Raw genomic sequence first — 144,179 nt, 5'->3', positions numbered from 1 at the left:
ATTAAACACGGCGCGAGAATTAAAAAAGAACGAGACCGGGTGTTGCTCGAGCTTCTACATAAGATACAGGCAGCAGAGGCAAAACATAAACGTACGCCGGATGCCGCACAGGAAGTAGAACTGATGACTCTCAGGAAACAGGTGATAGACCTGTTGCAATACAGAGCTAAAGCAGCATTGCAGGCCTGTAGGAAGCTATCGTATGAATCAGGCGACAAATGCGGGAAATTGCTGGCTAGATCGGTCAGGAAACAGCGCCTCAATGCATACATTCCCCAGATCATTACCTCCGCGGGGCAGCGGAAATCCACACCATCTCAAATTGTGTCAGAATTTCGAGACTTCTATTCTTCTCTTTATAACCTCACGGTGACCGCCCCAGCCGAATCCGAAATACGGGATTATATATCGGCGTCACGGATTCCCCAGCTGTCGGCTGAGGAGAGAACGGGGCTGGAAGACCCCATTACGGTGGAGGAATTGCAGCAAGCGTTAGGTGGGATGAAACCGGGCAAGGCGCCGGGCCCGGACGGGTTCACGCTTCAGTATTACCGAACACTCTTCCCACTATTGGGCCCTTACATGGTGAGGTTGTTCAACGGTCTGGGAAACGGCGGGCGGTTCCCCAGGGATACTCTCAGAGCGCACATTTCCCTTATACCAAAGGAGGGTAAGGATCCAGCGGCATGTGGCAGCTATAGGCCCATTTCCCTCCTTAATATAGATCTGAAGCTATTTACGAAGATCTTGGCCAATAGACTGTCTCGGTTCATCCCTAGCTTGATTCACTTGGATCAGGTGGGGTTTGTCCCAGGCCGTGAGGCGAGGGACAACACCACTAAAGTGCTCGACCTCATTCATGTGGTTAATACAAGGAAGACCCCCTGTGTGGTTCTTAGCACGGATGCAGAGAAGGCGTTTGACAGGGTGAACTGGTCATTCCTGTCCGCCGTTCTCGAGAGGATCGGCTTGGGACGCAAGATGCTACAGTGGATCCTTAGCATCTACTCTATTCCTTCAGCTCAGGTTAAAGCAAATGGTATCCTCTCAGACTCGTTCCAGATAGCAAACGGAACGAGGCAGGGCTGTCCCCTCTCGCCCCTTCTTTTCGCATTGGCCTTGGAACCCTTTTTGGGTACTGTGAGGTCCAGTCCGGATATAGCGGGGGTGTCTGTGGGAAACGCCCAATACAAAATCTCGGCCTACGCGGATGACCTTCTGTTCACACTAACTAGCCCTACAGTGTCTCTCCCGAACCTACTCAAGGAATTTGACAGGTATGGGAAACTCCAACCTGAAAATCAATTTTGATAAATCCGCAGCGATGGGGTTCAATATGCCCATAAGTAGGCTGGGCGCATTGCAATCACTCTTTAGATTCAAGTGGTCCGACACCTCCCTTTTGTACCTGGGAACCTTGATCCCGAAAGACTTAAAACGCACGTTTGAGCTTAATTTTCCGCCCCTACTGACCAGAACCAGATTGCTCTTGGAGGATTGGGCCGGAGGCCTTCACTCCTGGTTTGGCAAGTGTAATCTGTTGAAAATGTCCATACTCCCGAAGTTTCTGTATCTGTTTCAGGCTCTGCCGATTCGGATTCCGCCCCAGTACTTTAAACAGGTGAACTCTCTCTTCACCAAATTTATTTGGGCAAAATCTAGACCTAGGTTGAAGAGGCGTTATCTTACTCTGCCCAAACGTTACGGAGGATTAGCCTTTCCTGATGTGCGGCACTACTACTCGGCAGTCCATTTGGGACGCATAATAGACTGGAACCGCCATGGCAAAAACAAACAGTGGACACAACTTGAGCAAGCGCAGTCTGAGGCCACATTGGGAAAGGCAATCTGGTGTTGTGACAGGCTGCCCCCAGAACTGAAGTCACATCCGGTGATAGGCACTACTATCCAGATAGGCTTCTCGATGGTTTTTAAAAACGCTCTCTCTACCGGGGAATCCCCGTTGTACCCGATTTTAGGGAACCCTGCTTTCCCCCCAGGCCTAGGTGAGACGGCTTTTGAGACACTTCGGACGTCAGGAGGTGACCAAGCTCGGCACTTCCTGACAGACAATCAATGGCCCACAGTAGCTGCGCTGACCAACGATAGTGGCCGGTTTCGACTTCCCTTCTGGAACGCAATGAGACTACATCATTTCCTCCACTCGATACCCAACCCGGCGCTCCACAACCGGGACCTGACAATATTTGAGGAGTACTGTAGTGGAGAAGGGGTGATACCTAACGTTTTATCTAAAACCTATGATATACTAAACTCCCCGGCGGAACAACCCGTGTTGCATTTTCTGCTTCAATGGGAAGCGGACATGCAGTGCTCGTTTCCGAAATCCAGAAACAAGCAATTATTGGATTCTCTTTGAAATCCTCTATCTGTACAAGGATTCAGGAACTAAATTATAAAATCTTGACCAGGTGGTACTACACTCCCAGTCGTCTTCATAAGATTTTCCGGCTACCTCAGACAGATGCTGGCGATGCCTGACGGGAGAAGGGACACTCCTTCACCTCTTCTGGTCCTGCCCCCTACTGCAGCACTACTGGACGACAGTTCGCACGGTCATTCAAAAGGTCACTGACCGTCAAATTACAGATGACCCGGCTGTCGTCCTGCTCCATGCCACTAACTTCGGCTCGCAAGTACAAAAAATCGATAGTGAGACATCTTTTGAATGCAGCCAAGGCGTGCATCCCGCTTCTGTGGAAGAGCACTAGCCCTCCGTCTGTGGCGATGTGGCTGCGTAGGGTGGAGGAGATCAGAAGACTGGAGGACTTGGTCCAGGCGGCTCAAGATAAACAGGAACAACACACACGAACATGGCGACCTTGGTCCATGTTTATATATTCCGATGAAGGGGTTGCTATGCTGGCCAATTGAGGGATAAAGAGTAACTATTGGAGTAAGCGGCATACCGTCTGTGTGGTCCGACCCCCTCGGGCCTCCCCCCCCCCCCCAATCCCTTTCTCTCTTTTCCCGTTCTTTCTATACTCTTCTATCTTGTTCTGAAACGTGCACAAATGACAGGTGTAGGGCATTAAGGGATGTTAAGTGCTAGATTAATGGTGTGGGCCTGGATCCGGGTACAGGATGTGTCAGTGTGCGGCAGGACTTAGGCCCACCTGGTGGTACTTCTGGGCTCAGGGTTGAGTCATGTTTGGCGCTCACATCAGGCCTAGTGGTCTCTTACTGCAATATAGTGGGGATTGGAGCTATGCCACCCATATGCCTATATATGTCAATTTTCAAATTTTGTACTGTGCTGTACTTTCACTGTTTTTCTCTGTTTCTTCTTGATTGAAAAAAAATAAAAACTTATATTTGAAAAAAAAAAAAAAGAATTACGAATGCAATAAAATCTACAAAAGTAAGTTTTTACCACCAAAGGAAATTAGACACGAAAATACGAATGATCATAAAGCAACGAAGATATATTTCTTACGAAAATACGAACGCGGCATGATGGAAAATATAATGTAAATACAAATAGCAAAACAAAGAAAATTAAACCAACGTAAAAACGAAGGAACAAATAAAATCATTTTAAAAATTCGAACGCGGCAGAATACAAAATATAACGAAAATACTAATCTCGATTCAACGAAAAATAAACTAACAGAAAAAAACGGAAACGGAAAAAAAAGTGTTACGAAAATACTAAAGAGTACTACAAAGAGTCCAGATTTCTGGAAAGTCTTTGATTTTGTTTATGCCTTTTCTGTTTGCACTGTTTTATATATGCACATAATTTGATTTGCAATCACTGTATTATTGAGAGTACATTTCTGAGGTGATTTAGCACTTGGTGGACAGCAGCTGCAGGATGTTTGAATTTTATACAAATTGATATATAGCGTGAGTATTTATATGTTCTTTATTGCACTTTTCCCTGTCCGATAGTGACAGTTATCAGTGTTAACAATTAAAGCCTGGTTTACGTGCGTTGCAAATATTGCTAGCAGCTTATCTAAAAGTTCTATTTGACAGTCTGTACCTGGAATTGTCCACGAGCCTAATGTGTTCTTGGGCTAAGTAAGGTCAGGATTTTACCTTTGTACACAATGCCAGCTGAACCTATCTAAAATCATGTTACTTCACAGACATCAGTGAGATGTACCTGTTTTCAGGCGGGGTTGATAAATGTTCTAGTACTTGCCTTATAAGCTTATTTCACCACAAATGTATTGCCAACAACTCTGTTGACCTTAGTTTCTGATTGCTTACTTAAATGATTCACTGTTCTCATTCTCTGAGCCAGGAAACTCGGATAGCCTTAACTATTAAACTGCAATGCTAATGCTAGAAAACCTAGCCAAAATAGTTTGTCTTCTAATAATGATACGCACATTCTCTTTATTCTCTATATTAAATGGCTTACAGTAAGGCCTCGTACACACGATAGGATAGCCAGAGGACAACGGTCTGAAGGACCATTTTCATCAGTCCAAACCGATCGTGTGTGGGCCCCATAGGTTATTTAACCTTAGGTTAAAAAAATCAGAACTTGCTTTCAAATCTATCCTATGGCTATGGACTGTAACCGATAGGTCAAAATCGATCGTTAGTATGCAAAAGCATCGGTTAATAACCTGCGCATGCTCAGAATCAAGTCGACGCATGCTTGGAAGCATTGAACTTTTTTCAGCACGTCGTTGTGTTTTACGTCACCGCGTTCTGACACGATCGCTTTTTTAACTGATGGTATGTACGCACGACGGACCATCAGTCAGCTTCATAGGTTAACCTAAGACAACGGTCCTTCAGACCGTTGTCCTCTGGCTATCCTATCGTGTGTACACGGCCTAAAGCTATTTTAGATTTTTTATTCATTTGATTGGATGCAGTCGCTGTTTGGCTGACAATTTTCAACCAGGCAAAAGTTAATTGAAAGAGAGACCATTATCAAGCTCAGTGAAGCCTATATCTAACTGGTTGTGCCTTGTTGGACTTATAAGATAAGGAATTTGTGTACCTGTGCAATGTTTTCTTTTGTCAGAGGGACCAACAGAATAAAGAGGTAAAGGGTACAATAAACTGGCACAGTGGCATAGGTGTGCGCAGCCTGTTACTTTAGGGTTTGCACCCCAAAGCTCAAATACTAATGCCTTTCTCTGCTCTTTTACTAGCGGGGAGCGCGCCCGGCATTACAGTGGGAGAAAGTGATGTGTCAACAATGAAGAAGAGAAGAGGGAAGAAGACGACAAGGAAGATCGGCCCTCCGCTAGTAAAAGAGCTGCAAGTAGATAGCGGTGCCCAGCAGAAGGACACCAGAGAAGGGGGAAGAAGGCGGCGAGGAATACGGCCCCCCCCCGCTAATAAAAGAGCTGCAAGAAGATAGCGGTGAAGCCCGGCAGAAGGACACCGGAGAAGAGGGAATAAGGTAAGGAGGACCAGACCCCCCACTAGTAAAAGAGCTGCAAGAAGATAGCGGAGAAGCCCAGCAGAAGGACACCGGAGAAGAGGGAAGAAGGTGACGAGGAATACCGGGCCCCCTGCTAGTAAAAGAGCTGCAAGAAGATAGCGGAGAAGCCCAGCAGAAGGACACCGGAGAAGAGGGAAGAAGGTGACGAGGAATACCGGGGCCCCTGCTAGTAAAAGAGCTGCAAGAAGATAGCGGAGAAGCCCAGCAGAAGGACACCGGAGAAGAGGGAAGAAGGTGACAAGGAATACCGGGCCCCCTGCTAGTAAAAGAGCTGCAAGAAGATCGCGGAGAAGCCCGGAAGAAGACACAGGAGAGCAGAAGAAAAGACCCCCGGAGCTGCCTAATAAATTACTTTTAAAACCTGTGGGGTTTTTTTTTATTTTTTTTTCCTCCAGGTGAATGGGTAGGGTTATGATGTACCCCATACTCATTCACCTAGAGTGGGGGGCCCCCTTATTAAAGGGGGCTCCCGGATTCCAGTCAGCTCCCCGCCCGCAAATCCCGACAACCAATGGCCAGGTTTGTCGAGAAGAGTACATTAATATTTTTACACCAATCACTGACCTGACCAGGCTGTTCTTTAGGATATGGCACTGTGTTACTTTACCTGACAAGTAACGGTTGGTAATGCTTCCACCCAAATAAAAATATTGTCCTTTTTTCCCACAAATAGAGCTTTTCTTTTGGTGGTATTTAATACCTCTGCAGTTTTTATTTTTTGCATTATAAAACAAAAACAAGGCATTCAATTTTGAAAAAACAATACTTTTTACTTCTGCTATAAACATACCCAATAAATAATAAAATAAATTTAAAAAAATACTTCATTAATTTGGACCAATATGTATTCTGCTACATATTTTGGTAAAAAAAAATCCCAATTAGTGTATATGGATTGGTTAGTGGGGGGGGGGACCAGTCTGTCAGAGTGTCAGGACGCCCCCACTAACACAAGACTCCTCTCTCTCTATCTGCAAAGTAGAGTGTCCTGACTTGCCTGCTCGCCCCCTCCCCCCTCAAGAGGCTTTCTCCACAGCATTACTGTGTGTAGTTACAGACAGAAGAACAGGAAGTGAGGATTTCTCAGAAGAAATAAGGACATTTAAAAGCAAAATCAAAGGATGGGTAAGTGAAGGAGTACTGCACTAAGGTAAAAGAAGCTATTTAGGGGGGGGGGGGAATTGTACCCCTTTTACAACCCCTTTAAATAAAGATAAAAAAATAAAAAATAAAGTATTAGTGCATTTGTGCAGGAAGTAAACAAAGAAACCAAAGCGCTTAACAATAGGTTAATATAAAGACCTAAGGAGTGAAAAGGACACCCTTTGTTTTCAGAACAGCTTCAGTCCTTGGAATTCTATTTTACAAGTCTTGAATTGTATGAATTGAAATTTGTTCCATTCTTCTAGAACAGGGGTCTCAAACTGGCGGCCCTCCAGCTGTTGCGAAACTACAAGTCCCATGAGGCATTGCAGGGCTGATAGTTGCAAGCATGACTCCCACAGGCAGAGGCATGATGGGACTTGTAGTTTCACAACAGCTGGACGGCCGCCAGTTTGAGACCCCTGTTCTAGAAGAAATGTCTCAAGGTCTTTGGAGGATAAAAGGAAATCAAAATCAACACTTTTCACTATGTTAAAGATCCTCCTAATACAAACCTACAGTGCTTAGCATTTTTTGAGCTTCAGCGTCTAGGAGCAGAAAAAAAAACTTGGTAGAATTTCTTGGAGCGTTTTTTCCAGCAGAAATGCTAACGCTCCTAAACGCTGCTAAAACGCTTTACCAGCATATTTTATCCAGCGTTTTTTGCAGTGTTTTTTTAGCTTAAAGAAAAAATGCTAGTGTGCATGGAGCCTAAAAAAGTGTAACCCAACTAGCAGAAACAGAGAAAAATCACTTCCTGAACCCCTAAAAAGACTGTATACCATCTGAATAAAATAATTTTTGCTGATGTTTAGGTCTGGTTAAGTCACAGTTATTTTCAGCTCCAATGAAAATTACAGTTGCATGGCTAAATTCTAGAGCTATGCTTTGTTTGTTTTTTATCCAAACATAAACCTGTCTTAAAGTGGAGTTCCACCCAAAAATTCCTGCTTTTCGGAATCATCCCCCCTTCCGGTGTCATATTTGTCACCTTTCAGGGGGAGGGGGGAGAATATACCTGTCTAATACAGGTATTTGCCACCACTTCGGGGGGATATCTGCGCCATGTCTGGCGCCTCTTCCATCCCCCGTCCCCCGCTGTCTTCTGGGAGACACACAGGTCTCAGAACACAGCAGGGACCATTCAGATGGTGCAGCGCGACTCGTGCATGCGCAGTAGGGAACCAGGAAGTGAAGCTGCAAGGCTTCACTTCCTGTTTCCCTTACCGAAGATGGTGGTGGCAGCACTTGAGAGCCGAGGGACAGATCGGCTTCGGGTGCCGACATCGTTGGTACCCTGGACAGGTAAGTGTCCATATTTTAAAAGTCAGCAGCTGCAGTGTCATGGTCTTACCTCTCTGCAGGCTTCTTTCATCTGACATGTGCTGGCGGCCATATTGGTTCCTGGGCTTCTTATAACTTACCACACCCTGCGGCTCCTCCTTCCCACTGGGAGGAGCTGGATGCCTTGCATATATATATAGGAGGTCTGTTGCTTCATTTCCCTGCTTGGTCCTCTTGTATTCACATGCTCCTGAGATTGTGCTGCTGCTTTTGGTTACCGACCCGGCTTCAACGGACTATCCTTCTGGCTCCCGATCCCTGGCTTCGTTCGGACTACCCTTCTGGCTCCTGATCCCTGGCTTTGTTCGGACTATCCTTCTGGCTCCTGATCCCTGGCTCCGGTGGAAGACTCTGCACTGTTTGATCATCCGTTTGGACTTTAACCTTGCTGTTTGGTTTTTAATAAAGCCTTCCTATTTCATTTATCTGTTGTACGTCTGATTCATGCTTCCGTGACATGCAGTAATTGTATTTCTGTCCAATAGCCAAACAGGAAGTGAGTGGAAATCCCTGAAAATTAAGGGAATTCCTTGGGGACCCCCAGGTCACCAGTACTAGTGTCCCCATTGGAAGGTTTACCCTCTGTTACTTATCTGGGGACAACCCAAAAAATATGATTTTCTTTTACTTTCACTTTTAATGATAATGGTAAACAGGACAAATAAAGAAGGTGAATCTCCCTAATGGGGGCACAGACAGTAATGAAAACTGACTGGAGTTCTAATCCCTTGCTACTCTTGCTAAAACTTAAAAAAAAAAAGTTTTGCCTTTAATTATACTTTAATTTAAAAAGATTAAACAATGACTTACCAGGCCAAATAACTCTTCCATTGTCCATTACGTGTGCTGTTTATATCAAGCTATGTACAGTAAAACCTTGGATTGAGAGCATAATTAGTTCCAGAAACATGCTTGTAACCCAAAGCACTTGTATATCAAAGCGAATTTCCCCATAGGAAATAAAGGAAACTCAAATGATTTGTTCCACAATAATTTATTCATAAGTCCTTCAGTTTATAGTCCATATAAAATGATTACCGGTATATCAATGTGATAAGTTGTGTAACCATAAAATGTCCATCCACAAATGGAAGCCTCCATAAGGGGATTAGAAAAAATTAAGCAGGAGCTACAGAGTATAAAAGAGAAGAGAGGTGCCTCTTAGGCCCTGTACACACGGTCGGACCAAACCGATGAGACTGGCCCGTCGGTTCGTTTTCAGCGGTTCACCTCTGCAGTGGCCGTACGGCCTGATATGTGTACACACCATCAGTCTAAAATTCGATCGTGTCAGAACGCGGTGACGTCAAACACACGACGTGCTGAATAAAACAAAGTTCAATGCTTCCAAGCATGCGTCGACTTGATTCTAAGCATGCGTGGTTTTTGAACCAATGCTTTTCTGTACTAACCATCGGTTTTGAAGCATGTTTAGAAATTTTGGACCGAAGGAAACCAGACCGATAGCCTATACACACGGTCGGTTTGGTCCGATGAAAATGAACTTCGGTTCATTCTCATCGGACCAAACCGACCGTGTGTACGGGGCCTAAGTGTAGCAATATGTTGCTAAATGTTGTACCTTCATTAAATGTAACCATATTGCTACACCTAATGCCACGTACACACGGTCGTTTTTTATGACACAAAAAAACGACGTTTTGAAAAACGACATAAAAAATTGAAGCATGTTCGAATTTTTTTTGTCGTTTTTCAGAAGGCATAAAACAACGTTTTCCCCACACACGGTCATTTTAAATGACGTTTTTAAAAATGTCGTTTTTTTTCATCACAAAAAACGACCGTGTGTATGCGGCATAAGACGCCTCTCTTCTCTTTTATACTGTTTGTATATCAAGTCGAAATGTATTAAAAAATTTTGCTTGTCTTGGAAAACGCTCTCAAACTAAGTTACTCTCAAACCAAGGTTTTACTGGATCTTTCTGCATCCTCGGACAAAAACTGTTTCCTAAAGAATGCCCTGGAATGAATTCCAGCTTTGTGAATATAAGAACGTTTACTGCCCGTTCACATCCATGCAGTGAGGCAATGCATTTGTAAATTGATGCACATTTTTATACTTTCTTTTACATGCATTGTGTTGGGCAGCTTATGCATTTGAGTGGGCAGCCAAGTGGACAGAAATCACACAAAAGAAATACGTGTACCTTTTAAACAAAGAGTAAAAAACACACTATACCAAAATGCATAGTAAGCTCTAAGGCCCCATACACACGATAGAATCCATCCGCTGAAAAATCCCAACGAATGGGTTTCAGCGGATAGATCCTATGGTGTGTACACTCCAGCGGATCTGTTTCCGCGGATATTTATCCCCTGGGATGGATTTCCAGCGGATAAATATTTGATGACATGCTATCAAATCTATCCGCTGGAATCCATCCCAACGGATGGATCCGCTGGTCTGTACAGACTCACCGGATCCATCCGTCCAAAGGGATCCCCCGCATGCGTCGTAATGAATCGACGCATGCGTGGAATTCCTTATATGACAGCGTCGCGCACGTCGCCGCGTCATAATCGCGGCGACGGCGCGACACGTCATCGCCAGAGGATTTCGGCGCGGATTTCGATTCGATGGTGAGTACACTCCATCGCATTGAAATCCGCACAAATCCTCGAGAGGATTTATCCGCGGATACGGTCCGCTGGACCGTATCCGCGGATAAATCCTCTCGTGTGTATGGGGCCTAACAAGCAGGGCTCTATTATTTCTCCTGTATTGAATTGTATTGTAACTGTACTGTCTGCCCTGTTGTAAAGTGCTGCGCAAACTGTTGGCGCCTTTATAAATCCTGTATAATAATAATTATAAGTTATCATGCATTTTAGTGTGCTAAGATGCACTTACATTATCAAGGTGCATTGGGGTGTCATTAAAAGGGTTGTAAAGGCTTGTGTTTTTTCACCTTAATGCATCCTATGCATTAAGATGAAAAAACACCTGGCAATCACCGGGCCCCCCGAGCCCCCGTTTTACTTACCTGAGCCCTTTCATCTCTTCGGCGGAGACACGCCGTCCTTCTCTCCACAGAGTCCCAGCTTTGATTGGATAGATTAATAGCAGCACAGCCATCGGCTCCCGCTGCTGTCAATCAAATCTAATGACGTGGGCACCGGGGAGGGGGGCTGGTGCTGAGTCTGGCATTCGTGTCTATGGACGCAAATGCTGAACTCGGGAGTTCGCCTGCAAGGTAAACCCCAAGAGAGCACTTCTCCTAGGGGGTTATTAAATGTGGGGAGGAGCCGCGAGAGCCGCAGAGGGACCCCAGAAGAGAACGAGCTGCCCAGTGGAGGTAAGTATAATGGGCCAGATCCACAAAAGAGATACGCCGACTTAACTTCGATTTTTCTAATTTTACACGGCGTGTATCTTTGCGCCGATCCTCAAACGAGAAGCGCCTGAAATTCCGGCTTTTCCGTCCTACCTAAAAAAATTACACCGGCGCATTCTCGTGCGCAAATTACGCTAGGCACGCCGCTTTATTTGATAGGCAAAGATGCAAATGAGGGAGATAGGGCGATCCACAGAATTAAGTGTGTGCGCCGTAGATTACGCCCTGTGCGCACCTGTTTAGTTTTCTGGTGGGAATTTACACTTTATAAAAGCAGCCCTAATTTTACACATGCCGTATGAATGTCTGCTGAAGCAACACCATTGCTGAAGAGCTCAGCACACACACGTTCAGGACTAAATCTCTCTGCCAAAATGCCAGGACCATCAATGATACTAGCTGCATTAGTGTCTATAGAGGCACAAAGAAGGAGGAGGGCACAGAGGAGGAGGAGGAGGGCACAGGAGAGGGTATACCGCCCACGGCAAGATTTGTTTGGCATGCCTGCTTCTGAAGTTTTACCGCAACATACAGATTTACCGTGAGGCCCTCCTGGAATTAACAAACAATACTTCAGGATGATCTTACCAGCCCAACCCAACGCTCCCATGCACTGCAGCCACTCACCAAAGTAACTGGCCACTTTGCATTTTCTTGCCACTGGCTCATTCCAACGCACAAGTGGAGGCGTTGGCTGGGATGGCACAATCCTCCATCAGCAGGTGTGTGCACCAAGTGGTCCCTGCAATCCTGCGGCGCATGGGAAATCAGTTTCAAAAACCACCCAGGAGGATCAGCGTTTAAAGACCATGACCGACTTTATCACATTGCCAGATTTCCACGCACCATCGGGGCCATTGATTGTACCCATGTGGCACTACAACCACCCCATGATACTGAGCACATGTTCCGGAATCGTAAAGGCTGGCATTCCATCAATGTGCAAGTCATCGTAGATGCCCATGGCCTCATCTGGCACGTCTGTGCTAAATTTCCGGGATCCTGCCATGATAGTTATATTTACCGGCAGACCCAGATCTCAAGAGATTTGGACCAGAACATGTATGGAGACAGCTGGCTGATTGGTGAGTGACATGTGTGTCAGGTATGTCCCCCCCATGATGCTCACATCACAAGGGCACATGCATGACTAATATCCTCCTGTCTTTTCCCTTACAGGTGACTCAGGATATGCCTTGGACCTCATCTAATGACCCCATTCAGGAACCCCCAAACCCAGGAGAGCAACGCTACAACCAGGCGCACTACGAACCCGGGAGTGGTTGAACGGACCTTTGGGCTTATGAAGTCCCGCTTCAGATGCCTGGATAAGTCTGGGGGTTTCACTGCTGTATTCCCCTGACTTTGTGTGCCAAATAATTGGGGCATGTTGTATACTCCACAACTTTGCCCTCAGAAGGGGACTGCATATTGACTTATGTGATGACCTGACCCCTGACCCAGGCAATACTCCCCCAACCAACTCTAACCGGTCTGCTGAGGGCACAGCAGCCAGGAGACGCCTTGCAGAAGGCATTTTTTCCCAGTAAATGTACATGATTAATGTCACAATAAGAATGTATCTTTTCCCTGTAAATGCACATCAATAAAGTCACAATGCTAATGCATGAATGCACACCACTGTGGTCCTTGCACAGACACATCACATGCACATCGAATTGGATTAGATCCAAGTTCCCCCCCCCCCCTTTGGGACTTGGGAGCAGTAACGCACGCCACGGCTCCAATTATGTCACTGTGCATTCATACACCATTCAGGAACCTGGGATTGCACTTCTCCCTGTCCTGGGGATCCCTTCTCCACCCAAAACTGAGGGTGACACCCTTAATTCTTAGGAATGCCACCCCCCACATTCACACATCATTCACACACATAAATCAAATCATAAGTACAGAAGACCAAATTAAAAAAAAAAATGCATAAACAAAAAAACAAAAGTATCCCAGCAAATTAATTAGCGGCGGCGATTGCTACGCCTTGGCTGGGCAGGGGCACGGGCAGGGGCACGGCCACGGCCACGGGCACGGGCCACGGCCACGCCGTCGCGGAGGATGTCAATTGGGGGGGGTGAGCTGGGGAAGGAGGAGCTACTGGGGGGGTTGAGCTGGGGAAGGAGGAGCCTCCTGGGGGGGTTGAGCTGGGGAAGGAGGAGCCTCCTGGGGGGGGGTTGAGCTGGGGAAGGAGGAGGCCGCCCCTGCTGGCCTGCCCTCCATGGCCCCTGCAATGCGAGTGAGACAGGCAGTGAGGGCAGCCGCATTGGCCTGGCCAGACCTTGTATTGTCCTGCACAGCCTGGGTCAGGGCACTCAGCTCATGGGCCACGCGCGTTGTGGCGGTCTGTATGTCGTTCAAACATGTAATGACCGCCGTTGAGTTGGTGGCCACATCACCGAGTGCCTCCATCATTTCACCCTGGCTGTGCTCCATCTGCGTAAGTTTTTCCAGTATTTTTCCAAGAGTGCGGGTCTGCCGGGCATTGTCCTTCACCACACTGGCCGACAGACGCTCGCCCACAGCCACGGTCTCCTGGGTTGGCCCCCTGGCTGCCGCTGAGTCTTGCGGGCCTGGAGGAGGGGAGAGAGTGACCCTGGTGACTGGAGGCCTGTTGGGGGAGAAGTGGGAGGGGCTACCCCTGATGGTGGCCTGAATGGTGCCAGCCTCAGGGGTAGTCTCAGGGGAAGACTCAAAGGTCATCATATCAGTGGCCAGGAGGACTTCCCGGCCAATCTGCATATTTTCCTCCTCCTCCCCCTCATCATCCTCCTCCCACTCATCCTCCTCCCCCTCAACCTCCTCCCCCTCAACCTCCTCATGAGTGGAGTTTGGCCAATCCCCTCCCCCTGGGGAATCCTGCCCTTCTTGGGACTCATCATCAGCCTGTCTTGGGGGTGGTGCTGCAGCCTGGCCCGATGGGCCTGCAACCTCCTGGCCTCCAACCTCCTGGCCTCCAACCTCCTGGCCTCCAACCTCCTGGCGTGTAACCTCCTGGCGTGTAACCTCCTGGCCATCTGTGGAGGACACAAAACAATCACATGTTTGAGGAACCACACACTTGGCACATCTTCCCTTCCCCCACCCCACACATGCTAATCAACAGAGAATAAACAAAAAAACCTACCTGTCCTCCTAGGAACATCTGACGTATAGCCAGGCAGGCCCACCACCTGCTGTGGGGTGGAAACACTGGGCCACTGCCCATTCCTCCTCCGTCAGTCTGACTGGGCAGGGTCCCCCTCCTCCAGTGCCCCTGGTATGGGCGTCGATCCTTGCCATCTTATTCGGACGACGCTTCTCAGATCATTTATTTTTTTCTGTATGCCAGCGGGGGTCCTAGTCTCCCCCCCCCCCCCCCCGCCGCATTGATCTGGTCGGTGATTTTTTTTATAAGCTGCCTCCTCCTGGCCGGGGTGGTGTTCTGGCTCTCAGGGCCATGCAGAAATCGCCCATATTTCACAATGCCCCGAGCAAGAATTTGCTTCTCTCCCAGGGTGAAATTAAGCTTCCTGCGTTTGGGGGGCATCACATACACCACCCAGCAACAACAAACACACCCGACAAACAATCTACAATACACACACCAAAAACCTGACAAAATTATATACCACAAAAAACTAACCAAAATCTAAACACACAAGGACACAGCTAATAGTAATTCAAAAACAAACACGCACCAACAAACAACCAAAAAAAAAACACCAAAAAACAAACACCAAAAAACAATCAGCAAAAAACAATAACAAACAAAATAAATAAAGACACTTCTCAAAAAACAAACAACAACTAGACTCTCCAACTCCTCAAACACTTTTCTCACAAACACAACTTACCAACACACAAACAAACAGAGCAGAAGCAAATTGCTCATGGAAGGGGAACAATGGGATATACTTTTGCAAGGGAAGTGTGTGTGTGTGGTGCTTTTAGACACAGGGCGATCCTCAAACTAAGTACACTTGCCTTTTACCTATCTCACTGATTGCGCCGAGACCAGTTCTGCACATGCCCAGTGAGGTCCCGATTCGGGCGCGCATGCGCAGTACGGCGGGCGCCTCATTTGCATGGGTCACGGCTCATTACAATGAAGCACGCCCACTTCCTTCCCACTTGCAAAAACCCCGCCTTACGCCTCTGAATTTAAGTTACGCTGGCGCACATTTAGACGCAAATGCGCTGTGGATACGGCACTTACGACACAACTTAGGGCAACGTAACTTAAATGACATAAGTTAGGACAAACTAAATTTGCACCGCTGGCTGAGGATCTGGCCCAATATGTTTGTTATTTAAAAAAAATAAAAAAGTATCCTTTAGTATCACTTTAAGAATGAATGGCACTGCAGTGCATTGCAAGAAAAACACAAATTTTTGTGCTGTGTCATGCACATTACTGTGCACAGTAGTGAATGGGGACTTAGGCGTCTAAAGTATGTACAGTACAAATAATTTGGCAATCATTATCTCCTATTATCATCAGCGTTTACACTTAGAGGACACATGCAGCAGAAGATACATTTGATTGTGTCTCTTTACTGGACTTAGTTTTATCTTCCCAAAGAAAGAGATCTCACTTTTTACAATCAGGTCTTATTCATGTCATCAGTTTTTGATAGCATCGATTTTTGTGAGCAACTATTTTCAAAGATGAAGCACACGAAGAGCAAAACTAGAACCAAAATATCTGATGAGCACCTCGAGAATTGTTACTACCGTTACATCCATCTACAACCAGACATTGATGCGTTTTCCATCAGTGAAAAAAAATAGAACATGTTTTAAATTTTTCCTATGGATAAAAAAACGATAGAAAAATCTGATCTTCTGTGTGGAAGTCCATCGGATAAAAATCCACCCATGCTCAGAATCAAGTCGACGAATGCTCGGAAGCATTGAACATCATTTTTTTCGGCTCGTCGTAGTGTTGTAAGTCACCGCGTTTTGGCACGATCGGATTTTTGACTGATGGTGTGTAGGCAAGACTGATGAAAGTCAGCTTCATCGGATATCCGACGAAAAAATCTACCAGATCAGATTCCATCAGATATCCGATCGTGTGTACAGGGCTTTAGTGTATTTTATGTGTGGCCCAAGATAATTCCTCTTTTTCCAATGTGGCCCAGGAAGGTCAAATGGTTGGACCCCCCTCCCCTCCTCCCCCCTGCTTTATGGCATTTTACCCGCCTGTCTATCCCTGTTAGTGTACATTTCCCATGATGCCCTTTTCTGTTTTCCAAAGTAGTTTATACACAATTGGCAAATGTTGTCATGTTGTTGTCTTCATCTTGACAAAATAAATAATTTTGCAGGTTTTTGGACTGATGCACCAGCAATTCAATTAGTAACTGTTTGATCTCGTTGGGAATCCAATCAGTTTCCTTATTTTGTTTTGAAAACATACATCTTAAAATATCAATTGACACATACAACCAAACAGACTGCACTTCCACCTTTTTTTTTGCCTAATATTGCAAGTAGAGCAAACTAACAAAGCTAGACTGGTATGTTGCTCACTGGCAGACCCTTGCCTACTCCTTCAACACATTTCTCACCAGTAGGGGCTTAGTCATACAGGTGTTGTTAATAGGCATACTCTTTTTATAGCTGGCATTCATACTATTATGGCTCACTCTTCCAGATTCTTATGTAATTATGACTTGGTAACTTCAATCTAAATTCCATTTTCACGTGGCGTTTTTATTACTTCCCATCCCTTTCTATTACTTCCCATTCCTACCCTGTAACATGTCAGAAAAGATCTTGTTGACTCTGATAGGCAAGGCTAAGATTTTTTTATCCATAAAGCCCAACAGCCCACCTAAACAGGAAATTTTTATTTGATTTGAATGCATTGCAAATGAGAAATTGTTCCCAAGGGGTAAACATGAAACTAGTTAGCAACCTTCTGTGAAATCCAGGCCTACCTTTGTTCACATATTATAATTATGACCTCTCCCGACCAGTAAATTAATGAATACGAGAAAAACCTTGTGCCATGATCACATAATAAATGCTATGATATATTAAGGTACTTACATGAGTGTTATTCCTGCAGATGCCTGACGTCAATGACCCAGTAAGGTTTACTCCAAAATACTTTATCATCATGCTAACCTTATTCTAATTACATCATCCATGTTAACAGGATTACTATAAACCATTATTTGTTGTGGAGTATCTATGCTTAGTTAGTAATAAAGGATGTTTTTTGGGAGGGGAACAGGATTATGAAACTGGTCAGGCCAGTTTGTACCTAATGTTAACTATATTTATTCTAGTACACTCGATTATTTGGCACTCATATACTGTGTTCTGCAATTCTTTACAAAGAGCATTGAATCATTCACATCAGTCTCACAAGGAGCTTGTAATCTAATATTCTTACCACATTAAAAGAGACGTACAGCCAAAGCTGGAACAGCACATGGCTCAAGCTCTCAGCGAGCCGCTGACAGCCTAAGCCAGCCACTCCCAACCCCTCCACAACCCAGCACTCCAGTAAGCATGGGGGGGGGTGGGCAGAGCAGAGAAGAGAGTGGTGACTTAAACATGATGGGGTAGATTCAAATAGCCCGGCGTAAATTTCTGCGGGTGTAGCGTATCTCAGATACGCTACGCCGCCGTAACTTAGTGAGGCAGGTTCTGTATTCAGAAAGAACCTGCGCCCTAAGTTAAGGCGGCGTAGCGTATGTGGTCCGGCGTAAGCCCGCGGAATTCAAATTATCCATGTAGTGGGCGTGTTGTATGGTAATGAAGGCTTGCCCCACGTAATTGACGTTTTTGACTAACGGCGCATGCGCCGTCCGTGAACGTAGCCCAGTGCGCATGCTCCAAATTAACCCGCAAAAAGCCAATGCTTTCGTCGTGAACGTAAATTACGCACAGCCCTATTCGCGAACGACTTACGCAAACGACGTAATCGACGGAAAATTCGACACTGGCCCGACGTCCATACTTAACATAGGATGGCGTGGCTTATTCACGACGCTCAGGAAGTGACCTATGCGCTCCACCAGAGCCTCGGCTGGAACCAGGACAGTTTGTCTCCCACGAGATCACACCAGGCCAGTACGACGCTACTCCGGTCTTTGGAGATGGTGATTATGATGCGATATTGATTTTATTTACATGTACGTGCATCGATTGAGGGGAATCTGTGTTGTGGGGCTCTTTTTTTCATTATCATTAAAAACGGAATTACGCTATGGCATTTCTCTGTGTTTTTTTGGTTTGATTGGGAGACCCATAACAGATGCTTCTGATTACCCTGTATGAAGAGTAGTACCAGTCTGGAGTAACTTTTACATCGCCTTGCATTTATTGCTTTTTGGTGAGTGCGTACCCCAGAGGGGGCTTATTTTGTCCCACGTGGTGTCTTCTAAGGAATTCGGGTGGAAGGTGTTTGCTATCTGTTTCCTCCTTATGTTGGACACTATTTTAATGGACTTTTTCCCTATCTTACTGACACACTCTTCTAGTCTGCACTTAGTGTAGAAGTGGTTCCTTTTTGGGATTTACGCTAGAACCTACCACTATCAGCGCTGTTTGTGATTTTTTCTATTTTTGCAATTATTTGTTTTTATAGTATTTAAATCTCTTTTTATATATTAACATAGGATACGCCTCATGTAACAACTTTACGCCGGAAAAAGCCTAACGTAAACGACGTAAAAAATGCGCCGGGCGGACGTACGGTTTCTGAATCGGCGTATCTACCTAATTTGCATATTCCTCCGTAAATCGATGAAGCGCCACCTAGCGGCCAGCGTAAATATGCAACTAAGATACGACGGCGTAAGAGACTTACGCCAGTCGGATCTTAGCCAAATTCCGGCGTATCTTGTTTTCTGAATACAGAAAAAAGATACGCCGGAGCATCCTAGAAGTTACGCGGTGTATCAATAGATACGCCAGCGTAACTTCTTTCTGAATCTACCCCGATGGATTTAAACATGGATTAGGCCATGGCCTGGGATCACATGCTGAAATTTTTGTGCCTTCACAGTTCCACTGCTAATGTCATCAGACGCAGTGATGTGAGATATGAAGCACCTTCTTGTGATTAATTGCAATTATTACCTTGTGTTCACTGAATCTAGTAACATAGCTGTTGTTTGTTGAGCTTTCTAAGTAATTGTAGTACTTCCTGGATCTTTTCCTGGGAAACAGATTTTGACATTTTTTTATTTTTTTTTAAGCTGCTTTGTGCAAGTTCACCAGTAATTTTTAAACCACAACAATTAGAGTGGCTTCTATCTCTTTTAGCATCATATAGGGCCACCCCTGCATCTAGGGACTAGAATTATGCCTCCCTAAACTGTATCCATTATTAGAAACACACAACTGCATAGCCTAGGAAGGCAAGATGCTCTCCTGCTCTTCTCTCCTCTTCACCCTCTCTTAGTCAAGCTAATATACTGTCCCAAGCATGGGGCGGACTGACCATTCGGGCTCTCGGGCACTGCCCGAGGGCCCCATGCCACTAGGAGGCAGCCATCAGGGTTGCCAGCCTCAGTAAAACCAGGTACAGTATGTAAAAATCTGTGTTTTAAAAAAAACAAGATTAAAGCTGCCTCCCCCCCGTGTGTATGTGTATTCTGTGTGTATACTGTGTGTGTACAGTATATTGTGTGTCTGTGTGTATACCATGTATGTATACTGTATGTATACTGTGTGGTCCCATAATCTATTGCCTGGGGGCCCCATATTCTCCTATTGCCTGGGGGCCCCATAATCTCCTATTGCCCGGGGGCCCTTAATCTCCTATTGCCTGGGGGCCCCATAATCTCCTATTGGCGGGGGGCCCCATAATCTCCTATTGCCCAGGGCCCCATAATCTCCTATTGCCCGGGGGCCCCATGAATTGTCAGTCCGCCCCTGGTCCCAAGCCTGCACTGTCCACTGTTAACTCTTTTCTTTGAAAAGTGGAAGTTCAGGGAAGCAGCACTGAAACAGAAGGAACTAGTATTATTGAAAGTTGTAGACTGTAATGCTTTTAACAGACAGGTGTGCAATGTTTATTTTATTGTTCTCAATGTGTTAGTGCCTGTTCACAAATATTTCGGTGACCTGCCTTTTTCAACAGAGGAAAAATGGCAGAAAAAAAACAATTGTTATCAATGACTTCTGTTCGCACAGCACCACAACCCAGAGCTGAGGTGCAGTGAACTGCAATAAAATGCAGTCACGCTGCATATTATTGCAGCATACAGGAAAGCACCACATGTCACTGTACAGCAGAACAATGCACCACGGTACTGTAGAGTAACATGAATGAAGTGTCACATTTGTGCACTTCCAGTAAAGTTTGTACAAAAAATGCAAAAACAAGAATAAAACTGTGTGATGCATCACACTGCCTCCTACCACTGGCTCACTGTAGCTGAAACAGAGAACTGCCCAGACACTAAAACATTGTGGTTTAGTGTGTGAGCAGTGTGAATTGACCCTTAAAGTGATTGTAAGGCTTTGTTTTTTCTTTAAATAACAAACATGTCATACTTACCTCCGCTGTGCAGTTCATTTTGCACAGAGTGGCTCCGATCCTCAACTTCTGGGGTCCCCCGGCGGCGCTGGTAGCTCCTCTCCGCATCAGATAACACCCTAAGAGAAGTGCTCTCCCAGGGTGTTACCTTTGCGGGCGCACTCCCGAGTCCAGCATTTGCATCCATACAGGTGAAACTCGAAAAATGTGAATATCGTTCAAAAGTTAATTTATTTCACTAATGCAACTTAAAAGGTGAAGATGATATATGAGATAGACTCATTACATGCAAAGCAAGATAGTTCAAGCTGTGATTTGTCATAATTGTGATGATTATGGCTTACAGCTCATGAAAACCCCAAATCCACAGAAAATTCGAAAACTTGAATATTGTGAAAAGGTGCAATATTCTAGGCTCAAAGTGTCCCACTCTAATCAGCTATTTAAGCCATAACACATACAAAGGGTTCCTGAGCTTTTAAATGGTCTCTGAGTCTGGTTCAGTAGGAATCACAATCATGGGAAAGACTGACCTGACAGTGCAGAAAACCATCATTGACACCCTCTATAAGGAGGGAAAGCATCAAAAGGTAATTGCAAAAGAAGTTGGATGTTCCCAAAGTGCTGTATTAAAGCACATTAATATAAAGTTATGTGGAAGGGAAAAGTGTGGAGGAAAAAGGTGCACAAGCAGCAGGGATGACCGCTGCCTGGAGAGGATTGTCAGGGAAAGGCCGTTCAAAAGTGTTGGGGACCTTCACAAGGAGTGGACTGAGGCTGGAGTCAGTGCATCAAGAGCCACCACACAGATGGATCCTGGACATGGGCTTCAAATGTCATATTCCTCTTGTCAAGGCACTCCTGAACAACAACGTCAGAAGCGTCTTACCTGGGCTAAAGAAAGACAGACCTGGTCTGTTGCTCAGTGGTCCAAAGTCCTCTTTTCTGATGAGAGCAATCTTTGCATCTCATTTGGAAACCCAGAGTATGGAGGAAGAATGGAGAGGCACACACTGCAAGATTCTTGAAGTCCAGTGTGAAGTTTCCACAGTCCGTGTTGATTTGGGGAGCCATATCATCTGCTGGTGTTGGTCCACTGTGCTTTATTAAGTCCAGGGTCACCGCAACCGTCTACCAGGAGATTTTGGAGCACTTCATGCTTCCTTCCACAGATGAGCTCTATGGGGATGCTGACTTCATTTTCCAGCATGACTTGGCACCTGCCCACACTGCCAAAAACACCAAAACCTGGTTCAATGACTGTGGGAGTACTGTGCTTGATTGGCCAGCAAACTCATCTGACCTGAACCCCATATAGAATCTATGGGGCATTGCCAAGAGAAAGATGAGAGACATGAGACCGAACAATGCAGAAGAGCTAAAGGCCACTATTGAAGCATCCTGGTCTTCCATAATACCTAAGCAGTGCCACAGGCTGATCGCTTCCATGCCACGCCGCATTGAGGCAGTAATTGTTGCAAAAGGTGCCCAAACCAAGTACTGAGTACATATGCATGCTTATACTTTTCAGAGGTCTGATATTGTTCTATGTACAATCCTTGTTTTATTGATTGTATGTAATATTCAAATTTTCTGAGATTGTGGATTTGGGGTGTTCATGAGCTGTAAGCCATAATCATCAGTTATGACAAATCACAGCTTGAACTATCTTGATTTTCATGTAATGGGTCTATCTCATATATTAGTTTCACATTTTAAGTTGCATTAGTGAAATAAATTAACTTTTGCATGATATTCTAATTTTTCGAGTTTCACCTGTAGATGCAGAATGCTAGGAGGCCGGTCAGTGACAGATGCATTAAAGGGGTGGTTCCCCTAAAAATAAACTTTTGACATTGCATTTGCTACATTAATTACAATTAGAATTGGCTGGTTTTATTTAAAAAATACCTCCGTACGTAGCGTTTGCTATATTCGTTCCCACCGCCACTTCCGGGTACGATGCTGGCGGTGGGCGTTCCTAATTGATGGACAGGCATCCGACCGACGCATCCATCGCGTCACGAGATGCCGAAAGAAGCCGAACGTCGGTGCGGCTCTATACGGCGCATGCGCACCGACGTTCGACTTCTTTCGGCATCTCGTGACGCGATGGATGCGTCGGTCGGATGCCTGTCCATCAATTAGGAACGCCCACCGCCAGCATCGTACCCGGAAGTGGCGTTGGGAACGAATATAGCAAATGCTACGTACGGAGGTATTTTTTAAATAAAACCAGCCGATTCTAATTGTAATTAATGTAGCAAATGCAATGTCAAAAGTTTATTTTTAGGGGAACCACCCCTTTAAGGTGAAAAAACATGAGGGTTTACAACCCCTTTAAGCTAAAAAAAATGCTGATGGTTTAATAATACCTAAAGCGTTACAGTATATTAGCTAGATTCAGGTAGGCAGGCGTATCGTTGCGGCGGCGTAGTGTATCGTGTTTACACTACGCCACCGTAAGTTAGCGAGGCAAGTACATGATTCACAAAGTACTTGCCTGCTAAGTTACGGCGGCGTAGCGTTAATCGGGCGGGCGTAATGGCGCCTAATTCAAATTTGGCTGAGGGGGCGTGTTTTATGTTACTAGGGGGTGACCTAATGTATTTTACGAACGGCGCATGCGCCGTCCGTGTACATATCCCAGTGTGCATTGCGGCAAAGTACGCTACACGGTCCTATTGGTTTCGACGTGGACGTAAATTACGTAAATCCTTATTCACGGACGACTTACGCAAACAACGTAAAATTTTAAAATTTCGATGCGGGAACGACGGCCATACTTAACATTACTATTCCAGCTATTTGATGGAATTACTTTATGCCTGAAAGTGCGTTACGTAAACGGCGTATCTTTACTGCGTCGGGCAAGCGTACGTTCGTGAATCGGCATATCTACTCATTTACATATTCTAGGCCAACCGCAATGGAAGCGCCACCTAGCGGTCAGCCTAAAAATGACACTTTAGGACACTTACGCCGCTCGTATCTGAGCCTAATTTAAGCGTATCTGGGGCCATATTCTCAAAGAATTTACGCCGTCGTATCAGCAGATACGCCGACGTAAGTCCGATTCTAAGGCCGTCCTATGTTTAAGTGTATTCTCAAACTGAGATACACTTAAACATGCCTAAGATACGACGGCCTGCGCCGTTGTATCTTAGGCTGCAATATCTACGCTGACCGCTAGGTGGCGTTTCCTTTGCGGTCAGCATAGAATATGCAAATGACTAGTCACGCCGATTCTCTAACGTACGCTTGCCCGTCGTAGTGATTTTACGTTGTTTCCGTAAGCGATACGCGGCGTAAAGATAAACATGCCCCCTAGGTGGCGTACTCAATGTTAAGTATGGCCGTCGTTCCCGCGTCGAAATTTGAAAATTTAACGTCGTTTGCGTAAGTCGTCCGTGAATGACGTCCGTGAGACATCATTTAGCGCAATGCACGTCGGGTAATTTACCCGACGGAGCATGCGCATTACGATCGGCGCGGGAGCGCGCCTAATTTAAATGATCCACGCCCCCTACCAGGATCATTTGAATTAGGAGTGCTTGCGCGGGTGGACTTTACGCTACGCCGTCGCAAGTTTACAGGTAAGTGGTTTGGGAATCAGGCACTTGCCAGTTAAACTTGCGGCGGAGTAACGTAAAGGACATACGTTACGCCGCCGGAGATCTCAAAGAATATGGCCCCTGGTTTCCATAATACGCTTAAATTTGCGTCAACGTAGATTCCGAGTTAGGTCGGCGTATCTACTGATACGCCATCCTAACTCTCTGTGAATCACCCCCTTAGTCTGTGAGACTTGCTTGTGTCACAGTAATTCAAGTGATTCAAAATCTTAACTTTTTTTTATTAAAATAAAATAAATAAATAAAAAATGGTATACTTACCTGCTCTGTGCAAGGATATTACCTAATTTTTTTCGTCTCCGCCAGCACTGTCTCCTCTTCCTTCATGCGGGTGCCCCCTTAGCAAGCCATATGCTGTGGGGGCACCAGTGTGGGCATGATCCCAAGCCGGGTTGTGTGTGTTCATAGCTGGCTTGCTCCTCACAGGATTTGACTGACAGGAGAAGCAGCCTATGGCCTGCTCTCAGAGTCTACTGTCACACCAGCAAGAGGGAACAGCGCTTCTGCAGACGGGATAGTGCTAGATCATGAGATAAGTAAGGGAAATGTTTAGGGGGGCACAACAAATGGTGAGACATTATTAAAACACATTTCCTGCATTAAGTTAAAAATCATTTTAACTTTAGAACCACTTTAAGGATTATTTTATGGATACAATGACTACAGAACTTTAAATATGTGTTCCTCTTTTACAGTTTCAAAAGTTTGCAAGTATGTATTATACTGTACAACACATGTAAGTGATACACTTCCATTCTTGTAAATTATGTCTGAATCACAAAAAAAAATATTCTAATCGTTTTCTATGTAAACGTTTGAAAGTTAGCACTGTTTTGGACTCAAAAAGAATGCTGTAACAGTTGGAGAGGAATCTGTCCATTGGCAAATATATTGGTAAAAAGAAGGCAGCCACAACACCCCCTCCTGGCAAAACATGGTTACATCCTCATATTACTTCCCCATTGAAAGACCTCATCCTTTTTCATAATTACATAGTTACATAGTTAGCCAGGTTGAAAAAAAACACAAGTCCATCTAGTTCAACCTATATAAGGGAAGAGGAAAAAAATATATATATACTATGGGGCAGATCCTCGTAGAATTGCATGGGCGCAGCGTATGGGAGATACGCTACGCCGATGTAACTTACTTTTTGAAGCTTCGAATCCACAAAGAATTTGCGCCGTAAGTTACGGCGGCGTAGTCTATCTCTCGCGGCATAATGGCGCGCAATTTAAATGCGGCGAGTAGGGGGCGTGTTTCATTTAAATGGAGCGCGTCCCCGCGCCGAACGAACTGCGCATACGCCGTCCCTAAACTTCCCGCCGTGCATTGCGCTAAATGACGTCGCAAGGACGTCATTGTTTTGACGTGGACGTAAATTACATCCAGCCCGATTCACGGGCGACTTACGCAAACAAAATAAAAAATTTAAAATTATACCCGGGAACGACGGCCATACTTAACATTGCGTACGCCACCAGATAGCAGCTTTAACTATACGCCGAAAAAAGCCAGCTAGAGACGACGTAAAAGAATGCGACTGCCGCTTGTACGTTCGTGGATCGTCGGAAATAGCTAATTTGCATACTCGACATGGAAAACGACGGGAACGCCACCCAGCGGACGCTGAAGAATTGTATCTAAGATCCGAAGGCGTACGAAGACGTACGCCTGTCGGATCTAACCCAGATGCCGTCGTATCTTGTTTTGAGGATTCAAAACAAAGAAACGACGCGGGAAATTTGAAAGTACACTCTTTGTGGATCTGCCCCTATATATACACAATCCCATACCCACAATTGATCCAGGGGAAGGCAAAAGAAAAACAGCAAAGCACGATCCAATTTGCTCCAGCAGGGGAAAAAATTATTTCCTTAACCCCCGAGAGGCAATTGGTTAATTCTTGGATCAACTTTACCTATAAATGTTAGTACCCAGTTATATTATGTACATTTAGGAAAGAATCCAGTCCTTTTTTAAAGCAATCTACTGAGCTGGCCAGAACCACCTCTGAAGGGTCTATTCCACATTTTCACAGCTCTCACTGTGAAGAAACCTTTCCATCAGTGGCGTAGCGTGGGGGGGGCAGGGGGTGCCGTGGCCTCTGGCACAACATTTAGGGGGGAGCAAAATTCTGTGCCTCCTCATAATTTTTTTTTCCTGTGTCCCCGATCTCCGGCTGCCATGTTTAGTGTCCGGCGCCCTGTGATTAGGTGTATGGGGGTCATGTTCACCATGGGGCTGGCCAGTCAGCGATCCACACATGACCCCCATATGCCCAATCAGAGTGCGCCGGGAAACATTGAACATGGCGGCGGGAGACAAGCACTGTAAACCGCTATCTTCTCCTCCGTCTGTCCCTATGGTGCGGCTCTGTGTGTGGAGCGGAACGGAGCGGGGCTTGGTGGAGATGGGAGCAAGGAGGTTCAGCGTCCATGGATGGCCTCGTGTGGATGGCGCTGGCAGGGAATCCGAAGCAATTCTGCACACCCAGCAAAGGTAAGGAGTCTAAGCTGTGTTCGCCCCAAGGATTGGCCCTCATTCAGATCCTTATTTTTTAGGTAAAAAAAAGGCAATTTTCTTGCTATTGCAACCCTTGTACGGTTGTCCATACCTGGTGTCATATTCCATGAGACAGACCTGGGAAGGGGCATGTTAGTGAAATGAGGAAATTGTCCTGCAGACTAAGGGACACTTATAAACTAACAACTGTTGTGTAAATGTAAGGCTTTTTTGTTTGTGTATTATTATTATTATTATTATAATATAAAAATTGGCATTGATAGCTAAAACTTTGGCATGTTTTAAATATTATATATATATATATATATATATATATATATATATATATATACAGTATATGTGTGTGTATGTGTATATATATATATATATATATATATATATATATATATATATATATGTGTGTGTATTTCCAGGTCAGCTCTGTTCGATGTGTGCGAGTAGTGCATGAAGTAGGAGTCAGGTGGGTCTGTGTATGTGTCAGGTAGGTTTAAGGTAGGTGGGTCAGTGTAGGTGTCAGGTAGGTCAGTGTAATGGTCAGGTGGGTCAGTGTAATGTGAGTAGTGCAGGAAGTAGGAGTCAGGTGGATCAGTGCATGTGTCAGGAAGGTGTGTCAGGGGGTCAGTGTAGGGGTCAGATAGGTCACGTGTTGCAGGGTAAAGTGGAGTCAGGGTCGTCAAAGATCCTTACACCAGCCCTGGTGGTCAGTGTGGTGTGTAGTGGTCAGTGTGGTGTAGTGGTGTAGTGTAGTGATCAGTGTATGGTGTAGTGTAATGGTCAATGTACAGTGTAGTGGCCAATGTAGGAATCGGGTAGGTCAGTGCAGTGGACAGGTAGGTAAGTGTAATGGTCAGTCTAGGAATCATGTAGGTCAGTGTAGAGGTTAGTGTAGTGGTCAGGTGGGTCAGTGTAGTGGTCAGTATAGGAATCAGGCTGGTCAGTACTATTGTAGGAAGGGAAGGGACTCGGGGAGTGCGAAAAGTCCGCAGGTTAGGGGGCGCACATTTCTTGCCTGGCCCCGGGCGCTGACAATCCACGCTACGCCACTGCTTTCCATATTTGGAAAATATATATCTTTACCTCCAGGCGTAAAGCGTTCCCCTTTGTCCTGTGTGATGACCTTAAAGTGAATAACTCAACACCAAGTTCACTATATGGACCACTATATGGATTACTATAACAACAATATACAATATATAATGTTATAATGATTGTTTAAAATCTGCTAATACATATACAGGGAGTGCAGAGTTATTAGGCAAGTTGTATTTTTGAGGATTAATTTTATTATTGAACAACAACCATGTTCTCAATGAACCCAAAAAACTCATTAATATCAAAGCTGAATATTTTTGGAAGTAGTTTTTAGTTTGTTTTTAGTTTTAGCTATTTTAGGGGGATATCTGTGTGTGCAGGTGACTATTACTGTGCATAATTATTAGGCAACTTAACAAAAAAAATATATATACCCATTTCAATTATTTATTTTTACCAGTGAAACCAATATAACATCTCAACATTCACAAATATACATTTATGACATTCAAAAACAAAACAAAAACAAATCAGTGACCAATATAGCCACCTTTCTTTGCAAGGACACTCAAAAGCCTGCCATCCATGGATTCTGTCAGTGTTTTGATCTGTTCACCAAGATTAATTCCTTGATTAATCGTTAATTTTTTTGATCGATCAAAATTCTTTTGATCGGTACTAGTGGTGCAACGGATCGTAAATGATCCGTGATCCGAACGTGTCACCATATGCGGATCGGCACACCACGTGTGGAAATGCCGCGGCTTCGACCTAGCTCCCGGAGCGGTGGCCATCTTGGTTCACCCGGTGGCGGCCTAGGTGAGCCTAGAGCGGCGCGCTGACGTCATCACCCGGCCGGCTTCTGTGGTAAGAGTAAGCAAGCACTAATCTTCCAATACAGTGGGGGAGATGTGGACCATATTACAGTGGGGAGATGTCTGTGGATATTACAGTGGGGAGATGTCTGTGGACATTACAGTGGGGGAGATATCTGTGGATATTACAGTGCGGGAGATGTCTGTGGATATTACAGTGAGGACTATATACGGTGGTGATCCGAAAAATGTATGTGCGTTATAATTAATCGAAATTAGTCGATTAATCGATTTAAAATTAGTCGATTAATCGATTAAAAAAAAACGATTAATCGAACACGAAAATTTTAATCAATAACAGCCCTAATATATATATATATATATATATATATATATATATATATATATATATATATATATATAAAATGTATCTTTTATTTTTTTCAGCAGCAAGGCTTGGGAATGCAGTTCCGGTGTCATGCCAAAAAAGGTACCCCGGCGGATAAGGACCACCCCAGGGGTGGACTGACAACTCATGGGGCCCCTGGGTAATAGAAGATTATGGGGCCCCCAGGCTTACAGATGGCCACCACGCCAGGACGCATTGCATGGGCAGGGCAGCTAAAATCTCAGGATTTTCACATCAAAAGCATGTCGGTTTTGGACATATCAGGGACAGATGTAAAAAAAAACACAGATTTTTACATACTGTCCCTGGTTTTATTGAGCCTGGCAACCCTGATGGGGCCCCCTAGTGGCATGGGGCCCTCGATCAGTGCCCGAGAGTTCAAATGGTCAGTCCGCCTCTGGACCCCCCTGTACTGCGCAGGCGCAGCGCGGAGCCACCGAAAATAGCCGAAGATGAAGAGCTGTGAGTCAGCTCTACACGGCGCCTGCGCAATGACTATGACATTGTGCCAGACGATGCCGCACACTCCCGATGCTAGTGCTACTCTGCAAGGGGCGGGGTGATTTTAGCAATAAAGTACACGTGTTAGCGGGGCGTGTTAAAACAAATAAAGGGCGGGTTTTGCACTGTTAATGGGTGGGTTTTGCAATGTTGATGGGTGGGTTTGCACAAACTATTTAACTCACAAAAGAGGCAGTATTTTAAAATGATGGACAGAGATGATAAGGGCGGGTAGTTCAATGTTGATGGCCAATTTCAATACTTGTCACAATTTATTGTTATTATGCTTATGACTTAACCCCTTCACCACAGAATGGCTACAGGGGATGCATTTAAACATTTATTATGTATGGAGTTTATTGTTATTATGCTTATAACTTAACCCCATTGCAAAATCCGCCCATCAACATTGCAAAATCCGCCCATCAACATTGCAAAATCCGCCCATCAACATTGCAAAACTCGCCCATCAACATTGCAAAACCCGCCCATTTGTTTTAACACGCCTCACTAACACATGTACTTTATTGCTAAAATCACCCCTGCCCCTTGCAGAGTAGCACTAGCATCGGGAGCGCGCAGCATGTGTCATTGCGCAGGCGCCGTGTAGAGCTGACTCTCAGCTCTACATCTTTGGTTATTTTTGGCGGCTCCGTTGAGGTTCGTACTGCACAAGCACTGCGCCTGCGCAGTACAGGGGGGGTCCTTATCCGCCGGGGGGACCTTCATCGGCAGAACAATGGCACCTCCAGCACTGAATGTATGTAATAGCAAGAGGTGCTGAAGTGTGCTAGATGATGTATTGATGCTGGGGGAGTTGAGTGTTGCTGGTGGAGTCTATTATTGTTGATGAGGGATCTATTGTTTGTATAGGTTGGCCACTTGCAGGGGTGCCATTCAGAGAATGTTCTGCTCAATGAATGCTAAGCATTCTCTGATTGGATGAGGTGGATGGTGACTTTTCCCCTCGTCCAAACACAGAACGTTTTACATTCATTCAAAAAATGCAAAACATTCAATTCGGAGCCTCTCCGATTGTTGTGGAGACCTCAGACTTTGAATGTACTGTATACTTGGAGATGACTCCTTGTCAAAGCCTCTGTCTGTGCAGATTGGCATGGAACATATTTGCTCTACATGGCAGACAGTTGCTCCTAACATTGACAATGAGGATTAGGAGGATTTGTGGAACTATCCCTTTTCCCATATATATTCCGGACCTGCCCGAACATTAAAACTTTTTGGTCCGAGGTTGCTGGATTTATCACACATCTAACCACTGTTGGGGTCTCTCTGAGTGTTGATGTCTGTTTGCTTTGACTGGTGGGCATATTGGCCTTCTATCAGGCCCTAAGGACTCTTATTGGTCTACTACTTTTTTTTGTATGTAAGGCTATTACACTAAAGTGGAAGTCCAAAGAGGGTCCCACTTTGCACTCCTGGAAAGTCCTGGTAAATAATGTAGTACCCCTTTACAAAGCAATGTATGTTTATCGTCGGTGTCCTCCAAAGTTTAACAAGGAGTGGGACTTATGGCTTGATTCTCCCTGTACGGCCAAATAACATTCTGATTGTACTATAACCACTGGCTGATTGTCCTCCACATGACTCTAGAGTGATGGCGGACTGCAAGGCCCTAGTAGTTACCTGGGGAGATAGCTGCCATATATCTATTAGAGTTCGAAAAGGTATTGAACCATGGGTTTTGCGGACAACTCAAAAGCTTTTCCAGTTTTCGTTAATCCAATTTTCGTTTTTTCTTTCTGTGTACTCCTTCATCTAGTGCTGAGTGAAGTTTAGTTAGAGATATTTTGTCTTGTTGTTTGCCTCGAGAGGGGGAAGGCTCAGAGGCTCTGTTTTTATACTATTTACTGTTTTTTCAAAAAGCAATAAAAAGAACAAAAAAAAAATGCAAAGCCTTCTCTGAATGGTGCTAATACTGATGGCCTCTTGTGTGTTCACAATGCATCAGGCCAGCTGTTCAACACAGAACCCAGAAGCAATTGGAGATCACTGTAGAAAAGGTCTCTAGTACAGTGATCTCCAACTTCCAGAAGGATTGGCCAGGTATGGTACTGTATATACTGTGCATAATTACATTGGTCCAAGCTGATCATAGTTGTTGGTAAATCTAAACTTGGCCACACATGTTAAAATCTGATTGTACAATGTTCTTTGGATCTAGCAATAGATTGTTTAAGTAGGAATTGTTGGTATTGGTAAACCTAAAGACGATTGTATAAAGATTATATTAGAATGTATGGTGTAAAACCTTAGTATTTCCACTTTAATAGGTAGATTCAGGTAGGGGCGCGCTAATTTGCGGCGGCATAGCCTAGCGTGTTTACACTACGCCGCCTTAAGTAAGAGAGGCAAGTACATGATTCTCAAAGCACTTGCCTCCTTACTTAGGGCAGCGTAGTGTAAACGCGGCAGGCGTAAGGGCGCCTAATTCAAATGGGTTGGAGGGGGGCGTGTTTAATGGTAATGAGGCTTGACCTCACGTTTTTGACATTTTTTTGTCACTGCGCATGCGCCGGGCGACTACATTTTCCAGTGTGCATTGCGGTTACGTACGCCGCACGGGCCTATTGATTTCGACGTGGACGTAAACTACGTAAATCCCGATTCGCGGATGACTTACGCAAACGACGTTAAAATTTCGAATCGGCGGCCATACTTTAACATTGTTATTCCACCTAATAGGTGGAATAACTTTAGGCCTGTAAAGGCCTTACGGAAACGGCATAAATCGACTGCAGCGGCCGGGCGTACGTTCGTGAATCGGCATAGAAACTCATTTACATATTCTACGCCGGCCGCAATGGAAGGGCCACCTAGCGGCCATCCGAAAAATTGCAATCTAAGATAGGACGGCGCAAGCCGTCCTATCTTAGATATGTTTAAGCGTATCTCTGTTTGAGCATACGCTTAAACATAGGTCGGCGTAGATTCTGAGTTGGGTCGACTTATCTACTGATAAGTCGGCCTAACTCTACCTGAATCTACCTATAAAAGTCTACCTTTTGCAACAAAAAAAAAATACACCCATACTGATTAATAAATAAAAATCTTTATTATTTTTTGCATTGGAGCCTGCGATCAGTGCAGTACACTGGCTCCTGTAGAAGATGCAGGCCTTCAGTTATGGGGCTGGAGGTACAAATGGACTACTAGTGCGATGATGTCACCACACTTGTGGTGCATTAAGAATGATGAGTCCATCTGCTTTGGTGGAAGACGCAGAGCCACATCAAATTCAACTGATGGCAAGAGTGGGTGGGGAAAAGAAATCCTGAATTCTGTGGGAAGAGGGAGCAGACTCTGAATATGTTTCCTAAATCCAGGTGTAACATGAAAATGGTCAGAAAGGTAGACTTCTCTTTAAAGACTTTACCTCTGTGACAAATCCACTTCGAGAGAATGTTTATGTGACTATGGTAGGGACATTTTATTGTAACAACCCTTAGGATTAATATGTGTAAACAACTTTGGCCCTTGTGTGTACATATACAGGATCCCCAGGTCCATTAGTAGACAATAAAGTATTGTACATATGTACTGTCTAAACAAATATTGTGCATTTGATGACCGGACCCAATGCAGTCCCAACAAATAAAGATCATAAATGGAGCAGGTGCTTCAATACAGTTTGCTCATGTGATTGCTATTATTATCGATGTGCGGTGTTGGTGAATCTTCATTTCCTGAGGGTAGATGAAGAGGCTAGAGCTCCAGATTTATCCAGGATTGTGATTGCTGGGGAGAGACATTGCTGTATGCAGAACAAGAGAGATTCACGGTCATTAAGAGAGCAAATTCACGTAAGTCATTTTGGCATTTTTAACATTAAAGCTGAACATCAGACAGATGCCAGATAATGCAGTTATGTTTTCCATAAACAATCATTAAATGTACAGTCTTTTTACATTCAGTTGGTTTACCTTAATTCATCTTTACATTAGCCACTTGCTATTTTGTATACAACATTACTCAGACTGGCTGGGCAATGGGAAGCCCGGGGAGGGATTGGCAGAGAGGGGTAGGAGACACTGAGTGATTGGTAAGGTAGATGAGTCTGGCAGGAGAGGTAGGCCTATGAGAAGGGAGTTGCAAAAGTCAATGCAAGAAATAACAAGGGAGTGAATAAGTAGCTTGGTGGTTTTGTTAGTTTAAAAAAAGTGTTAATTTTAGCATTGTTATGGAGGTGAAGTCTACAAGCTTTTGACATTGACTGGATTTGGGTCCGAAAGGACAGGTAAGAGTCTAGGATTACACCTAGAGGGGAGAGACTGATAGTTGTATTATTGATCAAGATGGAAAAGTCATGGAAGAGGGCACATGCCCAGTGGGAATATTATCAACTTGGTTTTGGAGAGATTTCGTTTAAGGAAGTGGTGCAACATCCATGCTGATATGTCAGTTAGTAAATTAGTAATGCGAAAGGGGACTAAAGGAGTGGGGTGAGGAGTAGAGAGATAGATTTGGGTGTCATCGGCATAGAGATGGTATTGGAAGCCAGGGGAGGTTATCAAGTGACCAAGGGAGGAGATGTAGATAGAGAAGATCCTTGGGGGACCCTTACAGACAGAAGAAATAGAGAGGAGGAGACAGAGTTATAGGTAACACTGAATCTGTGATGTGATCGGTAGGAGGAGAACCAGGAAAGAGTTGCATCTTGGAGGCCAAGAGAATGGAGTTTGATGAGAAGGAGTGGGTGATCAACAGTATTAAAGGCTGCAGAGAGATCCAGTAGTAAGAGTGTAAAGTAATATACTGTATATTTGAAATCAAATGTTCATTATTTTTGGCAATAGCATGGTGTGGGCCAGGGGTCAAGTCCTGGGGAAAAAAGTGTGGGAACTCCCACTCAAGATCCACTCCCCCACCAAAAATAAAAAATTATACACTCATATGCATAATTACTAAACAGCATGTTTTTTTTTTTCGATCCACTATACCTTAGTAATCCTTTATGTTACTGCCCGCTTCCTGTATATCAGTGGTTCTCAACCGTGCTAGTGCCGTGACCCCCTGATACATTTTCCAAAGTTGTGGGGACCCCTTACAGCAAAATTATTTTCGTATCATGGGTTGTCAGCACCCAAGGCAGGCCAAGTAATTTGGGCCCCTAACCCACGGACATTTAGCGCTCCTAACCCACGGACATTTAGCGCTTCCTGGGTCCCTTCCACTCGTACAGTATTAAAACCCCTTATGATACATTTTGGGCTGTACCACTCTTTCTCTTTGTTCTCCTTTCTTTCCCTTTTATCTCTCTATAACCTAATTTCTTGTTTTTTTCTCCCCATCCTATTATTTCTCTCCCCTTTTTCTTTGTTCCTCCCCCTCTTTTTCTCTCCTTTCCATGTATTGTCTATTTGTATTCCTTCTCTTTACTCCTTGGTGGAGGGAATGAGATGAGTGGCAGTACTGGTGGGGGGTGGGATCAGTGGCAGTGCTGGTGAGGGGTGGGATCAGTAGCAGTGCTGGTGGGGGGGTGGCATCAGTGGCAGTGCTGGAGAGGGGTGGGATCAGTGACAGTGCTGGTAAGGGGTGGGATCAGTGGCAGTGCTGGCAGGGAGATGGGATAAGTGGCAGTGCTGGCGGGGAGTTGGGATCAGTGGCAATGCTGAGGGGAGTTCTGATCAGCCAACTTAGGTGCTCTTGATCAAGGTCAACTGCTGATCTGAGAACTGAAGTGGGGACTTTTAATGGCAACTATAATCACAGGTAGTGTTACTCACTGTGTTTCTGGCTCAGTCGCAAAAAGGCTAGGAGAGTGGTGCAGGCTTCAGGAACAGCCCAGGATTCGGTGACCCCTGTCAAATCGCCATTCGACCCCCAAGGGGGTCCCGACCCCCAGGTTGAGAACCACTGCTGTATGTGGATTCATCGGGTAGTGTGTGGGTATTCCGTCACTTCCTCGATGCTGCAATGTCTCCAGGGAGCTTTTGTCATTGTTCCCAGGAGACATTGCGGAGGTCTGCCGCGAGTTATCGCGGGATTTAGAAAGAAGCAAGTTCTTTCTAAATCCCGCGATAACTCGCGGCAGACCCCCACAATGTCTCCTGGGAACAATGACAAAAGCTCCCAGGAGACATTATGGCATCGAGGAAGTGACAGAATACCCGCACACTACCGGATGAATCTATATAAAGGAAGTGGCCAGTAGCATAAAGGATTACTAGGGTTCGCCTGCCCCTGACAGTGACTCGAGCTGGGCATCACCGCTTAGTGAAGGATTGGCTCGGGCGACTCGGCTGCTCTCGGCTGCTCTAGTCCTGCAAATGGAACTGAGTTCCTGCTGTGAAAAAAGTGCAGGAACTCCGTTCCCACGCGTTCCCGCAGGACTTGAGCCCTGGTGTGGGCAGATTTCTGCCAATCACAGGCTGTGTCACACCCCTCCAGCCTGTGTCTTAGAATAACCGGGAGATGATGTCTCCATCAACCAAGATGTAATATCCCACCCCCATTGTGTTTAGCTAGTTAGTGGGTATGACGGAGGAGGGAGGAAGTGGGCTGTCATTTAGCACATGTGTGACTCTATAGTCACATGGGCTGCTCAGACGTGATATGGAGGAATTGCTCGGCATAAAAACTCACTGAAAACTGAGCATGTGCAGAGTTGCTACCACAGCTGCAAAATCCCTAACTGAATTGGGGACATGAACAGAAGGTGGAGATAGAGAGCAGCCGAATCAACCAGGTTTTTTACAGAATACAGAAAATGAATCTCATAGTAACTGAGTATGAATAGCATGTAATACACCATTTATTGGTAGTTTTTATTGACGTGGATTTAATGATACTTTAAAATAAAATTTAAAAATAGAATACAAATACCAAACCTTTCATACCTATTTCTATTAGGTTATTACAATTTTTGTGTCTCCTCTTTCCAATAACCTCTCTTTTCTGTTTATATGCTCCCGATATACAGGATATCTCTTTTGAATAACAACAGTTAAAGTATATATCTGCGAAGCTAATCTTAACCACTTTACATCCCGGCAATTGACAAAAGACGGCCACAAGGTGGCTCTTAATTGCCGGGAGGACGTCTATGGACGTCCTCCGCTCCTCCAGCCACTGGGGGGCGCGCGCCCCCGCCGCATCACTGAAGTACCGATGCACGTGCCTGGCGGCCACGATGTCCGCCAGCTGCCCGCGATCGGCAGATACACAGACAAGGACGTGGATCTGTGTGTGTAAACACACAGATCCACGTCCTGTCAGGGAGAGGAGACCGATGATATGTCCCTTGTACATAGGGACACAGATCGGTCACCTCCCCCAGTCAGTCCCCTTCCCCCACAGTTAGAAACACTATGCAGGGTACACATTTAACCCTTTCCTCGCCCCCTAGTGTTAACCCCTTCCCTTCCAGTCACATTTATACAGTAACCAGTGCATATTTATAGCACTGGTCGCTGTATAAATGTGAATGGTCCCAAAAATGTGTCAAAAGTGTCTAATGTGTCCGCCGTAATGCCACAGTCCCAATAAAAATCGAAGATCGCCGCCATTACTAGTAAAAAAATCATAATAAAAAAAATCATAATTCAGGCCCCTATTTTGTAGGCGCTATAACTTTTGCGCAAACCAGTCGCTTATTGCACGACCGCGCAATTGTCAGTTAAAGTGACGCAGTGCCGGAAGCTGAAATTTCGCCTGGGCAGGAAGGGGGTATATGTGCCCAGTAAGCAAGTGGTTAAAAACGCTCCCTCCCCCTTCCTTACACCTATATTAACTAACCTGTGTAAGAAAGATCTCTACGCTTACCTATTTTCAAGACATTCTGGTCTGGTCATGTGACCTGGCTCCCCTGTGTCAGCTAGTGGCAGGTTCAGAAGAGAGAAGGGAGCATTGGCAATGTATAGGCCATAGTAAGCCTATGATTTACATTACTGTTTAGGCATTACCAGCTGTTGTGGAGCACCCTCTCCTCTCCCCTGCAGCTGTCGCTGGCTGTCCCAGGATGAAAATGCTGCTCCTGCATAGATACACTTTGGTGAGTCAGCATTGTCAGCCTTGGACAGAAAGTGTGTTGCTGGCAAAATCATCAGGTAAAAAAAAAAAAAGTCTGAATATTGCAGCCACTACATGTAAGAAATAGTAGGCTGAAATAAATTACATTTTTGTTTTCTTGGTACACTTAAAGAATAATTCCAGTTATAGTATATTTATACATAATTACATCTAATGCTAAGCAGCGGACCTCCTGTATTCACAATGCAGCAGGCCAGCCTCAGAATGGCACCCAGAAAAAAGGGGAGATCACTGGGGTAGAGGTGTCTACTTCAGGGATTATTAATGGCCAGGAGCATCGGCCAGGTATACAGTGTGTGTGTGTGTATATATATATTTATATTGGTCCAAGCTGGACCAATATAACTATCTAAAAATATGCCTGCCTGGAATACATCTCTAAGGGCCCATTCACACAATGTAAAGTGACTGGCATTTTTTTCCACATTACATAAACACCCAGGGCCACTGACAGGGAGGAGATCAACAGTGGGGGAATGAGTGCAGCGGGGTGGGGGAACAATTGCAGAATGATGTCCTGTATGTCTCTTTGCAGCAGCTGAAAGCTGGTTTCTCCCCTATTCCCTCCTGACAGTTTTCAGCTGCTGGAGGGAGAGACAGAGACATAGGACATCATTCTCTAATTGTCCCCCATTTCACCAATCCCCCTTCCTGTCCTGCCCCCATGTGCCTGGCCCCATCCCAATATTTTTAAAAATTGTAAAGATTTTTTTTTAAATGTAAAAAAATAAAAATATTTTTGAAATTGTAATTTTTTTTTAACTACTTGCCGACCAGCCACCGTCATTCTACGGCGGCAGGTCGGCTCTCCTGGGAGAGAGCACGTCATACTACGTCGGCTCTTAGAGTGCTCACCCCCGACTCCCGTGCGTGTGCCCGGCGGGCGCGATCGCCGCCGGGCACCCGCGATTACTCGTTACAGAGCGGGGACCGGGAGCTGTGTGTGTAAACACACAGCTCTCGGTCCTGTCAGCAGGGGAAATGCTGATCTTCTGTTCATACAATGTATGAACAGAGGATCAGTGTTTTCCCTAGTGAGGCCACCCCCCCCCCCACAGTAAGAACACACCCAGGGAACATACTTAACCCCTTCCCCGCCCCCTAGTGTTAACCCCTTCATTGCCAGTGGCATTTTTATAGTAATCCAATGCATTTTTATAGCACTGATCGCTATAAAAATGCCACTGGTCCCAAAAATGTGTCAAAGGTGTCCGAAGTGTCCGCCATAATGTTGCAGTACCGAAAAAAAATCGCTGATCGGCGCCATTACTAGTAAAAAAAATATATTAATAAAAATGACATAAAAATACCCCCTATTTTGTAAACGCTATAACTTTTGCGCAAACCAATCAATAAACACTTATTGCGATTTTTTTTTACGAAAAATACGTAGAAGAATATGTATCGGCCTAAACTGAGGAAAAAATTTTTTTTTATATATTTTTGGGGGATATTTATTACAGCAAAAAGTAAAAATATTCATTTTTTTCAAAATTGTCGCTCTATTTTTGTTTATAGCGCAAAAAATAAAAACCGCAGCGGTGATCAAATACCACCAAAAGAAAGCTCTATTTGTGGGGAAAAAAGGACGCCAATTTTGTTTGGGAGCCACGTCGCACGACCGCGCAATTGTCAGTTAAAGCGACGCAGTCCCGAATCGCAAAAAGTGCTCTGGTCTTTGACCAGCAATATGGTCCGGGGGGTAAGTGGTTAAAAAACATTGGAGAAAATTATTAAAAAGTTAAAGTCTCATTTACATGGGTTCTCTGGCCCATACAGTGTGAATGAGCAGTTTGTTTGTGCGGCTGGAGCTATCTGTTACTCTGTATGAACACAGCCGCAGGTCCTAATTGTCCTAATTTGATAAGTGTGTAGGTGCGGGTGAGTGGCCCTGAATGCACACTGTCTGTGTTTACGGGCCATACACCTGCACCCACACACTGTCAAATCCAGGATTTGTGGCTGTGTTTGTACAGCTGCTGCATCTCCATAGCGTAACATAGGCTGCCTGAGCAGAGCAATAGTAAAAAAAAACACTGATTTGTAAAGACCACAGCACCTATGTGAATGAACCCCAAAACCTCATTTACACACCCAACTTTATTTATTAACTCAATGCAGTTTTATCTTTTAGATTTAGCAGGAAATTTAGACTTATGTTGTGTTTCCATCCACCAGGCATGTACTGGCCATCTGGACTACTGGGAGTTTCCGGGTGGGCCGAATGCTCAGTGGGCCAGTTTCAGTGACAGCAGAGGTAGAGTGGGCGGGGACTCCCAAACTCTGTCCACCAATAAGCTAATCTCCCGCTATGCAGCTGTTTAGAAAAAAAAATTCTCTGAGTCTCCCCTGTGTTCAGTGGGGGCCTGGGGACAGAAAGCGGACTATTTCATCACTTTCTGCTATGGGCGGAATTATCCACAGCAGCACACTACACAGTTGACAGTTGAAGGCTGGCCTGTGCTATATCAGTACACTTGAGCCAGCCGGGAGCGCTGCTGCAGATTAATCCACCTAAAACCAAAAGTGATAAAATAGTCCACTTTCTGGGCGGTAGGGACAGCTGCATATAGAAAAGAAGAAGCAGGCTTTCAGAGGCTGCAGGAGGAAATTAAAAGATTGATTCTTCTATATGCAGCCGCCCTCCCTGTGCTTTTTCAACATCTGTGCTCCCGGGCCTCCTGTGCTCCCTCCCCTTGTGCGCTCCAACATCTGCCTGTGCTCTCCAGCCCTCCTCTGCTCTCTGCCCCCCTCTCCTGTGCTCTCTGGCATCCCCCAGTGCTCTCCGATATCCCCCTGTACTTTCCAGACCCCCTTGAGTGCTCTCTGGCTCCCTGCTCTCCCTGTTCTCTCTGCCCCACCCTGTGTTCTCTGCCTCTCTCCTGTGCTCTCCACCCCCCCCAGTGCTCTATAGCCCCCCCCAGTGCTCATCGCCCCTCCCCTGTGCTCTCCGCCCCCCATGCTCTTCGTCGTCACCCTGTGCTTATCGCCCCCCACCCCCTGTGCTCTCAGCCTTCCCCCTGTGCTCTCTGGCCCCCTGTGCTCTCCACCACATCCTGTGTTCTCTGGCTTCCTCCCTGTGCTCTCCGACCCTCCCATGTGTTTTCCGAGCCCCCCTCACCCCCCACAATTCTGCTGGGTTCCCTCCCTCATCTCCTCTCCTATCGGGTGCTGTGTTGGATCTGTCAGGATGGAGAGTGGGGAAGGGGCCAGTTAACATGTCATTGGCTGCTCAGTCTAAAATGCCCGGGCCTATTTTTTGTCCCAGTCCGGGCCTACTAGAGATGCTATTAGTTTAATTGACCCCATAGTAACACCCAACTCTTGAAAAGAAAATAGCTGGATAGCTGCACTCCAAATATTCACCTTTATTCAAAAGTATAAAATCAAGGCATCAAGGGTAGTATTTGGAGTGCGGCTATCCAGCTATTTATCCTGTTGCAAACAAAGGCAGCACCCTCATTAAAGATGGAGACAGCTGACCTCAGGAGGGGTAATTATCCTGGAGCGGTGACATACGGTAACTCTTGGCATAAGTGTTTGGAGACAGCTAACATAAATGTGTATTTTATTTTTTATTATATTTGCTAACAAGCTAGCATGTGAGCAGTGCATGATTTGTAGCACAACACCATGATGCAGACTTACAGAACAGAGGATTAAATAAACTAAAAAAAAAAAAAACCTTAGCACTTAATTAGTACATTATCCTTTGGCAGCTTTTGTGTGACTGGGACCAGTAAGCTGTTTGCATTCGTAATTTGTTTAATATAAAACACTGCCCAGTAAACAAACAGTTCTCCACCTGGTAGTGTACAAGATACCATGAAAAACAATGCCCAGTCTAGCCCGATAGAATAATCCTGTGAGCAGAATATAATGTACTGTACTTAAACTTAGCAATCATTGCTTCCAGGAAGGTCATATTTCAATGGTACGGCACAGTTTTTGTGTTTTTATTTTTTGTAGTGTAGCCAGGTGCTCGGCTAGAGACAGAGAGCAATTTAGGACAATGTGCTGCAGTACTCTATATGCTCCCAATGAACTTCAGCTGAATCGGTTAACATTACCTCACCTCCATCCATCGGAGAACTGACAAGCAAAAGGAGCTTGAGAGACTTGAGGGTTGGCAGCACTGAATCATGGGAGATGAAGTGTGGAAAATAAATTTTACTATGGCATGTGGGTGGGCCCTACTCACCCTTTCAACGTGTACGTGGTCACCAATGACAGAGACCAGGCGGGGCTGCGTTTATATGAAAGCCAAACATTATGGTGGTACCCGGCTTAGACTACACTGTGTGCAGTAAGTAAACAAATAGAGTCCCTCTGTAAAGTGCCATGTCCTGTACTTCTGCACACCTTGCTGTCAAATACTTCCATTTAACAGTGACACCGCTAAGCCTATGCCTACTCCTCCAAGCCAACGTACCTCTGTCACCGCAATCCCAGTGACAGAATGGGGTCCCACCAAGCCCTAGCACGGCACTCATGCATGCTCAAATATACTCCTTCTCTCTTCCATGTGGCTAGTTATATGGGGTCTCCCTACCGTGGGTTCAGTTCCAGTGGCACCAGTTACTTCAGGGAACCGACTGCTAAGGAGGAAGCCAGATCAACGCCCCCCTCGCTCTTGGAGGACCTGTCACCTTTGCCAGGTATCACGCTTTGTGACCGGATGCCATATACTTCCCACCAGCTCTTGGTTACCTGTGGCAACTACTCTTTTGTTGCAATGTTCCTGCTGAGTTAACCCTTTGTAGTGTTCTTACTTAGTACCCCATCTGTGCAGGCCCGGAGTCATTCCAGTCAGATCCAGAAAGGAGCTGACATCTGAACAGCAGGACCCCTGTTGCATGTAGCTCTGGAACTGGTGAGAGAACTCTGCTGCCATTAACCTGTTGCTGCTAGCAGAGACTGAGCACATAGGGACAGGCCATCTAATTATCAGCATTATTTGCTGCATGCACACTTTACTGAGACTGTACTCGTGAGCACCGTCATAAAGACTGGGCCCCAACGCTAGCTGGCTGAAGAACTAGGGCTAAACACTGCTCACTCAGAAAACGGCTTCACAACAGCTTTGCCTATTATCCATAGTAAGAGGTACCTCTTTAGGGCATTTTAAATGGAATTGCTGCCATTCATATAAAGTGTATTCTAATGTGGTTACAGCCTACTATTTACAGAGAAGTTATCGCAGTATTGATTATAATTGCTGTTACTGTTTTCTAATGCCCTTACTGATTGCTGATTTTGAGGTTTACCAGGTTTACTGTAATGTAGCTGCATAGCACTCAATTCTATTCTGCTATAGCCTAGTGAACATATTGTCTAGTCAAGGATGATTGATCTAATCCTTTACTTACTCATTTATGTGCATACTGCTATGTACTGCATATTGGGTTCATTTACCACCAACCAGTCTGATGGTTGCTCTTTGATACTGAACCTTAGTTGTGTGCAAGTCATCTATAGTTGTGCTCCCAGTAGCAGAGCAGTATTCATTTGCTTAACCTGGCATGTCAGGGGGGCTGAGGTTGTTCTAAAAATCGAGGAAGAAGAACCAAGAACCCAATCTACCAAGGGCCTCTTGCAGGGGTAGAGCTAAATTAGTTAAACCTCTTCAGGATGGAGGTAAAACAAAGTTTTGCAACTTTGACATGTGTTAGTAAAACTGTATCATTGCAACTATTTACTGTATCCAGGTGAATTATACCTTTTTGTTCAGATCAAATTGGGCTTTCATTTGATGCTAAATGGTATTGGACATTTAAGGATAAAATGTAAATGGGGTGGTGGCGCTGCCTAATGCACGTAGGGCCTACTCAGGTGTGAGTGCCTAAGTGCATCCAATAAGGCTGTGAGTGGCTAGGGTCCCAGTGGTGCAAATGGGCTAGGAACCTACTCAGAATGATGTTAATGAGATAAGGTGGTGCAGATGTATATTAGTAACAATGTACCAGATCTATATGCACTATGTATCAATACACCAATCATATAGCACAATCTACATATACTAAACAGTATACAAGAATTACTGCAATGTAGATAACCAATAAATCCTGCACATACAGAATAAATGAAGTACAGGAAAACAATACAGCAGTACACCCTGGGCCAGATTCAGGTAGATCCGCGCAATATTTGCGTGGGCAAAGGGCAACGATTTTTGCTCTGCGCCCACGCAAATATTTTGATATGCCCGCGATTCACGGAGCAGTAGCTCCGTAAATTGCGCGGGCGCTATGCTAAATAGCCCGGCGTAAGGGCGCCTAATGTAAATGATCCCGCCGGGGGCGGGAATCATTTAAATTAGGCGCGCTCCCGCGCCGAGCGAACAGCGCATGCTCCGTCGGGAAACTTTCCCGACGTGCATTGCGGCAAATGACGTCGCAAGGACGTCATTTGCTTCTAAGTGAACGTGAATGGCGTCCAGCGCCATTCACGAATCACTTACGTAAACGACGTGAAATTTTAATTTCACGAGCGGGAAGGGCGGCTATACTTTAGCATTGGCTGCCCCTGCTATAGCAGGAGCAACCTTGCGCTAAAGTCGCCGTACGGAAACTCCGTACCTTGCGTGCGCAGGGCCCGCGCAACTTTTGTGAATCGGTGGTAGTATGCAATTTGCATACTATACGCCGATCACAATGGCCGCGCCCCCTAGCGGACAACGCAAGAATGCAGCCTGAGATATGAAGGCATAAGGAGGCTTATGCCTGTCATATCCTAGGCTGCAGTCCGCGTAGCGATGTTCCTGAATCAGGGGCATTCGATACGCGGGAGCAAAACAGCTATTGCGCCGCGCAACCTATGGTTGCGCGGGCGCAATAGCTTCTTGAATCTGGCCCCCTGTGTATATATAAATGGGTGGAAGCCCAGCACATGAACTATATAGTGGCTGGAGATCCACTCAAAGTCACAAAAAGGTGGGTACTAGTAACTGGTATAAATATAGCTGCTACTCCAAAGATATGTAAATGCTATATACTAGATCATACAAGTTGACTGTACAAATACTGCATATATATCCTGCGCATATAGTGAACAACATACAGGTAAAAACCTATAGTGCTAGAGACCGTGACGGGCTTGTGCACAGCAATATGTGGGCCACTTAGTCCATGTCCATAAAATCATAGATAACAGTGGGCAATGGCAATACTGGATATACAGGATGTCCAAGGAGGGTGAGGCGTGCAGAGGGAGTGGTCCTAGGGCTGCAGGTACGAAGTGATCCCGCTGCTCCCCTCAGGGTTCCCCACTCACCAGATGGCGCTCCCCATTTGGGGTGCTAGGCATGTACCGCAAACTCAGATGTTACTCCTTTCCTCTGCTCACACGCTCAGCTGCCCCTCGAGTAGACTTCCAGAGCTTCCAGAGATTGCCCGTCCGACAAGATATGCACACCAAATAGTTGCTCCGTAGTTCCAAAAAGTATATATGTGTAAAAACAAAGAGAGGAGCTCCAATGGTGTAGTACCATAAAATGTATTAAAAATAAAATTAAATAAAAATAATAGCCACAAATGCTCATTGAGAGTGACTGTAACAATAATGGTAAAATAACACAATACGGTAAGCAAATCCAGACAAAAAACTAAGGATTTAAAGTGTCAGGAATGCAGGGTATAAGCGTGTATGCGGCGGTGGGAGGCGTGCGTTCCAACCACAACCACCTGAACAATGACCCGGAAGTGACGTATGTGCGCGCGTACGCCTGACGTACGTTTCGATTAGCCGATCGTTTTCAAAGGCATCAATTGGTATTGAACATTTGTTTTTTGTTTTTTTATTATAAAAAAAATTGCCCCAAAATAGTTAAAAAAAAATTAATTTAGTTGTATGTTTCTTGCTCTTACTATAACCTACCACCAAAGAACATCCCAAAACAAATTCTCCTGCTCCTGACAAATGCATTGATACCACATATGTGTATATTATTTGTGGTTTGGCCTGTAGTAGGGCCCAGAAGCAATAGTGCTCATTTTGCGTTAATTATCATACCTAAAACACACTGACACTGATACTAAATTAAAAAATGTGTTTCTTTTTTAATTCTACCTAAAATCGACTGACCCAGACATTTGACACTGACTGACTCTGAGCATGACTTTTGATCTTAACCCTGTCACTGACCTAGATCAAGCCCTGATCTAGTTATTTTATCTTTATTTTTTTAATTATTTGTTTACACAAACTTTTTATGTTTATAATTTCTGCTCTAGCAATGGAGAAAAAAATACAATGTATCTTTTTCTCCATTCTAGAGGAGAAAAAAAAACACAGAGGTGGGCTTTACAGTCACTGCTTACTGTGATAGCTTATCACAGGCTATCACAGCAACCAGGTGATTGGCAACCATGGCTCAGAGTTTCCGATCATTAGTACAAGACCCAGAGCTGTCAGTGACAGCTCAGTCTCTGTCTCTGTACGCTGTACAGTGCGATCACAGCACAAATGCAGTAGTGCATATATGTGTCCCCATAGGCGTGCGCACATAGGGTGTAAGGTGTGCCTGGGCACACCCTAATCACCCTATACTATGCAGATTCCCCCTGCTGCCTGGCTGCAGAGAAAGGGACTGGGGAATCTCTGTCCTCAGTCCCTTTCTCTGTCTCAAAAGTTAGACATCAGGGGTCTGTTTTAGACCACTGATATTTCACCAAAGCCCCCAAACAGGGCTCCAAAAAAACAAAAAACAAAAAACTAACAAATAAAATAAAATAAAAAATGTAAAAAAAAAATAATAATAATAATAATACAAATAAAGATAAACTACTGACACCGATCTCTGCCCTGCTGACAAAGCCCTACTGACTTGCCCACTGCCATATATGGTACCGGTATATTACACACGCATGTGTGTTTGAGCTTTGGTGTGCACACCCTAATGCAATAGGCTGCGCACACCTATGTGTGTCCCCATGGATAAAGACCCACTTCTGTGAGGCCACATATGTATGTACCCTCGGCGGGAAGGGGTTAAGGTTTTGTTCACATGGACACTGAAGCCTGTGCACCAGGAATGGGTTGTTTGTTGTTGTGCATGTTTGTTGTGTTCTTGAGCTGTTTGTTGTTGTGTTATGTGTTGCTGGTAGACCCTTCAAGTCTGAGGATGCACAGCTGCACACTGCCTACGTTCAGGGCAGATATAATTGCCATCTTTCTACTACAAAGCAAGTATATGATTAGTTTCTGTCCATCCATAACTGATATTTTAGTTCTGAATAGATCTGTGCATTTTAGACATCATGTGCACTGGGCGTTTAGATAATGTACATGAGATTCCAGCATGTTCGTGTGGGTGGAAGGCACAGGGACTCCATCCAGTCCCACTGGTGGCAGTCTGTAAAACTCTATGACCCCTTTCACACTGAGGAGTTTTTCAGGCGGTTTAGCGCTAAAAATAGCGCCTAAATACCGCCTGAAAAACTCCTGCCCTGCAGTCTCAATGTGAAAGCCCAAAGGCTGCTCCTCCACCGCTCCTTCACATTAAAAACAATGGGACATAGCGTTAATACCACTGGCAATGCATTGCCGGCGGTATTAACCATTTTTCGCCAGCTAGCGGGGGTTAAAACCGCACCGCTAGCAGCCAAATACTGCCGCAATTTTGCGGCAATTCCAACAGTATATCGCCGCTAAAAATAGCGGCGCAATACCGTCAGCGCACCTCCCGTCCCAGTGTGAAATGGGCCTATGAAAAGGCTGAAGGCTGCTGCAGCTGGACAATGCTCCGAGTGATACTAATGTTTAAGGCAGTATGTGCCCAGGGATGAATGCCCAGAATGCAAGAAGTCTGCATTTTAGGCATTCTTTCCTAAATGCGTACTGCCCTAAACGTTAGTACCACTCAGTGCAGCGTCAAGTTGCAGTAGCTTTCAGCCTTTTCATAGAGTTTGAACACAGAAAAGTAGGCAGGAACAGGCAAAACATTTACTCTGGCCATACACTGTTAGGCCTCATTCACATGGGTGCTGTCACTGCTGTGGCATGAATGAGCACCTTGATTATGCGTCAGGAGCTGCGTGCAGGCAGCACATGTTTCTTTCAATGGAGACTCAGTGATTATACATGTACCCCACTGTATAAAATTCTAAATGCTAACCACAATATACAAGGCCATTCACAAAATCGCCCCCATCTACATCACCAACCTCATTTGCAGATATCGCTCCCAGATCGCCCCCTCCGCTCCTCCCAGGACCTCCTGATCTCTAGCTCCCTGGTTACCTCCTCCCATGCTCGCCTTCAGGACTTCTCCAGAGCCTCTCCCATCCTCTTGAACTCCCTGCCCCGGTATGTCCAATCAGCTCCTAACCTCTCCACCTTTAGGAGATCCAAAAAAAATAATTTATTCAGGGAAGCCTAATCCACACCCACAACTGTCCCCGAGCCACCCCCATCAAATCATTCCCCACAGCTATTACCTTTTGTACCCCCCCCCCCCCCCCCCCCCCCCCCCCCACTTTAGAATGTAGGCTCTACGAGCAGGACCCTTTTGTATTGAACTGTACTGAAATTGTGCCATCCCCTTTCTTGTGAAAAAAAAAATTGTGCCATCCCCCCTCTGCGTAAACTGTTGTCGCTATATAAATAGTTTATAATAATAATAATATACACTGGCTATTTCTTTTATATGTTGTTGTTCCCTGGTGATTGCTCATGGCTGTGTAGTTTAGTTGCAGCTTGACTGTGAAGAAAGTTCTACTTTAAGGCCTAGATTCACGTATGGCCGATCTACGTTGTGCGGGCGTAGCGTACCGTATTTACATTTCGCCGCCGCAACTTAGAGAGGCAAGTGCTGTATTCACAAAGCACTTGCCTCCTAAGTTACGGCGGCGTAGCGTAAATGGGCCGGCGTAAGCGCGCGTAATTCAAAGTAGGCTGTAGGGGGCGTGTTGTATTTAAATGAGGCTTGACCCCATGTAGATGCATGGCCGAACAAACGGCGCATGCGAGCGCATGCTCAGTATCACGTCGTATTTACGCCCAAAGATACGTCGGCTCAATGCCTGTGACGTGAACATAATTTACGCACAGCCCTATTCGCGTACGACCTACGCAAACTATGTAAAAAGATACGCTTGTTCCGACGTCCATACTTTGCATGGGATGCACCACCTAGAGACCAGCTTTATCTTTACGCCGGCGTATCTGTAACGTAAACGGCGTAACTAATTGCAACGGGCGCACGTACATTCGTGAATCGGTGTATCTAGTCATTTGCATATTCTACGCCGAACTCAACGGAAGCGCCACCTAGCGGCCAGCGTAAATATGCACCCTAAGATACGACGGCGTAGGAGACTTACGCCGCTCGTATCTTAGCCTAATTTAAGCGTATCTGGTTTCCAGAATACGCTTAAATTTACGATGGCGTAGATTCAGAGTTACGACGGCGTATTTACTGATACGCCGGCGTAACTGTACCTGAATCCACCTATAAGCATACAACTCCCAACAGACTCTCAACACCTGATGGACAGTAATGCTAAACACTGCCTTCTTGTGGTTAAATATAAATCTGTAGTCACAGTAACTTAGTTGCTTCTTAGTTGCAAAACCTGAAAGTTGGGAAGGTAACTTTAATTTATACTCATTTAAATGATCATTAGTCATGCCATATGTGCAATTATGATAATTTTGCCATTTCTGAACAACCCAACGTAAAAAAGATGTCACAATTCCACGTTAATCTCCCTTTAAGCTGGCACCTTAAATTGCGTACCATTAAAAGTTATATGAATGAAGTTGTATGACCTGGATAATAAATACATTTAGGTCACAACAGAACATGGTGTAGTACTATTGATACTGATCCTCATTTAATATGACTTCGACATGACCAACAGCTACATGGTCAGTGTCCTGATCACTCATACATAGCATTAAGATCTCAGACGCATTCAGTCTCAGGCATGATTCTTTTCTCAGGCTGTAGAAAGTATGGGCGGCAGTCACTTTAGTGAGCTCAAGACTAGAGTTGAGCGGACACCTGGATGTTCGGGTTCGGACCCGAACCCGGACTTTGAAAAAAAAGTTCGGGTTCGGGACCGAACTTAGACCCGGACCCGAACCCCATTGAAGTCAATGGGGACCCGGACTTTTGACTACAAAAATGTCTCTAAAAAACTAAGGGAAAGGGCTGGAGGGCTGCAAATGGCAGCAAAATGTCGGGAAGAGCATGGCAAGTAATGTGGAAATAAATGTGGATAGGGAAATAACTCAAAATAACCAAAAAAAAATAAAAATAAAAAATATAATGATTTTGACCTTGGAGGATGAGGTCTACAGTTTTGTTCAAAATTATTCAACCCCCCAATGCTGTAAAGGGTTTTAGGGAATTCAGTGTACATTTGTAATTTTATTCAGAATTAAATCCTACAATAGGGTGACCAGACATCCCCGGTTTCAGGGGACAGTCCCCGGATTGAGGACACTGTCCCCGGACAAAGTCTGTCCCCGGTTTTGTCCCCAGATTTTGTCACCTTATCCTACAAGGACTTCATAAACAACCATATGCAACTAAAATGATATCAATTGGTTTTGTAATACAGTAGTAAATGCAAAATTCAAGGCAATGGGCACTGTTGAAACGCTACCTGGTCGTGGCAGAAAGAAGATGCTGACTTTTGACTGCTGTGCGCTTACCTGAAGCCTAGAGTGGAGAAAAGTCCCTGTGTGACTGCTGAGGAACTGAGAAAATATTTGTCAGATGTGGGTACTGAAGTTTCTGCTCAGACAATACGGCGCAGACTGCGTAATGAAGGCCTCTATGCCAGAACTCCCAGGCGCACCCCCATGCTGTCTCCAAAGAATAAGAAGAGTCGACTGCAGTATGCCGAAAGTAATGTGGGCAAACCACACACGTTTTGGGATTGTGTTGTGTGGACTTATGAATCAAAATTACAACTGTGTGGGCCCATGGATCAACGCTATGTTTGGAGGAGGAAGAACAAGGCCTATGATGAAAAGAACACCTTGCCTACTGTGAAGCATGGCGGGGGGTCAATCATGCTTTGGGGCTGTTTTGCTTCTGCAGGTACAGGGAAGCTTCAGCGTGTGCAAGGTACCATGAATTCTCTTCAGTACCAAGGAGATATTGGATGACAATGTGATGCAGTCCGACACAAACCTGAGGCTTGGGAGACGTTGGACCTTTCAACAGGACAATGATCCCAAGCATACCTCCAACTCCACTAGAGCATGGTTGCTGATTAAAGGCTGGAACATTTTGGAGTGGCCATCGCAGTCACCAGACTTAAATCCGATTGAGAACCTCTGGTGGGACTTAAAGAAAGCAGTTGCAGTGCGCAAGCCTAAGAATGTGACTGAAGGTGGAAGCGGCGGTGTAGGAGGAGGAGGAGGAGGAGGAGGAGGAGGTAGCCAACACAGCAGGTTTTGGTTTTTAATTGATTTATTTTTTAAATTAGGGTAAACCCCAAAATAGTTAGACAGATCTAGGGTTGCTACCTCATCCCTTTAAACCTGAACACAGAGTTACACAGGTTCTGGGGCTAATTTAATGTCGATAGACTCGATAAGGCACCAAGTGAGTTTCATTAACAGCACCTTAATCAGCCAGAGAACCTGTGTAATTAATATGTTTTTGCTTTGAAAACGATGAGATGGCAACCCTAGAAAGCTCAGAAAAAAAAAATGGCTGGGTAAGGCCGGCCCGGTGTCTATTCTGCACAAGGTACGGACAACTCCTCTGGGATCCATGCCTGGTTCATTTTAATGAACGTGAGCTTGTCCACGTTGGATCTGGACAGGCGGCTGCGCTTGTCTGTGATAACGCCCCCTGCCGTGCTAAATAAATGTTCAGACAATACACTGGCCGCAGGGCAGGCCGGCACCTCCAAGGCGTAAAGGGCAAGCTCAGGCCATGTGCCCAATTTGGAGACCCAGAAGTTTAAGGGGGCACAGCCGTCATTCAGTACGTGTAGGGGTGTGCTCACATACTGCTCCACCATGTTGCTGAAATACTGCCTCCTGCTAAAACGTTCCATATCAGCTGGTGGTGCTTTTTGTTGTGGCGTGCTGACAAAGGTTTTCCACATTTCGGCCATGCTAACCCTGCCTTCTGAGGTGCTGGCGGTGCCCCTGCTGCGTTGGCGACCTCTTCCTCCTACTACTCTGCCTTCGCCTTCTGCTTCCACTGTGGCCCCGCTGCCAGGTGGGAATTGCACCAGCAGCGCGTCTACCAGCGTGCGCTTGTACTCGCGCATCTTGCGTTCACACTCCAGTGAGGGGATTAAGGACGGTACATTGTCCTTGTAACAGGGATCCAGCAGCGTGGCCACCCAGTAATCAGCACCTGTCATAATGTGCAAAACACGCCGGTCGTTGCAGAGACACTGCAGCATGTAATTGCTCATGTGCGCTAGGCTGCCCACAGGCAATGAAAAGCTGTCCTCTGTGGGAGGTGTATCATCTGTGACCTCTGTATCCCCCCAGCCACGCACCAGTAATGGCCATGAGCTGGTCTGGATGCCATCCTGCTGTGAACATGGTTCCTCCTCCTCCTCCATGTCTTCCTCCTCCTCATCCTCCACCGCGTCTTCCTCCAGAACTGTGCCCTTGCTAGACAATTGTGTACCTGGCCTTTGTTGGTGCACGAACCCACCCTCGGAGCCACTTGTGAATGACTGCCCTGAAAGCCTTGCAAATGATCCCGATTCCTCCTCCTCCTCCTCCTCCTGTGCCACATCCTCTTCCATCATCGCCCGTAGCATTTTTTCAAGGAGGCATAGGAGTGGGATAGTCACACTGAGAGCGGCGTCATTGGCACTGGCCATGTTGGTGGAGTACTCAAAACAGCGCAACAAGGCACACAGGTCTCGCATGGAGGCCCAGTTATTGGTGGTAAAGTGGTTGTGTTCTGCAGAGCGACTCACGCGTGCGTGCTGCAGCTGGAACTCCACTATCGCCTGCTGCTGCTCGCACAGTCTGGCCAGCATGTGCAAGGTGGAGTTCCACCTTGTGGGCACATCACATATGAGGCGGTGAGCGGGAAGGCCGAAGTTACGCTGCAGCGCTGCCAGGCGAGCAGCAGCAGGGTGAGAACGCCGAAAGTGCGCACAGACGGCCCGCACTTTCTGCAGCAGCTGTGGCATATTGGGGTAACTTCTCAGGAAATTCTGCACCACCAAATTCAGCACATGCGCCAGGCAAGGAATGTGCGTCATACTGGCTAGGCCCAGAGCTGCTACGAGATTTCGCCCGTTATCGCACACCACCAGGCCCGGCTTGAGGCTCAATGACGCCAACCACTCATCGGTCTGTTGTTCCATGTCCCTCCACAACTCCTGCGCGGTGTGTGGTTTTTCCCCCAAACAGGAAAGTTTTAAAACTGCCTGCTGGCGTTTACCCATGGCTGTGCTGAAGTTGGTGGTGAGTTTCTTAAGCTGACTGGATGAGGAGGCGGCAGAGGATGAGGAAGCGGAGTAGAAGGAGTTAGGAACAGGAGGCAAACTGAAGCGCCCTGCAATCCTCGGTGGTGGAAGAACATGCGCCAAACTGCTATCCGCCTCAGGCCCAGCCGCCACTGCATTTACCCAGTGCGCGGTTAGGGAGATATAACGTCCCTGACCGTGCTTACTGGTCCACGTATCCGTAGTTAGGTGGACCTTAGCAGAGATGGCGTTGCGCAGTGCACACCTGGTTTTGTCCCCCACTTGGTTGTGCAGGGAAGGGATAGCTCGCCTGGAAAAGTAGTGGCGGCTGGGCACGACTTACTGTGGGACAGCCAATGCCATCAGGCTTTTAAAACTCTACGTCTCCACCAGACGGAATGACAGCATTTCAAAGGCCAGTAATTTTGAAATGCTGGCATTCAGGGCCAGGGCTCGGGGGTGGGTAGAGGGGTACTTCCTCTTACACTCCAGTGTTTGGGAGATGGAGAGCTGAATGCTTCCATGGGACATTGTGGAGATGTTTGGTGACCCAGGTGGTAGTGTTGCCTGCCGGTCCCCTAATTGAGGGGTGGCAGGTGGCACTGTCACTACGGAGGTGGATGAAGAGGCAGAGAGGCCCGAGACTGATGCAGAAGAGGAAGCAGGAAGAGCCAGAGACCTTTCTTGGTTTTTGCGGTGTCTACTCCACTGCAGCTCGTGCTTTGCACTTAGATCCCTGGTCATGCAGGTTGTGCTCAGGTTGAGAACGTTTATGCCTCGCTTCAGGCTCTGATTGCACAACGTGCAAACCACGCGTGTCTTGTCATCAGCACATTGTGTGAAGAACTGCCACGCTAGGGAACTCCTTGGACCTGCCTTTGGTGTGCTCGGTCCCTTGCTGGGTTGGGCAGTAGCAGGCGTACTGTCTAGGGGACGGACGCTCTGCTTTGGCACCCTGCTCCCTCTTCTGCTGTGCTGGTGGCTCTGTGCGACCACCGCCTCTTCCTCCGAACTACATGGGTCACCTGCACGACCTTGATTCCATGTCGGGTCGAGGACCTCATCGTCCTGCACATCATCTTCCACCCAGTCTTCACCACTGCCCTCCTTGTCGCTCTGCACAATTGCAAAAGCACCAGCAGTTGCCAACTGTGTTTCATCATCATCATCATGCAAGACGTGCTGTGATGGTCCCCCCATGAACTCATCCTGAAATAGAAGTGGTTGGGCATCAGTGCACTCAATCTCTTCCCCTTCTGGGCCTGGGCTAGTTGGATGGCCCTGGGAACACATGCTAACAGACTCATCAAAAAGAAGAAGAGACTGCTGCATGCTTTGGGGCTCAGACTGCTTGGCTGATTTGCAAGGGGGTGAGGTGAAAGACTGATGGTGGACATCGGCTGCCGGCGCCAACTCTGAGCTTTCAGCACAAGACTGGTTGGAAAACAATGTGAAGGAACTGGAGGCACTGTCAGCAACCCAATCTACTACCGCCTGCTCTGCTCCTGGCCTCAACATTCGTAGAGCTGGATTAGGCCCCACCAAATACCGCTGCAGGCTCTGTCGGCTACTCGCACCTGAGAAAGGTGTTTCACTTGTGCTTGTAGCTGGCACAGATCGACCACGTCCTCTCCCTCTAACAGGAGCTCCACCAGCAGCACCACGCCCGCGGCCACCTCCCTTATTTGACGGTTTCCTCATATTTTTCAAATTTAGGGTCTTGCCCTAATTTTGAGAAATTTTAAATACAAAAAAATGTAAGCTGGTGAAATAGGTAGAGATTCAACTATATATTTCTCCACCTATAGCAAGAAGCAGGAAGCCAGCACTAAACAATGTACTGCACAGACAGTATATCACAGGGGACAGGTGCAGTGCTGTTTTAAATATACAGAGTCACCTATAGAGTGCTGGTGCCCCTATAGAAAAAATAGTTCAGAAACCTGTGCCTGCCTGACTATGTACTTGACAGAAACTCAGTATATGACAGGTGAACAGTCACCTATACAGTAATGACTGCCCCCCCCCCCCCCCCCACAGAAATTATTTTATTTTTCTGAAAAATCTCACTGAGTATGGAACTGTTACTTGACAGAAACTCAGTATATGACAGGTGAACAGTCACCTATACAGTAATGACTGCCCCCCCCCCCCCCCACAGAAATTATTTTATTTTTCTGAAAAATCTCACGGAGTATGGAACTTTTACTTGACAGAAACTCAGTATATGACAGGTGAACAGTCACCTATACAGTAATGACTGCCCCCACCCCACAGAAATTATTTTTTTTCTGAAAAATCTCATGGAGTATGGAACTGTTACTTGACAGAAACTCAGTATATGACAGGTGAACAGTCACCTATACAGTAATGACTGCCCCCCCCCCCCCCCCCCACAGAAATTATTTTATTTTTCTGAAAAATCTCACGGAGTATGGAACTTTTACTTGACAGAAACTCAGTATATGACAGGTGAACAGTCACCTATACAGTAATGACTGCCCCCACCCCACAGAAATTATTTTTTTTCTGAAAAATCTCATGGAGTATGGAACTGTTACTTGACAGAAACTCAGTATATGACAGGTGAACAGTCACCTATACAGTAATGACTGCCCCCACCCCACAGAAATTTTTTTTTTTCTGAAAAATCTCACGGAGTATGGAACTGTTACTTGACAGAAACTCAGTATATGACAGGTGAACAGTTGCTGTGGCAGGTCTGGTGTTATTGTAATATGCAGCCAGTTAGCTATAGATTGCAAACAGCCACTATAGATGAAGCAAATGCCTGAAGTATATAGCAGCACAGCAGATGTCAGAGGAATACAGTGCTTCTTGATATTTAAGAAACAAACTAAGACCTACAACTGTCCCTATGAGAATCAGCAGCAAGCAACCATCCCCTCACATAACTGAAGCAGCCAGATACGATAAGATGATGCAGATCTCAAATGAATAAAGTGTTCCCTCTTGAAATTTCTGGAGCAGTAATTAATCACAGCACACACCTAACACTCTCCCTAAAGAACAATCAGGAACCTTGCCCTCACATAAGTAGAATACAGCCAGATCACCTAACTGTCCCTAAGCAGCAGATTCCACCAGCCTTTCCCTATCTAGAGTGCAGCAGAGTGACGATCTGTGCTGTGTGCCTGTATCTAATATAGAAGCACGTCACATGATGGGTCACATGCTGCACTGGCCAATCACAGCCATGCCATAAGTAGGCATGGCTGTGATCAGATTACAGTCACAGTTGTAAAAAGAAAGGCGATTGGCTGCCGTGCCGCGCGCCAAATATACCCGAACCCCGAACCCGAACTTTTTCCAACTATTCGGGTTCGGGAAAAACCCAAAGTCCGTACCGAACCCGAACTTTACAGTTCGGGTTCGCTCAACCCTACTCAAGACGTAACAAGTGTATTGAAGATATTTGGGTAAGGTGTGCATCAAGATATCAACTAGCCTCTAATCTTTCTAAGTCTCTCACTTCTAATAAAATCTCCATGCACCTTCTGAACACAGACTATGCTGGCTGGATACCCCCAGTTTTTTGTACTTCTCACTCAACCAGTCACTCTCCACATTTCTTGCGGGGGCTCTTTAGCCTCATATAGCCAGCATCTTCAGGAAATGCCTCCCAGGAGGAAAGAAGTATTTTCCCTTCCAACCCCAAAGCCCAAGGCCTGAGGATGGGGACAGATCTTTCACAGTTACATCATCACAGGGAAAGCCAATGAGAGAAGAAACAGAACAGGAAGTGTCACAAATATTTATGTAGCGCTACCCCCTCAGGAGCCGCTGATTGTTTTGGGATCTGCGTATTAAGTTACCTCTATGTGATGTCTAGGGGTGAAGGTAGTGAGTAGAGTAGTAATTGAATGTCCAGTCTGCAGATGAAGTTTTCTGAATGCTTTATTTCTTGGTCCAACACGACCAACATCAACTTGAGGTAGACAGAAAAGGTTGATGAAATAAAGGAACTCTGCGGTATCAGGCCTTGGATAAGGAAAAATAGTCCTACTTCTCTACAGCTGTAACGATACGTCACCACTCTAACCAGAGTGGGTGAAGTGCCCCCGGACAGACCTCTACCACAGGCCTGGCAGCTGGGATGTCACTTTAGGTTGCTGGGAAGAACAAGTCTCTGCCACCGACTTGGCTCTGATTAAATTATGATGCCAGATGAAACCTCTGCCACAGGCTCAATGCTGACAATGTGAACAGCAGAGCGAATCTTCCCAATAGATCACGTCAGGGTCACCGGTTGACAGTGCAAGTGTACCTGTCAATGTCCAATCACCAGATCCCCGATGGTTCGTTCAAGCCCTTTTGGATAACCTGCCTCCGGGTTTTCCTCAAGCCGATCCCCCACCGAACGGCATACAGCCTGGGATCTCCTCAGTAGAAGTAGGGACCCAGTAAGTCACTGGGGCCCCTTTGTGGCATCAGTTGCTCCAGGCCAGGAGGGCCCAGAGTCTGTAACTCCGCCTAGCTTGCGACCCCAGGCCAGGTAGGCCATAGTGATGGGGCCTGTGATGTGCGCACACCCTAAAGGAACCAGGAACCCGCTAAGAACCCAGAACAACGGCCTCCGCCACAGAAATACCCCCTCCCAGCATGCACAGCGAGGCTCAACTCCTCTCATTGGCTGCTAGGAAGAAGCGGCTCCGCCTGGATCCCTCTGGCGCCATCTGCCGCCCAGAGATGAGACCGTATCTCTGGATGCACAGACTGACCCACAGGACAATCCAGGATTTGGCGACAGCCAAATTGAACAAAATTAAGAATGAGAGCAACTTATCTCTCTCATTCTCCCACTAACTTTAGCGTAGTGCCCTTTCTGAAAGTAAGCCTCCGGAGACTCCGGAAACATCGGCTCAAACATGTCATCGTTGAGATCTCCATCATCAGAGAGCGAGTCAAAGTCCGATGAGTGTAGTTCCTCCACTGGCAAATAACCGCAGGGTTTGGCTGTAGGGTCCCTGGGGTAGTATGGCAAGGAACGTTGCTGAGGTAGGCCTCGACCGCGGCTGCGGGAGGCTGGAGCAGGCCCTGCTCCTATAGAGGCACACCACAAAGAGATCGCTGTAGAGGTCGCAGGCCCCGATATGGTCTCTGCCTTAGAACTGGTCACATCTGTTACACTGGTCGGGTCATCTTCTTGGTCTTTCTCGGTCATCGGGCTTACCTTCGGTGAGCAGGATGGTGGGGTAGCCGTTCGAAGGGTCAGGGTTGATGAGACCGAGATGACCTCAACGTTGGGAGCCTCCGACTCCACGATTTCCACCGACTGGGATGGCTTTGGCCATGTGGCTTCCTCCTCCGCGGTGACGACTCCTGTAATATAGTTCACCCTGTACTCCCTTGGAGTTTTAGCGGGTGATTTAGTAACAAACAGATAGGCCCGGCACTTCTGGCACCGGGCGAACGGCTGGATCTTTACGGACAGCTCCTCGCAACGAGGACAGGACAGTCCCAACATTTCATTTAACAACCATCTATAAACAGGTTAAAAAACAAATTGCAAACTGCAAATCCTGGCAAAATCGCAGTAAAAACGCGATACTTGTGTTTTGGATGCAGGTCCATTGAATCCTATTACAAAACGCTGCTTTTTGCGGGAAAAAAAGTCCCCATCCTTTCCAAAAACGCAGAGGCACAAAAAAGCATTGATGTGAACATGTTTCATAGGAAACCATGTTAAAACATTTCCCACATATAGGCTGACTGCTGCACGGTGCTTTTACAGCAGTGGTTCTCAACCTGGAGGTCGGGACCCAAATGGGGGTCAAATGATGATTTGCCAGGGGTCACCAAATCCTGGGCTGTTCCTGAAGCCCGCACCGCTCTCCCAACCTTTTCGTGGCTGCCCATCAGGGCTGTCCCTGGAGCCTGCAGCCACCCACTCAGCCACTTCACAGCATGGGGGGGGGGGGGGCACAGACTAGAGGTCGGCTGACTGGTGAGGAATGTGAAGTGGGAGGGGCTGGAGGAGACCCCATATCCTGATTTTGGCATAGGTGTCATTGCTGCGAGACACCACAGAGCTGGAGACACAATGAGTAACAGCACTGCCACTCATCCCATTCCCCCCCAACCAAGGAGTAAGAAAAGGAATAAAAATAGAGAATACACAGAAGGGAGATGAAAAAGGGAGAGAAAGAATAAGAGAGCCAGAAAGACGGCTAGAGAGAGGGATGGGGAAAAAAGAAAAAGAAATTAGGATAGAGAGAGATAAAAGAGAAAGAAAGGAGAAGAAAGAAAGAGTGGTACATCCTAAAATGTACCATAAGGGTTTTTAATACTGTACAAGAGGAAAGGACTAAATATCCGTGGGTTGGGGGCGCAAATTACTCATCTTGCCTTGGGTACTGACAACCCACGCTACGAAAATAATTTTACTGTTAGGGGTCCCCACACATTGGGAAATTTTATTAAGTGGTCCCGACCCTAGAAAGGTTGAGAACGACTGTTTTTACAGAATCCCAAAAATACAGTGCACGCATGTAGACAGGCAGTGGCTGCAAACATGCTGCAGGGAGATCAGCAGTGCTTATATGCAAAAAAGGTGAAACCGTATTTAACCACTTCCCGACGGCCGTACGGCTTTATACGGACGCAGAGTGGTTCTACTTCTCTGAGCCGCCGTGTTTTTACGGCCTCCGCTCCTCCTGGCCCCTAGGGGGCGCGCGAGCGCGCCGGCGGCGCGCGCGTGTGCCCGCCACATCACTGGGATGCCGATGCGCGTGCCTGGCGGCCGCGATGTCCGCCAGGCTCCCGCGATCGGAAGTTACAGAGACAAGGACGTGGATCTGTGTGTGTAAACACACAGATCCACGTCCTGTCAGGGAGAGAGGAGACCGATCTGTGTCTCTTGTACATAGGGACACAGATCGGTCACCTCCCCCAGTCAGTCCCCTCCCCCACAGTTAGTAACACTCACCAAGGTACACATTTAACCCCTCCCTCACCCCCTAGTGTTAACCCCTTCAATGCCAGTCACATTTATACAGTAATTAGTGCATATTTATAGCACTGATCGCAGTATAAATGTGAATGGTGCCAAAAATGTGTCAAAGGTGTCCGATGTGTCCGCCATAATGTCGCAGTACCGATAAAAATCGTAGATCGCCGCCATTACTAGTAAAAAAAATAAAATAATAATTCTGTCCCCTATTTTGTAGGCGCTAAAACGTTTGCGCAAACCAGTCGCTTATTGCGATTTTTTTTTTACCAAAAATATGTAGAATACGTATCGGCCTAGACTGAGAAAAAAAAAATTGAGCTATTTATTATAGCAACAAGTAAAAATTATTATTTTTTTTTTTCAAAATTGTCGCTCTATTTTTGTTTATAGTGCAAAAAATAAAAACCGCAGAGGTGATCAAATACCACCAAAAGGAAGCTCTGTTTGTGGGAAAAAAAGGACGTCAATTTTATTTGGGAGCCACGTCGCACGACCGCGCAATTGTCAGTTAAAGCGACGCAGTGCCGAATCGCAAAAAGTCCTCTGGTCAGGAAGGGGGTATATGTGCCCAGTAAGCAAGTGGTTAATAAAATTAAAGGCTTGTAAAAAAAAAGTCAGATACATAATCCTTTGTTAAACTGTATTTTAGTTAGGGTTCACATCTGCTTTAATAAACTGCTATAAGAAGCTAAGTAACAACAGCTGTCTAGGCCTCTCGCATACTGGCAGCTCCAAATAAAATAATTTGGTAGTTGTGTAACAGTTGGAAGGATCACAAAAAGGCTTGTATAACTGCCTCAGAGCAAGGCACAAGATGTACCGTTTCGAATTTCAGTTCATCATGAACAATACACTACAGATGTTTAGTGAGAATAATCTTGAAAGCATTGCCTTTCTTTGTATTGGTTCCTTAGCATCTAGGTCTGTTAGGCAACATGACTACTGACCTCTGCCCATCTGTAGGGATTACCCTCCACAGCATAGTTATAGTTTTGATACCAACGTGAATTTATTACCTTTACCCATGTATTACTTACTACACTATGCTTTCTTGTGATGTTGTGTGTGTCTCTTCTGTGCCAACCCTGCTCCATACCATGTACTAAGAAGGAACAAACTAAGGGGTAGATTCACGTAGATCCGCGTATATTTGCGGCGGCGTAACGTATCCGATTTACATTACGCCTCCGCAACTTAGACGGGCAAGTGCTGTATTCTTAAAGCGCTTGCTCCGTAAGTTGCGGTGGCGTAGCGTAAATCGGCCGGCGTAAGCCCGCCTAATTCAAACGTGGGACAGGGGGGCGTGTTTTATGTTAATGTTCTGTGACCCGACGTGATTGAAGTTTTTCCCGAACGGCGCTTGCGCCGTCCGTGGAATTTCCCAGTGTGCATTGCTCCTAATACGCCGCAAGGACGTCATTGGTTTCGACGTGAACGTAAATGACGTCCAGCCCCATTCACAGACGACTTACGCAAACAACGTAACTTTTTCAAATTTCGACGCGGGAACGACGGCCATACTTAACATTGGTACTCCGCACTTACGCCACCATATAGCAGGGGTAACTATATGATGGGAAAAGCCGGGCGTACGTTCGTGAATTCGCGTATCTAGCTGATTTACATATTTTGACACGTAAATCAGCATACACGCCCCTAGCGGCCAGCGTAAATATGCAGTTACGATCCGACGGCTTAAGAGACTTACGCCTGTCGGATCTAAGGGAAATCTATGCGTAACTGATTCTATGAATCAGGTGCATAGATACGACGGCGCAACTCAGAGATACGACGGCGTATCTGGAGATACGCCGTCGTATCTCCACTGAGAATCTGGCCCTAAGAGAGGGGAAGAGGAGTGGGATGACCTCATCTGCTGCTCCTTCATTGTCCTTCAGTCACTGGCTAGGGTCAAGAATGTATTTAATCAGGATTGCTTAAAGCGGGAGTTCAACCAAAAATCAACTTTCTGCAGTTAGATCCAGCATACTGCTGACATCTGCAGTATGCTGGTCTTTTTTTTGGTACTTATCGTTTTAGCAGTATTTCTTCTATGGCTCCGAGCGGGGATTACTTCCTGGTATAGGCTTTCCCGAAGACAAGCAAGTTGATTGACAGCCTTCGATAGCCCGTCACGGCTTCCGAAAATATACACGAGTGACACTCGGCAATTTACGGCGCCTGTGCAGTCAGCTCTACACAGCAGGCGCAGGCGCCGTAAACAGCCAAGTGTCACCACGGCTATTTTCGGAAGCCGTGACACGCTATTGAAGGCCGTCAATCAACTTGCTTGCCTTCGGGAACGCCCATTCCCCCCAGGATTCCCCGCTCTGAGTCATAGAAGAAATACTGCTAAAATGTACCAAAAAAAAGGACCAGCATACTGCAGATGTCAGCAGTATGCTGGATCTAACTGCAGAAAGTTATTTTTTGGGTGAACTCCCGCTTTAAATGCAATAGAGAAGAGTGACAGTCAGCCTCTACTATCCGCTGGGTTCCAGGGGCAGTGAGCTTGATTTATATCAAAAATTAGTGGAGAGAGATCTTACTCACCTGGCACACAGATGTCATGGTGTTCCGCACCCCTCCAATTTGACACACTCCGAGAGAGAAGCCTTGACAGCACTAAGTTCTAACCGGGACATTGTCATAAGAAATGCTGACAAAGGGGGTGCGGTAGTAGTTCTGGACTCTTGTATGTATAAGGCTGAGGCCATGAGACAATTGTTGGACGTTTCCACATATGAATGCCTTAACAATAATCCCACTGCTAAGTTCACACAAGATCTAATTTGTCTCTTGGATAGGGGCGTATCTGCCGGTATCTTTTCAGAGTCTGACAGCAAACTTTTTGTTCCCCCACATCCTATTTTACCTGTTTTTCATTATCTGCCCAAAGTACACAAGGGGTTTACACCCCTGACCGGCAGACCGATTGTGGCCGGCATCGGATCGCTCAATGAGCGACTCGGTGAGTGGGTGGATGGCCAGCTGCAGCCACTAGTATCCGTCCTCCCGGGGTACCTTAGGGACACCAAGCATCTTCTATGCAAGTTAACGGGGGTTCCCTGGGGGCACGGATACAGGTGGATGAGCTTTGACGTGTGCAGCCTTTATTCCAGCATCCCACACCATCTGGGATTGCAGGCGGTGTCCTATTTTTTACAGCAATCGGGTTGCCATTCGCTTGCCCTACAAGAGTTCATTATTTCAGCCTTACGTTATCTGCTTACACATAATTTTTTTATGTTTGACGGGGTCTGCTACCTCCAGAGATGCGGGGCTTCGATGGGGGCCAAGTTCTCACCATCCCTGGCTAATTTGTACATGGGATGGTGGGAAAAGTCCCGCATATTTGGAGATACCAGCCCCCGCCGCCTAGATACTATTCTATATTGTCGTTACATAGACGACCTGCTACTTATCGTATCTGATGAATTTGCAGATTTAAACGAATGGCTGAAATATCTCAATGACAACAAGCTGAACCTGCAATTCACGGGTAATCTACAAACTACCACCATAGAGTTCCTGGATGTAACGCTCACAGGAGCTAATGGCAGTATCTCCACGGGACTCTACAGGAAAAGTACAGCAGGCAACGCTTTGCTGCGAGCTGACTCATCCCACCCGATACATACCATCAATAGCATCCCATATGGACAGTTTTTACGTCTGAAGAGGCTATGCACTTCTCCCAATGATTTTCTAAAAGAGGCAGATCAAATGGCGCTTAGATTTAGGGACAGAGGCTATTCAGCAACTGTCATTAACAACGCCCTACGTAGGGTTAATACTATATCTAGAGATTCATTATTGGCCAAAAAACGAGTAAAGGACATCCAGACTGGATCTTCGGCTCACAGATTTGCCCCCCTTTTTTCCACAGCCTACAGTACAGAGTACCATAAGATTAAACACATCGTTAATAAGTATCTACCTGTCCTTTATAGTGACAGTACTTATGCGTCTATTCTGTCTGAGGGTATCAAATCAGTGAGCCGTAGAGCCCCCACTTTAGGGGGTGTCCTTTCACCCAGCCTATACGTCTCACAATCTGCCTCCCCTACATGGCTTGATTTTGTTGGTACTTTCAGATGTGGCACTCATGGGTGCAGATACTGTCCTTTAATAGGCATTGGCAACACGGTTCAGTCATGTTCCAACGGCAGAGATTTTAAAATTAAACAGTATGTCAACTGCAACACAAAATTTGTAGTTTATGTCATCTCGTGTAGTATTTGTCATGTTCAGTATGTTGGAAGAACTATAAGGAGATTAAGGGATAGACTTAGTGATCATTTATACGACATTGAGAAGAATCATAACACTAACGTGGCCAAACACTGGAATAATTTACACAACAAAAATATTTCCAGTTTATCCATACAGGGTATGGAGAGGGTAGTGTGTCCACCCAGAGGAGGAGATAAGTTTAAGCTTCTCTGTAAACGGGAAGTTTTTTGGATTTTCCATCTTGACTGCAGACAGCCGCGGGGACTCAACTTTGACTGGGATGTCTCTCATTATCATGACTGAACATCGCCTTCCTTCCCTGCCTTTGTCTCATTCCCTCCTCTCGTGGAGATACATGCCCTCTCCTAATTTATTCTTCCCACATTCCTCTAGTCATATTATATCATATATCATATATTATCTATTCTTCTCCTTTTTTCCTTCTTCCTCATTCCACATGCCTATATCATATTATTTTTACACATAGTGACTGTTTTTTATCTATTTACAATACTGCCTTAGTACACTAGGTCTAAAATACATGTGTTGTGCGGTGTCAATGACACTGCACAACACAGGTACATATTGGAACACAGATGGACCAGTCTCCATGCGGGTCCGGTATACATGCATCATTTTGCTGCACTTCACCTTTATTTAGACCAATCATCAATCGGGTTCCTTATTAAATGTCTTGAGATGCAGAGGGGTTCTGTTAGGAGGGGAGAGGGGACGGATTGGCACATATCTGTGTTTAGAGTATTCACAGTTATGGCCATTTCATTTTGAATGTCAATTTCATTTTAATTGATACACTTACTATGGACTTTTACTCAGTCCAGCTGGCCAGACACATAGTTATCATTGCAGTGTCTGTGTTGCTTTGTCTACCATATTTTTGTTCATTGACATTCAATCTTTATTTCCACATATTTCATTTCATAACATTTCACACAATATGGGAACATTTCTCATTTGTGTCTTGATACTAAAGATTTAAATCCCCCCCCCCCCCTCCCCCCCTTTCGGTTCCAACGGTGCATCTTTGAAGCCCAATTTTACGGTACATTATATCCATCACCATTTTTTCTTTTTTCCCTTTTTTTTCTTTTTCTTCTTTTTTCTTTTTTCTCACTTTCTTTTTTTGGGGACCATGTGTCCTCCTCTATAACATACATCATAACCACATCTTTCCTAAATCCATGATCTATTTTTCAGCTTAGTTCCACATATGCTGGATAATGCACATCAAGCATTATTGCCCTTAACGGTTTTACATTCCGGCCTTCTGGAGAGTCATGATCAGGGTCCCTATGACATATCGATTTTCTATAGTGTCTCACAGTGTTATATCACTGTTGACTTAATGTCCATACACACAAAATTTGTGTGTACTATGGACACAATACACCTGATCGTAATCTTGACCTAGTTATGATCATGTTAAACCATTAGCCATATATTACTGTTAACCTTTATGTACAGGGGATGTTCTTTTCCTTCCCGTTTTTTACGGTAAACTCTTTGAGCTTGTTCTATACTTATTTTCTGTTCATGAGAAAGATATTTACTCCATATACATCGGTATAGCCTTTTGGAGAGTCATGCCTCTGTGTTCTAGATATTGATTTCTGTATTGGAGAGCCTGTATTTGTCTCCCGACAATTAATCTTCACACTATAAGAGTACTATGTCTTCAACTCGTAACTAGACACATAGAGGCTTTAACATTAGCAATCTCCATATGTATACAATTTTTGGTCTGATATACATGACCTGGGGCAATCTTCTCGGGTTTACCGTATAAAATAGATGGATTACATCTTGACTTCCACTATGTGCTTATTAACACTAAGTCACAGTTGATATATTATATATAAGAATATCAATGAAATTTAAAATATTGGTATTAACACTAATACACAGAAGTTTATCTTTTCAATTGCAATTGCGATTATGATAATCTTCTATATTTAACACTTTATTTTTCATTCTCTGTTTAGAATAACACATATAGTAAAACACCAGATAATTGATTCTTAAAAAACTTTTAAAAAACCTAAAAAAAATTAATAATAAAAGACAAATATAGTCTAGAAAATATGATACACATAAAAAATTAAAAATAAAAAATAAAATAAAATATAAAAGATTTAGAAGCACTTCGATATTCACCCCCAGGACATAGTTCGATGGGTATATTCACTATTTCACACAGGAGTGTTTACACACATATTTTCATAATAGTTGTGTCTTTCACAAAACACAATAAACGAAATTTTATTTTATTTTATTTTTATTTTATTTTATTTTATATTATTTTTATTAACTCTAAGTGGAGTCATACACTAGTTACAATGGTTATCTTGCCTATTTGGAGACCCCAAGATATATATAGGTGCGGTTTGTCTATTCACATGTCCTAGGCATATGTATGGTCTTATTTTGTTTTTGTTTCTTTTTTTCTTCACTTTAACATGTTAATTGCAAGATATGCTACATCACCTGTTCCATATAAATTGGTTTTAATATGCATGCAATTAACTATCTAATTGTTTAATTGATCCAGTCTCGCCATAGGCGAATGTTTTCTCACATGATGGTGGTATGGGTATATATGTATTTTCAGTGTGAACCTATGTTAGCCATGACTAAGCGCTGAATTGCAGCGTGAAACGCGTCGGCCAATCTGTATCTGTTGTTTGCAGTGCCTGTATGTACTTTTTACATTAAAAGACCAACTTTATTTTAAGTCATTTTGGAGTGCGGCTGTCCAGAGTTCTTTTCGTTTTTGCTATTCAGCAGGGTTGTTTAAATCTCAGGACTGGCTAGTCAAATTTACATATCCTTTGGAAGTTAAAGGGGTTGTAAAGGTTTGTTTTTTATTTTCTAAATAGGTTCCTTTAACTGCTTGCCGACCTGCCACTGTCATTCTACGGCGGCAGGTTGGCTCTCCTGCGCGAGAGCCCGTAGCTCTACGTCGGCTCTCTCGCAGGCTACAGGGGGCGCGCATGCCGCTTGACTGTTCTTATAGGCGGTGGGAGGGGACATCCCCCTCTCCCACCGCCATCCGGTGCTTCTCCGGGCTCTCCCGTGCCATCGGGGGCCCAGAGAGATGATTGCCGTGCGCCGGATGGGAGGTGTAGCGCTCACCCCCGAAGGAGCCGCTGAATTATCGGGTCTTCTGTCTCACCTCTGTGACACACCACAAACAATGAATCCACAGCACACCAGCACACCTTGTGAAGTTTTATAACAGATTTAATGACTGTGGGATAGAGCAAAAGCCCTTAATGTCTCCCCACTCTAATATAATACAACTAATAACAGAATGAGATAATACGTTTAGATTGAATGCGATGAACAGTAATATATCTATATACTTAGCAGTATCGACCCCACCCTAAACTACTGGCCAGTAGTACTGTCCTAGGCTAGCCAACGTTGGGGCCCTGGATGTATGACAGATGTAGGAAATACACTTGTTGCAATGGCCAAAGGCCGCTCACCACTTCCAATGTCTCTTTGGGGAAGGAGGATGGTTGTCTGCGGAAGCGAGTGTCCCTCTTTCCTCAGACCGACGTCTGTGAAATGGATGCAGTCTTTTAAAGCCTCCGGCAGGACATCTCAGATCGTCTAGGGGCCGTCTGGGGAATCTGGCAATAACCTCCGTCAGCTGTACTCACTCAGTTGGACAGGCTGGATTACTCCGGTGGCTGGATCGGCCCTGCGACCAGGCCTCAGTTCGATCGCTCAAAACACAGTCTCTCTCTGTTTCAGTAGACGAACATCAGTCTCTCCAAGAACTATTGCATAGAGCCTGTGTCTCAGTGGCAAACACACAGCTCTGACACAAGCTGTCTTAAATCACTCTGTGATGCAGATCTGTGTTCCCTGGTCACTGTTCCAGACTCCCTCTCCTCACTACTTTCTCCTGACTCCCCTCTCTCCTGGAACTTCCTGTCTCAAAGCCTCCTGGGAAATGCAGTTATCCAGCCCCTTGCTGTAGAAATGTATCTCTATGTCTGTTCTGTACTGCAGCCTCCAAATATGTGCTCTCTGGCTCCACCTGCTGCAATATATATATATATCTACATCCTCTTAAATGGCTGAAAATCACAACAGGGCTACATTCTCCCCCTACTTAAAGTCTTTGGGGTCCCCCCCAAAGGGTAAACTGTATTTGTAAGTTCTACAGACAATATATACAGTATGAAAGGCACATATAAAGTTTATACTAGACCATCTGAATACCTTTACTGCGCATAGATAGATGCAGTCTATGACAACGTCTAGCAAGTGGAGGGGGCAGAGGAACACTCCACCAAGGTGTGCTGATGGTCGGGATTGGACACAAGTCCTTTGATACCTCTGTGGTTAGGGTGGACACTTTGGGTGATCTGCGTACAGTAGTGATAGCTTCCTCTGTGCTGTTCCCTGGTGAGTCATAAGTGAGTCTCTGAGGAGGTCGCACCAGTCGTTTGGACCTTGATTCTAGAAACCCGGATGGGCCTTCATCTGCTGAGTCCTCTTCTACTTGCTGTGTTAACTGAGGGAATTCAGTTTCCTTTTCAACTGGCTCAACAGGGGTATCTTCTAGCACTGAGGTTTCCGGCAAGAGACTTTCCACTTGAGAGGGTACAGAATTATCCTCGTTTGCTTGAGGCACAAATTCAGGGGCATCTGGTCTCAGATTGCTCAAATCCGGCTCAGGAGTCATAATAGTTGGATGAACATCCATAGGTTCAGATGGCCACATCCAACTCGGACACACATCTTCCTCATCGCTGTCGTCCTCACTTTCTCTTGTAGAAGGTGGCTGTTGGGACCGAGTAACAGGTGCTTGACGGGAAGTGGATGGAATGGGTGAAGGAGACTCATCTCTATCTGGTACCCGCACAGCTTCATTCAGAGGTAGGAGATGATTCCGATGCCAATTCTTCAGTGGCCCGGTCTTTCCCTCTGGTCGAATCTGGTACACTGGCAGGCCAGGCAATTGTTTACAGACGATGTAGATCTGAGAACTCCATCTATCAGCTAGTTTGTGTCTGGCCGAAGCACCCAAATTTCTTAATAGAACTCGATCACCTGGCTGTAAATCCTGTACCCGAACCCTCAAGTCATAGTTCCGTTTGTTTCTTTGTTCTCTACTCCCGGATGTCAAACGGGCCTTCTCAAATGCAGAAGCCAGGTTTCTCCTCAGTCTATCCACATAACCCTGGTGAGAGGCAATAGACGTCTGGTCAAGGGAGAGGCCAAAAGCTAAATCTACTGGTAATCGGGCTTCTCTTCCAAACATGAGGCGGTACGGTGAGTATCCTGTAACATCACTTTCTGTGCTATTGTAAGCATGCACAATGGTAGAGATATGCCGACTCCAGTGCTGTTTCTCCCTGATCGACAGTGTTCCCAACATATTGAGCAGAGTCCGATTGAATCTCTCCGGTTGTGCATCACCCTGGGGGTGATAGGGGGAGGTTCTTGACTTCTGAATCCCCAATAGATCCAAGAGCTGCCTGATGAGTCGACTTTCAAAGTCTCTGCCTTGATCAGAATGGATCCTCTGAGGTAGACCATAATGAACAAAGAACTTTTCTACTAGGACTTTGGCTACAGTAGGAGCACGTTGATCTTTGGTTGGAAAAGCTTGAGCATAACGGGTAAAGTGGTCTGTCACCACTAGGATATTTCCCTGTCCACTAGTGTCAGGCTCTAAGCACAGGAAGTCAATACACACCAGGTCCATAGGCCCTTGACTCTGTAGATGGCTCATTGGAGCAGTCCTAGAAGGTAAAGTTTTCCTCTGGATACATCTTAGACAGGAATGGCAGTAGCTTTCAACTTCGGTTCTCATGCAGGGCCAATAGAATCTGTCTCGGACCAGTTTAAAAGTTCTCTCTGCTCCTAAGTGACCATGGTCATCATGCAAAGCTTTCAGCACATTTTCTCTATGCTTCTCTGGGAGGAACAACTGCTGCTTTTCTTCTAAGTCATCCGAGGGGCCCCTTCGGTAGACCACCCCGTCTAGCAGTTTCAACCGTTCCCACTCTTTGTGGACCAGACGAGCCTCTTTTGGTGAATCAGTTAGTAGGAGCCCTCTTTGACCCGCTTTCATTGCTCTCAGAGTTAACCCGATCAACGGATCTTCAGCCTGATCTACTCTCAGGTCCTTCTTCGTGAAAGTAGGCAGGCCCTCACTCCTCAGCTGTGTAGGGTTACAATACATTTTAGGGACACCGGCAGCCATGACTCCTATGGCCTCTGCTCCAATCATTCCTTTGGTTCGGCACTCCACCCCTTGGCATAGGGCTTGAACTCCATCTGGAGTCAAATGAGTCCACTCTGTTTCTGGGACCCCTGTGCTATAGGGTCTCCTGGATAAGGCATCCGCGTCTTGGTTATTGACCCCAGGGCGATATTTGAGGCTGAAGCGGAATCCTGACAGGGCAGCCAACCACCGGTGCCCAGTGGCATCCAGTTTGGCCGTAGTGAGAATGTAAGTGAGTGGGTTGTTGTCAGTTCTGACCACGAAATTGGCCCCGTACAGGTAGTCTTTTAGTTTGTCCACCACTGTCCACTTCAAGGCCAGGAACTCCAACTTGTGAGTGGGGTAATTATTTTCAGAAGGGGTGAGACCCCGACTCACATATGCCACCGGTCTCAGGAGGCCATCATATTCCTGGTATAGTACTCCTCCTAGCCCTTCTCTGCTAGCATCCACATGTAGTTCATAAGGCTTGGCAGGATCAGCGTAGGCAAGGACAGGAGCCTGTGTTAGACTTCCTTTCAATTGGAGGAAAGCTTTTTCACATTGGTCGGTCCATTCCTCCTGGATTGATTCACGAGGCTTCCTAGTTCCGTGGGCTGATGAACCCGGCTCAAAGGACATTGATTCATCTTCTGCTCCTTCCATTCTTAGAAGCGTGTTCAGAGGCTGAGCTATCTTGGCAAACCCCTCTACGAACCTCCTATAGTATGAGCAGAATCCTAGGAAGGACCGGAGTTCAGTAATATTACGAGGTCTCGGCCATGAAGCCACAGCTTCCAACTTCTTAGGATCAGTTGATATGCCTTCTGCTGAAACAACATGTCCCAGGTACGTGACTGAAGGCAGACAGAACTGACACTTCTCTAAGGAAAGTTTCAATCCTTCTTCATGCAGCCGCTTCAAGACCTTTTCCAACCGCTGCTCATGTTCTTCCAGTGTTCTTCCGAAGACTATTAGGTCATCTAGATACACTAGTACCTCGATCAGGTGCATGTCTCCCACCGTCTTTTCCATTAGTCGTTGGAAAGTTGCTGGGGCTCCTGTGAGGCCTTGGGGCATTCTATTAAACTCAAAGAATCCCAGTGGACAGATGAAAGCAGTCTTCTCTTTATCTTCAGGATGCATGGGTATCTGGTGATATCCACTTCGCAGGTCAAGTACACTAAACCACTTTGCTCCTGACAGACACTGTAAGGCATCTTCTATTCGAGGAGTAGTGTATTGGTCGGGAATGGTTCTTTGGTTGAGTGTGCGGTAGTCTATGCACAAACGGATGGAACCGTTTTTCTTGCGAACTACCACGATGGGTGAGGCATAAGGACTCCTGGATTCTTGGATTATCCTGGTCCTTTTCAATTCAGCCAGCTGTTCCCTTAGGTCATCTAGATCTCCCAATGGGACTCGCCGTGACCTTTCTCGAAAGGGCTTGTCATCTTGGAGGCGAACGCGGTGCTGAGTGCTCCTAGCACACCCCACATCAAACTCATCCTTGGAGAATAAATCTTGCCACTTGAGGAGCTGAGACTGAATTCGCTTCTTCCACTCAGGCGAGACAGGGGCATCTTTAGGATAGAATCGTTCAGCTGGGATCTCTCTGTCTACTCCATCTATCAATTCAGTGGGTGAGAGGGGTGTGGCAGTGGCCACTTGTCCAATCGGCATCCGTGCCTTCAAGGTCACTGGGGAGTCTGACACATTGCATACACTTACAGAGACTCTCCCACGGGCCCGCTGTAGAGCTCTGGTGGATATTATCTCAGGCACCAATTCCACTCCAGATCTCTTCATATTTCTGGGATCAGTTTCCAGGACCACATAGGGGCCTGGTTGTGACCAATTCAACTTGACTGAGGCCCGGAAACTAGTCATTTCTCCTGGCTGTAAGACCTTCTCTGCTCTTTCTAATCTCCAAAGCCGTCCCACTTCTGCAGGGGCCCTCTGTTCTTGAATAATCCGCTGGTAGATTGGCCGCAACATCGGGTGCATCTCCTCTGAAGTAGAACTCTCTTCCGTCACTAATGGAGTTATAAGGCGTCTCACCAAGTCAGTATTTGTTCCCACAATCATAGAACTTCGATTAGCTCCTGGTGGGCGGGGACATACAATGGCTAAGGCGTCACAGACCCCTGGTTGTCCAACAGTTGCCGAACTGAACTCCAGCTTCACTTGTAGACACCCATCATATGGAAGCTTCTGAGTCCCAATACCCCAGATTTCGAGATCCTCTAACTCCATCAGGGGTAGATGCTTCAAATGCTTCTGGTAGAAGTCCCGGTAAATCAGTGTTACTTGAGCACCTGAATCGAGGAGAGCCTTTGTGTAAACCCCTTCTACTTGAACTGGGATAATGGGTGAAGGGCCTATCAACTGGTCAGGGAACTTCTTCGGAGTAGTAGAAGGCATAGACCCAGTCGGCTGCACTCTAGCCCTCTTCCTCGCTTGTGGTGGTTGTTTTCTTCCCCCTTTCGGGTGTTTAGGTTGTGGGTGTGCCTTGCCTCCCTCTGACACAGGACCAGACGCCAGGGGAGGGGATCTTTTTGTCGTAGCAGGTGAGGCTCTGGGTAAAGACTTGGGCCTCTTATTGGTATCCTGGGAATCAGAGCAGTCTTCAGTAGTTGGGCACCCAGTTTGCTCCCTCACTGGGGCCCTCTGTAGTTTCCCGCCGGTCGATAACTTCCTCTTGAATTCGATGGGCTCGGACAGATATTTCGGTAATGACCCACTCCTCCGCAATTATAGCAGATGTTTGACGGTTTCTTGATAGGCACCACCTGAGTAGTAGATTCAGGAACTGGTTCTGAAGTGACTTTTTCAAGGGGCGACTTGACACCTGCAGACAATAGGGTTAGCATTTGCATCAGCTGGGAAACTTGAGCCTTTAATTGCTCCACTTCTGAATTCCCATTCGACACATTGAGCGTTCGAACCTCAGCAGGAAATGAAAATCCTGAGCCCTTCTTTTTCTCCTCTAGGATAGCCTCTTCCTCCCTTACCATCTTAATGAGATCAGAGTATTGCAAAGAGGTACCCCCTTGTAAGGTCTTCAACTGGATCCAGATGGGATCGGAACTCAGAGCGCCTCTCAGGATCTGTTTCATTCTAACTTGATCCATATCCCTGGCTTCTATTCCTTTCTTTAGTACAATCTGGTATAGCATTTTGTTTAGTCGTCGAATATACTCGGAAAGCTGCTCATTTTCCCGTTGAAACATGTGTTCAAATAGGAAGATTAGATCTGTAGCTTTCTCTGTGCGCCCAAACTCATCTTGTAGCATGCGAAGATAGTCATATGCTGTACAAGACTCCTGACTGAATTTCAAATTTCGGATGGCTTCTGCTGCAACGCCTTTCAGACTTTCAGTAATGCGTTGTTTCTTTTGAGCCTCTGGAACATCCCATTCTTCCAGTGCTTGCATAGCCTGTTCCATCCAGGTTTCATACTCTTCTTCTCCAGGAGGTACAGGCTGCACTCCAGAAAAAATTCTCAACTTCCTGTAGCCATAGTTCACAGATGGCGAGGACATTTTTCTAACGCTCTCTACCAGTTTTCCTATGTCCATGAAGAAGGAAGCTGGGGGGTAGTTAGTGGTTGGTACAGAAGTGGTAGTTACTTCCACTGTGTCTGACATGGCCTGGCTTGGTCCCTCCAGACAACTTGCTGAGGTGAGTAGAGGGAATAACCGTGCTTTAACTTCTCCGGCTAGCTGGATGCTATCACCCTGGAAGCAGGTTGGGACTCCTTTCTTCCATTCTAGTAGGGCATAGGTATGGGAGACTTTTTGATCTATTTTCGTGTCTATTACAAACACTTTCTGGTCAGGTGCTAGTGTAGTTACTGCTTGACGGATCTGTTCCTCTGTCCATTTGTCAGCAGGAATGTCCATTACTATACTCAGCCCTAATTGGCCATTTTGTTCTTTGCACCACTCTGCTGCGGTGTTTGGATCCATTGCTGGCTCGTTTGTGCGGTTATCACTTTGCGAGAGGTATCAGAAGAAATCCCGGACGAGCACCCCACGTGTAGCGCTCACCCCCGAAGGAGCCGCTGAATTATCGGGTCTTCTGTCTCACCTCTGTGACACACCACAAACAATGAATCCACAGCACACCAGCACACCTTGTGAAGTTTTATAACAGATTTAATGACTGTGGGATAGAGCAAAAGCCCTTAATGTCTCCCCACTCTAATATAATACAACTAATAACAGAATGAGATAATACGTTTAGATTGAATGCGATGAACAGTAATATATCTATATACTTAGCAGTATCGACCCCACCCTAAACTACTGGCCAGTAGTACTGTCCTAGGCTAGCCAACGTTGGGGCCCTGGATGTATGACAGATGTAGGAAATACACTTGTTGCAATGGCCAAAGGCCGCTCACCACTTCCAATGTCTCTTTGGGGAAGGAGGATGGTTGTCTGCGGAAGCGAGTGTCCCTCTTTCCTCAGACCGACGTCTGTGAAATGGATGCAGTCTTTTAAAGCCTCCGGCAGGACATCTCAGATCGTCTAGGGGCCGTCTGGGGAATCTGGCAATAACCTCCGTCAGCTGTACTCACTCAGTTGGACAGGCTGGATTACTCCGGTGGCTGGATCGGCCCTGCGACCAGGCCTCAGTTCGATCGCTCAAAACACAGTCTCTCTCTGTTTCAGTAGACGAACATCAGTCTCTCCAAGAACTATTGCATAGAGCCTGTGTCTCAGTGGCAAACACACAGCTCTGACACAAGCTGTCTTAAATCACTCTGTGATGCAGATCTGTGTTCCCTGGTCACTGTTCCAGACTCCCTCTCCTCACTACTTCCTCCTGACTCCCCTCTCTCCTGGAACTTCCTGTCTCAAAGCCTCCTGGGAAATGCAGTTATCCAGCCCCTTGCTGTAGAAATGTATCTCTATGTCTGTTCTGTACTGCAGCCTCCAAATATGTGCTCTCTGGCTCCACCTGCTGCAATATATATATATATATATCTACATCCTCTTAAATGGCTGAAAATCACAACAGGGCTACAGGAGGCATAGAGATGACTGGTGACCAGATGGTCACCAGTCATCTCTATGACCGTCGGAGGCCCGGGCGCGATGTGATGACGTCACGCCCGGGTACCCGTAAGTAAACAAACCACAATTGTGGCTAGTAAGACTGAGATCAGGAGAACTGGGAGGAGAGGCCAGATGTAGAACAGTATGGGAGACATTGAGAGCTTTCAAAACTTAAGAAAAATTGATGATAGAAATAGACAGGTGAAGATACAAATAAATAAGTTGAATGCTAATGGAGACCGACAGATACGCATGGGGGAAGGGGGGAGGGTAGGTGGGAAGGGGGGTTAGGGGTAGGGGAAATAGAATGAAGAGGGAGATTAATATTTAGTACTTCCGCCCTGAGGAAAGGGGTTTGCTCTATCAATGTTGGCTATTAAATAATAAACAATTTTCTATGTAAGAATAAATATTAAAAAAAAGAGAGAGAAGAAAAAAATAAAAGAAGGAAAAAAAAAAAAAATAAGCTAAGATAGTAAGACTGAGATCTGTGAATTTTTTTTCACAATCTCATTCTTTCCAGCCTAGAGGAGAGATGTGGGGTCTTATTGACCCCACATGTCTCATTAAAGAGGACCTGTCACACACTATTTCTATTACCAGGGATGTTTACATTCCTTGTAATAGGAATAAAAGCGATCAAAAAAAAATAAATGTAAAAAAAAGTGTAAAAAACAAATAAGTAAAATAAAAAAATAAAAAATAAATAAAAATTAAAACGCCCCTGTCCCCGGTAGCTCGCGCTCAGAAGCGAAGGCACACGTAAGTCCTGCCCGCGTATGTAAACGTCGTTGAAACCACACATGTGAGGTGTCGCCGCGTGCGTTAGAGCGTGTGCAACAATTCTAGCACTAGACCTCCTCTGTAACTCTAAACTGGTAACCTGTAAAAATTTTAAAGCGTCGCCTATGGAGATTTTTAAGTAACGAAGTTTGGCGCCATTCCATGAGTGTGCGCAATTTTAAAGCGTGACATGTTAGGTATCTATTTACTCGGCGTAACATCATCTTTCATATTTTACAAAAAAATTGGGCTAACTTTACTGTTTTGTTATTTAATTCATGAAACCATATTTTTTTACAAAAAAAAGGCGTTTGAAAAATTATTGCGCAAATACCGTGCAAGATAAAAAGTTGCAATGACCGCCATTTTATTTCCTAGGGTGTCTGCTAAAAAAACATATATAATGTTCGGGGGTTCTGAGTAATTTTCTAGCAAAAGAATGATGATTTGTACATGCAGGAGAGAAGTGCCAGAATAGGCCGGCATGGAGGTGTGTATTAAAGCCCTGTATTGAAGTGATTAATGTTTAACATTGGTTCTGAGCATGCGTGTTTGTACTTTGGATTTTAGTTGGTGGATAATACGATGTAACAAATTTATTGTCAGACAGTTGGTGAACATGAACAGCCAACATTTGTCATTAATTCATCCAACAATTGTCTGATGGAGCATACACAAAGTCAGATTATCCGACACAACACGTCCCATGACCATAAAATTGGATTGTGTGTACGGCCTTTACAGTATTTAGTGCAAAGTACAATGATATTATATAGTGCAGAAACTTGTGGCAGTAAGCATTGAATCCCAAATGGCAGCTATTGGTTACCATTTTCTTGTGTTACAATGAAAAAACAAATACATTCATTTGGTACCGTATTAAAAGAGTACTTTCCCTTTGTCTCATTGTATATTTTTCTAGAATAAGAAACAAAACTTTATGTTCAGCTAAAAACCCAGTTGGGTTTGCCAACTTGTTGACTAATGGCTTTAATGGCTCAAGCTGGTGAAAAGGATGGAGACCAGCAGTTACTACACAAAAAGGTAATTACAATATTGTAAAAATTCACAACTTCACAAATGCCAAAGAGCTTAAAGGGGTTGTAAAGACAAAAATATTTTCCTCTTAAATTAAAGTCTGACAGTAGCTGATAAAGTAAAAAGTAATGTTTTGCATTATAACTAGTTTGATACCTGTTGAAATCGAGCTGTTTTATTCACCTCCAGCACTCCTGAATCGTTATTCTCACTGACTTCCTGGTTTGCGGTGCGCATTCATTCTTGCTACATCACGGCCAAATGGGAACTACAGTTCCCATTAGGCTTAGCCTCCATGCCTGTGAGGGATAAGAGAGCATCTTCACGCAGGGCTGTAGTCATAGGGAGGGGGTGAGCACATTCTGCTTTCCACCATGCAAAACGGCTCAGATGCTGGTGGAAAGCAAGAAGAGGAGTGACAGGAAATGGCATTTTCAAACCTGGATTACTGTATTTTGGAGGTCAAAAGGAAAAACAAGGTAAGTGATATTTAAATGCTCTAGCTTACAGCAATCAATTGATCTAATAAAAAACAAACCTTTAGTGTTCCTTTAATTTTGGTCTAGTCTGACCACAGCACTTTTTACTAATCCTTTTCTGAGTCATTTAGATCAGTGGTCATCAACCCTGTCCTGCAGGGCCCACTAACAGGCCAGGTTTGCAAGATAACTGAAATACATCACAGCTGATATCATTTGCTCCTCAGAGATTGCAGTATTCTAGACTGCATCTCCCCAAGGTAATACATAAAACCTGGCCTGTTAGTGGGCCCTGCAGGACAGGGTTGATGACCACTGATTTAGATGTTCATCTGCAAACTTCAGTACATGTGCCTTATTGGGGAGGGGGACTTTGCAGGCACTGCAGGATTTCAATCTATGACTACGTATTGTGGTGTTTAGTTACTAAAGGCAAATCAACTTTGCACTACAAGTGCACTTGCTGTAGATCTGAGGGGGGCATGCAAGGAAAATAAAAAACAGTATTTTTGCTTGCACATGATTGAATGATATTGGATGAATCAGCAGAGCTTTACCTCATTTTGATCTTCCCCTCACATCTACAGTGACTGCACTTCCAAGTGCACTTCCAAGTGTACTTCCAAGTGTACTTGGAGTGCACTTGCAGTGTAAAGTGGATTTGCCTTTAGTAAATAAACCCCTGTTTTACCAATGGTCCTAATTGCCTTGATATCAGGGCTGTCTTTAACGCAAGACAAAAGGGGCACCTGCCCTGGGCCCAATCTTTCTTGGGGGGCCCAAAGCAGCTGTCGCTTGGGCCAACGCTACCCAGCGAATTGGGCCCCCGATTACGGCTTTTCAGAGCACACAGAGGACACAGGAGGCTGTATTCCCGAGCTAGCCAGCAGAGAGGGGGCAGGGCTGGGAGCTCCATTGACGCTCTAGCCCCGCCCCATGCAGCCTGTATGCTTGCAACAGAGTGGCTGTAGTGAGAGCAGTGATCAGAGTGGGAGCGTCAGTGGAGCCCCCTTCTATATTGGCTGGAGAATGCAGAGGTATGGGGGCGGGAGCTCCACTGACGCTCTAACCCCACCCCATGCAGCCTGTATGCTAAGGGGGGAAGCAGTTGTAGAGAAAGCAGAGAGTGGAACCCCCACCTTCAGTCTCTGGTCATCTCCTGGAGTATATTTGCAGTCTCTAATGTTCTCCTGTAATATGTTTGTAGTCTCTGGCCCTCTCCTGTCGTATGTGTATTAATGTGCCGCTTTACTTGCTCTACTACTTAGAGAGTGGTAATAATGTGCATTAACCTGTAGCAACCAATCAGTGAACAGTACTGATCTGCTGTAATCTCTAGCAACCAATCAGTGAGTGGTAATGATGTGCTGTAAACCCTAGCAACCAACCAGTGAGCGCTAATAATGTGCAGTAACCTCTAGCAACCAATTGGCAAGCAGAAATTAGGTGTTGTAACTTCTAGCAACCAGCCAGTGAGCTTTAAGAATAGGCTATAGCCTCTGGCAACCGATTACAATTGTTGCATGATATGCTGCAGTAAACCGATTTTGAGTCTACCTGCTATTTTTTGTATGTCTCAGAATAGAGGGGGGGCAAGGAAATGTTTGCCCAGGGTCCAATCAATATTAAAGACAGCCCTGCTTGAGCTCATTCACAAGCTTTTCCCGTGTAGTTCTGGGCTGTTTCCTATTTTTTTCCCATGATTCTCCTTACTCTGTGAGGCAAAATCTTGCATGGGGCTCCAGACCGAGGGCGATTAATGGTTATTTTGTATTTCCATTAGCAAAAAAAACGCTCCAACAGTTGTCTCCTTCTCACCAAGCTTCTTGCTGTTGGTTATTCTGTCTTCATCATTTAAAATACACCTACGATAAAAATGATAGACCCTACATTTCTTTGTAAGTGGGTAACTTACAAAATATTTTATTTAAGCCTATGTTTGTGCACGTTATTTGTTCACTGTGTGATTAGTAGGGTGCCGGTCCTCCAGCCAGCCCTGAACGTCTTGGGAGTAGGTGGACATGGCCTTCTGGCTTAGTTAACCTGATCTCATGGGGTCTCCCTTCGGGGGAGCCCCACCTAGTACTAAGAGGGTTCTGTTTCGGCAGTCCCTCCGAGGAAGTTGGTCCGTGTCGGCTTCGGTTGCTCGGACCACAGTACCTCAGTCCCCGTCTGGAGCCTAACCGTCCCTTCTTCACAGGAGGACCACTTGACGTTGCACCCGTCTGCACGTTTTTGTGAACACTCTTTATGTGTGTGCACATTTTTTCTGCACCGTGTGGAGTTTTTTGGGTGTGTTTACACGCCATAGGCTTTTCAAAAAAAAAAATTACAAAATGTGTGAGAATTAAATAATTATTTTCCCCACTGTAGTTTAAATATAAATAGTGTCTGAATCTAGTTCATATGATATGTTTACAATATTTCCCTACAACATTACATTTTCACTATTTAAATTTTTCAGCCTAAAGAGACATGCCATGGGTGCTGCAAGAGTTTTTGCGCCTGCTGTATCCGATGGATGAGTGGATTCATTATTCTTCTGGTGATAGCTGGAATCGTCTTATGTTTCAGGGTCTTTTTTGGTAAGGGAATGGTAACTTAAAGGATAAGTTCACTTTTACAAAAAAAACAGTACATGCAGGTAAAATAAATATGCATTTTTTTTTTTTTTGTTAGGGACCTGTAAAGCATTGCACCTATGATCAGCAAATTGTGGGTGTAATGCCACAATCCTGCAGACCATCTGTGTAGCTGTCTGCCTTTACCTCCAATATAGGGAGGCAGTTACACTCTGACAGTGAGCTCAATGAACTATCTAGAACGAACAATCAACAGTGACCTGGTAGTTCATTGAGAACTACAAGCCAACAGCAAAGGCTGTCAGGACTTGTGGTGTTCCCATTCACAGAACACTGAACGACGTGGCCAGGCAGTCGGAGCCCCGCAGGATGGTATTTTTTTTAGATTGTGACAGCGAGCAGGGACAGAAGATCCCCCTCTAGCTGTCAAAACAGAGACTCCTTTATTAGACACAGTAAACAGATATGTTGTACACAGAGCTTTTTTTCACAGAGAATAGGTGCAGGAACTCCTCCCTTCTTGACTCCACCCCCCGACCCACCTTTGTAAATTACACAAATGTGAAATTGTAATATATCCCAGGTTCCTAAAGCATAAGGTCCATTATTTACATGTCTTACTTTCATTGCAAATCCAAAAATAAGGTTTTTCTTTCTATTTATTTTAGAATACTGTATAATGCAATGCCAACATCTTTTTTCCCATGTGTTGACTGTGCATTCAGAACAGGTTTACAGTATAGCACAGACTAAAACCCCTCTGAATTTATGGCTGTAATGCACTAAGGCTGCTTCTTTTCTACTTTTTATAACTGCCAATGCACATGGTGTTTAAAAAAAATATATATATATATATATATATATAATGTTTGGGAGTTGTAAAGGAAAACGTTTTTTCACCTTAATGCATTCTATGCATTAAGGTGAAAAAACTTCAGAGTATACCGCCCCCCCCCCCCCTGGCCCCCGTTATACTTACCTGACCCCTCGAAAGTCCTGCACTCGGTCCCGAGATCCTCTTCGCCGCTCAGCCTGGCCGCTGATTGGCTAGAGCAGATGGATTGAGAGAAGCGCAGCCATTGGCTGGCGCTGCTGTCAATCACATCCAGTGACGCGGCATGCCGAGGGGCGGGGACGAGTAATACAGTGACCGGCTATGGCCGCTCGCTGCATCACGGGAGCACGCCCGCACGGACTACACACAATGCGAGCTCTCTCGCATGAACGTATGTAGTTCATGCGGGGAGGACCAGAGACAGGCGCCGAGGGACCCCATAAGGTGCGGGGACCCCAGAAGACGTGGATGGGGCCACTCTGTGCAAAATTAACTGCACAGTGGAGGTAAGTTTAACATGTTTGTTATTTTAACTGCTTGCCGACCAGCCGCCGCAGTTATACGGCAGCAGTTCGGCTCTGCTGGGCGAGATCCCATAGCTATACGTCATCTCGCCGTTCAGCCAATAGGGCCTCGCCCCTGACGCCGACGCGTGTGCCCGGTCGGGCGCAATCACAGCCGGGCACCCGCTCTCGGTCCTGTCAGGGAGAGAAATGCCTGAATGTCTGTTCATACAATGTATAAACAGCGATCAGTCATTTCCCCTAGTCAGTCCCACCCCCCTTCAGTTAGAACACGCCCCTTCCTCGCCCCTAGTGTTAACCCCTTCCCTGCCAGTGGCATTTTTATAGTAATCAATGCATTTTTATAGCACTGATCGCTATAAAAATGCCAATGGTCCCAAAAATGTGTCAAAAGTGTCCAAAGTGTCCGCCATAATGTCGCTATAACTTTTGCGCAAACCAATCAATAAACGCTTATTGTTTTTGTTTTTTACGAAAAATATGTAGAAGAATACGTATCGGCCTAAACTGAGGGAAATTATTTTTTTTTATATATATATATTTTTGGGGGATATTTATTATAGCAAAATGTAAAAAAATATAAATTTTTTCAAAATTGACGTTCTATTTTTGTTTATAGCGCAAAAACTAAAAACCGCAGAGGTGATCAAATACCACCAAAAGAAAGCTCTATTTGTGGGAAAAAAAGGACGCCAATTTTGTTTGGGAGCCACGTTGTCAGTTAAAGCGACGCAGTGCCGAATCGCAAAAAGTGACCCGGTCATTTACCAGCAATATGGTCCGGGGCTTAAGTGGTTAAACAAAAATGTGTTTGTCCTTTAGTGACCCTTTAACTTGTAAACACCAAATCTCAGAAAGAGGCTCTGTCCTTAAGTGGTAAAAACCCGAAATGTACCGCATACGTGATGGGGAAAAAAAGGCATGAACTGAAGCCGCATAGATGTAAACCGAGCCTAAGGGGCTTCAGGGTGGCTTTAGTATTAGAGAGGCAAATGAGGGTATCATGATAAAAAAACACATACAGGTAACAACAACAAAAAAAAAAGTTATTTACTTGGTGGTTCAATAATATATATTTTTTTGTTATTCTTTCTAACATGTGAGTATCCCAATTTTTTCTAACTGTCAAAAGTATTTATTTAGCTGTTTGCTCTGGCTGGCAATTCATGTTGTTGTTGACAATAAATACCCCCTAGATTACACAGATATGATCTCTAAGGCTGCATTCAATATAGCGTTTTAGGAATGTGTGCAAAAACACATCACGCAAATGCAAATTTTCTGCAGGTTGTTGGACTACACTCATAGGGCAGCGGCAGCCCCTTCTTTTCAATGGGCTGTCCTGCGGGTGCCAAACGTGGCTCCTTTTAGAGCTGCATGCATTTTTTATCTGCGCATTTTGTTGCCTACGTTGTGTGTGTTTTTTGCATGAAAAATGTGTGTCTTTTTTGCCATGGTTGGGGTGCCATTAACAACTAAAGGCACTGTAAGTGTGACTTGCAGCTGCTGTGGAATGCTATAGTGTGAATGAGCTTTAAGCCCCATACACACTATTAGATTTTCTGCATTTTTTTGTCTTCAGATTTACCAAAACCATGTAGTGTACGGACCTGCCTGATTGCATACAAATTGAAACGCCTAGGCCCCTTCCACACGGGGACAGATCCGTCAGAGGCGCCCGCCAGCTCAGCGGGAGATCTCTCTGTTGATCTCTGCTGAGCCGGTGGATGACAGGTCCCTCTCTGCTCACTGAGCGGGAAGGGGCTTGTCGAGCGCCACTTTTTGTCTATAGAGAGATTGGACGAAAATGGACAGCATGTCCATTTTCATCAGATCTCACCTGATCTGATCCGCCAGGACGAATGGCGACGTATCGCCACCCGTCTGATTTTAGCGGATCGGATTGGATCGGATGTCAGCAGACATGGTCACCGCTGACATCTGATGCGCCATAGACAAGCATGGAGCGCCCGTTCAGGTCTGCTGAATAAACTGACGGGTCCGCCTGTGTGAAAGGGGCCTTAAAGTTTGACCTCATATTATATGGTTTTGATAAATCTAAAGACAAAAATCTGTAGAAAATGTAATAGTGTGTATGGGGCCTTAGCCATAGACAAGAACAAATATGCATCTCTAACCTTTTTTTTTTCCAATAAGAGACACTGGTGCACTCCATAGCCTTCTTTAATCTGATATACCCCTGTCAGAAGGTCACACAATGTTGCCAAATTAATATTAGTCCATGTGACATTATATATATATATATATATATATCTGACCCCTTCTACAAAAAAAAAACCAGTGCACTTGCATTAGCTGTAGACACATATATGTGAAATATGTGCATGGATTATTTTCATTAGTAAATACTAATATTTATCATCGCAGAGTTTCCAGTAATCCAAAATGGCTTCAGGAATACCTTGAATTTTTCCAAGGAGGCAGTGGAAGCATTCATGGAGGTGACACCATATTTTGAAGAGCCATCTAACCAAACTGCTTCCAGTGAAACTTTCTCTTCAACCTCCAATGAAATCCCAGTTGAAAAATGCAAGATGTTTGTGGGTTCCTTTGAACTGTTAAATGAAACGTATTTATCGCAGTATGGGGACATATCAAGCCGCGAATTTCAGGCAACTGCTCAGCGTATAAAGACATTGGTAGGTTTGAACTTTTTACTAATGTGTAATTTGGTGGACTAACACGAACAGATATACCAATGGATATATATTTAAATTGCCAGTCGACACCAAAGTGATATTGTAGCTATAGGTGAGGACTGAGGCAGACCCAGGTTTCTTATGTGTTTTTGATTCTCCAACAGTGAGATTTCACTGCCATAATTAGTGACCCACTCTTATCCACCTGGGGGATTGGCTGTTCCTGCCCACGTTGCACTCTCCAGAATATAAAATAAATATACAATCCAACAGGGAGAGTGGGATCATTTAATGACCTTATCTCCAACTACAATCCAAATGTCTTTTGTTTGGTTATGTGTCATCCCAGGGACCTCTCTCTTCTTGTCATTGGTTGGCGGGCCTGAATAAAGCAGAGACTAACGCTCACATAGTGACATCAGTCCTGTTCACTGAAACATTATGAGCCTAGGCCAGGGTGATGAAGCATTCCCACAGGATGTGTTCATGACAGCCTAGGCTTACGTGGAGTTCTTTCCTTTTTTAAGCCATGAGCAATAAACAAAACATGAAATGTGCCAAAAAAGTGCACTAGGGTGTGTCAAATGGTCTAGAAGAGGATGTACCCAACCCTGACCTCCCAGTGCGCAAGATTACTGATGGAGGTAGGGCACACTCAGGTCCACCTAGCCAAAAGGCCTGGTGGACCCAACTGTGCATAATCAGCCGAAGCCAACCAATGAGTACTGGATGGAGGGCTCTCCCAAAGAGAGACTCCCCCCAAGGCAGCAGAGAAAATAACCTAATGGCCACATATCGTTGCCATAGACTTCAGAGTAGGCTCGAAGATCCATACACTACAACCCTTAAGTGAAAAGGTAACACGAAAAAAGTGCAGTGATAGGCCATGAGAAAAATAAATACAAAGTGCCAAAGTGCATTACTATGGCTTAAGGCCTGGTAAAAAAAAAAAGTTCCTCAGCCTCAGCCAAAAGGCCTAGCCCATGATGCATGGTACAGAAAAAAAAGCATAGTTGTCATGGCCTAGTGCTGTTTCACACAGTTGGGTCCCAAAGCCCTACTTACAGCAAGTCGGTTGAATGACACTATAGGAAGTGTTAGGGGTTAGCTCGGTAGCGGGGTGTGTGACCCCTTGGTTGGGTTCACCACACACTGAATTTATACAGAATGGCAGTCGAAGACGGTTGAAAACAAAGTTTCTGGTTTATTTTTCCATCTTGCTGGAAAACAATTGCAAGCATCCTAACAGCATAAACAAAATCAAACATAAAATAAATCCTAGCCACTCTGGGCATCTACCTTCCACACAGGAACCTATCTATGAAGTATAACACAGCCTACTGCTGGGTAGACAGTGCTGGTCATACAGCACAAAACAATAGTCTTTTGATTTAGTTTCACACAGAAAAAATCAATCCTCTCCTCACCTCCGCAGAAGACCTTCTGGCACTGCTCTCCTACTCACACAGCCTTAGGAGTGATGCAGCCAATTAGTGGTAACCCTCTGGACTTCTTATAGAGGCCTTAATTGCCTCACTCTGAACAGCTGGAGTCTTTCAACGCCCTTAGACCTTGTCTGGCTCTTCTCGCAGCCGACGCCTAATTAGTGTATTGTCTAAGCAAGGCAGAAATGTATGTCCCGTTTGTGACAACACCCACAGATTTACCTGACTTCCTGTTACAGAAGCTACAGATGGGTTGAGTTACTAAAACTGGAGAGTGCACAATCTGGTGAAGCTCTACATAGAACCCAATTAGCTTCCAGGATTTTTGTCAAAGCTTAATTGAACAAGCTGATGTTAAAAGCTGATTGGCTATCATGTACAGCTGCACCAGATTTTGCACTCTCCAGTTTTAGTAAATTAACCCCTTTGTGTCATCAGGCGCCATGTGGGGAGATGTTGAGTATTGCAGGGTAGAAGTTACCGTATTTATCGGCGTATACCGTGCACTTTTTTGCCCTGAAAATCAGGGCAAAATCGTGGGTGCGCGATATACGCCGATACCCGCTTCCCGCACCGTGTTTGAATGCCTGCGCCGACATATACCGAGCGCAGTACGCTCGGGTACATTTGGCCAGGCTCGGCTTCGCTCGTAGTCACGCTCTGTGACGTTTATGCGTGAGAAGCCGAGCCTGGCCAAATATACCCGAGTGTACTGCGCTCGGTATACGTCGGCGGAGGCTTCAAACTGAGCGCGGGAAGCGGGGATTCGACATGAAGACAGCGCAGGAGAAGCCTGGAGGACACCACCGAGGCTGCAGATGGACGCCAGACCGGACAAGGCCGTCGATGGATGCCGGGCAATACACCAAAACTGTAAGTAGTAAAATGTAATAAAATGTTTTTTTTACAGGATTTTAGGGTCAAAATTAGGGGCTATACCCCGATAAATACGGTAAGTATTGCAGGGGAGAAGTTGAATATTGCATGGGAGAAGTTGAGTATTGCAGTAGGAGCTTAATTTTTTTTATTTATTTTAGCACATGAGCATCACAAATTACAAAGGGAAGCCATGTCTATACAGATAGTATAATAAGCTACCATGTCTTGCAGCAACAGGGATACTGTGACAAGGTACAATGGCCTTTACTAGACTCGCAGCATGACCCCAAGTATTTATTTCTCTGAATTTGTTCCTGCCAGAGGGTTTTCTTTACACATGCAGCACTCACCTTTGTCATCAATTCAGAAAAAGACTGTATAGCTGGAGGTTTATCTAAAACTGCACCACATAGGATGGGATTTTTAAGGTGCAATTAGTATCCACAAACAAGAATAATATAAAAAATTTGTAAAAAGGTTAAAATCCATAAACATATAGACAAATTACATATTTGTACAGAATTTAAACTGTGTCTTGTTAGATTACATTTAATTCCAGCGCATTAATCTCTTCTACATGTTTCGCCAAAATGGCTTCTTCAGGAGGTATTTAAGTGCGTTTGAAATAACTAGATAAAAAAATAATAATCATAATTCATAAAACATATATGCAATAATCAGTCTCTATAACATATCAGGTTCACGTTACATACCAAGGCTCCCTCAGGTTACAACCAGATGGAATTATGGGCCAGAGATGGAGAGGAGGAACATCCCAAATGAAACAGGGGTCCTAACATGGGACCCCAATCCACCCCCCACACATACACACCCACCCATGCTTTGGGTCAATTGTGGAAGGGGCACAACAACACAGGTCAAGATTGAATCTCAAACATATTCAGTGTTGTAATTGGGTATATCTTATGGGCTAAGACTAGTATGGAATCGCCACTCTTGGAAAATATTCACTCAATTTTGTAATTGTGTAAAAAAAAAAAAAAGAATTAGACACGCCTCAAATCTATTTGTATTTAACATTCCAACCTTCTGGCTTTAAGAAACAGGTTAAAAAAAAAGAAGAAAGAAAACTTTAGTCAGTTGCAACTGTTATTGCAGAGGAAAAAAAGATGGAATCCTAAATTCTGAGGAAAATATAATGGAATCACCATGTACTTTGCAGTTCTAAAACAAACATCTGCATCAGATTACATTCTGAAAAATGATGTCATCATCTCCAAACATCCTTTCGATTAATGGAATAAGAAAAGCGTCCAAAATCTCAATATAGACTTGTGCATTTATTGAAGATTTAATGACTGTCATCTCCCCGTACCTTTACCTGACACCATATCATCAATGAACATCAGGCGGTCGTCTTCATACATTTAAATGGAATGGCACCAAACAAAAGTTCCAGCATCATCACCCTGCCCAATGCAGATTCGTAATTAATTGCTGAATATCACTTTCATCCAGTCATACACAGTCCATGATTGCTTTTCTTTAGCCCACTGTAACCTTGTTTTTCTCTGTTTAGGTGTTAATGATGGTTTTAGTTTGGCTTTTCTGTGTGTAAATCCCATTTCCTTTAGCCGATGTCTTATAATTCAGACATAAACATTGACTTCAGTTTCTGACCATTTTGTTCCTCATTTGTTTTGTTGTGCATTTTCTGTTTTTAAGGTTTTTAAGGTTTTTAAGGCTTGACGTTTTCTAACTTGACGCTTTAATGTCTTCCTTGGTCTACCAGTACGCTTCCCTTGAACAACCTTCCCATTTGATTTGTACTAACGAAAACCATTATTAACACCTAAATAGAAAAAAACAAGGTTACAGTGGGCTAAAAAAAGCAGTCATGGACTGTGGATGACTGGATGAAAGTGATATTCAGCAATAAATTACGAATCTGCATTGGGCAGGGTGATAATGCTGGAACTTTTGTTTGGTGCCATTCCAATTAAATTTATGAAGACCACTGCCTGAAGAAAACATACAAATTTACACAATCATTGATTAGGCTGAGTTCATACTGGAGAACGCAGTTGCTCACAGCAGGAGTCCGGTGTGTCTCCATTCACCGCTTCAGGTCCAATTTTAACCCGAATTTTTGGCTGAATTCGGATCTGAAACAGACCAAAAGACACACAGAACTCCTGTGCGAATCGCACCAGAGCTGCTCTGAAGATGTGTGAACCAGCTCCATAGAGAGCCGGTCAAAATCTCCTGCTATGCCTATTGGAATGCAGGGAAAACCGCATCCAATTCGCAATAGTGTGAACCCAGCCTGATATGGGGTTGCATGTCAGATAAAGGTACGGGGGAGATGACCGTCATTAAATCTTCAATAAATGCACAAGTTTAGTGATGACATCATTTTTCAGGATGTAATCTGATGCAGATGTTTGTTTCAGAACTGCAAAGTAATATGATTCCATAATATTTTTCTTGGAATTAAGTGATTCCATATTTGTTTTCTCTGCTTGATCTGCAAAAACTGTTGCAACTGACTACAGTTTTCTTTCTTTTTTTTTTAACTGTTTCTCAAGCCCTGTACACACGATCGGTCCATCTGATGAGAATGGTCTGAAGGACCGTTGTCATAGGTTACCCGATGAAGCTGACTGATGGTCCGTCGTGCCTACACACCATCGGTTAAAAAAACGATCGTGTCAGAACGCGGTGACGTAAAACACAACGACGTGCTGAAAAAAACTAAGTTCAATGCTTCCAAGCATGCGTCTAATTGATTCTGAGCATGTGTGGATTTTTAACCGATGGTTGTGCCTACTAACGATCGTTTTTTTCCCATTGGTTAGGAATCTATAGGTTAAATTTAAAGCAAGTTGGCTTTTTTTTAACCTATGGGGCCCACACACGATCGGTTTGGACCGATGAAAACGGTCCATCAGACCGTTGTCCTCTGGTTAACCTATCGTGTGTATGAGGCCTTAAAGCCAGAAGATGGGAATGTTAAATGAAAATAGTTTTGAGGCATGTCTGTGATTATTTTTTTGTTCACCATTAAACAATTGAATGAACATTTTCCAAGAGTGGTGATGCCATACTTTTTTGCCAATGGTTGTATATTACCAAAGAGAGTATCTATATACTCACTCAAATCAAATTAGTAATAGGAGTGCCTGGAAAGATGAATCATGCCAAATTGGATGTGGTCAAATCATCCACTGAAGCTAAAGTCCAGAACTGGATCTATGAATCATATGAAAAACAGAGGAAAGAAAGGAGTGGAAGATCTAAGGCAAAAATATGTATACAGTACAGCATCCATTTGTAGTGGGCAAAAAAAAAAAAATCTCTATTCGTATAGCATCCACCTATTAAAAAGTGGCCTCTTTGTACATATTATATAGCATGCCAAATAAAAAGTGTTACTGTACTCGGGTGATTAATGCCTTTATGCGTTATTAGCCACTGAGGGTCAGCAGGAGGAGACTCACAGCTGAATATTCGTGACCATCCTAGCTTCTAATTCTTACCTGGTAATTTCATAAAACATAGGATGTATTCCACTTACATAATCTTTACAATGCTTGTGGAAATAAAGCTTATCATGTGATACAGAACAGGTGCACTTCTGATATATAAGCCAGCAGTGATTACATAGCGCTGCATTGTAGTCATCATAATGGTAGGAGAACTAACCTGTTTGTAAGTACATAATGAAAAGAACAGAGCATTGTAAAATAAATCTGAGACAAGAACATTGGGTAAAAACATTCCCTTCTGAAATGGCAAAGCAGGCATATCTAATCACCACCGGCTTCACCTTTTCAGCCTTCCATCCCACCGTGCTCTTTTTGTATAGACCACTAATGTCGCATCAACTCCCTCCATCTGCATTTTCGGCTTACTCACTGTGTACGTACACCACAGACCTCTTTTTATACATACATCTATTTTTCTCTGACCCTATTTTATTTGGAATGAATATACAATATATTTGTGCAAATTATAAACTTGGTTGTCAAGGTTCGTGTTTTTTCACCTTAATGCATCCTATGCATTAAGGTGAAAAAACACCTGGCAATGATGGCCCCCCTGTTTTACTTACCTGAGCCCGTTCACCTGCTGTGCGTATACCTCTTCTAAAACTGAGTCTGGCCGTTGATTGGCTAGATTGATAGCAGCACAGCTATTGGCTCGTACTGCTGTCAATCACATCCAATGACCCGGTACGCCGGGGGGCGGGGCGGAGTGATACAGTCGGCAGCTATAGCGACTGTCTGTATCACGGGGAGCGCACCTGCAAGCTAAGCCCTTTGGGAGAGAGCTTCCCATGAAGGGGGTTAGCTATTGCAGGGAGGAGCCGAGACAGCTGCCGAGGGACCCCAGAAGACGAGGATTGGGGCCACTCTGTGCAAAACTAACTGCACAGTGGAGGTAAGTATAACATGTTTGTTATTTTAAAAAAAAAAACGAAGCCTTACAACCCCTTTAACGTGATCCTGTATTTGCCCCTTCAGGGCAAAGTAACAAGTTTGTCTTAAAGTGGTTGTAAACCTTTACATATCCAGTGAAGAGATTGGCCTCAGGTGATACACAGAGATTAAACAAATCCTATTACATAAGTTGCACCTGTTTATCTGTAGCCCCCTCTTCTCTACATCTGCTCAAAGTGATGAATTATAAAGCTTGTCTGAGAGTTTAGGAAAAAAGGGGGTGGAGAGCTAAAGTTACAATCTGCAGAGCCCAGTGAGGAGAGCTCTGAGAGCTGATTGGAGGAAAGGAAAGGGGCACCCCCTCTTCACACAACTCACAGGAACAGATCTGAGATCTTCCCTGTCACAATTTTTCTCTTGGTATCAGGAAAACTTGTCAGAAGTGATTCATGCTGATAGCAGAGGAATGAAGTAGCAGATAAAGGTGACAATTGGTGCTCTTAATGGAGACAAGTACAGCACATACTATGGAGGGATATGCTTTGTTCATATTTCATGTCTGAGGTTTAAAGCAGAGATGGTAAGAAGCAAATATTTGTCTTCCTCTTGCTCTGAAGCACAAGTATAGAGGCATGTGTAACCTTTTCCCTTGTTTTCCCACAACACATTTGCCCATTTGCCAGGCCTGAGTGCCCATTCACACCTGAGAATTTTGTTGCACAAATCCCAAAGTGCAAAACTGCTTACAATGAAGAATCTTATTCTCAATTGGCCCTTTCACACCAGAGCATTGTGTTGCTTGTTGCCTGTTGTGTGAAGCTTGAAAAAGTACATGAGCTTCTTTGAGGTAGAATTGCGCTTTGGCCCCACTTAACCCTTTCATTGCCACTGATGTATGCCATATGTTGTTCCTAGTGGGGGGTTTTACACACTCCTGGCTGCTACAGCAGACGGTTGGCTGTACAGCCATCCAATCTCTTCCACACACTCCGGCAACAGTTGACTTTTTTACGCACGCACCCCTGCCATGTTTTCCAGGCTCTGCATTCCCATCGGTGGATCTGAGACCAGCATGGTGGGTGCTGGTGGGTAGAGGGGAGGGGGATAAGCGAACAAACAAACAATTTCCGATCCTCCCTTTCTACCAAGAACCTTCAAATTAAAGCTTGTTTTGTGCATTTTGTATGTGCAACTTGCATTACAGAAGCAGATTCGTGAGATTTTCACCACATTAACATTGAAATAATGTCACTTGAAAAACACATGTAAACACACATTTATCAAGCATATATCAATAAAAGTGCACAGTGTTGCAGTTGGAGGTAATATTCTGTTTTGTTTACACACACTTAGAGCTGACCTGTCAGTAAAAGAAGAAACTGCTCAATGTTTTTGTAAGACATTTGTAAATTGTGGTAGTTGCACGCTATTATGGTAATGGTGTATGGAAAAATTAATAATAATATAATAAGTGAAAACTTGCTGATGGCACTAATTCAGGGGTGCCCAACCAGTGGCCCGCGACCTCCTGCTCTGGGATGGAATAAAATAGAATAGAATACTGTTATTAAAGGTAAGTTAAGTTAAGTTTATTACTAAAGTCACAGAGCCAGATTCTCAGACAATTACACTTGCGCCGCGTATCAGTGATACGCTACGCCGCCGTACCTTACCTGGCGGAATTTCGAATCCTCAGCAATTTCGCGCCGTAAGTTATGGCGGCGTAGTGTATTTCTGTCGGCGGAATTCAAATTGGCGGGTAGGGGGCGTGATTCATTTAAATGAGGCGCGTCCCCGCGCCAAATGAACTGCGCATGCTCCGTTTCAAAATTTCCCGCCGTGCTTTGTGCGAAATGACGTCGCACCGACGTAATTTTTTGAACTTAGACGTGAGTTACGTCCTTTCCTATTCACGGACGACTTACGCAAAAAAAAAATTCAAATTTCGACGCGGGAACGACGGCCATACTTAACATGGCAAGTCTATCTATACGCCGCAAAATAGCAGCTTTAACTATACGCCGGGAAAATCCGACTAGCGACGACGTAAGAGAATGCGATGGCCGCGCGTACCTTCGTGGATCGACGAAAAAAGCGAATTAGCATACCCGACGCGGAAAACGACGCAAACTCCACCCAGCGGGCGCCGAAGTATTGCACCTGATGTCCGAAGGCGTACGAAGCCGTACGCCTGTCGGATCGAAGCCAGAAGCCATCGTATCTTGGTTTGAGGATTCAAACTAAAGATACGACGCAGCAAATTTGAAAGTACGCCGGCGTATCAGTAGATACACCGGCGTACTCGCTCTGTGAATCTAGCCCACAGTGTATATATGGGCATATCTGTTCTGCAGTGGTTACTGTGCTGCTTTCAAACTGATCCACAGGTGCAGATAAGTGCATCTGTGGGTTACCTGCACTGAGCCTAAGGCCCCGTACAGACGACCGAACATACATACCAGCATACATTTGCCCGCCGGGCCTTTTTCGAGCGGGCAAATATTTCTAAACATGTTTAGAAACATGCACGCTGGAATCCTGTCCGTCGGACATGTTTGGTCGTCTGTACAGACCTACCGTACATGTCCGAGCGGCCGCCATCCCTCGCATGCGTCGTATGACTTTGACGCATGCGTGGAAGCATTGAACTGCCAGGGCCGCGCACGTCGCCGCGTCATCGTCGCGGCGACGGCGCGGCCTCGTCACCGCGTACCCTCGGATTTCTGTATGATGGTGTGTACAGCCATCATACAGAAATTCCCGGGCAGACATGTACGCTGAAAACGGTCCGGCGGACCGGTTTTATCGTACATGTTTGCCCGTCTGTACGGGGCCTTAGACTTCTATTACCTGCCAGTTTGGTGTGCTGAGAGTAGAGTGGGCTCTATAGAGTCGAGTGGGCTGTCATCCACCCGCTCCTCTCATTGTGGCCCGCGACCGGTTACCAAGTCGCTTAAGTGGCCCTTGCTCTTCTAAAGGTCGGGCACCCCTGCACTAATTTAACTTGTGATAATAAAATAAAATATCTGTGCAAAATACTGCAGCTGCCACTAATGTGCGCCCACAAAAAAACAATAATCTGTAGCCCAAATACAATATATTATGCAGCACTTTACAAACAAAACTTTGACAACATTATGAGCAATTGACATTTGTTTCCTTTTTCGATTGTAAGCTGTAATGAGCAGGACCCTCTGATTCCTCCTATGTTGAATTTGAAATGTAATTGTAATTGTCTGCCCTCATGTTGTAAAGTGCTGCACAAACTGTTGGCGCTATATAAATCCTGTATAATAATAATAATAATAATTTGTTTCAATGGATGGGCCTAAATCCATCAGTCTACTAGCAGCCTTGGTGGTACCCAACAATCTTTCATTTATATCTATGTGAAGTAAATGTTAATTACTTGCCGTTTCACTGAATTTCTATTTAATTTCTTTCAGCTGAATAATACGTTTAATAACAGTCCACTATACTCAAGCTACAGAAACGCATCTTTGTTTTCACTAAGGTAAAGTTTATCATCTCTTGCAATAGAAAGTATTACCAGCCTTTCTCAACCTATTTAAAATCCCTAGAGGAACCCTTAAATAAAAATGTGTGTGTCAGGGAACCCCTATAACGTTCTAATTAATCTGGGGTCAGTGGGAAAAATGCCCTGAAAATTGGTGGTCAGTGGGACGAATGCTACCCTTACAGATGGCTAAAAAGATCACTGCTGTCACGCCTCTGGCTTTGCCAAATAGAATTGGACCTCAAACCATGAAGGCATCATAAGATGGGAGGTCAATCAGCCACAACTCAAAGAACCCGTGCAACCTCTGGAAGAACCCAAGGTTCCACAAAACCCTGATTGAGAATGGCTGGGATATACCATTTGATGCCCTGGGTTTTTGATCCATGAATGTCACTACATGGGTTCTGCTATGAATATGTGGAATGCCAAAGCTGCATGAGTACAGTGACTGTTGTTTATTGTAGAGGTAATGGGAAATGTCATGATTTATGTTTCAGATCTGGTCCGACCATTGCCTATTTCCAGTTGCTGTTTTGCAACAAAAGCAATACATGGAGTGGAATCAAAGCTGATGCAGTGGCTAAGATCTTGCAAAGTTACAATATAAGCCAGCGGCATGGCAATATATCAATCAATGTGTACAGTGTTGCAGTTGGAGGTAATATTCTGTTTTTTTTATGCGGACTTAGAACCAATCTGTTAGTAAAAGAGGAATCTATTGCCTGGGGGTCCCAAAATCTCCTATTGCCCGGGGGCCCCATAATCTCCTATTGCCCGGGGGCCCCATGAGTTGTCAGTCCGCTCCTGGTTATGAAGCAATACACTGTTTATAAATTTGGGACAGTTGGCAAGTATACCGTGTTTCCCCCGAAAATAAGACCGGGTCTTATATTAATTCTGGCTACAAAAAACACACTAGGGCTTATTTTCAGGGGATGTCTTATTTATTTATGGTATGTACAAAAAAGTTTCTCCCCCTGTCAGCTCTGGAGTCAGCATTGTGAAATTCTGTAATCCCAAAAATAAACCTTTGTTTAACCACTTCCCGCCCGGCCTATGGCCGATTTACGTCCGGGAAGTGGTTACACAATCCTGACAGGACGTCCATGGACGTCCTGCAGGATTTCATGCCGCGCGCGCCCGTGGGGGCGCGCAGCATGGCGATCGGTGATGCGGGGTGTCAGTCTAAAACCCTGCATCTCCGATCTCGGTAAAGAGCCTCCGGCGGAGACTCTTTACCACGTGATCAGCCGTGTCGAATCACGGCTGATCACGATGTAAACAGGAAGAGCCGTTGATGGCTCTTCCTCACTCGCGTCTGACAGACGCGAGTAAAGGAGAGCCGATCGGCGGCTCTCCTGACAGGGGGGGATCGCGCTGATTGTTTATCAGCGCAGCCCCCCTCGGATCGCCACATGGACCACCAGGGTGGGCCAAACACAAAAAAAAAAGCATGAAAAAAAAAAAAAAAGTCTTAAAAAAAAAAAAAATGTTTTTTAAAAAAAAAAAAGATGCCAATCAGTGCCCACAAATGGGCACTGGCTGGCAACATGGGTAGATCAGTGCTGCCCCACAATGTCCATCAGTGCCACCCCACAGTGTCCATCAGTGCCACCCCACAGTGCTCATCCATGCACAGTGCCCACCTATCAGTGCCCATCTGTGCCACCCATAAGTATCCATCAGTGCCATCCATAAGTGCCGCCCATGAGTGCCCATCTGTGCCGCCCATGAGTGCCCATCTGTGCCGCCCATGAGTGCCCATCAGTGCCGCCCATGAGTGCCCATCAGTGCCGCCTATGTGTGCCCATCAGTGCCACCTATGTGTGCCCATCAGTGCCGCCTATGTGTGCCCATCAGTGCCGCATACCAGCGCCGCCAATCAGTGCCACCTCATCTGTGCCCATCAGTACTACCTCATCGATGTCCATCAGTGCCATCTCATCGGTGCCCATCAGTGCCGCCATATCAGTGCCCGTAATTGAAAGAGAAAACTTACTTATTTACAAAAAAATTAACAGAAAAAAATAAAAACTTATTTTTTTTTTCAAAATTTTCAGTATTTTTTTAGTTGTTGCGCAAAAAAAAAATCGCAGAGGTGATCAAATACCACCAAAAGAAAGCTCTATTTGTGGGGAAAAAAGGACGCCAATTTTGTTTGGGAGCCACGTCGCAGGACCGCGCAATTGTCATTCAAAGTGCGACAGTGCCGAAAGCTGAAAATTGGCTTGGGCGGGAAGGTGCGTAAGTGCCTGGTATGGAAGTGGTTAAAGACCTTAAAAAATTATGTAATCCATTCTGTAAAAATATGATATCATGTGCAGTGTGTCTCCTTGTGTGACATTATTGTGGAAAATGCCTTATTTACAGTGCCGCTTGCCGCTCACGTGACCCGCTAGAGCTCTTCTTCCCTACTCCAAATACTGCAGAGGGAGGGGCCAAGATCCCCAATGACGTCAGCCCCACTCTGAGTACTGCAGTGGGAAGGGGCCTTAATAAAGTTTTATTGAAAAAAAAACAGCTGACATCAGCCGGGAGGAGAGGAGAAGAGCTCCTGCAGGCTCACGTGAGCGCCCGGCAGTGCTGTAAATAAGGTATTTTCCATAATAAAGTTACACAAGGAGACACACATTATATAATCTTTTTACAGAACGGATTACATGTTTTTACAAGGACTTTAACTAGGGCTTATATTGCAGCCATCCCAGAAACTCACGCTAGGTCTTATTTTCGGGGTAGGGCTTATTTTCGGAGAAACAGGGTATATACACATATTAACCATGGTTTCAGTACTTTTGTCATTCAATGGCCCAGAAAGAAGAAAATAGGGCAGAGAAAAGTCAGCAGTTCATATCTACAACCTTGGTTCTTATTTTTCAAGGGAGGTTACAAGCACACATGCTATGTTTTACTCTAAAGATTTCCTTTAAATAAATTGGAAACTAATACGTTAAAATGAATGCAAAGACTGTTAAAACATTCCTTTCGCTAGAAAAAAAAAGTAAAAGTAATCTGTAGCAGGACGTGTAAGTACTGTTAAAGCGGTTGTAAACTCACCAAAAGAAAAATGATTTAACCAATATAACAATCTAAGTATTTATTTTGAATAAAATGGGCACTAAGAGTAAGCCCAAAAATCATTCTTACTGTAAAAACACTCTATATTAGAAACACTGCTGCTCTGTAACAGCCGTCGCCATATCAACTGTGGTCTTCCGTGTCTGTATTCTAATATACTTCCGCCCGCATTGAATTTTCCTCTTTGTAATTCCGTGCATGCGCACTGATAGCCGTATCCAAGCCTCTTTTTAGTTTCCGGTTACTACGGAAACAAACATCGGGCGAATCAGAGCCTCCTGTTGCTCGCTTACTTGGAAGCATCACATGATGTCGAGGCTGACGTCGGGGCTGACGTCGACAAGAGGAAATGACGCAGCCCCTTCCTATACACTGCATTAATCCGGCCGGGTCTCCGCTAGCCGGAAAATCTCGACATATAGCGCATGCGCGGGCTACGTCATTGGCCACAAATATACCTATAACTCGCAAGGCAAGCAGGTAAGGAGTCATTCTTCTAACGCAAATAATTATAAAACCTGCAATTGTCCATAGGAAGAAAAGTCATCATATTGGGTTTACAACCGCTTTAAAGTGATAATAAACCCCAAAACAAAAATGTAATATGAATAAAAAACACACACGTGTGCATATTTGTGCAGCTGCTGTCAATTGGGTTATATACGGTAATCCTCAAAAATAACCCAGAAGAGTGTTGGCTCTGTGTGTTAAAACAGCGCTTGCAAAATTAAATAGATCACTATAATATAACATTCAACTCTAAAGTGAAAAAACATTGATCCAAATAGTACGATGCTCAGTCCCAAATGGATTAGTGATAACATCCAATATAAAAAGTCCTTTCAGCATGTATTAAAGTGCCATGCTTTATTTTCAACAATAATCTAATATTCACTCACCAGATGGAATTTACCCTCTTGCAGGGGCGAACTGACCATTCAGGCTGTAACAGGCGCTCTCTCATGCCGTATTGCGTTCCACGCTGGAACGCATACAGCGACCGCGCGATGACGTCATCGCCCGGCGCCACGTGCCTGCTGCCTATAAAGCCTTTTGGCCCCATTCAAACGGGGTCCTGTTATGTTTTTTGGGTGTGTTTTTGCACGCCATAGGCTTTTCAATAGTAAAAAAAAAAAAAAGGAGTCAAAATCGCTTAGTGGTCACCCAGGGACCAGAGAGTATCCTCCAGCCACTCTCCGGTATCCTTTCTTTATGATGGTGTCACTACTAACTCCAGTGGCAAGATTTTATTGGTGGAGAAAGAAAGACAAGGGCAGGCTTCTCATAGCGTAAAACTGTTTTAAATTTTATATAAAAGCATCTATTTACATACATAAAAACTCCAAACATAGGCATCCACCCTATGCATTAAGAGCACGTGACTGCTAAGCATTTGCATGCATCCCACCTGCACTGAGAGTTACGCACTGTGCATTCCAACTTGATGCATTCCGTCATTACGTGACATCTTCAGAAGCTGTCACAATGTAGAGTATAAGATTTCATATCATCTGTGCCCAGTCTTGCCACAAAGAGTTAATCCAGCTCTGAGCAATCCTCTTTTCTTTTTTCAGTAAGATAAACGGACAAACAGGCATTATTTTTTAATTCCCACCCCCCGCCTTTTCTGAAGTCATGTGGTTACTTTTCTGGATTTTGACTGGATGTTAGTGATCATAGCAGAATTTAGTGTAAGGAAAATGTATGTTGACAAGGGGAGTGTAGAGGTGGGCGGGGAGTCTATTGACATTACTACTCCGCCCACAGAGCTCCAGACAACAGACCCACTCACAGAATATACAGTTTTTCAGTTCTTACAACAGACAGATGGGAGACATTTGACAGGTAAGGATACATGCAGGAGGCATCTATATCCTTATAGATCAGCACTATGGCAGTCGTTTAGAAAGGATGAGAGTGGGTTTACATCCACTTTAAAATTATCTTCCAGCTCCGAAATGTCAGAGCTGCAGGCTTTCCGATCTTCACCTGTCTTGCTTCCGGCTTTGCGGACTCCAGCTCTGTGACTGTCTGGAGCCGTGATGACGTCACATCATGAAGTTGATGGGCAGCAAAATAAACCTCACATATTTTGCATTTTTACCGCTTAACCCAACTGCATGCCTAAATGAAGCCTAATGCCGCGTACACACCATCACTTTATGTGATGAAAAAAAATGACGTTTTTAAAAACGTCACTTTAATTGACTGTGTGTGGGGGAAAACGTCGTTTTATGTCTTGTAAAAAACGACCAAAAAAAATTGAAGCATGCTTCAATTTTATGTGTCGTTTTTCAAAAGTGCACTTTTTACTTCACAGAAATTGACCGTGTGTAGCAAAAAACGTCGTTTTCTAAGACGTTTTTTCATCCGCGCATGCCCAGAAGCTACTTATGAAGCGAGCTTCAATGGTAAAACGTGGTGGAACGTAACCTCACTTTGCAAGATCATTGTGAGAAAAACGATGGTGTGTAGGCAACTTCGTCTTTGAAAATTGAAGTTTCAAAAACGTCATTTTTTACTTCACAGAAAATGTCGTTTTTTTCCATCACATAAAGTGATGGTGTGTATGCGGCATAAGGCTAGCTTCACACTTGTGCGGATGGTTGTGGGTGTAAATTGCACATGTTCCCTCACCTGCAAGCACCCACAGCCAAAACGCACTGCTCTTTTGCAGACACGTGGGGGATGCCACTCATTCTTAATGGCGCTCCCACACATCTGAAAACGCAAAACACATTTTCAAGTGGAGAAATCACATGGTACAAAAGCACCATGCAATTTCTGTGTGGCTGTGATTGTAAAAGGGTGTAGGGGCCTTTTCCCTGCTAATTCCTGCAGGTACAGGAGCCGATCGGGACATACATCACTTGAAGTAGCATGATTTCATAGTAGTGCGACTTGGAAGACATCTATGTGACTTCAGGCACAGATGTCTATGCAAGTCGCAACTGAATTTGCCAAATGTAGTGCAGGAAATGCTTTCCACAATCAGTGCAGCACCGCTTCCACTGTGGACAATAGAGTGCGACTTGTCAAGCAATTTGTAATGGTCAAATTGCATGATAAGTCACACTGGTGTGGCTGGGGGCTTAGTGACTTAATCCCAGAACCATTGCAAATGCAAAAATAATGCAAAGCATAAGGTATATAGCAAAGTACATACATACATACAAACGTGTGTGTGTATATATATACATATATATATATATATATATATATATATATATATATATATATATATATATATATACACACACACACACACTACAGTATATACTGTATGAGATATATATATAAATACACACGCACACACTGTATACTGTAATATATATATATATATATATATATATATATATACACACACACACACTGTATACGATATATATATATATATATATATATATATATATATATATATCTATATCTCATACAGTATACAGTGTGTGTGTGTGTGTGTGTATATAATATATATATTATTTTTTCTAAGTAAAAATAAATATCACATCAGCCACTATTTGATCTGACAGCTTTTCAGATCCTTAAACCCCTGTTTTATATACCATTATATACCATGTTGTACAAAATTTACATCATTTGTCTATTCTGATTTATACAGATTTATATAGAAGCACAGTTTTTTGTAAATATACACATATATATATATATATAAAACAAATACTGTATCTGAGTAAATCTACTATGTACTTCTATGCAGCTCATAAACAACACAGTCTAATCAGGAAACACAGTACAAAACTTCAATCACGCACAGTAATGAGACTATGTAGCAACACGTCCTACCCTCTACTTATCTGCTATGTAGCACATTCCGCTGGTTTAGACACAGCCTACTCAGATAACTTGGACAGTCTGATTGGTCGGTGGGAGTGGTGTATGTAAATCACACCCAGATTGCAGTGCTGATTGTTTGCGGCATTGCTGTGCTGATTTTAATCTTTTTTTCCTAATAATATAAAGATATGTTGTACAGAATAAAATGTGAAGTCTTCAAGATATATGTGCCTTATAAAGTACATTGAGAACAACATAAAAATAGTAGTTATTGTCACGACAGAATTTCTCTCCACAATGTGACCAAGCAGTTTCTAAGGTCTGGCCGCAGTTGGGGGCTGTGTATTAGTTAAGACTATACTTTCAGGGATCATTTCTATAGTTTTTGACTGTCGAAATGTGCTCTAAAGTGTACAAACTCACCAACCACGATGAGGAGCTGTGGTGTTTTCTCCTGAGCGCGATGTGAGTTAGTAATGCTGTTTTATTGCAGCTGTTACTTACTATAGATGAACGCACCTCTCTTCTTCCATGGAGAGTAGGAGGGAGAGAACACAAGCTGAGTGGTTTGAAATCATTGTAAAAATTAGATTCAATATTGCTGCACCTTTCTTACTGATTCAGTGAGTTTGGATGGTGTGTATTCATTGTATCATCCACCTTCTGATACATCTCTCCATATCAGAACAGTATTGTTTTACTGAAATTACTTTAACCTCCTGGGACCCGCGCTATAGTCAAATAACGGTCCCAAAATCCAAGTGGACGTCAATTGACGTCCGCTCCAGAGCGCGCAGCGGGGAACTTCTGTGTTGGCCGTGTCCCTTGGACACAGCCAATTACAGATCGCCACGAACGGCCAATCAGAGTGGCCGTTTGCGATGCGATCTGTGCGGCCAATGAGAGATGATCTCATATGTAAACATATGAGATCATCTCTTATTGCCGTTTTACACAGAGACAGCCTTGCTGTCTCTGGAGAGGAGACCGATCTGTGTCCCTTGTACATAGGGACACAGATCGGTCACCCCCCCCTCCACCTACAGTTAGAACACTATATAGGGTACACATTTAACCCCTTCCTCACCCCCTAGTGTTAACCCCTTCAATGCCAGTCACATTTCTACTGTAATTAGTGCATATTTATAGCACTGATCGCAGTATAAATGTGAATGGCGCCAAAAATGTGTCAAAAGTGTCCGATGTGTCTGCCATAATGTCGCAGTCCCAATAAAAATCGCAGATCGCCGCCATTTCTAGTAAAAAAAATAAATATTAAAAAATAATAATTCTGTCCCCTATTTTGTAGGCGCTATAACTTTTGCGCAAACCAGTCGCTTATTGCGATTTTTTTTTACCAAAAATATGTAGAAGAATACGAGAAAAATATGTGTTTTTTTTTTTTTTAAATTGGGATATTTATTATAGCAACAAGTAAAAAATATTGTATTTTTTTCAAAATTGTCGCTCTTTTTTGTTTATAGCGCAAAAAATAAAAGCCGCACAGGCGATCAAATACCACCAAAAGAAAGCTCTATTTGTGGGGAAAAAAGGACGTCAATTTTGTTTGGGAGCCACGTCGCACGACCGCGCAATTGTTAGTTAAAGCGTCACAGTGCCGGAAGCTGAAATTTCACCTGGGCAGGAGGGGGGTATATGTGCCCAGTAAGCAAGTGGTTAAACTCCCAGAAACAACTGAGTACTAGTATGTGATTTTTTTTTTTACTAACATACAATTTTCCAGGACAAGCTTTCTGGGTCCCCTTTCTCCTGGTCCATACAGTACTAATTCACAAAAGTTTTGTGCTCCTTTCACACTTGTGCCCTCTCAAAGTGGCAATTTTTATGCAGCTTGAAGCAATGCACACACACTGTATACTGTGTGATATATATATATATATATATATATATATTATTATTATTATTATTATTTTTTTCTAAGTAAAAATACATATCACATCAGCCACTATTTGATCTGACAGCTTTTCAGTTTAAATCATTTGCCTATTCTGATTTATACAGATTTATATAGAAGCACAGTTTTTTGTAAAAATATATATACTTTATGTGAGTAAATTCTACGGTGTACTTCTATGCAGCTCATAAACAACACAGTCTATTCAGGAAACACAGTACAAAACATCAATCACGCACAGTAATGAGACTATGTAGCAACACGTCCTACCCTCTACTTATCTGCTATGTAGCACATTCCGCTGGTTTAGACACAGCCTACTCAAATAACTTGGACAGTCTGATTGGTCGGTGGGAGTGGTGTATGTAAATCACACCCAGATTGCAGTGCTGATTGTTTGCTGCATTGCTGTGCTGTTTTTAGTCTCTTTCCTAATAATATAAAGATATTTTGTACAGAATAAAATGTGAAGCATTCAAGATATATGTGCCTTATAAAGTACATTGAGAACAACATAAAAATAGTAGTTATTGTCACAACAGAATTTCTCTCCACAATGTGACCAAGCAGTTGCTAAGGTCTGGCCGCAGTTGGTGCTGTGTATTAGGTAAGACTATACTTTCAGGGATCATTTCTATAGTTTTTGACTGTCGAAATGTGCTCTAAAGTGTACAAACTCACCAACCACGATGAGGAGCTGTGGTGTTTTCTCCTGAGCGCGATGTGAGTTAGTAATGCTGTTTTATTGCAGCTGTTACTGACTATAGATGAACGCACCTCTCTTCTTCCATGGAGAGTAGGAGGGAGAGAACACAAGCTGAGTGGTTTGAAATCATTGTAAAAATTAGATTCAATATTGCTGCTTTTTGGTTGAAAAAATAAAGGTTCACACGCCCTAAGCTTTATTGAACTGCCAATGGATGCACAGAGGTGGGGGTTATAGGGGTTGTAAAGGTTTGTTTTTTATTTTCTAAATAGGTTCCTTTAAAGCGGTGGTTCACCCTCATTAACAACATTCTAGCATTAAATTAAGCATAGTAGCGCGAGCTACAGTATGCCTTTATTTATTTTTTTAGCCCCGTTCTCACTGTTTAATCCTATAGTGAAGATTCCGACTCCCCGCGGGGAATGGGCGTTCCTATCCAGAGGGAAGATGATTGACGGCCGGCTATGGCACGTCACGCTCCCCGAAGATAGCCGAAGTAGGTCTCGGCTCTTCACGGCGCCTGAGCACAGACTATGCGCAGGCGCCGTGAAGAGCCAAGTCCTATTTCGGCTATTTCCGGAGAAGCGTGACGCGCCAGAGCCGGCCGTCAATCATCTTCCCTCTGGATAGGAACGCCCATTCCCCGCGGGGAGTCTGAATCTTCACTATAGGATTAAACAGTGAGTACGGGGCTAAACAAATAAATAAAGGCATACTGTAGCTCGCGCTACTATGCCTAATTTAATGCTAGAAAAAAAAAATTGTAGGGTGAACCCCCTCCTTAAGCTAGTGCATTGTTTGTTCACTTACCTTTTCCTTCGATTTCCCTTCTAAATGTTTTTTTTCTTTGTTTTCTTTGTCCAAATTTCTCACTTCCTGTTCCTCCTCAGTAAGGTGTTCTAATTGACTTTCCACCGCTCGGATGATGGTGGAAAGCTTACTGAGGAGAAACAGGAAGTGAGAAATTCAAACAAAGAAAAAAAACATTTAGAAGGGAAATCGAAGGAAAAGGTAAGTGAACCAACAATGCACTAGCTTAATGGAACCTATTTAGTAAATAAAAGACGATCCTTTACAACCCCTTTAATCTTCAGACGTCCTCTTCCTCCTTAAAGGGGTTGTAAAGGAAAACATTTTTTTCTTTAAATAGCTTCCTTTACCTTAGTGCAGTCCTCCTTCACTTACCTTATCTTTCCATTTTGCTTTTAAATGTCCTTATTTCTTCTGAGAAATGCTCACTTCCTGTTCTTCTGTCTGTAACTCAACACCGTAATGCGAGGCTTTCTCCCTGGTGTGGAGTTTTTTGGGTGTGTTTTGCACGCCATGGGCTTTTCAATAGAAAAATTGGTTGTTAGGATATCGCTTCTCGGCCTTTTGGCTAAGATCAAGTGTAGTTCTGCTGCATTGTGACTTAGTCAGGAGGTGCTCGAGGTACCCGACGGTCGGCCTGGGGGGGAACGTTCCTTTTCGGAGGACCCCCCCTTGCTGCAATTGGCCTTAAGCTAAGTCCCTGAGCAATGGGAAGCGATCGCCCTTCTAAAGGCGGTCGGAGCGTGTCTTAGGGGTCCCCCTGGACGGAGGAAGAGGCGTGGTGCCTTGTTGGTACCAAAATGGCGACCCGTGGGATGCGGGATTCTCTACGGTTCCTCGTGAAGCCGGAGTTCAAGGTGGAAGTCAGTCTGCGGATGATCGTGGTCGATGTTTTGATGGAGTTCCTGGACCTACGTGTAAGGGATATTGTTTGTTTGCAAGATTTTCCTCAGCAGAGGTTATATGATGTTACTCTCTCTTCTACCGAGATGTGCTGGAATGTATATGAAAAGGTGAGGAATGCAGAAAATGAATTGTTGAAGAAGATGGAGGTCATACCTTTATTTATGCAGGAAGAGAAGGCAATAGTTGTTCATATGTATAATCCCTTCGCTGATGTGAACCTTGTTAAGGCCTTTCTGAATAACTATTGTGAGGACTTGCGTGGTGGGGACAAGGTTCTGAATAAATTTGATATATGGACCGGTAAATACAGGTTCTATGGAAAATTTCACCCAGCCCCAGACTGTGTTGGCGGGGTGAGGAGGCCCCCTGCGGTGTTCAATATCGGTGGGGAAAGGGGTTTTCTCCTTTGTCCTGGGCAACCAGTTTATTGTAGGAAATGCTCTGTTTATGGCCACACCAGTGCAGATTGTGACCAGGGGTTTAAATGCAGATTTTGTGGGACTGAGGATCATGCCCCTAGAGATTGCAGACAGAAAAAGATGTGTGACATTTGTAAAAAAAAGGGTCATCTTGCGAGACAATGTGAAGAATACACTGCAGCAAAGATGAACACGGAGCTCAACAGGAAGGTGGCCAGGAATCTTGCTAATGAGGAGAGGGAGCAGCAGAGGTTGGCACATATAGCTCGGAGGGAAGCTAGCAGAACTAGGCCTGCGGATGTGGGCCATCCTGCTGCGTCCTCAGGGTGTGAAACCAATGACGCTGCACCTGCAGGTCAGGCTGAGGCAGTGAACAGTAAGGTCGGCGCTGCTGCTACTGTGGTTACAGGGGCCGGCGCCAGTACTGATTCTGGGAGCCTCAATGCCGCTGTAGGGGAAGGAACCAGTGTGGCTCAGGATCATCAGGAAGTGAAGGAGGATGGAGCCGCGGCGGGTCAACAGGACAGCGGTTCGGAGGAAGAACAGAGGAGTCCTGCAATGTCATGCCTTGAACATCTCTCTGATCTGATGAGCGGGCTGTCATCTAGTGCGGAGGAGGAGGGGGAGGAAGGTGATGAAGAAATGGACAGCGACGAGAGTTTGGAGTGTGGGCAGCGATTGGTGATCTCTATGGATGAGACTGCGCAATCCTTCATTAAAAGACCTCGGGAGGAAGGTGCAGGAGGGGGAGGGAAGGTGAATCCCTTCCCGACAATGGAGGCTCTGGATCAGAGTCTGCCAGTTCTCCTTTTACTAGGAAAAGGTTGACTTATGCTAACGTGGCAAGCAAAGGGTTGGAGGAAGGTAAGCGCTTTTAATAAGTTGTCGATATGGCTGTACAAACCTTTTTGATTTATTTTTTATGGCATTGACTGTGAGTTCCGTGAATGTCAGGAGTATATGTTCAGGGTGGAGGAGGGAGGCGGTTTTTGACTACTTGGAAGGCGTGTGCTCGGATATTATTTGTGTTCAGGAGTGCGGTATTGAAAGAGCCTTATGTGAAGAGTGGAAACATGGGGCGTCTGTGTGGTCTCCCATGTGTGAATCCAGGAATGAAGGAGTGGGGATTCTTATAAAGAGCCCATATATCCATGTTATATCCCATGAGGTGGTGGCACGGGGGGTTACAAATTGCGGTTTTGTAGGTGGCGGGAAAGGAATTTAAGTTAATTAAATGTTATGCATCAGCGGAAAAAAAGGAGCGTGTGATATTTTTTAACATGCTCAAGTTGTGGTTGCCTGGTAGAATCCCAACTATGCTGGTTGGGGATTTTAATTGCGTGAGGAGGAGTGAGGAAAGACAGGGTGCGAGTTTGGAGAGTGGTACTGATGTGACCTCTAAAGCTCTGAATGAGGTAGTGAATGATTTTCATCTCCAAGATACTGCTATGATTGTGCAGAAAAATGATCTTTCTTTTCAGATAAGGGATCAGTTAGGTCCAGGATCGATTTTATTTTTGTATCCCTGGCTTTCAAAATCGTTGGGTATCATGTAGACCCGGTACCCTTCTCAGATCACGCAATAGTCTCAGGCTCTTTTTGCCTGGATGATACCAAGATGTGTGGGAGGGGTGTGTGGAAGCTTAATGTTTCTTTTCTAAAGAAGGAGGGTTTTTTTATAAAATTTAAGGATTTTTTTGAGTACCTTACCTATAAAAAATTTAGGTTTGATGACATTTTGGAATGGTGGGATTGGGCAAAAATCAGGATTGGTGGTTTCTTTAGGAAACTGGGTGTGGAGGCGGCTAAGAGAAGGCATGAGGAGGAAAGGAGGTTGGTGGATAGGATGCATTCCTTATTTCAGTGCAAAAGGATGGGGGTGGATGTGAAGGAAGAACTGAAAGAGGTACGTGAGGCCCGGAATGAGATGATTAAGGAGCGTGGGAAAGGCATTGTCTTTAGAGCTAAAATCCAGGAACTGGAGGAAGATGAACAATGTTCCACGTACTTCTTTAAGAAGTCCTTTGGTCCAAAGAAGATGTTCCAGTCGGTGCTGGAAGGAGATGAGGAAGTGAACGGTGACAGAATGGTAGAGTCTATCAAATCCTTTTATGCGGATAGCTATGGTGGTGGTGCGACGGACGAAGAAATGTGGGAATAATGTGAGGTGGTGAGAGGGAATTTGAGTATGGAAGATGCAGAGATGTTGCTGGAACCAGTGAAGGAGGAAGAAGTGGAGAAGGTGGTCAAGAACATGAGAAGGAACAAGACCCCTGGAGGGGATGGCTTACCCATCGAGTTCTATGCAGACTTCTGGCCCGTGTTGAAGGACGAGCTATGTGAAGTGGTGAGAACCTGTATAGAAGAGAAAAGAATATCAAAATCAATGAAGGGGATAATTACCTTACTGTATAAAAAAACAGGAGATCAACGTGATATACGGAATTGGCATCCAATAACGCTTCTCAATAGTGACTACAAAATTTTTGCAAAGTTATTGGCTGATAGGATGAGGACAGTGGTAGATAGCATTGTTGGAGAATGGCAAGTCTGTGCTGTTCCTGGATGGAGGATCTCTGACAACTTGATCCTCCTAAGGGATCTGATATACTATGTCCAATGTAACAACATGCCTTTGGCGGTGGCAAGCATCGACCTGGAGGAGGCATATGACCGTGTAACCCACAAGTATCTTTTTACTGTACTAAGGCACATAGGGGTGCCTGATGATTTTGTTAAAATGGTGGAATGCCTGTACCAAGGCATTATTAGTCAGGTCCTGGTCAACGGGAAGTTGTCAGGGTAGGTGGAGGTGAGGTTGGGGGTAAGGCAGGGGTGTTCCCTGTCACCTGTCGCCTTCATCTGCGTAATTGAGCCTCTTTAAAGGCATGTTGCACAGGACAAGTGCTTCAGGGAAGTATTTGTGCCAGGTTGTGGGAACGAACCAGTTAAGGCCCTCTGTTACATGGATGATATCAACTTTCTATGTAACACGGCAAGAGATGTGATGAGAGCAGAGCTCCAGCTTGGCATTTTTGGGGCAATTTCTGGCCTGCGTGTCAACTGGGGCAAAAGTAGTGTATGTGTCCTGAGTGGCACATGCGATACATCTAAGAGCAAGCTGAAGACTGTACAGGAGGTGGACATATTAGGAGTACATTTTGAGAGAGATCTAATAAACCATGTTAACACCGCTAAATGTGCTGAGAAGATTGAGAGGAAATTGTGTTTGTGGAAAACTATCCCTGTCTGGGAAAAACTTGGTAGTCAAAGCTGTGATTCTCCCCTTATTGTTGTATTGCTCTGTAATTTTCCCACCGAACAAGAGATGGGTGCAGAAGATTACAAGATCTTTATTCGTTTTCTTTTGGGGCTCCAAAATGGAGAAGGTGTCTAGGGAGGTGGTGATGAAGAGTATACAGCTGGGTGGATACAACTTTCCTAACATTGGCCTTTTTCTAGAGGTCCAGTGGTGGTTGGTCCACCTCAGAACCTTTCTCGCAGGTGGGAAAGCAGCGGCCTTAATGCACTATTTGATTGGATGGCCCTTGCTGAGGTGGGGGTGGTGTGAGAGAGATCTCACGAGACCCATGTCTTTGTTATCGCCAGCGTACTATTTAAAAAGGAAATTAGACTAACAAATTACAGGAGTTGGGGGAGGGAGCTCGTAAGAAAGAGTGCTTGTGGATGTGGCTAAGAAGAGTTGAACTGCCAACCAATATTTTCGGTCTAAGCCTAAAAAAAGCTGAGCTTTGTTGGAAAAATTTATTTTTTAAAGGCGTAACTAATAAGCAGCGGGAGGTGGTGTGGTTAGCGTTACATAATTGTTTGCCCACAATGTCTTTTCTAAAATCCAGAGATCTGGTGAGGAGGGAGGTATACCCTAGAGATGGGTGTATGGAGGTTGCGAGCTTTGTGAGAAGGGTGGTGGAGGTGGATGTTGTGTCGCTCGAAAAAATGTGTTTTTGGATTGGTGGAAGGAAGTAAGAAAAAGCAACGCAAGATGTTTGTTGTGTCTACTGTGATAAGGGAAGCGATGTGGGAAACACGGTGTGCCTTGGAGAAAGATTGCATGGATTGGGTGATGGCAAAAATGTTTTATGTTCTGGCGGTGGAAAGGAGGAGTATGGGGGAGGAGGAGGCAAATGTGTTTTGGAACTGTGAGAAGTGGCGGGTGGGGGAAGGATAGGATGTATTTTTTACTGTGTATGAAATTTTATTCATGATTTTACCCTTTTTACGTTTTGTTATGCTAGTATGATGCAAATAACATGGCTCTGGTGTTGGTACGGTGCTGAGATATGCTTGAGTCTGTGATTCAGTCTGAGTAGCGTTTAAGAAAAAAAAAAACTGTTCTTATCAGTTGCCAGGAGGTGGTGCTATGCTAACCGTGCCTAGTACACGGCAAGGTGGAAAGGGATTGCGGTGGCCGATGCAGAACCTGCTGGCGTGGAGGTGAAAGCCTTCTGATCGGGACGGAGAAACATGCGGTCGAAGCGGAGGGCCGAAGGTTTTTTACGGCCTTCTGGCTGGTGTTGGTGTTGGCGATGCTCCTATCGGCGTCCAGTGGAGGAATTGGCGAGCCCAGTCTGAGGGGTCTGGGCGAGCCATGCAAATCTGCTGGATTGATGGGGGTCTGGAAGGGTTAGTACCGGTGGAGGCTGCTGGGTATCGGCGGCTCTCCCTGAAAAACCCAGAAGGGCTCTTATTCTGGTAGGAGAGGAGTGCTGCACTGATCCAGTCAGGGGTCAGATGGGAACTGAAAAGCCTATGGTGAATGTCCCCCAAGTGGCAGTTCAGGGGTACCATAATTGCACTTGTGTTCCTCTCAACACTTTTGCTTTTTGGCACCATGGTCACTTCACCATAACACACATTTTTAGCACCTGCCTCTAGGGCTGAGTCTTTTAGCTGGGACCAGAGGAATTTTTGATTCCTGGCCGGAGGGCCGGCCATCGTATTGCATGATGGTCACTTTCACTCTCCCTTATCTTTCTTCTCCCCCACTTTTTGTATTTTTTTGTTTGGTGTCACGTTTGTGACAGTGTGATTAGTAGGGTGCCGGTCCTCGGGCCAGCCCTGACTGTCTTGGGAGTGGGTGGACATGGCCTCCTGGCTTAGTTCGCCTGCTCTCATGGGGTCTCCCTTCGGGGGAGCCCCACCTAGTACTTGGGTGGGTTCTGTTTCGGCAGACCCTCCAAGGAATGGGGTCTGTGTCGGCTTCGGCTGCTCGGACCACTTGAATATCTCAGTCCCCGTCCGGAGCCTAACGCCCCGGGGGAGCAGGGTCAGGTCCTTTGTTATGAAGGACTGATTGACATAACACCCATTGCACGTTTTTGTGTTTCACTCTTTTTCTGCACCGGGTGGAGTTTTTTGGGTGTGTTTTGCACGCCATAGGCTTTTCAATAGAAAAAAACATTGCAAGTGGGCGGTCCACAAGTAATTAATTAGCTCCAACTTTAAAAGATAGAAACTGTTTTAGTTTGAATTTGCGCTGGCATTGCATCATGACGTAAAAGTAAAGTATTTTAGAACTACTTGAATTTGTCACTGTCAGAACCAAAAGTGTCATAGATGCTTCATGAATTTGGTGCAACATTTTAAGGGGAATAAATGCAAGAAAATGAACACAGTAACTTTATTAAATCCCCCCCCCCCCCCCACCAGTATATTTTTCCTGCAACTGCTATTAGATTTACAAATCAATGACCGGTGCTGCTGTATGTCTGTAATCGCTCATCCAAGCAGTTACACGCAAAGAGAGCCTCCAACTGATCCTGCATGCAGCCAGTGGCCCGGATTCAGAAAAGAGATACGACGGCGTATCTCCTGATACGCCGTCGTATGTCTGAGTGCGGACCGTCGTATCTATGCGCCTGATTCAGAGAATCAGTTACGCATAGATATCCCTAAGATCCGACTGGTGTAAGTGTCTTACACCGTCGTATCTTAGGCTGCATAATCACGCTGGCCGCTAGGTGGTGCTTCCGTATAGTTACGCGAGGATTATGCAAATTAGGTATTTCTTTTTTTACATTCGACTTTTTCCAGGGTATAGTTACCCCTGCTATATGAGGCGTAGCTAATGTTAAGTACTGCCGTCGTTCCCGCGCCGAGTTTTGAAATTTTTACGTCGTTTGCGTAAGTCGTTCACGAATACGGCTGTACGTCATTTAGATTCACGTTGAATCCAATACGTCCTTGCGATGTAATTTGGAGCAATGCACACTGGGATATTTTACGGACGGCGCATGCGCCGTTCAAAAAAAACGTGAAAACCGTGGGGTCAAGTAAAATTTAAATAAAACACGCCCCCCAACATCCCCATTTGAATTAGGCGGGCTTACCCCGCCACACATACGTTACGCCGCCGTAACTAAGGGCGCAAGTTCTTTCTGAATACAGAACTTGCGCCCAAAGTTACATCGGCGTAACGTATCTTTCTGAATCTACCCCTGTGTGTGTCCAGGCTTGGCGTTTCTGTAAGGTTCTGGCTGCAAGTAATCAGCCGGTCTGTTGCAACAATGTAAAGAGTGTTGCAGTATTTAGACACCTTTAAACGCAGCTGCAGATTTTCAGCCATCCCAATGTAGCCTTATAGCTGAACTCTGGCATCCAAAACTTTCACTGAAATATATTTCTTAATAAAATTATAATAAGTTATATAAATCCATTTCAATAAATTGTAATTAAAAAAATCAATAAATATATAAATCCAATTTGTAAGCACCAAATGCCCTTGCAAGCCCAGATATTACCTTATGAAGGCATCAGTGACCTCATCACTGTGTCGTATATCGCCTGTGCTGTGGGGCAACCCAGCAGGTTCCACCCACTACAGACTGACGACACAGGAGTGGGGGGGGGGGGGGTTACAAGACCAGTTACCTTGCACAAGGAGAGAGAGTAGCAGTGACGGGTCTTTATTGGGCTTCATGCACAGAGCTGTAATAAAATTACTAATCATAAACACATGATCACGTAAAATTCTTCTTTTATGTACTACCCCCGTAGGAGCCACTGGTGAATATGGGTATCTCCCACCCTGCACAGCCAGGCACACAAATTTTCCACATACACTTGAGTCAGTCAATTTAGTCCTTGCAGCTTTGTTTTTGTATTTTATTAGGGGAGTTGAACTTGGATGGGAATAGGGTTATTATGGGATGCCCACTTGATCAACTCAGAATCCTTCATTGACAAAATTATATACACACTTCTCCTCTTCTACCTCCAGCACAATCTTGCTTGTAGAACTACATCTCCCAGCACCAGCTAGTACTGTGTGGATGATCCAACATAGACTCCAGATCCAGAGCAAATGCCCTTTGCAGGCAGGGACTGCGGATCCTTTGATAGTGTAGCAGAAAATATGTCTTATGTCCTGTACACACGATCGGATATCTGATGGAATCTAATCCGATGGATTTTTTCGTCGGATATCCGATGAAGCTGACTTTCATCAGTCTTGTCTACACACCATCAGTCAAAAATCCCACCGTGTCCAACGCGGTGACGTAAAACACTACAACGTGCTAAGAAAAATTAAGTTCAATTCCGAGCATGCGTCGACTTGATTCTGAGCATGCATGAATTTTTCTCCGATGGAGTTCCACACAGACGATCGTTTTTTTTCTATCGTTTTTTTATCCATAGGAAAATTTTAAAACATGTTCTATTATTTTTTTCACCGATGGAAAACAAACCGATGGGGCTCACACACGATCGGTTTGTCCGATGAAAGCGGTCCGTTTTCATCAGACAAACCGATCTTGTGTACAGGGCTTTAGTGCTTAGCTGTCCTATCCCTCTGGCTACTGGTCCCAGTACCACCTCTTCAGGCACTGCTAACACTCAACAGTGCTCTTGTCTTCCTAACTGGAGATTTGCCCTGCCATGTTCTCCTGCTGTCCTCTCCTTGCTCCTGTGCCTCCTGGTCAGGATCCCCTGTGTGCCTCCTGGTCAGGATCCCCTGTGTGCCTCCTGGTCAGGATCCCCCTGTGTATCTTGAAGAGGGGTCCCTTTCGAACCTGAGCCCAGGCCTAAGTTCACCCCCCAGTCTAAGCGGCTACTCTCAAAATCCACCGACAGCCTAACACTCCAACTTCATCTTCCAACCGAACTCCACTGCCCCAGCTGGGCCGACCCTGAGTATTTGAGGGGGGCCAGCCCCCTGCCAACCCATCTGTTGGGGATTGGCCCTCAGACTACTCCAGGCAGCTCCTCCTCCCCTCCACTCCCATTCTTCTTGAACCTTCTGCTTGTTTATAGAAGTAGGGGGAGGTATCAGATAGCTTGCCTGTGAGTCATACCAGCCTCCTTGAGTCACTCACCCTGACCCAGAAAAATACAGACTTGGATGCCAGCCAAGCCTGAACAAGTTACCTACTCTGTACAAAAACTAATGCCGTGTACACACGCTCGGAATTTCTGACAACAAAAATTTGAGAGCTGGTTCTCAAATTTTCCGACAACAAAATCTGTTCTCGTAAATTCCGAGCGTGTGTAGACAATTTCAACGCACAATATTCCATGCATGCTCTGAATCAAGTATGAGACGGAACTGCTCGGTCTGGTAAAACTAGCATTCGTAATGGAGATAGCACATTCGTCACGCTGTAACGGACTGAAAAACACGAGGCTGAAAAGCGCGAATGGCTCTCACCAAACTTCTACTAACACGACTGGTATTGAACTTCCCTTTAATAGTGCCGTTGTACGTGTTGTACGTGACCTCGTTCTTGGCGATCTGAATTTCCGACAACATTTGTGCGACAGTGTGTATGCAAGACAAGTTTGAGCCGACATCCGTTGGAAAAAAATCCACAGTTTTGTTGTCGGAATTTCCGATCATCTGTTCGTGGCATAACTCTAGCACTCTACCAACACTAGGGGGTGCTACATTTTCTTATTTGTGCAAGCTAAGATTTAAAATTACACAAGCATATCCACATAAACGACTGAAATCATATGAAATCAACATTTTTGGATTCATATTTTTTGGATCTAAACGCAGCACAGTTTTACTGACCTTTTTTCTGCAAATCCAATGCGAGTTCAGCCATACAAACTGTATAGCTGAACTCGTAATGCACAGACAGCACATGTGATCAGCACAGCAATGTGGGTGCAAATCACATGCAATGTTTTTTTTACCTATGTGTGAATCCAGGCTTAGGGCTGAAAAAAAAAGAAAAGGACACAGCCCTTTTCATTTTTTTTCCCCGGACCTTAACAGACGCGGAGGTAGAAGGGTGTACACAGACACAAGTCCATTTACATCAGCCTGCCCAGAGACCCACAGGAAGCTTTTAACCAGGTTCGCCTGTACAGCTTAAACAATATGCATTATACATCCATGATAATTGTAGATTGATATCATTTTTTTTTTTTTTATAATCCGCAGTGGTGTGCAAAAACAAAAATCTGTAAGGCCCTGTACTGTACACACGATCGAACATGTCTGCTGAAACTGGTCCGCAGACCAGTTTCAGCGGACAGATCCGACCGTGTGTACAGCCTAGCAGACAGGTTTCCAGCAGACAAAAGTTTTAAAGCATGCTTTAAAACTTATCTGCTGGAAACCCGTCCGTCCGACATGTCCGCTGGTTAGTACGCTTAACCAGGGGACCGAAATCTCCCGCATGCGCCGAATGGATTCGACGCATGCGTGGAAGCATTTTACTTCCTGGTTTGCGGACGTGGCAGCGTCAACGTCACCGCCACGTCACCGCGCTGTCTGTCCGCTGGGATTTTGGTTTGATGGTGTGTACAACCATCAGACCAAAATCTCCTAGCAGACATGTCCGATGAAAACAGTCCGCGGACCGTATTTCTGTGTGCAATCCTGGAATTGCATGAAAAATGTACCAACATGTGCACTGTGACATCACAAACATTGGTAGCAGTTGTGCATTTTAATGCACGACAACATTTGTAAGACTCACTGCAAAAAAAGGTGCAGGAGCAACTTTGGCGCTTTTGTCATACGTAGGGTAGCCCATTCAAGTGAATAGGCTGTCCTATGCTGTCATGAAAAATAATGCACTAAAAAAATGGACATGTGTCTGCTGACAACCACCGCCATCCGACCCTGTCCGCCAAAAACAGACAGATGTTGGTCCTATTCCCTATATGTCTGGCAGATCGAATTTTTTTTATTAAAGCCCATGGCGTGTTATATAGCTTTAATTAGCATTAGTTCATTTAACATAACTTCCCTATCCGTCCACGTCTCCATGCTCTATTTTGTAGAGAAATTACCTTGAAAAACAACCCCCTGGGCATTGCTGGCTGTGGCCATCCTAAGTAAGGGCAGATGATTCATGTAGCATTTACTTCCTGTAATACATCTGCCCTTAGCTCAGACATGCAGGTGTTTCATCAGATTAGGTGATCTGTCAGACTGTGTAACGGAAATGACGTTCCGTCGCCGCCATCTTGCTACACCCCGCACTCCATACTAAAGATACACTGAGAAGGGGGAAAGCGGACATCTTGTTACATCCACCAGATTTTGGCATTATACACTTATTTTAAACAGTAAAGTGAGTTTATATAGTGAAATACAGTACTTGGAACTCCATATGAATGTTTAGATGTTGAATTTTAAAAGCAGCAAACTTCTGTTAGATTAGCAAACCTATGAGGAGAGCAGGCTTGCCGCTGCTTTTAAAATTCAACAACTAACCAAGTACTGTATTTCACTATATAAACTCACTTTACTGTTAATAATAAGTGTAAAATGCAAAACTCTGGTGGGTGTAACAAGATATCAGTTTTCCCCCTTCTCAGTGTATCCTTACTATGGAGGAGTGTGGAGTGTAGCAAGATGTCGGCGACGGGACGTCACTTCCATTACACAATGTGACGGGTTGCCTAATCTGACGAAAAACACAGGCATGAGGGAGTGCTTAGCTGAGAAAACCCCTTCTTAAGGCTTCTAAGATGTATGACATAATTTGCCTAGGCCAGAAACCAGGAAGTAACAAGAAATGTAAAATATATTTCCAAATGCTAGCAGCATAAGGATTAAAAATAGTTCATGTTGATTGCGAGAATGAAGTTCTGCTTTAACTGTTTGGAGGTTTACTAGCATCTCCCAAAATTTTTATTTTCTACAGCAAAATGTGAAAAAAAGTAATTGTGTTAGTTGCCCTTCTATTCGTTTTCCTGTAAATACTTTTTGTTTGCTATTTCTTATCCTTTAGTGGTGGCACCATGCCCACTGTTTTGGAATGTAGTACAGCCTTGGCCCTGGCAAGTCGTTATCAAAGTAGATGGGACTGCAGTATGCACAGGCAGTTTGCTAACTGCTTTTTGGGTCCTCAGCTCTGCTAACTGTCTTCTAAACAGGTAGGTGCTTGTGTGATGAAAACATGCATGACGGTTATAGATGGTGGACCTATGTCCAGCAAAAATGTCCTAGACTGGTACAGTAAAACCTTGGTTTAGAAACATGCTTGTAATCCAAAGCACTTGTATATCAAAGCAATTTTTTTTACAGGGTATAAAAGAGAAGAGAGGCACCTCTAAGTGTAGCAATAAGTTGCTAAATGTTGTACCTTCATTAAATGTAACCATATTGCTACACTTTGAGGCTCCTCTCTTCTTTTTTATACTCAGTTGTGACATGACGCTACTCTTATATCAAGACATCGCTTGTATATCAAGGCACAATTTATTAAAACATTTTGCTTGTCTTGCAAAACACTCTCAAACCAAGTTACTCTCAAACCGAGGTTTTACTGTATTCTTTCCATGCAGGGTTGATAAGCCTACAGATACAGCTCCTTTCATAGAGCACTTAATATTGTGAAAATTAATAGTACTGCTTCTATGAAAGGAGCACATGGGAGGAAAGGGTGGCCGGAGTCAGCAATAGATGAGTGACTGTCACAGCTGCAGCCGCTCATTATAACCCTCACAGCGCTGGAAGATCACCTAAGATTTCAGCCTAACATATCACATGGGACACATTTCATTCATGGAGGTACCTCCTGGTGCTGTGTTTTTTTTTTTTTTAATTTAACTAAACTTCAGCTTTAATGCTCAGGAAAATGAAAAATTGAAGTGACGTTACTGGGATGCCCAGTTGAGGGGACGCCGGGACACATGAGGAAACTCCTAGCATTTATTTTTACAGCAGTTAGGATTGCAAAAGCCAGGTCCTGGAGGTTACCTACAATCCCCCTTGACTTGGTGGAAATTAAGTTGTCATAAATCAAGGGTGGCAAACACAAGGCCCACGGGCCGAATCCGGCCCGCGGGACATTGTAATGTGGCCCGCACAGCAGCCACCTCATTTTGCCAGGTTTCAGCACGGCCAGTCTGAAACGAGCGGAGGTGGCGGTGGAGGCGGAGACAGGGCAGAGCAGGAGGCGGGCACCAGAGCGGCATTGTAAGCCGTCTTGGCTGCAGAAAGGGAGGCGGAGACAGGGCGGAGACCAGAGTGGCAGCCTGAGACGCAGCGTTGGAGGCGGGGGCGGAGACGGAGCGGCACATAAGGGGAATATGTAATCATTCCATATTCCCCTTACTCTGTGCCGCTCCGTCTCCGCCTCCAACGCTGCGTCTCATGCTGCCACTCTGGTCTCCGCCTCTACCCTGTCTCCGCCTCCCTTTCTGTAGCCAAGACGACTTACAATGCCGCTCTGGTGCCCGCCTCCTCCTCCGCCCTGTCTCCGCCGCCTCTGCTCGTTCTGCAGGCATGACGGCTTACAATGCCGATCTGGTGCCCGCCTCCTTCTCCGCCTCCACCACCGCCCCGTCTCCACCTCAACTCCGCCTCCCCAGTCCTTCCAGCCAGCGATGCTGGCTTTTTTTGCATGCCACTGAATGTTGTGGCAGAGATTGCTGGCAGTTTTGCACTGTGTGCTGCTATTTTACAGTTATCGTAAAAAAACAAAAAAAAACAAAGTACTGATAACACAGGAGATCTGCCCAGAGAGGGATGGTACCACTATAGCCCAATAAAAAAAGGGTACTATAGCCCAATACAAAGGGAGGGAGCAGACTATACAGGGAGGTACCAGAGCTGGTCCAGGTAGGATAGAGTACAGATGTGAGGAATTTTTAGGCGCAATCCTGACCCATGCACTGTGTACTTAGCGCAATCCTGACCCATGACCCATGCACTGTGTACGTATGGCAATCCTGACCCATGCACTGTATACGTAGCGCAATCCTGACCCATGCACTGTATACGTAGCGCAATCCTGACCCATGCACTGTATACGTAGCGCAATCCTGACCTATGCACTGTATACGTAGCGCAATCCTGACCCATGCACTGTATATGTAGCGCACCCGGCCCTTTGAGGGTAACCATACTGCTGATGCGGCCCCCGATGAATTTGAGTTTGCCACCCCTGTCATAGATCATGGTTAATGAACGCCTTTCAACGATATTACTTGACAAACAGGCCTTCTTTGACAAAGTTTGGGAACCTTGGATCAATTATCTGTCAATTATTAGTCAGTTATGTTTTGATTAGATAGGGTGCACGCTTTACTTTCATCTACCCCTCCTTTCCTCCTTGTTTCTTCTTTTCTGGCTCATTCTCTCCCTTTTGTTTTTGTTTTTTGCCTCCCAGATCTACCAGTGAGCCATACAATATGAGACATTATGCCACAAGTGAAGTGTTGTAGGGGATGAGGCACAACCCTCATTATTGTTCTGGTCTCTTGATACACCCTCCTATCCCCACTATTTTTACAACATATGGGAATATATACTCACTAGCCACCTTATTAGGTACACCTTGCCAGTACCGGGTTGAACCCAATTTTGCCTTCAGAACTGCTTTAATTCTTCATGGCACAATTCAATAAAGTGTTGGCAACATTCCTCAGAGATTATCCTGCTGGAAGTAGCCACCAGAAGATGAGCATACTCTGTAGCCATAAGGGGATGGACATGGTCAGCAACAACACTTAGGTGGGCCGTGGCATTTAAACAATGCACAATGGGTACTAAGGGGCCCAAAGTGTGCCAAGAAAATATCCCCGCACCATTACACCACCAGCCTGAACCATTGATGCAAGGCAGGATGGATCCATGCTTTCATGTTGTTTAAGCCAAGTTTTGACCCTACCAACTGAATGTCGCAGTTAAAAATCGAGACTCATCGGACCAGGCAACATATTTGCAATCTTCTATTGTCCAATTTTGGTGAGCCTGTAGCCTCAATTTCCTGTTCTTAGCTGACAGGAGTGGCACCTGGTGTGGTCTTCTGCTACAGTAGCCCTTTTGCTTCAAGGTTCAATGTGTTTTACATTCAGAGATGGTATTCTGCATACCTTGGTTGTAACGAGTGGTTATTTGAGTTACTGTTGCCTTTCTATCATTTCGAACCAGTCGGCCCATTTTCCTCTGACCTCTAATATAAGAAGACATTTTGCTCCACACAACTGCCGCTCACTGGATTTTTTCTCTTTTTCGGGCCATTCTCTTTAAACATTAGACATGGTTGTGTGTGAAAATCACAGTAGATCAGTTTTTGAAATACTCAGACCAGCCAGTCTGGCATCAACAACCATGCCATGTTCAAATTCACTTAAAGTAATGGTAAACCTGATTCATGAAATTTGAGCTGGGCACATATATCTGTAGTTATTTCCTTAGCTCTCTTTAAAGCACTAAGTCCCGTGGCTTTCTCCTGCTCTTTTCTTCTGTCATCAGCATGATAACTTCTGACAAGTTCTCCGTCAACTGAGATAAAACCAGCCTGAATTTTGTGTCAGGGAGGTTGCTATAAATAGAATGGCAGACAGCTAAACTATTTACAGAACAGCTTTGAGAGTCTCTGCCTATGTGGAGGGAGGGGGGGTGCACCTTTCCTCCAATCAGCTGTCTTGGCTGTGTGCCCAGACTTTGCACTCAGTGCTGAACAGGAAGAGAAAAATCTCTAAAACAATGTTTACTTTCTAAATAATATATAAAGATGAAGACAGCAGATATACATGTAAAACTTATGTAGGGAGATTTGTTTCATCCCTGTGTATCATCTGAGGCTTTTCACTTCATTGGGTGTATGTGAGGGATAACATCCATTTTAAATCCCCTTTCTTCCCCATTCTGATGTTCAGTTTGAACTTTAGATGTCTAAATGCATTGGGTTGCTGCCATGTGATTAGAAGCAATTTGTGTTACCAAGCATTTGGACAGGTGTACATAATAAAGTGGCCAGTGAGTGTATATGATGGCTTTATGGTTATGTTATCCTACTTTCCTTCTTTCCATATGTTGCTCAAAAGAACAATAGGAAAACTTGAATATGCCTACTTCTTTTTTTTTTTGGTTGATTATCTTGTTGTAGCTCATCGAGCTAAAGCCTAGTACACACTGCTAGTTTTTTCATTCAACCCAGTTGGTGCCACAATCTGATTATAGTACAGCAATCTCCCCTGCTGTTCTATTATCTTCTGACAGGGGAACTCTCCCCCCAGTAAACAGATGGACACCCCTAGGAGGTGGTCAGCAAACTTTTTTTGGTCATGCCCCATTGACAGAAACTGCAGTACACATGGGCCAAATGTCGTCCAGTTTCTATTGAATTGGCCAATGCCGCCTGACATTTGGCCCATATGTACGGAGCTTAAGTTATATACAAAGTATGCCCGCTGGAATATACCTTTATGTTTCATCTTCACAATCTCTTGTATTTTGATGAATATCTGTCTTTAAACTGTTGCAGGGTGGCCTTTTTTAGCATGGACAGTCTGTTCCTCTGGGCTGGAGCTGCATGAACAATCTGTTCCTCTGGGCTGGAGCTGCATGAACAATCTGTTCCTTTGGGCTGGAGTTGCAGACTGTGTGTCCCTTGGTAGGCCACGATTCCACACACACATAGAATGCAGATGCTCTCCTGATGGGTTGCAGGCAAAAAGAGGCTCTGGCCTAGTTCCTCTGGCTTTTTATCCCCCCCCCCCCACACACAGTCCTTTGCTGATGTCTCATGATTGGCTCAGGCTCATCCAATAGGGAGTTTACAGATAACCTCCAATAGGGAGTTTCCAAACAAGCAGTGTAAAGAGAGAAACAAGAGGGGGGGGAGCCCACGCTGCTGCAGCAGACAGCTGTCCTCTAATAGATTAGATCAGTCTGGGAAAGTACCTGCTACATTGGAAACTTATATTTTTTCTCAAATCTTCAATAGAAATTATTGGAAAAGAAAAATTGACGTGAATGTGGGTTACTTAAGAAATTAAGAAATAATGCACAATAAGTGCTAAATGTGTCTTTTCAGAGATACCTCTTTGCTCAGTGTCTCCTTGGGATCTGGAAATTCTTCTGAAACTGTAGCCAAGATTATCCAACACCCTAACTTCACAGCGTCACCCATATACAACAATTTTGCTTTGATCCATCTCTCAAATCCAGTGTGGTTCAAGTCTTCTCTTACACCCCTGTGCCTGCCCCGGGTGATTCAAGAACCTGCCCCGGGCAGTGTATGCAACGGCTCAGCTGGGGATCCAATTTCAGGTAAAAATACAAGCTGAAAGTAAATACACAATAACACAAAAATATGTACCTATGCCAGTTTTCAATGGACTTGTGTAAAATTGCATTTTCTGCTTCATAGGTAGTCCAGTCTACTTGGTTTCTACAACGGCTTCAGAAGAGATTTGCCTTAAGCAATCACAGAATGGGACAATATACATGACACTCACCCTAACCATAAAACAAATTACTCAGGTAATTCTAGCTGCATGCTACCTTCTGAAGTGCCTGTGTACCTCTGCAGGCTTCCATGTGCAAGAACACACTGGGGCCTCTGTTAAAGTCATTATATTTAGTGCAATTGTATATCATGTTATTGCCTTGTCATAACTGCCTTGAAAGTCTTTGGATTGACAAAAGCTCCCAATGTCCACTCAGGCACATAGTGGATGTGAACCTATAGTGGTAACCAAAGGTTTCAGCATATCCTTACTGTTGGTCCTCAGAGCTGACCATAGACAATGTAGCTCAAGGCTCTTTAGGTGTCCAGGCTGCACAGTTAAGGGGTTTTGTAAAGGAAAAAATGTTTTTCCCTAAATAGCTTCCTTTACCTTAGTGCAGTCCTCCTTCACTTACCTCATCCTTCCATTTTGTTTTTAAATGTCCTTATTTCTTCTGAGAAATCCTCACTTCCTGTTCTTCTGTCTGTAACTACACACAGTAATGAGAGGCTTTCTTCCTGGTGTGGAGAAAGCCTCTTGAGGGGGCGAGCAGGAGTGTCAGAATGCCCACTAACACACAGCTCCTTTCTCTATCTGCAAAGTAGAGAGTGTCCTGACTTGCCCCCTCCCCCCTCAAGAGGCTTTCTCCACACCAGGGAAAAAGCCTTGCATTACTAGGTGTAGTTACAGGCAGAATAACAGGAAGTGAGGATTTCTCAGAAGAAATAAGGACATTTAAAAGCAAAATGGAAGGATGAGGTAAGTGAAGGAGGACTGCACTAAAGTAATAGAAGCTATAAAAAAATGTTTTCCTTTACAACCCCTTTAGGTATATCAATGTTCCTGAATACTTAGGGGTCTAGTTATAAAAAAATAAAAAAAGTTGCTTTGTGAATGTCTCAGCATTTGTTTAAACGCCACACATTATACTCTTTAATGTTTGTCAGTTTCTATAGTTCCCTTTGCTGGGCAAATCTAACATTTCCTAACATTCAATCCTACGAGAAGAAAGCTTAACCCCTTGCCGACCAGCGAACGACGATATACGTCGGCATAATGGCACGGCTGGGCAAATGGGCGTACAGGTATGTCCCCTTTAAGATGCGGCATTGTTTGCACGCGCCCGCCACCGGCGGCACACACACCTGCCGCACTCACTGAGTCCGATCATGGGTCCCACAGACTCGATGTCCGCAATCGTCTCACAGAGAGGAAGAATGGGGAAATGCTGATGTAAACAAGCATTTCCCCATTCTTCCTAGTAACAGGACACTGATCACAGCTCCCTGTAACCGGGGCGGTGATCAGTGTCACACATAGCCACGCCCCCCACAGTTAGAACACATCCCTAGGACATACTTAACCCCTTGATTGCCCCCTAGTGATTAACCCCTTCATTGCCAGTGTAATTTTTACAGTAATCAGTGCATTTTTATAGCACTGATCGCTTTATCAATGACAATGGTCCCAAAATGGCATCAAAAGTGTCCACTTTGTCCGCCATAATGTCGCAGTCATGATAAAATCGCTGATGGCCGCCATTACTAGTAAAAAAAAAAAAATATGAATAAAAATGCCATAAAACTATCCCTTTTTTTTTTACCAAAAATATGTAGAATACATATCGGCCAAAATGAAGGAAAAAATATATATTTATTTTTTTTCAAGATTGTCACTCTATTTTTGTTAATAGCACAAAAAATAGAAAACACAGAGGTGATCAAATACCACCAAAAGAAAGCTCTATTTGTGGGGAAAAAAGGACGTCAATTTTGTTTGAGAGCCACGTCGCACGACCGCGCAATTGTCAGTTAAAGTGACGCAGTGCCGAATCGTAAAAAGTGCTCTGGTCTATGGCCGGCCAAATGGTCCAGGGCTTAATTGGTTAAAGAGGAATTCCGAAGTGGGGATGGTGACCTGTCAAAAACAGGTCCTTGCAAATAAGCAGAGGTTCCACTTTTGGGTGGAACTCCGCTTTAATAACATATGAAAAATATTGTACCAATAGAGAAACCAGCCAACACTATAGGCTAAGAATATTTGACCAATTAAGCTTAGGCTCACAACATTGCGATACAATCAGTGCACATTTCCTGCACTGCATTCAAATCGCTCTACCCTTGTGATCTGCAGTGGGTGTTAAAGGGGTTGTAAAGACAAAAATATTTTCCTCTTAAATTAAAGTCTGACAGTATCTGATAAAGTAAAATTAATTATTTGCATTATAACTAGTTTGATACCTGTTGAAATCGAGCTGTTTTATTCACCTCCAGCACTCCTGAATCATTATTCTCACGGACTTCCTGGTTTGCGGTGCGCATTCATTCTTGCTACATCACGGCCTAATGGGAACTACAGTTCCCATTAGGCTTAGCCTCCATGCCTGTGAGGGATAGAAGAGCATCTTCACGCAGGGCTGTAGTCATAGGGAGGGGGTGAGCACATTCTGCTTTCCACCATGCAAAACGGCTCAGATGCTGGTGGAAAGCAAGAAGAGGAGAGACAGGAAATGGCATTTTCAAACCTGGATTACTGTATTTTGGAGGTCAAAAGGAAAAACAAGGTAAGGGATATTTAAATGCTCTAGCTTACAGCAATCAATTGATCTAATAAAAAAACAAACCTTTAGTGTTCCTTTAAGGCAATGCTAGCGACACCCTAAATGCAAGTTACAAATAGTGCGTTTGCCTGAATTGGATTGCATGTTACAAAGCGAGTATGAAGTCCGGTTGCAGTGCGGTTCCAAAATTGCTGCATGCACGACTTTGGTGCGATTTCAGCCCATTAAAAATGAATGGGCTCACATTGCACCATGCTGAATGTCAGGTGAGTTGAACAGGAATGCGGTGCAGTTCTTGTGCGATTCACTTGCGGTTCATAGTGTGAACCCTTGCCAAAGCAGCATTAAACCTCAAAAGTAAACATTTATTAGATTGCAGCTTACCAAATCTTGGATGTAATGGCTGTATTAGCTTTTTTTTTCAGGCATTCTTATTTCTATTATCATCTGGTGATCCAGCCAGCAAGTCTGTTGTTTTTCACAATCAATATATTACATTTTTGGTTTTGGGTTTAATAATATATAAGGGAGACCTCTGCACTGAGTACAAAGTGTACAATGGGTATAGAGATGCCCGCACTCACCCCAACATTTTAACGATTGGATCAGCTACTAGAATGGGAATTGCTAAACAGAACTGACACAATGTTGCAGAGACAGAACACTGTTGCCTCCTTGATCTGTTGTTCTTCTGTGAAGGATTTCAGTCCTGTAAACTTGTGAAACAATGGAGTTCTGTCTGCAACATTCTATCTATTCTGTGTAGCCGTTCGATATCTGCAGGAGCCGATTCATTACACTGTAGGGGAGCACAGCAATCTTCATGCACTTATTCTCCCTATTATTTCCTTTTCTGGTCAAATGTTTTTAGATTATGTTAGGCTATTTTTTATTGGACAAATGTTCCTAAAAGTGACAATAAACAATATCCTTAGTCTGTACGGTTTCATGGCCCTGTAGTCTATTTTTCATTAAATTGTTTCTTGCTGTAGTTTTCTTTCTCCTTGTATTGCTGCGTACACACGACCATTTTTCATGACGAGAAAAATTCTATTTTTTAAATTGGTCGTGAAAAATGATCATGTGTATGCTCCAGACCATTTTTCTTAACCACTTCCCGACCGCCGCATGTATATGTACGTCCACAGAATGGCACGTACAGGCAAATGGGCGTACATGTACGTCCTTGCCTTCTAGCAGGTGGGGGGTCCGATCGGGACCCCCCCGCTACATGCGGCGGTCGGATTCCCACGGGGAGCGCACCGGGACGACGGCGCGGCTATTCGTTTATAGCCGTTCCGTCGCGATCGCTCCCCGGAGCTGAAGAACGGGGAGAGCCGTATGTAAACACGGCTTCCCCGTGCTTCACTATGGCGCTGCATCGATCGAGTGATCCCTTATATAGGGAGACTCGATCAATGACGTCAGTCCTACAGCCACACCCCACTACAGTTGTAAACACACACTAGGTGTACCCTAACGCCTACAGCACTCCCTGTGGTTAACTCCCAAACTGCAACTGTCATTTTCACAATAAACAATGCAATTTAAATGCATTTTTTGCTGTGAAAATGACAATGGTCCCAAAAATGTGTCAAAATTGTCCGAAGTGTCCGCCATAATGTCGCAGTCACGAAAAAAATCGCTGATCGCCGCCATTAGTAGTAAAAAAAAAAAAATTATAAAAATGCAATAAAACTATCCCCTATTTTGTAAACGCTATAAATTTTGCGCAAAAATCGATAAACGCCTATTGCGATTTTTTTTACCAAAAATAGGTAGGAGAATACGTATCGCATAAACTGAGGGAAAAAAAATTGTATATATGTTTTTGGGGGATATTTATTATAGCAAAAAGTAAAAAATATTGAATTTTTTTCAAAATTGTCGCTCTATTTTTGTTTATAGCGCAAAAAATAAAAAAACCGAAGAGGTGATCAAATACCACCAAAAGAAAGCTCTATTTGTGGGGAAAAAAGGACGCCAATTTTGTTTGGGAGCCACGTCGCACGACCGCGCAATTGTCTGTTAAAGCGACGCAGTACCGAATCGCAAAACCTGGCCTGGGCATTTAGCTGCCTAAAGGTCCGGGGCTTAAGTGGTTAACGAGAAAAATGTCAGTTAAAAATTTAGAACCTGCTCTATTTTTTCTCGTAGTTTTTCACATGGAAAACGGTTGTATGTACGCTTTAACGAAGGGGAAAAAAACGCACATGCTCAGAAGCAAGTAATTAGACAGGTTCCTACTGCGCATGTGCGAGTCGTGTGCGCTTTCTGAATAGCCTCATCGTCTTCTGGGACACACACAGGTCCCAGAAGGCATCAGGGGGAGGAGGAGAGGCAGAGCCATAAGAGGACATGACATACCTCGCCACGGCGAGGCTGGGACGGGAGTTCACCTGTTTACCACTAAGGTAAGTGAAAAAAAAATTAAGCGGTGGAGGGGTGGTCTTTCCTTTAAGAGAAAGTTCAAAAGTTGGGTGGAACGCCGCTTTAAGGCTTTTTACTTCTAGGATTGAATGCTAGAGAATGTTACATTCACCCAGTGAAAGTCAATAAATAGAAAGTGACATAATAAAAATATTATGGCCATTATTTCATGAGTTTTGTGTAAATGCTGAGACATTCACAAAGCATATATTTTTTATTTATTTTTTAAATAGACCCCTAAGGCCCCTTTCACATGGACTTTCCGATCAAGTCCGCCTGTCAGTATTTCAGCGGATTTGATCGGACGCTCCATTTACCCCTACGGGGCAGTGAATGTCAGCGGTTACATGTCCGCTGACACCCGTTGCTATCCGATCCACCAAATCCAGACAAGATGGATGGTGGCCCTATTTTCCATCCGTCCGATGGATCGGATGAAAACGGACAGGCAGATCAGTTTTCATCCAATCTTCCCAGGAGAGCGGGGCTCCGATAGGTCCATCTCAGCACAGTGAGTGGAGACAGACCTGTCATCCACCGGCTCAGCAGGGTTCAGCGGATCGATCCCCGCCAAGCAAGTGGAGTCTGTCAAAATGGATCCGCCCCATGTGAAAGGACCCTTAGTGTATTCGTACTCCGTTACTATGTAACATTTCAACAACACAACACAAGGGCAAGCCTTTTCAGCTTTACAAAACTTACATAGAAGAAACATTTACACTCTAAAGCACAAATATGCCAAAAATATTGTGCATCTAGTCCTGAGATTAAGGTCTCATGCTCACGGACGTTTTTACTTCTGCTTTTGGGGCGTCAGATATTTATTTTTTCCTTCTTCCAAACACCCATCTATGTTAGCCTCTGTGTCCAAGCACACATACTTTTAGCAGTTTTTAGTGGCAGGGGCTTTTAGAGGCAGAAAAAAAAAAGCCAGTGCGTCTAGGAGCAGATACAATTTGGCAGAAAAAGCGATTGATGCTTGCAAACGCATCAAACGCTAGGTGCGTTTAGTGCTTGAGCATAATTCATTTCAATGGTCAGAATAAATTATTGTTGGCCAATGAAATTAATTAACTCCCAAGCACTTTATGCCTGTAAACAGACCTGAACGCTTGTAAAAGCATTAGACATTTTTACTAGTGTCAGTTGTGTTTTCTGCCATTCTTCCATAGATTCCTTATCAATCAGGCCATCACATTTGGGTATGCTACTGCCAGGAGGAAAGGCTTTTAGGAGAGTTTTCATAATGTCCTGTGTGCATGAGGCCTTAGGCCCCTTTCACACGGGTGGCTGTTCTGCCGCAGTTAAAAGCATATTTTGTTATTTTGAAATTCAGAGAATCCTGGCACAGCGTTCACTTTCAGTTTTACATTGCGATTAGCTGCGTTTACGTGCGGCTTTTAGCCGCGTTTAGCTGCGTTGGAACATTCTTGCCATTTCTGTTCCACTGTTCCATTGCTTTCTGTTGTTTTTCTTTCCTTGTTGCCGTTGCTATCTGCAGGTGACATAGTACACTGCAGATAGCTGCATTAAATTGTTCCTGGACGCAGTCAAATCTATTTTTTCTATCCGAACCAAACCCCATTCAATGAAACCGTTGCTAAACGCAGTGTGTGAATGTGGACATAGGAAATCATTGTCAGAGTTTAGCTGCGGTAGATAACGATCTATCCGCAGCTAAAAGCTGAATTCTATCTGCCCGTGTGAAAGGGGCCTTAGAGAGCACAGCCATCCTGGTGACCTGACTTCTCTTTCCAGCAGTAAAAGTGATACTAGTCTTGTTTTGTTTTTTTGATAAGGAATTTGGATATTGTAGAGGCAACATGGACTCTCGTGATACAGTACGAACTTACAAAGCCAGTTTACAAAAAAATATACATTTATTTTACAAAATCATACAATATAAAAACAGCTTTTAAATACATAGATTCTAGACATTGGATGCTGCTATATGTAGAACATCCACTTATCTGACATACAAATGGAGATTAGATGTAGGTGTTGATTCCGCACTAAAATGTACGGAGACTAATCTTCCCGTTGTTCACTCAACATGTTTCAGGAGTATAAGTCAGAAAATGATCAACAAAAAAGCATATAAATCATGTATATAATATTATCATCACAATATATATATAACTAATACCCAACCTTCATGGTATATCATCATATTGTATGGATAAATAGGTAAAGTATAGACTGATCCCTCTAGTAAGTAACCCCATAATAGTAATGGATTGAGCACAATGGAATGATCATATTAGGAGCAAAAATTAACTCACCCACATAGCCAGCTCAAAAATTTTGAGAATCTCAAGGCCAGAAATGGTCTCGCCAGGTGAGTGCGGGAATCAGGGAAGGTGAAGTGATACAGTCAAGCTGTTTTATAAATGTAGCGCCTTGCTCCCATTAAGGGGGGCGCTATGTGTTAAATTATAGTTGTCCGAGCAATATTTTGGCTCAGAAAGATTATGCTAAATTGACGGTTCTGTTTCAGTTCAGCTGGGTTGAATGATTTCCCCCTTGATGGTGGGTGTCGCCGTCACTGCATGTCAAGGTTGGAAAGGCAACAGGCTCAATGCATTGGGTACCTCTTTCCAGAAAGTGGCTCAGGGGGCATGGTCAACCCACTGTGCATTCTGGGGGAGGGTACTTAAGGGACAGACATCGTTTTGGCGGGGTCTTCCGATCCTGACCTGATGGCCCTCCTGGCCTCAGGTGATGTGTGAGCTGTTTATGTCTCGGGGGAGGCTGGCCCGAGGCTTCGTAACTGAGAGTAGGCCCAGAAGTTGCCGGGGGCCTACTAGTCCAGGGATGGTCCTTCACTATCTCGCCTACGTCAAGGGAGCTGAACCACTGGGATTCAATTGAAGGACTTGTCCTGTCAGTTTTACTTCACTGTGTGGCCGGGTTGGCTGAAAGATTCTTGGCACCGTGAGTCGTGTACTCAATTGAAATTTCTACAAAGTGTGTGAGTAGTCGCACGATCTTGTGGATGAAGATCGTGGGACGGCCCGACGAACTTATCGAGTCTGTGGCAGAGACTTTAGCAAGCTTCGCACCATCTGCTAGGCCAGTGAGAGTAGGCCTATCTGGTGGTTGCTGGAATCCAGCGTGGAACCAAGTTAATCCTCTGGATCTAAGTTTGTACCCGTGATCCGCAAAGCCTTGAAAGAGACTTTGTGTTGGTGCAGACATTTCTTATGGATAACTCTTCAAGGAGAACCCCTGAGACGAGTGCATGAAACAGTAAGGCAATGGCAGGCCCAAATGTAAACCAGCAGCTCCTTCGAGGTAGTGCTACATAAAGAAAAGATAGAGATATAAACATAGGGGTATGATTTCCAGAATTTAATACCCAAGAAATCTATATCACATTTATTATTATCCAAATAGTCATTAATGAAAGAAGGAAAAAATTGTAGTAGTAGTAATTCAGTTACATACAGGTACACACCTGTATGATCTTTACTTTATAAAGCACATAATTAGGAGGGGAGTATGTCTTAACCCGGGTGGGACAGAGACCAGAAAGAAATACCAGCATTCGAATGAAGCACAAGTGACCTCAAACCGATTCTATATGAAGAGAGGGGATATGAAACAAATAAGTATAGATATATCTTTGTTCCAAAAATAGAGAGGCCAATAACAATCATAGGAGGAGCCAGAGCGCCGACATAGACACTTCAGGAATGTTTTGCTATGGGAGCACCCGAACCATGTCTGTTCAGTCACTTGCCTGATGAAGGGGCCCTACGTGGCTCTGAAACTTTGCTGTATGTTTATCATGTGACCGCGATAATTAAGCTATAAACCCTTTTGAGGAATCCTTGGTTTGCTGATGATATTTCTTCACTTTAGACACGGAGCCTCAGCTTGGCCCTGCCCCATCTCTCTCCTCATTAGCTCACTGACCTTGATTGACAGCAACGGGAGCCAATGGCGCCAATCAGGAGGGAGAGTTCCGGATAGCCGAGGCAAGGTTAAAGACATAAAAATGCCCCTATACCCTTCTGTGCCCTCTAGTCCCCAAACACTTACCTGCCACTGGCTCCTGGACCACCTGCACTGCTTCCCTGCCATTTGGATGATTGAGGAGATTACTAATGCAGTGGAACAATAGGCTCCAGCTGCTGTAAATTACTTGAAAATTCCTCCTCTCAACTGACGGTCCTTGAAACTCCTCTCACTTGAAGGCCCTTGGAACCTCGCCCCTGATGGCCCTTGAAATCCCTCCTCTCACCTGATGGCCCTTGAAACTCCTTCTCTCAATTGAAAACCCTTGAAACTCCTCTCTCCCGACGGCCCTTGAAACTCCCTCTCTCACCCGACAGCCCTTGAAACTCCTTCTCTCACCCGGCGGCGATTGAAACTCCTTCTCTCACCCAACGGCCCTTGACACTCCTCTCACCTGACGACCCTTGAAACTCCTTCTTCCACCTGACTGCCCCTGAAACGCCTTCTCTCACACCAAAAGCCCTTGAAACTCCTTCTCTCACCTGACGGCTCTGGAAAATCCTACTGTCACCTGACGGCTCTGGAAAATCCTACTGTCACCTGACGGTTCTTTAAACTACCTACTTTCCCCAGACCTTGAAACTTCTCTCAACTGACGGCACATGAAACTCCTGCTTTTACCTGACGGCCCTTGAAACTCCTGCTTTTACCTGACGGCCCTTGAAACTCCTGCTTTTACCTGACGGCCCTTGAAACTCCTGCTCTTACCTGATGCCCTTAAAACTCCTCTCAGCACCTCTGTCGTTCAGAAGACAGGCTCTGTAAAATGTTTGACACAGCAGTGCCTACACACAGGGCATAGTGAATATGTGTCATGGAATTCAAGATGTATGAGGATGTTTACAAAGTTCATAATTGTTCAGTTTATTATGGGTAGGCTAGAAATAATTGCAATACAATATGGGAATGAATATGTGATTTTACATCTGACCATAGATATACTTTAAAGGGGTTGTAAAGGTACATTTTTTATTTTCTAAATAGGTTCCTTTAAGCTAGTGCATTGTTGGTTCACTAACCTTTTCCTTCGATTTCCCTTCTAAATGTTTTTTTCTTTGTCTGAATTTCTCACTTCCTGTTCTCCTCAGTAAGCTTGCCCCCATCCTCTGTCTGGGGGTTAGTCAGCCAGAACAGCTTACTGAGCAGGAACAGGAAGTGAGAAATTCAGACAAAGAAAAACAAAATTTAGAAGGGAAATAGAAGGAAAAGGTTAGTGAACCAACAATGCACTAGCTTAAAGGAACCTATTTAGAAAATGAAAAAACAAACTTTTACAACCCATTTAAGTTAGTCTAAGGAATAGTTAACACCAGAACACGTTGCAGGACACCCACATTTTGTGCACTTTTCCTGTACTGCATTCAAAACGCACTGCACTTGTGATCAGCAGTGGGTGTTTCATTGTCAACTTTACAATATCCCAGACATAGGTCACAAATGCAGTACGTTTGCCTTCCCCGGATCGCATATTATAGTAGCACCATGTGATCTGGTTGCTGTGTGCTATGTTTGGTGTAGTTCGGCACAATTTCAGCCCATTAAAATGAACCACACTGCACCCGGATTGTTATATTCTACACCCAGGGAATAATATGATGTTTTTATCCCTTTCTTCCTATACAGATGGACACAGGAAATGCTTTGGTGTGTATAAATACAGCAGACAACACGTCTTATATTCAGGGAATGTCACCTTACTTGTCTAATGGAAGTCTGATCATCAGCACCTGCATCAGCTATGCTAATATTGGACCAGCTGTAGACTGGATTAGATCATATATAAATGAAGAATTTTAGAATGAAAGAAGTGGCTTGGATAAGCTACAAAATGTTTTCAACATTACAGAACAAGTCCATCTGAGGCCTGGTTCATACCTGTGCAGTTTGCTTTTGATCTATTTTCGCAGTGCCTTTTGCGGTGCGTTATTGCATTTTTCAATGTGTTTTTTATGCTTTTTCTTCTTTTGGCCAACTTGTTGTTAGGCAGATTTAAAAAAGTTCTTAGTTAACAGGTTTTAGGATACCAAAAATCTCATAAAATAAACATGATTAATGATTGTATACTAAAGTACACCTGTATGATATGCGCATAACCAAAAATGTAGTAAATGCTCTCTATTCAGCACTTGCTGTCAAGATCTAGTGTGACCTACAAGTGATACAAAATGTACTTTCCTAGCCTGCAGCCCTCCTTTAGACTCCATTCACACAGGGGCAACATGACTTCCAGCACGACTTTGGGAGGCAACTTGGACACGACTTTAGTATTAATCACAGCACGACATAAGGCAACTTCAAGTTGCCTCCAGGACAGGAGGCTTTCCAGTGGCCAATCAAACAACAATCAGCTCTGTGGGAGGGAGGGGTTTGCCTGAGAAATGTATGTTCTTTTCCTGTATTGTTGCTTCTGTTAAGACAGTGATCCGACTTCTGAGGCGACATCCATTGAAATCAATGGGTACAAGTTAACAATAAAAGCAACAATCAGCGCACAAATAATACAGTTAAACTAAAAAGATTGCAAGCTGAACACAAAAAAAAAGTAATCACGACCTCAAATGTAGCAAATGAAAAAATATGTAAGTGCAGCGCAATGAAAATCCATATAAAAGTAACTGAAGATGACACCCAGTTATACAGCAAAAACTCTTCAAACGAAAGTGATGTAACCTCCACCAACAAGAGAAATGCTTCCTTACCAGATAGGATGGACCATTGCGTTAACAACTGGTCAAAACAGCATGGTCTCAGCATAGGAGAGAAGATGCGGATGGATCCAGCAGAGTGGTAAGTAATCCGATCAGATATGAAAAAACAACAGAAAACACGATCTCAGTGTAGACCGTTTGTATTTTATTCCAAGGATAAAAAGGTTCACTATACAGCAAAAGATCCTGGACTGGTCAATAGGCACAGGGAAATCCACTGTAGGACTACTGTCTGGTATAGCAAATGAGATTAAAACTATAAAAAAGCTTTTTGCTGTATAGTGAACTTTTTTACCCTTGAAATAAAATACAAACAGTCTACACTGAGATCGTGTTTTCTGTTGTTTTTTCATATCTGATCGGATTACTTACCACTCTGCTGGATCCATCCGCATCTTCTCTCCTATGCTGAGACCATGCTGTTTTGACCAGTTGTTAACGCAATGGTCCATCCCATCTGGTAAGGAAGCATTTCTCTTGTTGGTGGAGGTTACATCACTTTCGTTTGAAGAGTTTTTGCTGTATCACTGGGTGTCATCTTCAGTTACTTGTATATGGACTTTCATTGCGCTGCACGTACATATTTTTTTCAATGGGTACAAGTTTTTTTTGAAAAGCCTATGGCGTGTGAACACACCCAAAAACTCCACCCGGTGCAGAAAAAATGTGCACACACATAAAGAGTGTTCACAAATACGTGCAGACGGGTGCAACGTCAAGTGGTCCTCCTGTGAAGAAGGACCCAAACCCTGATCCCCCGGGGCGTTAGGCTCCAGACGGGGACTGAGGTACTGTGGTCCGAGCAACCGAAGCCGACACGGACCCAACTTCCTCGGAGGGACTGCCGAAACAGAACCCTCCAATGGGTACAAGTTGCCTAGACGTCGGATTGAAGTAGTACAGGAACCTTTTTTAAAGGCGGAGCGACTGCAGTAGTGTGCATTGAGACGGCTCCATTCACTTACATTGATTTTCTCATGCAGCGCGGCTTGAGGCGACTTGAAGTCGGATCCAAAGTCATCCCTGTGTGAATGGGCTCTTAAATGTATTTCCAGGATTAAAGCACTAACTAATCTGTATAGTACTATTCTATAGACCACAGCACATAACTGATAAGGAGTTCTGACTTTAATACTTCATGATTATTCCAGAAAGACACCTAGTATTTGCAGAAAGAGGCCAGTAAACGGCAGTCCACCATGCTTTTCTCAGTATAAGTTCCCTTTACTGTTTTTCCCATACTGTTTTCCTTCATTAATATCTGCTTCTCCTAAAGTGATTGTAAATTCTCGATTTTTTTTAAAAATTAAAATAACATGCTGTACTTGATTGTTCTGTACAATGGTTTTGCATAAAGCAGCCCCTATCCCCTTCACCCTTGCTGAGCACCCCCATAGCAAGCTGCTTGCTATGGAGGCACTCATGCTCCAGACACACAGAGCATGGCACAGCCCTGCTCCCCCTCACTGGCTGTGACTGACAGCGGCAGGAGCGGTGACTGAGCCAATGATGGGGAAGGGAGCCATGGGGGAACTGTTCTCGTGCACATCACTGGGTTCAGGTAAGTATAGGGAGAGGCTGCATGCAGAAGCTTTTTTACATTATGCAGAGAATGCATTAAGGTAAAAAGGTGTATGTCCTATTGTGGACTATCATGTCAATGGTACAACAAATAGCACTCCTGCGTATAGACGTCCTATCTAATAAGTCAACAAAAAACAAAAATGAGCAAGGATGAAGCATCTAACATAGGACCTATAAATATTGTTCCCAAGGAACCAGGGACAAACTCCAACTATTTCAAAAGTTTACATGGAAGCAAAAAATACTAGATGCTCATGATCAACATCTAAAAAGTGCCATTGACATGGAATTTTCACCATGTCAGTAACATCTCATGCAATCCTTACATACAAAGAAATCAAAACAAAAAAGTACAGAAATTAAGTTATGTGTAATAAAATGGAATGACACAGGGAAAAGGTATTGAACACGCTAACTGAAATGCAGGTGTGATTTTGACCCATTCATCCACACAGTCTTTTAAATCTTGAAGGTTCTGTGGGCCTCTTCTATAAACTCTGATCTTTAGTTCTTTCCATAGATTTCTATTGGATTCATGTCAGGTGATTGGCTAGGCCATTCTAGCAGCTTTATTTTCTTTCTTTGAAACCAATTGAGAGTTTCCTTGGCTTTGTGTTTGGGGATAATTGGGGTTGATTTACTGAAGGCAAAGAGTTGCACTCTGCAAGTGCAGTTTCTTCAGAGCTTAGTAAATGAGGTAAAGCTTCATTTTGCAAAGAATACCCAATCACGTGCAAGGAGAATAAAAAAAAACGGCATTTTTGCTTGCACGTGATTGGATGATGGATGTCAGCAGAGCTTCCCCTCATTTACTAAGATCTGGAGAAATGCAAAGTGCACAGTCTACTCGCTCTTAGTAAATCAACCCCATTGTCTTGCCGAAATGTCCACCCTCGTTTCATCTTCATCATCCTGGTAGATGGCAGATTTTTATCAAGAATGTCTTGGTACATTTTTCCCATTCACCCTTTCTTCAAGCATACAAAGTTTGTCAGTCCCATATGCTGAAAAACAGCCCCACGCCATGATGTTCCCACCTCCAAACTTCACTGTTTGTACGGTGTTTTTTGGGTGATGTGCAATGCCGTTTGACCTCCAAACATGGTGTGTATTATGCCATCCAAAGAGTTTAATTTTGGTCTCATCTGACCATGCGCTCCCAATATTCCACAGGCTCGTTGAAATGTTGTGCAGCAAACTTTAAAGTGGTTGTAAAGGTTCGTGTTTTTTCACCTTAATGCATCAAGGTGAAAAAACACCAGGCAATGATGGCCCCCCCGTTTACTTACCTGAGACCATTCACCTGCTGTGCGTGTCCCCCAGCATCCTCTTCTCCACGGAGTCTGGCCATTGATTGGATAGATTGATAGCAGTGCAGCCATTGACTCGTGCTGCTGTCAATCACATCCAATGACGCGGCCGCCGGTGGGGGCAGGACCAAGTCATACACTCTGTGTCTATGGACGCAGCGTGTATGACAGGGAGTGCGCCCGCAAGCTAACCCCCCTTGGGAGATAGCTTCCCAAAGGGGGTTAGCTATTGCGGGGAGGAGACAGCCGCCAAGGGACCCCAGAACATTAGGATTTGGGCTACTCTGTGCAAAACGAACTGCACCGGGGAGACAAGTATGCCATGTTTCCTCAGCAATTGAGTCTTACGTTGTGAGCGTGCACACAGGCCATGGCGGTTGAGTGCATTATTTATGGTTTTCATTGAAACAATTGTACCTGCTAATTCCAGGTCTTTCTGAAGCTTTTCACAAGTGGTCCTTATGCCTTAGACAATTCTTCTGAGAATTATTTTTTCACTCAGAAATCGTGCGAGGAGCACCTGGTCATGGCCAGTTTATGGTGAAATTATAATCTTTCCACTTCAGGATTATGGCCCCAATAGTGCTCACTAGAACATTCAGAAGTTTAGAAATTCTTCTATAACCAATGCCATCAGTATGTTATGCAACAATAAGGTTGCAAAGGTCTTGAGAGAGCACTTGGCTTTTACCCATCATGAGAAGTTACTTGTGCGACACCTTGGTAATGAGCCACCCTTTTATAGGTCATTACTTGAGACTGAACCAGCTGATATTATTTTGCACTGACAAGGGGCAGGATTGCTTTTTAATTACTGATAGATTTCAGCTGGTGTCTTGGCTTTCCATGCCTTTTTGCACCTCCTTTTCTTCATGGGTTCAACACTTTTTCCCTGTGTCATTCCATTTTATTACATATTTTTTGAACTTGTTTGTTTTGGTTTCTATGCATGTATTGCATGGGCTGTTACCAACATGTGGTTAAAATTGTGCCAATAGCACCTTTAGAAATGTATTTACCTAAAAAATGGTGATGTGTTTAATACTTATTTTACCCGCTGAATACATTATAATAGAGGAGAAAATGTATCCTGCATTTAATGACCGAAGTGGAAATTAAAAGTGTTCTAACACAAAACAAACACCAATAAAACATTTATTGTTTTCTATAAATTGTCACTTAAAAAAATAGTTCTGTTTAATAACAAAAGGCAAAAAAAGCCTATGATATGGCATCATGTTATGAGGCTCAGTAAGTACACTGTGCACTGTAAGCCGATTGCTATAATTATGGGCAATTTAAAAAAAATGGGCAATTTAAAAAAAAAAATTATCACTTCGAGCCTCTATGAAATTTCACAATCTATAAATGTAATAGGAAAGCAATTAGCTGCACAGATGATATCAGGTCATATTCAACTTTAACAAAATGAATATAGCCCACCACAGCCCTCACCAGGCACCTCAATTAAATATGGTTGCAACAAAAATAATTACACTACCATTTTTAGGCACATTTATAAAGTACAGATGATAAATATGATGGCTACGAGTTGTTTAGCCATCAAGCAAACAGCGCTAAAATTCTAGCACCATAGTGTCACCTAGTCTCTACTTGCAGTAATTCAGTCTGAGTAGTAGAAATTTCTGCATTCTCCTGGGTCGTTGATCCAAATTCAACTGAAGCTACATTATCTGGGCGACTGTGAGAGTGTCCTGAACAATCATGATTTTGATGATGGTAAGCTCCAGAAGCAGTTGTAGATGGGTAGCCGAAAACTCCAGTAGGTGGCCATGTTCCTGGCACCCTAGCATGGTGGTACGGAGAGTACATTTCTTGGAGACCCTCCGGTGGAGTGTAATATTGCTGAGTGGGATAAGACCCAGGTGGTGGGTTTAACCTAGAAAAAAAAAAAAAGTATGAAACATTTGCACTTCAACAAAACGGGTAGTTCTCGATTGTGCTTGTTTCTAATAAAAATCCATCAATTATTTAAAAAAAACAACAATGAACCAACATGCAATCTGACCAACTTTGGTAAGCAACTTTCTAATTACCAACACTGTTTAAAGTAAATCTGTGCTGGGAGAAAAGTTAGAAAGCTGGCATAAATAAAGTGGTTTTAAAGGCTCATGTTTTTTTACCTTCATGCCCTTTTTACATGAAGGTAAAAAAAAAACAAAAAAAAAAAAAAAAAAAACCACACACAGCATGAGAGCCTCGGCTCTCTTGGGACTCTCATTGCTCATTGGCTGCGGCCAATGGCTCCCGCTGCAATCAATCACAGCCAATGATCCAATCACGAGATCGTGGATGCAATGCTTTGCAGACTCCTAGTAAAAAAAAAAAAAAAAAAAACATAAATGCACAATTTTTTACCTGCAAAAAGATGTGCATTGATTTTTATTTTTTTTACAAAGGTGTACTTATCCTTTAATACAGTACCACCCATGAGTATCAAAGAAGTTGCTGCTTATTAAGGCATACAGCAGATAAGTAGTACAACAAAGCTCACTTACTTTTTGCTCTGAGAAGAACTTCGCTCAGCCAAAGTTGCAGGAATGTATCTCCAAAGCGGAATGTTCTTCAGCACCCTAAATGGTAACTTCTGGTCTATTTGAGACAGCAATGATTCGGAGGGATCCAAGAAAAAGCAACCACCCAGACCATCTGTATTTAAGTTAAAGAAGTCTAGCAGTGTAACCATCTCTTGCTGCCTGTGTCTTTAAAAAATACACACACACACACACACACACACAAACAGATTAAAGTACATCTAAATCTAAGAACAAAAAAACAAATATTGCAGCTTAACTAGTTCTTAGATGTGGTGACTGCATACGCTTTTTTTCCCCCCATACCAAAATGGTATTTTCTGTACTTGCTGAAAATGAAGTTAGGGCTTTGGTAACACAAGTATTGCCTTCTGAAGAGCAATGTGCATTGGGTCATTTTTCAGAGAGCATTTAGGCATAACACCTGCTCACTATTTTTAACCTCCAACATCACCGGCGGTTTGTGCGATACGCTTAAGGAATGACATTAATAGCTGTAGAAAATAAGTCTCAAGCTGCCTTTTTTTTTTTTACTACCGCAAGTGTAAAGTAGGCCTCTTTATCCCGTCAGAAAACGTATGTTCTTGTGCACTGAAATCTCAAACAATGTTATCCTATGTGAACTACAAAACACGGCCACTCTATGTAATGTAAGAGAAGGGGTGGTTGTAGTCCAAATCAAGAGTGTACACTAGAACAGAAAATGTGTCCCTGTATGGATCAGCAGATGAAATAAAAAAAAAAACACAGCCACAGGACTGACTAACTAATATATTACATTTAGTTATTGAATTTATGTATGCTATAAAGTGTGCCTGTGTACTTTTGGGGACATTTCTGTTCACTTCTCTCAGAGATGAAGTTAGAGAAAATCTCAAAAGTGAAAATCTCAAAAATGAATTCCGCTTTATAGAGAAACTGTTGCTTCATCATGCACTGTCAAAGATGTTAATTTTAAAGGGAAAGTCCACCCCAACACTAAAATCTCTAAATCTATAGGCATCCACAATCTAAGACTAATCTATCTAGCCCTGTAAAGAAGAAATCAGTTAGCTAGATTCAGAGAGAGTTAGGCCGGCATATCAGTAGATACGCCGACCTAACTCGGAATCTGTGCCGTCCTAAGTTTAAGTGTATTCTCAAACTGAGATACACTTAAACCTATCTAAGATACGACAGCCTGCGCCGTCGTATCTTAGGGTGCAATATTTAGGCTGGCCGCTAGGTGGCGCTTCCGTTGAGTTCGGCGTAGAATATGTAAATGCATAGATACGCCGATTCACGAACGTACGTGCGCCCGTCGCAGTAAAGATACGCCGTTTCCGTAAGAGATACGCCGTGTAAAGATAAAGCTGCCCCCTAGGAGGCGTAGTCAATGTTAAGTATGGCCGTCCTTCTCGTGTCGAAATTTGAAAATTTTACGTTGTTTGCGCAAGTCGTCCGTGAATAGGGCTGGACATAATTTACGTTCACGTCGAAACCAATACGTCCTTGCGGCGTACTTTGGAGCAATGCACACGGACGGCGCATGCGCCGTTCGTAAAAAAACGTCAATCACGTCGGGTCACAGTTAATATACATAAAACACGCCCCCCACATCCTCATTTGAATTAGGCGCGCTTACGCCGGCCAATTTACGCTACGCTGCCGTAACTTAGATAGGCAAGTGCTGTATTCACAAAGCACTTGCCTCCTAACTTACGGCGGCGTAGTGTAAATGCCATACGCTACGCCTGCCTAACGTTGCGCGCCCCTGCCTGAATCTAGCTAAGTATACGTACCTTTTTTGAAGCTGCTCCGGTCTCCAGCGGCAGAAGCTCTGCAGAGGACACAGCTGACAGTGGCTGGGAAACGAATGGGAAGTGACATCACCCATAGAGTTTCTATGGGGGCTTCCGTTTTTGGGTGCCTCCTCTGCACCCGCCTTCAGAGAAGCCGCAGCTGACAGCCCAGCATGGGATCGAAACGGCTTAAAAAAAAATAAAAAATAAAGATATGTATACGGATTTCTTTTTTGTAGGGCTAGATAGATTAGTATAAGATGGTGGATGCCTATAGAGTTACAGATTTTAGTGTTAGTGTGGACATCTACTTTAAACATTTGTATCTGCAGTAGTATAACTATATGCCCCTTGGGATAAAATTACATACAGTAGCTTCTATGGAAAAACACTCCCTATAGAAACAATGTAAAGCCGGTTTATAATGTACTCACAGCCATTGTGGTGTCATTTAAAAAACAGAACTATGCCCAAAAATACTCTGAAAATTAAACATATATCACTAATGCTTAAAGTAAAAATCTATGAAATACCTGAAAACATTTACTTATTACAAAAAGACTTATTAAGGCCATGTGATCTCTGATAGAAGATCTTCGATTGTTTAGAACCAGCCAGTCTGCCGACATAAATCAGGCTTATGATATCAATACACCAAACTTCCCTGTCAGAGGCCACATTATTAATCCCAAGTAAAAAATCTGTATTTTTTTGCTAGAAAAGTATTTAGAACCCCCAAATATTATATATAGCAGAGACCCTAGAAAGAGAACTTGTCACGCTTTAAAATGGCAACAAACTACTATACAGGCATACCCCAATTTTTAGGTACACAATGGGGGTTATTTACTAATCGCTGGACAGTGCAAAATCAGACTCACTTCTGCATAGAAACCAATGAGCTTCCAGGTTTTATTACCAAAGCTTAACTGAACGACCTGAGGTTAGAAGCTCATTGGTTTCTATGCAGAAGTGAGCCTGATTTTGCACTTTCCAGCGATGGCAAATAAACCCCATTGTGTACTTAAAAGTGGCCTTTACTTAAAAATCTCCATAGGCGACGCTTTATTTTGTACAGGTTACCAGTTCTGAGTTACAAAGGAGGTCTGGTGCTAGAATTCTTGCTCTTGCTAAAATGTGCACAGCGATACCTCACATGTGTGGTACGAACACCGTTTACATATGTATGCCAATATGCAGTATGCGTTTGCCTCGCCACGCAAGCATGGGGTAAGGGGCACTTTCATTTTTTATTTTATTTTTATAAAATCACTTTTAGTGCCCTCACAAGAAACATCCCTTGTGATATCAATAAAGCATGACATATCCTCTTTATGAACACACTTGTGGACACACACACACACACGCTTTCCAAAAAAAAAATAATAATAATAATAATAATAATAATACTACAGTAGCTTTTCGACCTTCTGGATCACATGTGTCAAACACAAGGCCCACGGGCCAAATCTGGCCCTCCAGGCCATTTCATGTGGCCCTCACACCTCTCCTGCAGCTTCAGAAGAACTCCAGCCCCCCTCTGGTCCTCCTCCAGACACCTACTTTCTACTTTTAAGCAATGCAACTAGCTTCTTCCCAGCAGCAGCGTAAGGAAATGATGGTGGGGTGACTCTTGACATCTAATATATGGGGAAGGGATGCGCTGGACATCTAATCTTACAGATACAACCGGCCCTTTTGAGGATAATCATAATGCTGATGCGGCCCACAATGAAATGAAGTTTGACACCCCTGATCTAGATCACAGAGGTGATGAGAGACGATCTGGTTTCCTTTCATCTCTGTGGTCAGCCACATGAACAGCCAGATTGTTTGAAGCAAAAAACATTTAGCAGAAATAGAATTACTGGCTGAAAAAAAAAAAAAAAAAAAAAAAAAAAAAAAAAATACTGAATTATGGCCTTGTGGCCGACAGTTGCAGCCATAGCCCACATATTGTGGTCTTGAAGTGGTTAAAGTGGGGGTTCACCCGTACAGAACACTTTTTCCCCTTAGATGGATGCTCGTTTTGTCTAGGGGAATCGGCTAGTTGTTTTAAAATATGACCTGTACTTACCGTTGTAGAGATGCATCTTCTCCGGCGCTTC

At 44.4% G+C, this 144,179-nt stretch overlaps 2 protein-coding genes and 2 non-coding genes across 4 annotated transcripts in view; 3 read left to right on the top strand and 1 right to left on the bottom strand.

Annotated features, from left to right (window-relative positions):
- The first annotated feature begins 33,339 nt into the window (after positions 1-33,339).
- On the top strand, positions 33,340-122,961 carry LOC120928271 (transmembrane protease serine 11B-like protein). Its single transcript, XM_040339370.1, has 8 exons — positions 33,340-33,521; positions 77,384-77,505; positions 80,443-80,563; positions 84,308-84,579; positions 94,753-94,820; positions 95,324-95,484; positions 117,669-117,813; positions 122,709-122,961. The coding sequence occupies exons 2-8, from the start codon at positions 77,446-77,448 to the stop codon at positions 122,959-122,961; spliced, it is 1,080 nt and encodes a 359-aa protein (XP_040195304.1). The 5' UTR covers positions 33,340-33,521; positions 77,384-77,445.
- On the top strand, positions 102,051-102,267 carry LOC120930034. The gene has a single exon (XR_005747568.1). It is a non-coding gene; the product is annotated as a small nucleolar RNA U3 (small nucleolar RNA).
- On the top strand, positions 104,224-104,440 carry LOC120930033. Its single transcript, XR_005747567.1, has one exon. It is a non-coding gene; the product is annotated as a small nucleolar RNA U3 (small nucleolar RNA).
- Positions 122,962-138,873: 15,912 nt separating the features above from the next.
- Positions 138,874-144,179, bottom strand: part of RHBDD2 (rhomboid domain containing 2) — a 16,181-nt gene continuing 10,875 nt past the window's right edge. The window contains exons 3-4 of the mRNA XM_040336848.1: positions 140,255-140,405; positions 138,874-139,635 (exon numbers count right to left, since the gene is read on the bottom strand). Coding sequence (XP_040192782.1) covers positions 139,335-139,635; positions 140,255-140,405 — 452 coding nt within the window. The 3' untranslated portion in view covers positions 138,874-139,334. The remainder of the gene's footprint in view (positions 139,636-140,254; positions 140,406-144,179) is intronic.

This window comes from Rana temporaria, chromosome 2, assembly GCF_905171775.1.
Source record: "Rana temporaria chromosome 2, aRanTem1.1, whole genome shotgun sequence".
NCBI classification, from domain to species: domain Eukaryota; kingdom Metazoa; phylum Chordata; class Amphibia; order Anura; family Ranidae; genus Rana; species Rana temporaria.
This window is presented reverse-complemented; position numbering and strand designations above follow the sequence as displayed.

What these genes read in the sequence shown, in the direction of transcription:
- LOC120928271 (XM_040339370.1), top strand. Translation starts at nt 77,446, where the DNA reads ATGGCTTTAATGGCTCAAGCTGGTGAAAAGGATGGAGACCAGCAGTTA. An exon ending in AGCAGTTACTACACAAAAAG is followed by an intron (nt 77,506 to 80,442) that starts GTAATTACAATA and finishes TAAATTTTTCAG; the next exon opens with CCTAAAGAGACATGCCATGG. An exon ending in GCATCTTTGTTTTCACTAAG is followed by an intron (nt 94,821 to 95,323) that starts GTAAAGTTTATC and finishes TTTATGTTTCAG; the next exon opens with ATCTGGTCCGACCATTGCCT.